General features: G+C 42.8%; 3 protein-coding genes across 4 annotated transcripts in view; 1 reads left to right on the plus strand and 2 right to left on the minus strand.

Annotated features, from left to right (window-relative positions):
- stoml1 (stomatin (EPB72)-like 1) overlaps positions 1-18,966 on the minus strand; it is a 62,343-nt gene extending 43,377 nt beyond the window's left edge. The window contains exons 1-4 of one of the 2 annotated variants that reach the window (XM_068015497.1): positions 18,773-18,966; positions 5,700-5,806; positions 4,492-4,641; positions 3,085-3,288 (exon numbers count right to left, since the gene is read on the minus strand). In XM_068015497.1, the coding sequence (XP_067871598.1) occupies positions 3,085-3,288; positions 4,492-4,641; positions 5,700-5,806; positions 18,773-18,842 (531 nt within the window). In that variant the 5' untranslated portion in view covers positions 18,843-18,966. The remainder of the gene's footprint in view (positions 1-3,084; positions 3,289-4,491; positions 4,642-5,699; positions 5,807-18,772) is intronic. The other variant, XM_068015498.1, reaches the window with a different exon arrangement.
- A 4,554-nt stretch (positions 18,967-23,520) lies between these two features.
- Positions 23,521-42,666, minus strand: mpi (mannose phosphate isomerase). The gene is made up of 8 exons (XM_068015153.1): positions 42,615-42,666; positions 35,973-36,100; positions 34,545-34,745; positions 32,385-32,526; positions 30,597-30,776; positions 29,204-29,377; positions 27,054-27,262; positions 23,521-24,361 (listed from the first exon to the last, which is right to left on the minus strand). The coding sequence occupies exons 1-8, from the start codon at positions 42,628-42,630 to the stop codon at positions 24,149-24,151; spliced, it is 1,263 nt and encodes a 420-aa protein (XP_067871254.1). The 5' UTR covers positions 42,631-42,666; the 3' UTR covers positions 23,521-24,148.
- Positions 42,667-46,688: 4,022 nt separating this feature from the next.
- scamp2 (secretory carrier membrane protein 2) lies at positions 46,689-98,145 on the plus strand. Its single transcript, XM_068015499.1, has 9 exons — positions 46,689-46,858; positions 59,746-59,826; positions 70,491-70,586; positions 75,274-75,385; positions 78,776-78,904; positions 86,451-86,610; positions 87,554-87,655; positions 92,113-92,230; positions 95,478-98,145. Exons 1-9 carry the CDS (start codon positions 46,802-46,804, stop codon positions 95,622-95,624), a joined length of 1,002 nt encoding a protein of 333 aa, XP_067871600.1. The 5' UTR covers positions 46,689-46,801; the 3' UTR covers positions 95,625-98,145.
- Positions 98,146-102,157: the final 4,012 nt, after the last annotated feature.

Genomic DNA, 102,157 nt, shown 5'->3' on the forward strand with positions numbered 1-102,157 from the left:
TAGCCTTTTAGTCTCACATAGACCATTAACATGAACACCGGAGGTACAAAAGATTGTTTCAGCTTGACTCACAACCTGGTGCATACCTGTTATCACACATTGGTTTGGCATTATCCTTAAAGAAAGCACTTTTGTTTATCTGGTGCCTCATCATGCATCTCAGTGACATCCCAAAGCACTTCACAAAGATGACTTTAAAGTGACTAATCTAAGTGAAGGTGATAGCTATTTGGCAGAGGGAAATCCCAGAAGCCGCAAGGGGAATTAACAATTAATCTGTGGATGATGTTTGCTGAAGGAGCAGTATCGGCCAGGGCACTGGGGGGAAACTCCCTGCTCTTCTCCAAGTAGGCCATGGAGACTGTCTGAGGAGGATGTTACAATTAGGACTAGACAGACGCTGAGTTTGTTAGCTGGGACAATGCAGCACTTTCTCAGTACCAATGCTGAAATGTCAGCCTAAACCGTGTACTCAATCCGACATTACATTGAAGCTATAATTGTAGAAATCTTACTTCCTTAAAAGGTCTAGGTCCCCTCATTTTTTTTTCTCTCAAGTAGACACGTGAGTGAGCCATACAAACCAAGAAGGGCCTCAGGTGTAATCCATGCTCTACGCCAAGTTGGCCGATCTCAGTGGGGATGAAGCACCTGATTCTAGGGAGAAAGGGATGGGGGAAGACCAGCCAGTGTTCCCACTTCTGATCATTGCTGCTACGTGTGTGTGTAGTTATTATGGGAGAACAGCTTACATGTGTATAGCACCTTTTAATACAAAATGCCCAAGGTGCAAGAACATAGCAGGATTCAGAGGCAAAGCCCTCCATGGCCAACACTCAGTGCTGAGCCTCACACCTGAAGAACAAGAGGGCTCTCCATGCTTTAGGGCCATGACGAATTACAGTCTTCAGGAGAGGCGAGAAATCCTGACTATGAAATACCGTTACTAAGCAATTTTTGTACAAAATCAATTACATCACAGTGAAACAGGTGAGGCTTCTTGCACCTGGACAGTGCAAATCCAAGTATCTTGTCCAGTTACTGAGGCCACAATTTTTCAGCAAAATTATCAGTAGAGGCCATGATGCAATGAACTGCAAAGCAGCAAATGGCACAGAAAAATAGAAAGTAGGAGGAGTAGGCCATTCGGCCCTTCGAGCATGCTCCACCATTCATTATGATCATGGCTGATCATCCACCTCAGTAGCCTGTTCCGGCTTTCGCCCTATACCCTTTGATCCCTTTAGACCCAAGAGCTATATCTAACTCCTTCTTGAAAACATACAATGTTTTGGCCTCAACTGCTTTCTGTGGTAGCGAATTCCACAGACTCACCACTCTCTGGGTGAAGACATTTCTCCTCATCTCAGTCCTGAAAGGTTTACCCCATATCCTTAGACTATGACCCCTGGTTCTGGACTCCCCCACCATTGGGAACATCTTTCCTGCATCAACCCTGTCAAGTCCTGTTAGAATTTTCTAGGTTTCTATGAGATTCCCCCCCTCACACATCTGAACTCCAGCGAATATAATCCTAACCGACTCAATCTCCCCTCATACGTCAGTCCCGTCATCTCAGGAATCAGTCTGGTAAACCTTCGCTGCACTCCCTCGATAGCAAAAACATCTTTCCTCAGATTAGGATGCCAAAACTGCATACTATATTCCAGGTGTGGCCTCATCAAGGCCCTGTATAATTGCAGCAAGTCACCCCTGTTTCTGTACTCAAATCCTCTCGCTGTGAAGGCCAACTTACCATTTGCCTTTTTTACCGCCTGTTGCACCTGCATGCTTACCTTCAGCGACTTGGGTACAAGAACACCCAGGTCTCGCTGCATATTCCCCTCTCAGTTTATAGCCAGATAATAATTTGCCTTCCTGTTTTTGCTACCGAAGTGGATAACCTCACATTTATCCACATTATACTGTATCTGCCATGCATTAGCCCACTCATTCAACTTGTCCAAATCACCCTGAAGCCTCTCTGCATCCTCCTCACAACTCACCCTCCCACCCAGTTTTGCGTCATCTGCAAATTTGGAGATATTACATTTAGTTCCCTCATCTAAATCATTAATGTATATTGTGAATAGCTGGGGTCCTAGCACCGATCCCTGTGGTACCCCACTAGTCACTGCCTGCCATTCGAAAAAAGACCCATTTATCCCTACTCTTTGTTTCCTGTCCGCCAACCAATTTTCTATCCATAGCAATACACTACCCCCAATCCCATGCGCTTTAATTTTACATGCTAATCTCTTATGTGGGACTTTGTCGAAAGCCTTCTGAGAGTCAAAATAAACCACATCCACTGGCTCCCCCTCATCAACTCTACTAGTTACATCCTCGAAGAATTCTAGTAGATTTGTCAAGCATGATTTCCCTTTCATAAATCCATGCTGACTCTGCCCGATTCTACCACTGTTCTCCAAGTGCTCTGCTATAAAATCTTTGATAATGGGCTCTAGAATTTTCCCCATTACCGACGTCAGGCTGACTAGTCTAAAATTCCCCGTTTTCTCTCTACCTCCCTTTTTAAATAGCGGGGTTACATTAGCTACCCTCCAATCTGTAGGAACTGTTCCAGAGTCTATAGAATCTTGGAAGATGACCACCAATGCATCCACTATTTCTAGGGCCACTTCCTTCAGTACTTTGGAATGCATACTATCAGGCCCTGGAGATTTATCGGCCTTCAATCCCATCAACTTCCCCAACACCATTTCTCTACCAATACTGATTCCTTTCAGTTCCTCTCGCTCACTAAGCCCTGTGTTCCCCAACATTTCTGGTATGATATTTGTGTCCTCCTTTGTGAAGACAGAACCAAAGTATGCATTTAGTTGGTCAGCCATTTCTTTATTCCCCATAATAAATTCCCCTGTTTCTGACCGTAAGGGACCTACATTTGTCTTCATCAATCTTTTTCTCTTCACATACCTATAGAAATTTTACAGTCAGTTTTGATGTTCTCCGCAAGCTTGCTCTGTTTTCCCCTTCTTAATCAATCCCTTGGTTGGACATAACCCTTGTGGCCCTGGTGCTTAATGCAGCAGTCAAAACAAAAAGAAAAACCGTACTCACTGCTAACTGTGCTGCAATTTTATTCTTGTCCTTCTGGATTTTCACCAGCCTTTTTTTAAGCAGGAAGTGCATCAGCACATCCTGAGCAGTGAATGTTGTGGTGCTGTCGGCATCCTCCACGACTGCCACAAATAGAATTGGATTCCAGATATGGTAGTGGATTTCTGCACTGATATAGATCAGAGCTCCATCTTTACATGTTGCCTGTGTGAAAGAGATGAAAGTTTACCCTTCCTTCTGCGTGATGTACTGAGAGATTAGACGATTTTTTTTTCTGTTTATGGAGTAATAAGAAAAAAAATTATTACTCCATTTTGTAAATATATCTGTTGTTATAAAGAGGTACGTCCGATGCACAACTGCTTCTTGTCACACTTTTGTGCTATGCTTCAAAATGGCACACTCAAATTTCCACGTCACAGTTGAAAGAGAAGTATAAAGAAGTCAAGGAACTCGGAATGTCTGCAGCATTTTAATTGATCTCTGTATGAACTCAGCTAGAGATCAAGTAGAATGGGCCTATACTCTCTGGAGTTTAGCAGAATGAGAGGTGATCACATTGAAACTTATACATTTCTTAGAGGGCTTGACAGACAAGGTAGATGCTGAGAGGCTGTTTCCCCTGGCTGGAAAGACTAGAACTAGGGCTCGCAGTCTCAGAATAAGAGGTCAGTCATTTAAGAAGGAGCTGAAGAGAAATTCTTGACTCAAAGGGTTCTGAATCTTCTGAATTCTCAACTCCAGAGGGCTGTGGCTGCTCAGTTATCAAGTATATTAAAGGCTGAGATTGATGGAATCGAGGGTTATGGGATTAGGCAGCAAAGTGGAGTTGAGATTTAAGCCATGATCTTATTGAATGATGAAGCAAGCTCAAGGGGCTCTATGGCCTCCTTCTGTACCAATTTCATTTGTTGTTAAGCTTACTTAAAAATTAGACTGCAGAGGCTTTAAACGGCACACCTACAATTTGACAGAAGAATAATATAGTGTTTTACGGGATATAATGTTCTTTTTCTTATAAAAATAATGTATTCTCTGGAGACATTCCAAAATACATATAAAAATTTTGAAACCCAATCATCACACTGCAGGCGTCATATTTTGCCTCAATTACAAAATTCTGTGTTGCACAAAACAAAAGGTCAATCATTTCCTGGAGGTATCTTTAAACCATGGCGAGGAGGAAAAGATTTATAAGCAATCGCCAATATAAAAAGAAACTATAATGGAGCTCAGGAAGCATCTAACCGCAATTAATATCAAACTGACTTCATGTTTTATCTACTTAAAGAAACTGAACTTTGCAGCCTTAAAAGGACAGATCAATTACAAAAAGCTAAGACCACTAACAATAATTTAATGCCTCAGATTTACTTGCTAGAAATCAGGGCCAAAAAGCCCACATACCTTAAACGGTGCGATACTGAAAGCTTTAGGCCGGAGGTCAACTTTGTGCCATTGGTCAATGAAAGGCAGCAAAAGGATTATTCCAGGGCCTTTGCTGCCAATGACCCTTCCTAAGCGGAACACAACAAATCGCTCATACTTCGGCACTGACTGCATTTGTAAAGAGAAACGGCGGTTAGTAAGAACCAGTTCCCTCTGTTCAACACCATAAAGCATCTACAGCTCAATGGTGCAAACTAAGCTGTTCCTATGCCACAACTGAGGCCAATGATTTGTGACTTTCATGGGAAAATGGAGCAAAATCTCAAACACTAGTACAAGTCTCGGAGTACCGCGTAATAAAGCAGAATTTGACATTAAAAGTCGGCAGAAGCTAGTGGTTCTGGTCATAAAACCTAACAGTCGTCACAGCTCCTGGAAATATCCTGGGTTATTGGAGGACAGGGAAGCTGTCTGGAATGGGGTAAGCAGCAAATGCTGGAAGATTGGCCCTCCTTGCATATGCAACATTTTAAGTAGTCTAACACACACACACAGACACGTCCAAACTTTTGAATTCAAGCCCCATTATAGAATTTGAGCATATAATGTAGGTTGACTCTTCAGTGTAATACTGAGGAAGTGTTGCTATTGAGTTAATACCTTAAGCCAAGTCTCTGGTGTCCTGCCTCAGTAGCTGAGGTAGAAGTTAAAGATCCCACAGCACTAGTTAGAGTAGAGTGTTCTCCAGGTCTCAGCCAGTATTCCTGCCTCAACTAACAATACCAGAACCAGATATCCTGTTCTTTACTCTCAACGTTGTTTGCAGGATCTTACTATACGCAACATTAATGTTTCCATAATAGTTACTGTGTTCAAGCTAACTCATTGTATGTGGAGATATATCTTTCAGTGATATTTTACAATTTTGTTCAAAGAAAAAGATTTTCTGCCATAATTAGAATTCTAACACCACAGACGAACCTGATCCTATTTTCACTTAGCGTTAACACACATTTGCCAGAAGGGGTCACTGGACACCCATCAGGAACAGGCATTCTGGTGGAATGTTTCCCAACACTAGCCCTCAGTTGTCCCAGCTCCGATCAGGAAACTCAGTGTTGGCTGGTAAACTAGGCCTCCTGCTGTTTATGACTTCATTCCGCTACAAAAAGGCACCACCGCAGGAAGAGGGGAAAAAGTCAGATTTGACGCTTCGAATTGCATACCTTTAGAACAAACCATCCTGAGATTGGAAAAGTAAGCATCACGAACAGGAAAACAAGGATGGTCAGAATCCAAGTGCAAATCAACTCTAGACAGCCTGGATGCCTATCTGAAAGAGAGGCGATTTTTTTTAAAAATGGAAAGCAGATTTAGTCTGAACAATGAAGGCAAGATACACAGCAACACATGTATCTTTTTGTTGCAAAATATTTGAATACAAATTGGGATCTGTTGAATAGGGTCACCAGAACCATCGTTTGAAGAACTCAACTGTAAAATTAGAATGCTTATTCCGATTATTGTAATTACCTTGCACATTAACACAGGAGCAGTCCATTCAGCCTGTTCCATCATTCAATTAGATCATGGCTGATCTTTACCTCGCCCCATTTACCTGCCTTTTGTTCCCTATCCTTTTGATTGCCACACCCAATTAAAATCTAACATTTAGTTTGAGAGAGAGCTTTAAGTAATGCGAGAATCAAGGACCATTTAAAATATTTATTACTGCTTCTGTATAATCATATTTACTGATAATAAATGATTAAGTCCACCTTAGCCTGAGCTACCTAGGCTGGTAGTATGATGTTTTGTGGCTGTCTGGGAAAAGCTGGACTGACTATGTTGGGTGGACCATGCATTACTTCTGGTGCTTACCCCAGCAATAGAAGGGTGCATTGTTGAACTGCACCAACACCATTCTAGATATTGTTACGAAAGTGCTTCCATTTTTAGTTGAATTTTTTTTGAGGATTTGTGTTTTAAAACAGAAAACATTCCAATGATGAGTTTCTTTTACAAAGCTTACTGAAAGGACACTCGAGGTGTTGTTTGAAAACAACCTTTGCTGGAAATCATGTGCTTAAGCTCAATAAACAACACACACCTTGGTAACCTGGGGAAGATGTTTACGGAGAAGCCACATGTCAAGGTTTATGGAGGTCAGGAGGTTGACTTTCTGTTCGGGGTTTGGATATTTTCCAGTTCAGTTAGGGTGTGAATTGTTTTGAAGACAGTTGGTGTTTTGCCTGCCAAGGAAAAAGAAACCCCAGCTCATTTTGCTCACCTCTTTCTCTACCTCTTTGAAGAAACCCTGCAAAGATCCAATGTGGGAAAGCTAAAATCCCTTGTGCTGCATCTCTCCTGAGAAGCTGGTAAAACCTGCCAGATTAATTCTCAATGCCGCCTAAAAAGAGCTGCTTTAGAAAAGATCCCAGTGACCCATCACTATATACCCAGATCATAAGGTACAACTGAATTCCTTCCATATCTTCTGTTTTTGCTTCAAGAGTTAGCAAGTATTTGGCCAAAGTATTCTTTTTTGTCTTTTTATCTTGTAACAGAGCTCTGCAGAGAGAATTTCTGTATTTTTTTCTAGAGCGTATATGTGAGCAATTTAAAACGGGAACTTTCATATTTCAATCTGTGTGTTAATGCTTTGCTTTGGTATTGGAGAAGTCTTGTTTAACAAACAACAAAATTATCAGTTTATTATCAAAGAAACCTGGTTGCTGTATTTTATTCTGGGGCAAAGAGTAGAGTATCTGATTGACCGTATTGGTAACTGGGTAAATATTTAAATATATGTTGCGACCTGTGGAGAAGCGGAACTAGAAAAGACAATGCACTCCTCCCACGTCGGTCATAACACATAATTGGCAGCCCTCTGTGGGATAACCCAATGCAGACGACGTGAAATTATAAGTGGGGTAATAATTGAAAAGAGGAAACATAAAAATCCAGATTTCTTGTGCATTAGCATAAAGTTTACACGACTGGAATGTCTTTGTTAGTTGCTACAACCTTTCTGGAGGAGGAGGATGTATCCCTGATCTGAGAAACTTAACCAAGGTTAGACTAAAGGAATTGGCAGAACTGTTGACAGAGTTAAAACCAAAAGCTAAGAAAGCAGATATAATTGAGGTAATAGCACAACATTTGAAATTGGAAGAAAAAGGCGAATCAGATGGTAGTGCAGTTGAATTAGCTAAAATTCAGTTGCCGATGAGGCAGCTTGAACTTGACAAAGAAGAAGAAATAGAATTGGAGAACTTAAGCTTGAACAGGAAAGAGAATTTACAATGAACAAACGAACTAGAATTTCAAAGAGGAAGTGTAAAATATAGAAGGGAATTTGAATTTTAAAAGATGGAACTAAAACAAAGGAGTGGTCCGGACTCCAGTGAAAATGTTGTGAGGAAAGATCTGAATCCAGCCCAAGACCAAGTGCCGAGCTGTTTATATTTGTACAAGCCTCCCGAAGTTTGAGGAAAGGGACAGAGACATTTTTCATTTCTTCTGAAAAGATAGCCAGACAGATAAAGTGGCTGAAGGAAAGCTGGTGTTACAACCAGGTGAGAAAGGTGTCTAGGGGTCTTTCTCAGCCTTCACCTGGTTTTGTTGTAACAGGGTTTACGTTTTTAAACAGTGTTCTGAGCTCCCCCTTGATGAATCCTTGTTCACCGCTTTCCAATTCTAAGGCAAAGAAACCAGCACAAAGAGGCCTTCTTAGGTTTAAAGAAGAAAAGTGAAATTTATTAAAACTTAAACCTAATCTCTAATTCGGTTAACGCCCATGGATACACGCCGCGCCCCATGCTAGCATGCATACGTGATACGCATGTGCAAATACAGACAGAAAGAGAGGTTTGAGGCAATCTCTGAAGAGGAGTTTTTGTTACTGTGCTTCGAGCTCGCTGTAGTCCTTGCTTCTCATTGGAGCCCAGTATTCTTCTCAAACCTTGTTCACCGTAAGAGACTTTGCTCTCTTGGGGTTCATATGTCTTCAACGGTTTCCGACGCTGGTGAAAGCGAGATGAGAGTAGACAGGACAGAGGTCTTTTCAGTCCAGGAAAGAACAGCTTTCTGAGTTTTAAAACTCAGACAAGTCCAAATTTTAAAAAAACTCCAACCGCCAGTTAGTCATGTGAATAAACTGGTCCGACCATGTCTTCTGTGTATTGGGGAAGAAGGGACTAGTTCCTTTGTTCCAACATGGTCTGCTAGTATGCAAAAAATGGCTTTCCAGTCAGGGGCTTGGCAACCCTTTGTAATAGGCCTTCTTCCCAGCAACAATTTTAAAATTTAATGTCCATGTGGCGAAATATGTGTGCCTCACTCTTGGCAGGTGGGGGCCTGCATGACACTGGACACGGCTTATGCAAAGCAGGTTGATTGGCAGAGCGCAAGAGGTTTATGCCATGCTTCGTGAGGAGGCTTCGGCAGATTACGAAATGGCAAAAAAGGCTATTGTTGTCGCTGCTTATGAGTTGGTCCCTGAAGCATATAGGCAGAAATTTCAGAAGCTCCGGAGACAGCCCGAGAAGACTTATATAGAATTTGAGAGGGTAAAGTAAATTAATTTTGATTGTTGAATGCGGGCACTAAAGGTAGAAGCCATGTATGAGAACCTTAGAGAAATAATTCTCTTGGAAGAATTTAAAAATTCACTCCCTCCTTTAGTACAAACCCATGTAGAGAACCAGAAGGTTTCAACAGCCAGACAGGCAGTGGAAATCACTGAAGGTTACGAGCTTGTTAACAAGTCCAAACCCTTTGTCCATCACCCCCACAAACCCGAGGAGGATGGAAGGTGGGTGGGTGAAAGGAAGGCAAGTAGCCGGGGACAAGAAGGGACAGCTGGGAACGCCGAGATCTCCTCCTCAAGCCAGAAATGGAAGATGCTGAGGGTGGAAGTGAGGTCTGCAAGGCCAAGTGTTACCATTGTCATAAGGTGGAACATCTTCATGCAGAATGCTGGAAGTTGCGGGGTAAACCCATGGGACTTACTGGGGTGCTCAAGGTCAATGAGGAGAAAGGGGCCCTGACCGAGAGTACAGCAGATCAGGCTGTAGGTCTGACTGCAGCTGTAAGGCCAAGTACAAAAACCACTGAGAGTGCGGGGACGTGAATAAGATACTTGAGAGTTAAAGAGAATTCTTGCCAAAAGGAAAATAACTCCTTATAAATCAAGTGAGGCAGGTAAGCCTATAGTTATACGTAGGGATACAGGAGCCACCCAAATCCTTTTGCTGGGGAAAGGCATAACTTTTCCACTAGAGAGCGCACTAATTGCCAAGGTTTTAGTGAATGGTATTGGCAGGGAGTATATACTCGTACCTTTGTATCAGGTGCACCTAGAGTGTGACCTAATCCCTGGAATGGTAGCTGTAGGAGTTGTCCATAGTTTTCCTGTAGACAAAGTTGACGGCACAGTGGCGCAGTGGTTAGCACCGCAGCCTCACAGCTCCAGCGACCCGGGTTCAATTCTGGGTACTGCCTGTGTGCAGTTTGCAAGTTCTCCCTCCCTCCCACCCTGCGTGGGTTTCCTCCGGGTGCTCCAGTTTCCTCCCACATGCCAAAGACTCGCAAGTTGATAGGTAAATTGGCCGTTATAAATTGCCCCTAGTATAGGTAGGTGGTAGGGAAAAATAGGGACAGATGGGGATGTGGTAGGAATATGGAATTAGTGTAGGATTAGTATAAATGGGTGGTTGATGGTCGGCACAGACTCGGTGGGCCGAAGGGCCTGTTTCAGTGCTGTATCTCTAAATAAATAAAATAAATACTCCTGGGGAATGATTTAGCCGGAGTGAAGGTAGTAGCTTTTCCAGTAGTCACAGAAGAACCAACTGAAGTTAAAGAGACAGAACAGTTGCAGGAAAAGGTCCCAGGAATTTCTCCTTCATGCGTAGGGACCCGAGCAATGGCTAAACAAACTCCATTGTCGGAGATCAGATTGGCACAACAGGCAGATGGACTAATATCTGAAACTTCCTTTGGAGATTTGGATAATCCAAAGGAAATATTTAATAAGTCTTCTCTGATCAAGGCTCAGCAAGCCAAACCAGAGTTAAATAAAGTGGCACAATTGGCTCTAACTGAAGCTGAAGCAAAGGGAGTTCCGGAAGGCTACTATATAAAAAATTGGATTCTGATGAGAAAGTGGAGACCTCCTCACTGACCTGCAGATGAAGAATGGATGGTTGTTCACCAGATAGTGGTATCGCCCAAATGTTACTGGAAAATATTAAGGATAGCGCATGAAATTCCTAAAGCAGGACGTGTGGGGACCCGGAAACTGAATCACGTATAGGTCGACATTTTTATTGGCCAGGCCTTTCCAAAGACGTGGTGCAGTTTTGTAAAACGTGCCATACAAGCCAGATTGTGGGAAAACCCCAACCTGCTGTAAAACCAGCACCTCTAATTCCCATACCAGTTTTTGGGGAACCAATTTGTAAGGTGTTGGTAGAGTATGGAGGACCTCTACCGAAAACAAAAGCAGGACACCAATATATACTCACTATCGTGGATATGGCTACTCGGTTCCCAGACACCATTCCCTTGAGAACAATTTCTGTGGTAGAGAAGTTAACCCAGTTGTTCACCAGATTATAGATTACCGATTGAGATTCAGTTCGATCAAGGTTCCAATTTTATGTCTAAAATTTTCCAGGATGTTAAAGTCTTCAGCATACCACCCACAGACACAAGGGGCTTTAGAAAGGTACCATCAGACCCTCATAACGATGATCAGGGCACACTGTCATGAATATCCCCAAGATTGGAATAAAGGGCTAGAATTTCTTTTGTTTGCCATTAGGGATTCACGTAATGACTCTACCAGTTTTAGTCCTTTTGAATTAGTTTATGAACATGAGATAAGAGGTCCTCTAAAATTAAAGAAAAGGTATTTAGAACAGAGGGATGAATCTTCTGTGCTAGAGTAGGTATCCGTGTTCCGGGAGCAGCTCACAACTCTTTGATCAGAGTCAAGCTGTCTGGTTTAAGTTTCGAACAAAGCTTGGCAGTTAACTGTCAGTCACCATAAACTGGTGCATTCTCCATGGCAGCGCCACTACCAGAGTCTACTTGCCAACCAAGAAGCATTACCTTCTCATACAGTATAAATTTGTTGCTTCCCTTACATTGGTATTCTTGCGATTTGTCCTGATGAGCGCAAGATGAAAAGCTTCGACAAATGTCTCTATTTTCAGCAATACGCAAGTTCTTGACTACCAAATGACTAATACTAAGTTGTTAGGGAGATTGGACACTATGCTTTCATATTTAGATACAGAACAACGAGAAGACCCAACAAGGCTACTCATAGCATTTAAAAGGAATCTGTAGGGACAAGACAGGATATACAACTTTACACATGATGTAGATGTAGGGGAATCCTTTCCTATAAAACAACATCCTAATCGCTGATGTCCAGATAAAAGCAGAAATCATGTTGGAAAACCACCTAATTGAACCCAAAGAAGCTGGAATTCCCCAGTAGTATTAGTGCCTAAACCCGACTGTTCAACAAGATTCCGCATAGACTACACAATGGTTAATGTAGTAACAAAGGCAGACTCCCAGCCAATTCCTCACTTAGAAGATTGTATTGACAGAGTGAGCAGTGCCACATTTCTTACAAAAATAGATTTGTTAAAGAGATATTGGCAGGTTCCTTTAACACCCCCAGCTAAAGAAACATCGGCCTTTGTCACAACAGATGGTCTTTTCCAACGCCGGGTGTTGCCTTTGGGGCTAAAAAAAATGCCCCAGCCACTTTTCAGAGACTAATAAAACAAGTAGTAGCCAGTGTTCCTTGATAATGTGCTGGTATACAGTGACACTTGGAAGGACCACTGAGAACTGGAAGCTCTGTTAAGAAAATTACAAATCGGCTGATTGATAAACCTTGCCAAAAATGAAAGTAATTTTTTTTATTATTTGTTCGTGGGATGTGGGCGTCGCTAGGCCAGCATTTATTACCCATCCCAAATTGCCCTTATACTGAATGGCTTGCTAGGCCATTTCAGAGGGCAGTTAAGAGTCAACCACATTGTTGTGGGTCTGGAGTCACATGTAGGTAAGGACACCAGATGGGGTTTTTACAATAATTGACAATGGTTTCACAGTCACCATTGGACTAGCTTATCAGTTCCAGATTTATTAATTGAATTCAAATTTCATCATCTGCCATGGTGGAATTCAACCCATGCCTCCAGAGCACTAGACTAGGCCTCTGGGTTATTAGTCTAGTTACATTACCACGATGCCACCACCTCCCCGAGCATAGAATAGGGAAAGGACAAGTGTTGCCGAGACCAACAAAAGTACATGCATTGGTGGAGTTCCCTACCTCTAAGACTAAATGAGAAATCATGAGGTTTTTGGGAATGTGTGATTTCAACCACAAGTTTGTATCAATTTTAGTACTATAGCTGCTTCACAAACAGATTTGCTACAAAAAAGAAAACCAAGATAGCGTGCTCAGGGGGGCTGTCAAACATCTATTGAGACGCAGAAAGCCATTTTGATTAATGAACCAGTGTTGGCTGTTCCAAATTTCACTAAGCCCTTCAAGGTAGCATTTGATGATAGTGATCTGGGGGTCAGTGCAGTCCTGTTACAAAATGAATCAAGCATAGAAAGGGCAGTGGGATGCTTTTCCAAAAAGTTGACACCAAAAAAAAGTTAAACCGTGGAAAAAGAAACCCTGTTCGCCATGACTACAGAGACACACTGGTATAGAACATAGAACAGTACAGCACAGTACAGGCCCTTCGGCCCACGATGTTGTGCCGAACCTTTAACCTACTCTAAGATCAAACTAACTACCTACCCTTCATTCTACTATCATCCATGTACCTATCCAAGAGTCGCTTAAATGCCCCTAATGTATCTGCTTCTACTACCACCGCTGGCAGCGCATTCCACGCACCCACCACTCTCTGTGTAAAGAACCTACCTCTGACATCTCCCCGAAACCTTCCTCCAATCACCTTAAAATTATGCCCCCCTGGTGATAGCCCTTTCCACCCTGGGAAAAAGTCTCTGACTATCCACTCTATCTATGCCTCTCATCATCTTGTACCCCTCATCCTTCTGCGCTCCAATGAGAAAAGCCCTAGCTCCTTCAATCTTTCTTCGTAGGACATGCCCTCCAGTCCAGGCAGCATCCTGGTAAATCTCCTCTGCACCCTCTCTAAAGCTTCCACATCCTTCCTATAATGAGGCGACCAGAACTGAACACAATATTCCAAGTGTGGTCGAACCAGGGCCTTATAGAGCTGCAGCATAATCTCGCGGCTCTTAAACTCAATCCCCCTGTTAATGAAAGCCAACACACCATACGCCTTCTTAACAACCCTATCAACTTGGGTGGCAACTTTGAGCGATCTATGGACATGGACCCCAAGATCCCTCTGTTCCTCCACACTACCAAGAATCCTGTCTTTAAGCCTGTATTCCGCATTCAAATTCGACCTTCCAAAATAAATCACTTCACACTTTTCCAGGTTGAACTCCATCTGCCATTTCTCAGCCCAGCTCTGCATCCTGTCAATGTCCCGTTGCAACCTACAACAGCCTTCCACACTATCCACAACTCCAGCAACCTTCGTGTCATCGGCAAACTTGCTAACCCAGCCTTCCACTTCCTCATCCAAGTCATTTATAAAAATCACAAAGAGCAGAGGTCCCAGAACAGATCCTTGTGGAACACCACTGGTCACCAAGCTCCATGCTGAATACTTTCCATCTAATACCACCCACTGACTTCTATGGGCCAGCCAATTTTGTATCCAGACAGCCAACTTTCCCTGAATCCCATGCCTCCTTACTTTCTGAATGAGCCTACCATGGGGAACCTTATCAAACGCCTTGCTAAAATCCATACACACCACATCCACTGCTCTTCCTTCATCAATGTGTTTTGTCACATCTTCAAAGAATTCAATAAGGCTTGTGAGGCATGACCTGCCCCTCACAAAGCTATGCTGACTGTCTCTAATCAAACCATGCTTTTCCAGAATGCCAGACTATTCCAATGGAGTTTACTATTACAACCTTATCACTTAAAGACTATCCACATTGCAGGGCAACATAATCTAATTGTTGCCAGTTCTGATGAAAGGTCACGGACCTGAAACGTTAACTCTGCTTCTCTCTCCACAGATGCTGCCAGACCTGCTGAGTACTTCCAGCATTTGTTTTTATTTCAGATTTCCAGCATCTGCAATATTTTGCTTTTTATTATAATCTAACTGCAGATGCTTTGTGCCAGATTTAACTTTGCTTTGAGCATCTGAGTGCAAAGTTGGTACAATGCAGAACTGTATGAGCTACAGGTAAAGAGTGAATGAGAATGTGTGTGTAAATGTGATTTAAGATTTTTCAACTTGTTTTTTTTTCCACTCTTTGAAATGAAACGTATTTAAAAATGGCATTTCATTACTCCAAGGACCGAGGTTTTACGAAAGTGCTTCCATTTTTTGTTAAATCTTTTTGAGGATTTGAGTTTTAAAACTGAAAACGTTCCATGGATGTGTCTTTTTTGTTAAAAAGCTTACTGAAAGGGCACTCGAGATGTTGCTTGAAAACAACCTTTGCTGGAAATCATATGCTTAAGCTCAATAAACAACAGAAACCTTGGTAACCTGGGGAAGATGTTTACAGAGAAGCCACGCGTCAAGGTTTATGGAGATCAGGAGGTTGACTTTCTGTTTGGGGTTTAGGTATTGTTTCCAGTTCAGTTGGGGTGTGAACTGCTTTGAAGACAATTGGTGTTTTGCCTTCCAAAAAAAAGTAACCCAGCTCATTTTGCTCACCTCTTTGAAAAAACCCTGCAAAGATCCAGAGTGGGAAAGCTAAAATCCCTCATGCTGTAACTCTCCTGGGAAGCTGGACAAACCTGCCAGATTAATTCTCAATGCCGCCTGAAAAGAACTGCTTTAGAAAAGATCCCAGTGACCTGTCACCATATACCCAGATGCCAGACCAAAAGGTAAAACTGAATTCCTTCCATATCTTCTCTATTGTTTTCAAAAATTAGCAAGTATTTTATTTTGATCTGTTTTGTAACAGACCTCTGCAGAGAGAATTTCTGAATTTTTTTCAGTGTTTGTGGGGAATTTAAAAAGGGAACTTTCATATTTCAATCTGTGTGTTAATGCTTTGCTTCTGGTTTGATAAACTGATAATTTTGTTGTTTGTTAAAGAAACCTGGTTGGTGTATTTAACGCTGGGACAGAGTAGAGTAGATGACTGACCACATTGTAACTGGGTAAACATTTAAATATATGTTGAGACCTGTGGAGAAGTGGTACTCGAAAAGACAATGCACTCCTCCCACCTTGGTCGCAACAATATTGTGTCAACTGTGGCTCATTTGATAGCACTCGCGCCTCAGAGCTGTTAAGTTGTGGGAGTTCAAGTCCCACTCCAAGATCTGCGCACAAAAATCAAAGCTAACACTCTAATGCAACAGGAAGTGAGTGCTGAACCATTTAAGTGCTGTCTTTCGGATCAAATGTTAAACCGAAACCCCGCCTGCCCTCAGGTGGATGTAAAAGATCCCATGACACAAAATCAGATTATCTGCTCATCATCACATTGCTATTTGTGGGAGATTGTTGTGCAAATTGGCTGCTACACCTCCTAAAATGGGTGGCACAGTGGTTAGCACCGCAGCCTCACAGCTCCAGGGACCCGGGTTCGATTCTAGGTACTGCCTGTGCGGAGTTTGCAAGTTCTCCCTGTGTCTGCGCGGGTTTTCGCCGGGTGCTCCGGTTTCCTCCCACATCCAAAAGACTTGCAGGCGATAGGTAAATTGGCCGTTGTAAATTGCCTCTAGTGTAGGGAGGTGATAGGGATTATGGGATTACTGTAGGGTTAGTATAAATGGGTGGTTGTTGGTCGGCACAGACTCGGTGGGCCGAAGGGCCTGTTTCAGTGCTGTACCTCTTAAAAAAAAAAATTTGTAACAGTGACTTCATCTCAAAAGTACTTCAGAAACTGTAAAGTGCTTTGGGACATCCAGTGGTCACAAAAGGCGCTATTTAAATGCAAGTCCTTGTGTATTATGTCAGGTTTCAACTCATACAAGGTACGGATTTGTCTATCAGAGCTGAATTTTGTACTAAGCACAAGAAAGATTGTTAGGAAGGAGCCAAAAGGTGTATCAGTTAAATTTATTCCTAGAGCCAAATCCCACATCCACTACAACACTGAAGTTGCATTGTGGAATAATAGCTACAAATGCATTCATCTACAAGACCTCTCTATTTTAGGTGGAAGTATTAACTCAGTTAACTTAAGTGCATTAACACATCTAGCTAAAGGAATTTGAGACAAACTCTTGAACATTCATATATGTTATACCACAGCATTAAGTCATAGTGGCTAACTTTTCCCAAAGAGGAATACGGAACTTGCTACAAGTAAGAGTCAAAGAAAATAACATAGATGCATTAAAGGGGAAGCCAGATAAACACATGAGGGAGAGAGGGATAGAAAGTTGTGCTGATAGGGTTAGATGCAAGAGAGGCAGGAGGGGGCTTGTGTGGAGTAGAACCACCAGCATTGACCAACTGAGCCTAAACAGCCTGTTTCTGTGCTGCAAGTTCTATGTAATGTAACTCTGCCGAGGGGAGTTGTAACGCATGTTGGAATTTCTGCCCACAATTGCATTCATGGAATAATACAGCACAAGAGAGGGGGGGCCATTCGACCCCTCATAAGTACACCAGTTCTCTGAAGGAGCTATCCAGTCTTGTATTCTGCACTTGAGAAATCGACTTGACTACTTTCCTTCAGACCAACGAGCCAACCTCTCCTTCCAATGAAGGAATCAACTTTCTCCAAAGTAACTTTTTTTTCCCCATACAATACAGGCAGATAAATAATTTGAGAGTTATTTTTCCTTTCCAGAAGATAGCAGCTGTGATTGAAAGCAAAAAAACATCACGTGCCCAGGTGCGTGATGTGTCTCAGGTGTTGAAGTCGTGATACCCATTAGCAGGGACAATGATTCACTTTGATTTTAAAAACAAAGTCTAGCTTTGTAATCTTCCACTCTTAGATATCAAGAGCCTCATTGAATAGTACAATGTAGGTTTGATCCTTTCTTCACCGGTTCCTGATCCGAGCGAAGGTGTTGGTTAGGGCATTGAAGAGAAAAATTAGATGAAGGAGTCATGTCCAGTAGCACAAGGGCCCTGGCGATCAAAATTGCACACATTCCAGACGGATCGCAAAGGGATAGATTACAGGGGGAAAGGGAAAACGACTTTTGAGAAAAAAAAAGTGTCCACTTTACTCGCTTTTTGAAGCGCCAACTCTTGCTGGGCCACAGTTTATTATTAAAACTTTACAAAACTAAGCAATACATTGAAAAAATTCTAAAGTAACTTAGAAATGTTAATAAACTGTCAATTTTATAATGAAATCCCCAAAAATAGATTAAATAATAATTTATATCATAAAACTTTAATATAGGACAAACATTGCATGATCATTTTACTACTGAATAAGGAATATTCCAGTTATGAGCAGAGTAATCTAAGTCCTCGAGGCGGCCAACATCCCCAGCTTGTACACACTACTGAGTCAGCGGCGCTTGAGATGGCTTGGCCATGTGAGCCGCATGGAAGATGGCAGGATCCCCAAAGACACTGGTATCAGACCCACCGGCCGCCCATGTCTCCGCTTTAAAGACGTCTGCAAACGCAACATGAAATCCTGTGACATTGATCACAAGTCGTGGGAGTCAGTTGCCAGCGTTCGCCAGAGCTGGCGGGCAGCCATAAAGACAGGGCTGATATGTGGCGAGTCAAAGAGACTTAGCAGTTGGCAGGAAAAAAGAGAGGCGCAAGGGGAGAGCCAACTGTGTAACAGCCCCGACAAACAAATTTCTCTGCAGAACCTGTGGAAGAGCCTGTCACTCTAGAATTGGCCTTTATAGCCACTCCAGGCGCTGCTCCACACACCACTGACCACCTCCAGGCGCTTACCCATTGTCTCTCGAGATAAGGAGGCCAAAGAAGAATCTAATACTCCCCCACTATTCTGCAGGGAGCTGAACACCGTCTCCCCCCCCCCCCCCCCCCCTCCCCCAAACTCCCCAACCACACTTAGACCCTGGAGCCACTGCACTCCTCCCACCCCCAGATCCACCCCTTTACCATCCCCCCACCACCAACTACACCTGGACCCCAGGTCCATCCCACTCCCCTGGACCCGGCCCTAGACCCCGCCCCCCACACGACCCCACTCTCCCCGCCGCCGGCATTACCTGTTTTGAAGTCTTTCTGCACAGGACCCGAGGGGCGCTTTTCGCTACTGGGTACCGGCTGGTAACTCATCCTGCATCGGCTCGCCGCCCACTCTGAGCACCGGCTCGGGCTCCAGGCCGCGTTCCCTCAGCCCGTGCCCGGCGCTCCACCCGCTCGGCGCCGCACATTATGACCTGCCCCGCCGCGGTAACCATAGTACTGCCGACAAGAACCTGTGCGCGGCCAAGAGCGGCGCGAGCCTGTCAGTTCGACAGCGCCCCCTAGCACCTGGGAGGGCCACCAATTACTCCCCCAACCCGGCAGCGCAGGATGCGGCTATTCGGCCCATCATGCCTATACTTGCTCTTTGAAAGTTATCCAATTAGTCCCACTCCCCACACTTTCCTCATCGCCCTTTCTTTTCCTTTTCAAGTCTAGATCGAATTTTCTTTTAAAAGTTATTATTGAATGTGACTCTACCAGCCTGTTACAGACAGAATTGAGAGAGAGATCGGAAACCCCAATTCTTTTCACTTTGCTGTCCGTAATCAGTGTGTTTCTGACAAGGAAGGTGCTTCTCTCTCAACAGATGCTGCCAGACCTGCTGAGTATTTCCAGCATTTCTTGTTTTTATATCATCTACGGTCTGTCAGGAATTGATCTCATTCCCTCCCCCACCCCCCTTCAAATCTGACTGAACCCTTAACCACCTTGCACGGGTTAAAGGGGAAAAAAGTGAGAATGATTGATGGCCAGATTTGTAACATCAATCCGTATCGAGTGGGTAGTTTCAGGTATCTTAAAAGGATAAACAGGTTTGGGTGCCTCTAAAATGGCTGTTCCCAACCTTTTTGGTTTCCTTTCTTCATTTAAAGTTTTTAAAAATTCATTCTTGGGTTGTGGGAGTCTCTGGCAAGACGGGCATTTATTGTCCACTCCTAGTTGCCATGAGGTGGTTTTGATAGAGCTGAGCGGTTTGCTAGGCATTGGTGTGGGTCTGGAGTCACATATAAGCCAGAACGGGCAAGGATGACAGGTTTCCTTCCCTAAAAGGGCATTAGTGAACAGGTTGAGTTTTCACAACAACCTCAGCTTTTTATTCCCAGATTTTTTACAATTGAATTCAAATTCACACATTGCCTGGATTAGTCTGGGTCTCTAGATTACTAGTCCAGTAACAGAACCACTACACTCCCATAACATTTGCACAGGTAGATAATACAGCAGGCAGCATCAAGGTCAAAATTGAACCCGTCTTCAACACATATGCACTTTCCATTGGGCGTCACTGGATAGCAACAGGGAGAGGGAACACTATCCTAATTTTCCACCTTAGCCCCAGGGGCACTGAGACCAGTAATAATGCCCCCTTACTACCACACTAACTGAGAAGTATGTCAGCCAAGAGCAACGTCTCAATTCATTCCATCTTCGCTGCCTCCGGAGAATCCTTGTCATCAGGTGGCAGGACCGTGTCTCCAACACAGAAGTCCTCGAGGCGGCCAACATCCCCAGCTTATACACCCTACTGAGCCAGCGGCACTTCAGATGGCTTGGCCATATGAGCCGCATGGAAGATGGCAGGATCCCCAAGGATACATTGTACAGCGAGCTCGCCACTGGTATCAGACCCACCGGCCGTCCATGGCTCTGCTTTAAAGACGTCTGCAAATGCGACATGAAGTCCTGTGACATTGATCACAAGTCGTGGGAGTCAGTTGCCAGTGATCGCCAGAGCTGGCGGGCAGCCATAAAGGTTGGGCTAAAGTGTGGCGAGTCGAAGAGACTTAGCAGTTGGCAGGAAAAAAGACAGAAGCGCAGGGGGAGAGCCAACTGCTTAACAGCCCCGACAAACAAATTTTATCTGCAGCACCTGTGGAAGAGTCTGTCACTCTAGAATTGGCCTTTATAGCCACACCAGGCGCTGCTCCACAAACCATTGACCACCTCCAGGCGTTTACTCATTGTCTCCCGAGACAAGGAAGCCAAAGAAGAAGAAGAACTACTGAGAATTACTGCAGGATGCAACACAGCACACGGATCAACGCTGAGACCCTCCTGCAGCACGGTTCCAACACCAAGTGCAGCATTTACAAACAAAAGGTAGCACTTGCACATTCTTTGAGAAGCACATCATTTTATATTTGTTTTAAAACGCTAAATGTAAAACATTCAAGAGTGGAAGAAGCAGCCTACACAAGTTGGAGAAATGTACCCAAGGGACTGCACAACAACTATTGAGGGGACGCTGGGTTAAACAGTCAGTGTCCGACATAACATGTTTTACAATACTGATGATCTACCAAAAGAATGTACCTGCCCATTAACACTAGCAGGACGCCACATGCCTTCAAATCTGAGTCACAGTTCTAGTTCAGAGCTCACTCCCTTAGTTTGGGCTTTATTGAGAGTGAGCCAGTTTGAAAATTGCTAATTCAGGACACGGAAGGAAGACAGAAAACAAATGTTAGAATTACTGGGTAAAAGGGCAGGTGGAGGGCAATGGTGGGTTTGTGGAGGGGTCATGGCAGGGGGGGTGGGTGGGGGAATTGGTTGTCAGATAAACACATGAGGGAGGAAGAAATAGAATAATATTTTGATGGAATAAGATGAAGGTAGGAGGAGGCTCATGTGAAACACAGACACTAGCATAGACCAATTGGGTCAAATGGCCTGTTTCTATGCGGTAATTACTACGTAACTAGGTAATACTAGGCTCTTGCTTCGCAGTTAAGCAGTTCACAGGCCATTTAACGATTAAATTCCTCATGCCTCAGTGACTGGAGAATCTGCTGTCTCTTTTCCTCACCCACCATTCTTTTCCACCAAGCAGATGAGGGGTGAACACGCAAAATTTCAGCCTGCTTTGTTTGCCTTTTTCCTGATGTCGACCAAAGAACAGTACAGATTTCCACCATTTTTTGATTTCAGTTCACATTTTCAGCCGTTTCCTTTCTATTTTGTCACCAGCTGTAGTGTGACCGGCAACACTGATCAATCATTAACCCTGCAAGTACGCTGGCAACTGAACAATTGGCAGCTAAAGCTTAATGCTTGTATATTGATGGCGTGCCCTCCAACTGTAGGTGCAAGGTATTCCTGTGCCAATAAGACCCAGCAGTAGCAAGGAAGCAGACTACATCTCCTGAGAGCATACCAGGATTCAGGATCTTGGGTCCCATGATCACTTGTTGGAGACAGCTCAAAATGCTGGCCTCTAACAGGGAGAGCAGAACTTCTACATCACTGGCTTTGCACTTGAGCAATAAGGTTATGGGTCTGCTCTGCAGTGAGCTTCTCCCCCTGGCTTACAGAAGCACCAGAGTCCCTTCTACCTGACTTGTAACTTTCCTTTCAGTCAACTGACAGCAACTGATTCAGATCAGTTCAAGACTGTTTAATATTAATTCAGCCCAATATAAAAAAAAACTAAACATAGAACCACATCTCAAAGTGCTTCACAGAAGATAACTGATATGATTATTTACATTTCCCCTCCACTTTGTGAAAATTCAAAATTGTTTCTTGAAGCACCCAAACCTCTTAGAATGTTTTCAACGTTCATCATGTCCTGCAGCATGGTCCTTCACTTCTCAATTTAAGATCAAGGTTTCACATAATTCAGCCTTATAAACCACTAGGGAAAAAAATCTAGTCCAATTATGTACATCACTTTGTTAAGATATTCAGTTTCCTCTTTCTCTCCCTCTCATTTTAACTCAGCTTCTAGACTACACAAAGGAGTCTCATTTCACAGCAACATAATATGTTTAAGATTTGAGGTAAACTTTCACTCTGTAATTAAAATGAGCAAATGTAGTGTAAGACAGCATGCCTTCAATACCATGTTTTAGATATGTCTGTAGCAATCCCTCAAGGATAGCCCCAAAAGAATGTCAGTAATGCTGTTAAATGCTAGATACTGGTTTTACACAACTGTGGAACAGGCTTGATGAAGTTATAATGCCAGCTATGTATTGCTCCAACAGTCTGTCGAGCAAAGAACAACTCTTCTTCCAGGCACTTCAATGCTGGTTAAATTTTACATTGGGGGCAAGGCCAACACAACTCTGCAGGTGATTCAAGTACCTAGCTGAACACAATGCTTCAGACTGGGCGCAGTTATATCTCCTCCTCACTGTGATATCCCTCCATTTGCCAGTGTTCGACCCCCAGATGTATTACACAGCCCGCAATGGTGCACAGCTGGAGTTACTTCATTCTAGAGTGTAACTGGCTGGTGAGTAACTCAAGCCAGAAACCTGGTGAAAAAGAGACGCAATTCCGACAGGGATTGTCACAAGACTTCACAGAGACACACAAGTTTCGCACTCTGAACATTCTAGAGGCAGTTAAAAAATTTCTTCTGCACTGCCAGGCATATCTAAAGTATTTGAACATGCCTGCCATATCGCTGTCCCAATAATATACCAAGGTATGATTTTAAACATGATCATAAACAAAATCAGTACTATGATGTACTATTGGATAAATACTTGAAAAGGAAAAGTTTGCAAGGTTATGGTTAATGAGCAGGGGAGTGGAATTAGTTGGCTATCTTTTTCCAGAGAGCTGACAATAGGTTGAATGGCCTCCTTTCCTTGCTGTATGTTTCTGTGATTTGTAACACAATTGTCAGAGGATCCAAACAACAGGATACCGTTTCCAAAAACATAATTCACTCAAAGTTGAAAAATCCGGTGCATCATGCAATTTGTGTGTGATCAAACAGCTTGACTGGCAAAAAAAAATCCTCACCGAACACCAGCACATTAAAAACTTTTATTGGAAAAAGGAACTCAATGCTCGGTTCTATTTACATAACTACAGGGTTAGCTTAACGGTCCTAATACCAGATAGTAAATGTCAGAAAGATGGACCATTGGTTGTTACCTCAGTAATGCAACAACTTTGACTCTTATTCCAAAGCAGCAATGTTCTTTAGACACAGTTTAAAAATATTTCTTTTTTCCCCCAACCAGGAGTTGGGCATCGATGTTCATCAGCAAGCGAAATGGCCCCTAACCGCAGATCATCATGGATAAGTGTCGTGAAAGAGCCAGGTTGTACCATATTAATTCAGCAAACTTGTGGCTCTGAGGAGTGGGAGGGTGTGGAGCTGAACATTTAGGAATTAAAACAAACTTGCCGTTGTACAGTACAAAGCAAGAAAAGACGTCAGATTACCTCAACTGAAATAAAGCATATAACAGTGTGACAGGAAAAGGGATCAAAATATAACTGAATGAAAACATTACGTGTAAAGTTTGAATCTTACCACAAATGCAAAAAAGGTTAACCTCTTTCACACGCACTGTCCCATAACAATCTGTCTGCTGGAACACCGTATAGTGCATTTTTAAATGATAAGGATATGGAGTGGAGGTTGAGAGAGGTTACAGCATGCAGCATGCCCTGAAAAGCAGCATCCCATCCACCGACTGAACACACAAGTCAACCCTCTCATTAGCTGCGATGAACAGCACAGATCCTCGTCGGATGTTGATCTGAGATGGGGCAGCAGTTCCCGTGGCTTCGCCCCTAATGACCAGCAGGATACTTGCAGAATCGATGGAGGATATCATGTACCGTTTCACCGAACTTGGAACCTGGGTTAAAGAGATTGTATTTTTGATTATCAGGTTCTCAGGTGATATGGAAGTTGGCAAATTCAGCCTTCACTTCAGTATATACTGATCAGTGCATTTATATAACTTATATACAACCTTGTTTAGCTCACACTTAGAATGCTGTGCACAGTTCTGGTCTCCATATTATGAAAAGTGAATAGACATACTGGAAAAGGTGCAAAATGGATTTACAAGGATGATACCAGAACTGAGAGATTTAACTATCAGAAAAGACTGAACAGGCTGGAGATCTTTTCTCGAGAAACCGAGAAATGATCTGTTGGAGGTATTTAAAATTATGAAGGGGCTTGATAGGGTAGATGTAGAGAAATTGGGGGAACAGTCCAAAACCAGGGGCCATAAATATAAATTAGTCGCAAATAAATTCAATATGGAATTCAGGAGAAAATTCTTTAGTTGAGGCTATGCAAAACTCAATACCATGTAGAGTGGTTGAGGTGACTAGCACATATGTTTGTAAGGGGAAGCTAGATAAGTGCATGAGACAGAAAAAAATTGTTCGGTAGGATGAGATGAAGTAACCAGAAGGGGAGAAGGCTCTCATGGAGTATAAACACTGGCATAGACGTAAAAACAAAAAATGCTGGAAATATTCAGCAGGTCTGGCAGCATCTGTGGAGAGCAAAGCAGAGTTAACATTTCAAGTCAGCGACCTTTCATCAGAATTGGCAAAGGTCAGAAATGTAATAGATTTTAAGCAAATAAAGCAGGGGGTGGGACAAAAGATAACAAAAGACAAGGTGTTGATAGGACAGAGGGTCACAGAGAATAACTGACCAGAAGGTCACGGAGCAAACGGTGTGTTCATAATGTTCAGTCCTGGCCAAAAGCACAAACATGAAAAAAACAGTGGGCAGGCACATGGTAAAAAATGAACAAACTAAAATAAAAAAAAATAAAACTAAAAATAAAAAAAGGGGGGCCAGTCATGCTCTGAAATTATTGAACTCAGTGTTCAGTCCGGTAGGCTGTAGTGTGCCTAATCAGTAAATGAGATGCTGCTCCACGAGCTTGCGTTGATGTTCATTGGAACACTGCAGCAAGCCCAGGACAGAGATGTGGGCATGAGAACAAGGGGGTATGTTGAAATGGCAAGCGACAGGAAGCTCAGGGTCATGTTTTTAGACTGAGCGAAGGAGTTCCACAAAGCGGTCACCCAATCTGCATTTGGTCTCCCCAATGTAGAGACTGCATTGTGAGCAGCGAATACAGTATACTAAATTGTAAGAAGTACAAGTAAATCGCTGCTACACCTGAAAGGAGTATTTGGGGCCTTGGATAGTGAGGAGAGAGAGGAGATAAAGGGGCAGGTATTACACCTCCTGTGATTGCATGGGAAGGTACGAGGTGTCAGGGTAATAGAGGAGTGGACCAGGGTGTCGCGGAGGGAACGATCCCTGCGGAATGCTGATGGGGAGGGAAGGGGAAGATGCATTTGGTAGCGGGACATCACGCTGGACGTGGTGGAACTGGTGGAGGATGATCCTTTGGATGTGGAGGCTGGTGGGGTGGAAAGTGAGGACAAGGGAACCCTGTCGCAGTTCTGGAAGGGAGGGGAAAGGGTGAGAGCAGAGGTGCAGGAAATGGGCCGGACACGGTTGAGGGCCCTGTCAACCACAGTGAGGGGGAATCCTCGGTTGAGGATAAAGGAAGACATATCAGAAGTGCTGTTGTGGAAGGTTGCATCATCAGAGCAGATGCATTGGAGACTGAGAAACTGAGAGAATGGAATGCAGTCCTTACAGGAGGTAGGGTGTGAAGAAGTGTAGTCAAGGTAGCTGTGGAAGTCGGTGGGCTTATAATGAATATTAGTAAACAGCTTATCCCCAGAGACGAAGACAGAGAAGTTAAAGGAAGGGAAGGGAAGTGTCGGAGATGGACCATGTAAAAGGTGAGAGAAGGGTGGAAATTGGAAGCAATGTTGATAAAGTTTTCCAGTTCGGGGCGGGAGCAGGAAATGGCACCGATACAGTCATCAATGTACCGGAAAAAGAGTTGGGGGAGGGGGCCTGAGTAGGACTGGAACAAGGAATGTTCAACATATCCCACAAAAAGACAGGCATAACTAAAACCTGAGCAGGTACCCATAGCAACACCTTTTACTTGAAGGAAGTGAATGGAGTTGAAGGAGAAGTTGTTCAATGTGGGAACAAGCTCAGCCAGGCAGAGGAGGGTGGTGTTGGTTGGGAACTGGTTGGTCCTCTGTTCAAGGAAGAAGCCGAGAGCTCTCAAACCGTCCTGGTGAGGGATGGAGGTGTAGAGACGTGATGGACCAAATAGTCTGTTTCGGTGCCGTAAATTCTATAGAATACAAATTAATTCCTCCACTGGTCGTTACACAATCTCCTTCTTTAGATCAAAACCAGAAGCGTGCATTCCCCCTACGGTCTGCAAGCTGCAGTTTCTGTGCAAAGCCATCAGCTTCTTCAGGCTGCACTGCAGCTGATACAGTACGACCTGCTCTCAGATCACCGGTGTCAATATTTCGTTACACACTAACTTTGGCATCACAGCAAAATGGAAACAGCATCAGTGCAATGCCAGAGGTTGAACACAGATGCATCCAAAGATGCGTCAGTCAACGAGTGCAGAAGATCAAGCATTCGGTGGTAACAGAGTGACAATTCCAGATCAATAGTTTAAGCCCTACCTCTATTTTTATCACTGTGAAATCAGACACTGGAGGATCATACACAAAAACGCACGGGTCACAAGGATCCTGAACGGATGGGAAGATCTTCGCATTTGCTGGCGCCGGTGTGTAATTGAGCATTTCACAAAGGGTCTGAACATCAATGAATTTTGGAGTGAGGCCAGCTCGCACAGTGTTATCAGAACACGCCATACATTCGATACAATCTAGAACAGATAAAAGAAAATTAATCACCACGAGCCAGTTATTCCGCATCCCATTGCTTAAATATCTCAACAGCAGTTGGAATCAGAATAACCCATATTACACTGCAGAGCCAGAGGTTGGTTGCAGAACTATCCAGAACCCAGTAAGATTAAAGAGCTTAACTCGCCTCCCCTTCCCCCCCCCCCGCCAGTATTGTTGTAAATATATGGAATGAATATCCATTAAATGCAGTAAATACCATGTAGGGTAACTCCTTAGATCGTTGGCTGTAAAAACCAATTTGTAGTCAGCAGCGCCTCGCTTACAAACTTTGGCTGAACAGGCGACAGTTCTATGAGTGCGTTTATTCACATGAGCACAGGTCAGGGGAGGGATCAAAGAGGTACTGAAGAAAATTTGGGTAAGCTTATAAAAGTGCATGGAGAGTCCAAGGGTTCTCCCTGAGGGCCTTTTACATCAGTCTGAAACTACACTGGAGTTATACAGCCTCCTCAGGGATGGGAATCACACCATTTCGGAGTTAGACCAGGAGTGGATTCCAGAATTAGCATCATTTTGACTGCATGACTAGCAGAGACCCGCAAAACATTTGCGGTGAAATTGGTATCTTTATTGCAACATTACTTCTTCAAATCCCTATCCCATGCAATTCCATCTTTCTCATGACATCCCTCTATGTCATATTCATCCCACTCATATCGTCCCCCAACCCACCCCTTCTTCCTATTCCATCCCCATCCCATACCTCCCATGCATTATCCCATGCAACCCGTTCCCACCCCTGCCTCTCCAATGATGTTCCTCCCTCACAATGCCATTCCCCCCAGCCCCCTCCCATGTTCCCCCCATTCCGCACGCCCTACCATGCCATTCCACCCCACCTCCCTCCCATGCCACAGCTCTCTCCACCTCCCTCCCATGTTGTTGACCCCTCCACCTCCCTCCCGTGTTGTTGACCCCTCCACCTCCCTCCCGTGCCGTTGACCCCTCCCGTGCCGTTGACCCCTCCACCTCCCTCCCGTGCCGTTGCCCCCTCCCGTGCCGTTGCCCCCTCCACCTCCCTCCCGTGCCGTTGCCCCCTCCACCTGCCTCCCGTGCCGTTGCCCCCTCCACCTCCCTCCCGTGCCGTTGCCCCCTCCACCTCCCTCCCATGTCCTTCCCCCCTCCACCCCACACCCATGCCATTCCCCCCTCTACATTCCTCCCATGTTGTTTCCCCCTCCACCTCCCTGCCATGCTGCTCACCCGCAGCTTCCTCCCATGCCATCCCCTCCCTCAACTATACCATCGCTTTCCCCTTCCTATGCCATCCCCCACCACCCTCCCCAGTCCCCCCAGCCAGGGTAACACTGCTGTTGGACTCCCCTTACCTTCTGCTGTTTTTTATCTCCACCAATTTCCCCTCCCCCAACCATATGTGCGTCACACACTCCAGTTCTCCGCCCACCAACCAATGAGAACAGTGCAAACAAAAAAAAAAACTCATTAGAGATTGGTCACACCTCCGACCCACACACATTATTTCCTGTTGTTGCAATTTTTGGTCATGCTTTTATATCAATATGTACCACTGTTAATTGCTAGGTTAATGATATGAACAGGAAAATATTGCATGCAAGCTAATGTGTTTCAATGTTGTGCAATGCTTGACTCATTATTTCAAATTCCTCCCATTGGTCACATACCTATAAGTCAGAATATCTCTCCTGCCTGAATGTTGGAAGGACATATAGAAGTGCTGTGACTGTTTGGCCACAATTCAATTAAAGCCGAACAACCACAATTATGCATTTATCAAAATGCATGCTGCGGGGGGGGGGGGGGGGGGTGGGGGAACCTTACAGAACAACAATGCAAAAATTGAACAGTCAAAACATACACTTTAACGAATTAATGGTCATTCCTATCTTGTCTTTTCATGAACAGACTCAAAATCTCACCTCCGTAAAGATAAGCGTGGGGTTCATTCGCTCCTAGAAACATGGCTTCCCCAGGTTGCAGCTTCACTAGATTCAGAAAGTAGATGACGAAACACCCAACATCACCCGGAAACTGAGAGTGTAACCGTAGCAACAGCTCACCGTTACTTCCCATAGTATCCTTGCCCGCAGCAGCTACAGAACATGGGAACTTGTTAGTTCTGAACTGTGGCATGTGCCGTATGAAAACAGGGAGTGAAAAGTTAAAATGGCAAATACGGGAAAATGGAAAACATAAAAATGTTACAAATATAAAAGCACTGTCAGTAGACGTTAGTATTTCAGCTGGGTGCCTTTATCAGCTCATTGAAGGCATGTGCTAGAAACAGTGACCCATCTTTCTTTCAAAAGCTGATCATTTTATTGTACAATAACAGCATTTTTCTTTTACTTTCTAGCAGCTGCAGTTTTTTTTTCCAAAAGTTAAACCAGAGAGAAGCTGGGATTGCTCTCCTTAGAGCAGAGAAGGTTAAAGGGAGATTTAATAGATGTGATCAAAATTATGAAAGGCTCTGATAAAACAAATAGGGAGAAACTGTTTCCACCGGCATGAGGGCTGGCAACCAAAGAACACAGATTTAAGATAACTGGTTAAAAATAAATGCAGAGGGAAGATGAGGAGAATGTTTTTAATGCAGCGAGTCATTACCATCTGGAATGTACTGCCTGAAATGGTGGTGGAAGCAGATTCAATCACAACTTCTAAAAGGAAATTTTATAAATACTTATAAGTATAAATTTGGGAGTGGGACCAATTGGATAGCTCTTTCAAAGAGCCAGCACAGGCACGGATGAGCAGAATGGCTTCCTTCTAAGTCCAAAGATTTTATGATTTTAATTGTTGGTCACTTAGTCACTAAGTGTCAGCTTGGCTTGCTCGGCAGCACTCACACCTCAGAGTTCAAGGCACATTCCAGGACTAAGTTGACACTGCAATGCATTACAGAGTGTTGCATTTCCACTGTCCCACAGATAAGGCATTAAATTTAGGCCTGGCAATCCTTGTGGATGCTGAAGATCCCATGGCGTAACTTAAAGGGAATGGAGTTCTCCTGGTGTCTCTCACAGACATTAACTGGTCATTCATCTCATTTCTGCTCGTGGGATCTTACCTTGTGTAAAATGGCTGTCACACATACTTGCATAACAGTGACTGCACTTTGTGTCAGTGAGACATTTCTGACAGCTGTGAGATGGTAGATTAATGCAAATATTTGTTCAAGAGTCCCATATGTCAACAAATTTATAAAAATGTTTAAGAAGTATTTCACTACAAACATTAGTTCAGTATGTGCAAACTAATTTACATTTGCCTTTAACACTGCTCTTCAGTCTGATCATTAATGTCACAAACCTTCTTGCACCACCCTCTTCACTAACATATTCAGCCGATCAACAAAGGCTTTCTTTTCACAGTTCATCATTCTGGTAAAGCACTTCTTCAAAGCAGCAGATACCTGGTGTGCATCACCTGTGCTATTTTCAAGCATTTCTGCAGCTTCATTGCCAATCACTGCATGGAATTCCGGGACATCTGCAACAAAGCGCACGTGTTTCAGAGGTGAAAAGGAAAACAGTGAGGGTCAGACATTTGCTAAATGCTAGAAACTTCAGTTTTCACCTGAAAGAGAAAGGCAGGTTAATACTTTGGGTGTAACACTTCATCAGAATATTAGGATAATGGAGAGAGGGAGAGCCAAATTTCCTGCTCATAATTAACACTGATAATGGCTTGGCCATGTGAGCCGCATGGAAGATGGCAGGATCCCCAAAGACACATTGTACAGCGAGCTCGCCACTGGTATCAGACCCACCGGCCGTCCATGTCTCCGTTATAAAGACGTCTGCAAACGTGACATGAAATCGTGTGACATTGATCACAAGTCGTGGGAGTCAGTTGCCAGCATTCGCCAGAGCTGGCGGGCAGCCATAAAGACAGGGCTAAATTGTGGCGAGTCGAAGAGACTTAGTAGTTGGCAGGAAAAAAGACAGAGGCGCAAGGGGAGAGCCAACTGTGCAACAGCCCCAACAAACAAATTTCTCTGCAGCACCTGTGGAAGAGCCTGTCACTCCAGAATTGGCCTTTATAGCCACTCCAGGCGCTGCTTCACAAACCACTGACCACCTCCAGGCGCGTATCCATTGTCTCTCGAGATAAGGAGGCCCAAAAGAAAGAAAAAGAAAAAGAAAAGAAATGGCTGAAAATGCACATGTGCGAATGTTAGGTGAGGGGAGGGTCAGGATTGACTGGGAGGGCTCACACAGTTGAACAGCTGAGAACCATCATTTATGCAAGGTATCGGAGAATGAGGAACCATGCTCCCATACAAGTCATTCCCATCAACAAAGGAAACACCTAGACTTGGGTGTGCTGGGCACAATTCCATAATTTGCAGATGAACCAGAGGTGACATGAGGAAAACCTTTTTTCAAATGCAATGAGTGGTTAGGATCTGGAATGTGGTGCAGGCAGATTCAATTGTGGCTTTCATAATTATCTGATAAAGAAAACAATTGTAGGGCTACAGGGAAAAGGCAGGCAAGTGGGACTAGTTGAATAGCTCTTTCAGACAGCCTGCACTGACACGATGAGCTGATTGGCCTCCTTCTGTGCTGTAACCATTCTATGAAAGGACAAGATCAGAAGGGGATAAAGAAACAATGTCTGACGAATGGTATATAAAATGAATGTCCAGCTAAAACTTGTTTGTTGGTGTTAATTGAGGGAAGAATATTGGCCTGGACACAGAAGAGTCCAGCCTGCTCTTTTTCAAATAGTGACATATGATCTTTTATGTCCACCTGAGCAGGCAAATAATGAGCACATCCAACAACATAGCCTTCCCATATTGCTGCACTTAAGTATTAGCCTAGACTATAGTGTAGCTTGAACCCAAAACCTTCAATCTTGAAAGTGAGTGTGCTGCCAAATGAGCCCAGCTGACACTTATTGCTGATCGTTCAGAGTTCACACACAGTGATATTGACAGGAGGACTGAACTGTCAAAACTGCTCCAGGAGATTCCTAGGCAATTCATATCAGCATATTCAGAATACAGAAAAAACACGCAATGTTTTAGCTGTAAGTCTACTATTAAGATTCCCTCGAGTTCTTACCAATACATGTCAGAAATCCTCTTACTTTTCAAAAATCCAACAATTTCTTCCACTGGTCTAAATCCACATAGCCCTTCAAATGGAGTCAGTGCTATGGCCATTTCTGGTTTGTGATTTTTATCTGGGTAACGATCTGGAAACTGAGTGTGGAGTTGTACAGCTAGCTCCTGGAAAAGACACAAATTCCGTAAACTATGAGCATTGCATCACTGACTAATCTTTAAAATCTGAACAATTTTAAATTTAATAACAATTCAGTACAGCGTGTTGATTCCTATTTTAAAAAAAAGGTATATTTTCAATTTTTTGTGTTTGAGTACTGGGACATTGAGCAGAAACAGGATGAAGCACTTCCAAGTTAAGGATAGCAAAAATTTGGGGTCAGTCTCGCTTCAATCTGTCCAAACAGTAGGCAGCATAGCTTTACCCACACTGCCCCAATAAAGTAGGAGGATTTCTGCTTCACTATTCCTAGCAAAACTGTAAATATATGTATAAATATTTGAGTATATTATAGACATTAGAAGTGTTATATATGTTTATATGTTCCTCCAGTACCTTGTTCCACCAGCCTTACAAGAGCCCTTCCCTAATTCACCCACAGCTTTATTTATGGTCTCCAGTGAAACTGGCAATCAGATTGCACCAGTTAAATTAATGATAGCTCTGCACCATGCATTCATTTTTGACCGAGACTGCTCAAGCTTTACATGATTTAGGACGTTTGCAGTTGGCAGCGAGACAGAAGACTTTTGATCAATCATTCGTGGCGGGAATTAAAGGTTCCACAGGTGAAAGTAGGGTGTGTAAACCCTCTATACCACTCATCTGACATCAATATGCAAAAAGAACTACGTATGGAGACATTCTTTTTGCTTCAGCATATTTGGAAACACTTAATTTTATGCATAGATGGGTCCAGTGCTTATCTAGCTAATCTGCACAGTTGGTTGTTACAAGTGGACGCATGCACTTGTCAGATCAGTTGGAAGGGTATATACAAAAATGTTGCATCGTTGCTCACTCTGCTCGTACGCTTGCCTTGGAGGCAGTGCAGCAAAGGTTCATTAGATCAGTCACTGGGATAAGAGGGTTGTCCTCCGATAAGAGGCTGAGTAAATCGCGCCTATATTCGCCAAAGTTTAAAATAATGAGAGGTGATCTCAGTGAAACATACAAGATTGGAGACACAGAGGTCGTTTCCCCTGACTGCAGAATCTAGACCACGGGGGCAGAGTCTCAGGATAAAGGTCGATTATTTAGGATTGAAGTGTGGAGAAATTTCTTCACTCAAAGAGTTGTGAATCTTTGGAATTCTAGACACCAAAGGGTTGTAGATGCTCATTAACTGAATATATTTAAGGCCGGGATAGATGGATTTTTGGTCTCTCAGAGAACCAAGGGATATGGGGAGCCGGCAGGAAATGGGAGTTGAAGCCAAAGATCGTACTGAATGACGGAGCAGGTTTGGCGGGCCTACTCCTGCTCCTATTTCTTATGCATGCTTGATTGATATGGTGTGCAATTTGGTCCAATGCATTCTCTCTCACTCTATACCACAGACTTTGCCTGGGTTACAAATTAAGCAGTTTGGCTATCCTACAAAAATGATTTTTTAAATTATTGTTTTTAACGTCCAGTAGAAAAGGCAGTTTGATATGATTCCCACTGTGTTCTGAAACCAAACTGGGAACCCTGAGGGAATACCAGAGTTCACTAGATTTCTGTCAGTTGGAGCTAGACAGACAATCTTGAGAGTATTAAGCATACTGTTTTGAGAGTTCTATGTTAATGCTAACATGTTCTTTATATCGCTGGATACCAGTAAGCTAAAATTCTGCAATAATAGCTCTGTTTTCCTCTGGGCAACTGCCATGGTCTGTCAAAGTCAGAACAGGGGCAACTGAAAGTGTGCCAACATTTGGAGATGGAAATCACTGTCGAAGATAATAAGTCTTGCCCTTGTACATAATGTATTTCAGCTCAACACCTTTGAAATGACATCACTCTCCATTCAAAGCTCTTCTCTATTAAAAGTAGAGTTTTGTTCAGAATTTAAAATTCTGAGTGCGCATAAAATATGTGCAAGATCAAGCAAAGTGTAGATTCTATGCACCAAAGGTGATATTTGCCCAGTTAACTGGGAAACACTTAAAAAGTCGTAATTAACCATATTTGTACTTACTTTGTTTGGATGAGCTTGAATAGATAATGAAATGTTGACCGAAAGCACCTTGAACAAAAAAGGCAGCTGTCCTTGGAAAATGTCTTTCACCTTTGACCCCAAACATTCGGGATATTCTACAATCCATTCACCAAGAGTCTTCTGGGAAATTCTGTTGTCGCAGATGATGGCATCCCCTTTGGGATGTGCTCCCATCCATAACTAATAGAAAATCGCAACAAAACAGCATCACTTTTCAAGCAAAGTAATAGTTCCTGCATATTGCCAGATTGTAGAATATTTTTCTTAATTATTTTGCATATAGTTTTAGTGTTCTTGTCATTAACACAGTAACACCATAAAGATTTGCAATATGTTATGAATAATTTTGCATTATTTTGATTATTTCTTAAACCATCATCTGAATTTATCAGCATTCCTTCTTCCTCAACTGGACTCTAGGTGACGCGGTCTTGTCCAGAGCAGAGAAGTATGATTGATCACAATACAGATTTGTTTGCTGCTCGTACAATATTCACCAGAATACTGGTCGAGATTTTAGCTCATTCAAAACCCACCCACTTGCACAGTTAAAATCAGGCCCATTGTGTGAAAAATTGACATTTCAGTTAATGGGACACTTCTGTTCTTGTCAATAAGTGATTAGCATATCGAACAAACCTCCAGATTGGATCATGGAGGCAAAAACTCTAGGATTATTTAAGAAATGGTTGGATGCTGGTATTTTGTGGTATGGGGAATTCAGTAGAGGATGAATTACATTGGACTGAATGGCTAGACACTAGATAAATATGGAGGAGGAAAGCCATTACATCATACATTGCACCCGTAGAGTACATCCACTCAAACAGGCTTATTTAACATCTTGCCTAAAAGAGGGTACATCTGACAATACAGCACTCCTTCCAGACAGCTCTAAAGTCCAGATTACATGTACATATCCTTGAAATGAAACTTTAACTCATGGGTTTCTGACACAGCTGAGATTGATACCACTGAGCCAAGCTAAGCTAAACAAAAGGGCAAAGCTGCTTCAAATGCTTAACTTTAACATTTTAAGAGCACAGCACCACAAGAAAGTGGGGAAGCAGGGTCATGTTAACCTGCCACATTCCCAAGCTTCTGATCTATCCAGTGTCCATATGGGAAGAGCCGAGCAGAGACCAAGCACAACTTCTGAAAGAAAAATTGAGAGCCCACCCAAGGATGATCTCAACATCTCCTGCCACCTGGCTCAAAGCAGCAATGATGGAGGCCAGAGAGGCACCAGCACTAAGGGAATGAATGGCAACCAAAGGGGGAGGAAAATAAAGTTCACCCACTCCCAAGAAAATTAGTTAATGACAGCAAGACCCTCTTTAAAGCTGACCTCCCACTTAAAACAACCACCTTGGATTCTGTTTGTCTGAAGCAAAGTGAATAAAATACCTCGGCATAGGGTTTCCCTTGTTCAATGACTACAGAGGGATCATCACTAAAAGTGAGTTTTGCCACCTCACTCTCCAGGCCAAACTTCCCCCAGGCATAATGCTGCACGGCACACTTCAGCGGAAACACTGGGGAAACAAAACATTGAAGATCGCTATCTGTCTCCAGATTACAGTGCAACACTCAAGATAATTGACTTCCACATTTGGTGTATGTTAGAATAAAGGTACAAGACTTGGTTTTAATTTTCTGACCAATCATGTAGTAGAAAGCTGAAAACCTACACTGTATAATAAAAAGGACATTTATAAATGCCTTACAACTCCAACAGGACTTTTAGTCTGCCCCTCATGCTGAGATCCAATCTTTCAAATCTCCCAGTTCATATTTAAATTAGGCAAGCCAGGAAGGAGATGTATGAGATTGCACTGTCTAATAGATAGGGCAAACACTGATGGTCTTTCTCATCCTTCTATTCTTGCACAAGTAAATTGCCTGTATCAATGCACATGATTAATTGATAAGTACGCGTTATCACGTCCAAGATGGTAGTGAAGATGGGAAAGAGGTTTAGAGAATCATGCCACAGAGCCATCTTAAGGCCACAGCCTCACAGCTGACAGAGCCCATTGAAGGGGAAATGTTGACAACCATTTACAAAGGCAAATGCTGACACAAAATTGACCAGAAATACTGATAACAGGAATTAATGGTCTTACGCAAAAATGTTGATATGTCTGCAATGCTCTGCCCACAGAACAGTAAAAATCCTGCAAATCCATGAAATAAAAACAGATTTTTTTGACGCAGACACTGTGACCTGATGGCCCTGGATGTGCATATACAGGAAAAAGAATTTCCCAGCAATACATTATCAATTAGTTAATGATAGAACTTTGCAGTGATGGTGTTGCAATTATTAATCTTTACCCAAGAGGGTCATTGAGCATCCACATAGAGCACATTTTCACATTAACAACTGCTCTAACCATAAAAATTGAAATGGATACACACCCTTCAGTGATTACAGACGTGCAATCTTACCTGCAAGTCACAGGTGATGATCAAAAAACAAAAACCAGCTGACCTAGTGGGTGAATGCAGCATATGATGTGGCACTGAGCCACACAGACCAGGTTTAATCAGAACTTACTGATGTTAGCAGGAGCAGCAGTTGGACTGCTATGTGTGAGCTTGGAAAGATCACTATTCAGTGACTTAAACACATCTCAATGATGGGTAAAGGCATAAATCGGATTCAATAATGATGCACTCTGCAGTTGAATAGGCCCAAATCAAGGCTTGGGGAGAGTGCCAGAGGACAAATGCATTCAGAGAAAGTATCCCAGTAAGAAATCAATATCTTAATTTTAAAGATCTCAATCAGATCACCTCAATGCCTTCCCTTTTCTAATGAGAATTTTCTCAATTCACATGACGTGGTACTGAACTGTACAGGCCAGAGTATTCAATTTCTGGTCTATCACAAGTTGGCTGATCCCTGCCAAAGACCAATAGTTACAGCAGGGCAAATAAAAGTAGTTATTCAACCTTTGTTTTGCACTTTCGGATGTGAACTGAACCCTTGAATTACATTACCACCTTGAAATCACTCCAGGTTATCTGCTATACCACATTAAAAATCTGGCCTGAGCTCCTTTACGAGATTACCTCCTTGGAATTACTCCCAGGTACCCACTCATTCATCGAGAATATGTATCTCATTCGTTATATTTCAATTCGAACAGCAAATCGTCTATTGCAAACCAATTCCTACTGGGCACGTTCCAAACAGTATCATAGCCCACGTCCAAGGGTTCGCCCATTGTGTACACACATAATGTGTACACTGTCTCACACAATCCTTCGTTGCTTATTTTGATTAATAAATTACCTTATGGCAATTTTTTTTAAAAGCCTTTGTTTTATTTAATTCATGTACTTGCTAGCATGCATTTACTGCTGAATGTGCAGACAGACTGCCTGAATGCTACTGATTACTTTCCTTGTTCACTGTAACGGACGAATCTAGAATCAAGAGTGCTAGTTCTGACTAGTTTTTACTACGTGATCTTCAATCCGTGTGCAGATATGTTTTCCTTACCAAGGTTCTGTCCTGTACCTGTTCCTCTATAAAATGAACACTTTGCCTGTCACTCCCTAAAATATCTCGAGTCCACAATAAAAATAAGCTACGACTGAATTATAAAGGTGACCAGACACCTGAGTTACAAAAATCCCCTCTTACTGGCATTACATTTCACCGGCAGGTGAAACAAGCTGAGGATATTAAAATTTCACTGTAATAATCAGCAGAAAATCATTAAAGGTCCTGAGGCTCCTAACACTGCAACCTCTCTGTTCGGTGATTTCAAATATTCAGATTAGAAGGATGAATACGTTGGCATGACGAATGAGTGTAGAAATGATGAGGCAGATGAGGATAATTTTTTTTTGTAGCAAGTTGTAATCTAGAATGTGCTGCCAGAAAATGTGGTGGAAGCAGATTCAATAACTTTGAAAAGGGGGTTGGATAAATACTTGAAGAGGAAAAAAAATGGTAGGGCCCTGGGAAAGTTGGTGGTAGTGGGGTGAGGGGGGAGTGGGGGGGAGGTGGTGTGGGTAATTAGATTAGATTAGATTAGAGATACAGCACTGAAACAGGCCCTTCGGCCCACCGAGTCTGTGCCGAACACCCATTTATACTAATCCTACACTAATCCCATATTCCCAACAAACATCCCCACCTGTCCCTATATTTCCCTACCACCTACCTATACTGATGACAATTTATAATGGCCAATTTACCTGTCAACCTGCAAGTCTTTTGGCTTGTGGGAGGAAACCGGAGCACCCGGAGAAAACCCACGCAGACACAGGGAGAACTTGCAAACTCCACACAGGCAGTACCCAGAATCGAACCCGGGTCCCTGGAGCTATGAGGCTGCGGTGCTAACCACTGCGCCACTGTAATGGTGCAACTAATTGGATAGCTCTTTCAAAGAGTCAGTACAAGCACAATGAGATGAATGACCGCCTTCTTGGCTGTGTAATTCTATGTGTATTGTATAAAAATACAATGCATAACATAAATCCCATTTTTGTACTTCAGAGAGGATATGATAGATTGATTATTCACGAATATCTAGTTTGAATGAAACTAGCCCACAATCTACACATCATTATGGATCTAAAATCCTTCCGACCATTTTTCATTTTATTTATCTAACAGGACGTAAACTGAATACAAGCTGCCACAAAGCATGACTGACATTCCATTGTCTTACATAAGAACTAGGGGCAGGAGTAGGCAATTCAGCCCCTCGAGCCTGCTCCGCCATTCAATAGGATCATGGCTGATCTCATCTCGGCCTCAACTCCACTTTCCTGCCCGTTCTCCATAACCCTTCAACCCATTACTAACTAAAAATCTGTCTATCTCCTCCTTAAATTTACTCACGTGTCCCGGCATCCACCGTACTCTGGGGTAATGAATTCCACAGATTCACGACCCTTTGAGAGAAGTAATTTCTCCTCATCTCTGTTTTAAATCTGCTACCCTTTATCCTAGAACTATGACCTCTCGCTCTAGATTGCCCCACCAGAGGAAACATCCTCTCTATGTCGACTTTGTCAATCCCCTGAATCATCTTACATATTTCAATTAGATCTCCTCTCATTCTTCTAAACTCGAGAGAGTAAAGGCCTAAACTGCTCAATCTCTCTTCATAAGACAAACCCCTCATCTCTGGAATCAATCTACTGAACCTCCTCTGAACTGCCTCCAATGCAACTACATCCCTCCTCAAGTAAGGGGACCAAAACTGTACACAATACTCCAGGTGCGGTCTCACTAATGCCTTGTACAGTTGCAGCAACACTTCCCTACTTTTATACTCTATTCCTTTAGCAATAAATGCCAAAATTCCATTTGCCTTCCTTATTACCTGCTGCACCTGCAGACTAGTTTTCTGCGATTCATGCACGAGGACACCCAGATCCCTCTGCACCGAAGCACTCGGAAGTTTCTCTCCATTTAGATAATAATTTGCCTTTCTATTCTTCTGATCAAAATGGATAACCTCACACTTTTCCGCGTTAAACTCCATCAGCCAAATGTTGGCCCAGTCACCTAACCTATCCATATTCAATTGTAAATTTCTTATTTCTTTATTGCAACTTACTATCCCACTTATTTTAGTGTGTCATCTGCAAATTTGGCTGTAGTACCTTCTATCCCTGCATCCAAGTCTTGATGCTGAACAGGTACCAGCTCACTTGTAACCTATAAATGAGGTCTTCCAGGCCTTTGTGTACTCTTGGTTCACTGAATTTTAAATTCTAGCAGCATACACTAAAGGTCAAGAAGTCAATCCCCGAAGCGAATTTGGAATAATTACCTTAAACCTACAGACCCTTCTCTTAACTATTATTCCAAGATTCCAAGAATATAGTAACCAGCTTGAGAGCACAAATCTATATGTACTTCCTTGGACCAAACACTGTGCAGATTAATTCAGACCAGTGTTTACATGCAAAATAAAACAGAAATACTAGAGTACTCCAAAAAAGGCAACCAGATGCAAGCATACAAGAAAGTATATAGTGATATGGATCCTTCTGCAGACCATCTACAATCAATCGATCCTATTGTAGACTCTATAACCTTAGGAAGGATATTTTCGCCATAGAAGGAGTGCAACGAATGTTCACCAGACTTGCTCCCGGGATGGCGGGACTGTCCTATGAAGAGAGATTGGGAAAACTGGGCCTGTATTCTCTACAGTTTCGAAGAATGAGAGGTGATCTCATTGAAACCTACAAAATACTTGAAGGGATAGACAGGTTAAGGGATAAAGGCCAAAATACCATTAGCCTTCCTAACTGCTTGCTGCACCAGCATGTCAGCCTTCAGCGACCTACTGACAAGGACACCCAGGTCCCTTTGGACATCTACACTTCCTAATCTCTTACCATTTAAGAAATACTCTGCATATCTATTCCTCCTACCAAAGTGGATAACCTCACATTTTTTCATATTACATTCCATCTGCCACGTTCTTGCCCACTCACTAAGTCTGCCCAAATCCCCTTGAAGCCGCTTTGCATCTTCCTCACAACACACATTCCTGCCTAGTCTTGTGTCATCCGCAAACTTGGAAATACTATATTTGGTCCCCACAAACAAATCATTGATATATATTGTGAACAACAGGGGCCCAAGCACTGATCCCTGTGCTACCCCACTACTCACAGCCTGCCAATGCGAGAATGACCCTACTCTCTGTTTTCTGCCTATTAACCAATCCTTAATCCATGCCAGTATATTACCTCATATCCCACATGCTTTAATTTTGCTAACCAATCTCCTGCAGGGGGCTTTATCAAAAGCCTTCAGACAATCCAAAGAGACTCCAACAGGTTCGTCAAACATGATTTCCCATTCATAAATCCATGTTGACTATGCCCAATCAGATCATTATTATCCAAGTGTCCATAATTCCCTGTTTTCTCTCTCCCTCACTTCTTAAATAGTGGGGTGACATTTGCAACCTTCCAATCTGCAGGAACTGTTCCAGAATCTATCGAATTTTGGAAGATGATCACCAATGCATCCACTATCCCCACAGCTACCTCTTTCAACACTCAGGGATGTAGAATATCAGGCTCTGGGGACTTAACCTTCAGCCCCATTAATTTCTCCAATAAAACCTTCTTACTAATACTAATTTCCTTCAATTCCTCATTCCCCCTAATCCCTTGGATCTTTAATTCTGGGAGACTTCTTGCACCTTCCTCAGTGAAGACAGACACAAAGTAATCATTTAGCTTATCTGCCATTTCTCTATTCCCCATTATAAATTCTCCTGACTCTGCCTGTAATGGACTCACATTTGTCTTAGCCAAACGTTTCCTATTAATGTACCTGTAGATAGGTCAACAGATTGAAGGTAATGAGTCCAAAAACAGTTCAGGGACTCACTTCTTGACCTTTAATGTATGCCGTTACGATTTAAAATTCAGAGAACTAAGAGTACTCAATAGCCCGAAAGTCCTAATTTATAGGCTACAAGTGAGCTGGTACCTGTTCACCATCATGACAATGGAAAATCAGTCATGCTTTGTGTCTGGCAGCTTGTACTCAGTTTATGTCCTATTAGATAAATGAAAAATGGTCCAAAGAAAATAGCGCTTATGGATCTTTTATGCATACCTGAAAAGGGCAGAGGATCCTTTATTTAACATCCCATCTGAAAGATGACACCTCCGGCAGTGCAGCATTCCCTCAGTACTGCACCCAGAGTGTCAGCCTTGATTTTTGTGCTCAAGTATCTGGTGTGGGACTTGAACCCACAATTTTCTGACTCAAGAGGAGAGAATGTAACCAAGTGACACCTTAACATTTGCAATATTGGAAAGATTAACATTACGAAAACTGCATGGTATGTGATGCAGCTTATCTGCAACTCTGCAAGGGTGCTGCTATGACCTTTAAAAAGACACAGGCCGTCCTCATTCATCCCGAGTAACCCCGACCAAACACATCGGCCTACAGTTACCTCAGTGCCGCAAAAGATCCTCACTTGGTATCGCCCTGCCCGCCATTTACTTAAATTGAACCGAATTGAAAATTCCACTTACCCTTCACCACCGCCATCACCCCTCTCAGCTGGACGTACGCCTGCGTTTGACGTCTTCACCATTACGCAAACACCACGTGATGCGCGTGGCCGCGGTGCCTGTTGGGAGCTGTAGTTTTTTTGTATGTGGGGCCAGTTCTGGATGAAATTGCAGTGTGAATTGATATGCAGTGTTGTTGGTTCTTTCATATCAGATTCTTTGGAGTGGAAACCCTCTATAAATATCCATGAACAATAGATTTTTCATTTATCCCACCTAATTTTGTATTGTTGAAAGAAACATTTAAGTTTAGTATAAAAACAAAAAATGCTGGAAATACTCAGCAGGTCTGGCAGCATCTGTGGAGAGAGAAGCAGAGTTAACGTTTCAGGTCAGTGACCCTTCCATAGTGCTGTCATCATCCAAGGCCCCAAACACTCCTTCCAGGTGAAGCAGCAATTTACTTGTACCTCTTTCAATTTAGTATACTGTATTCGCTGCCAACAGTGTGGTTGCCTCTATATTGGGGTAACCGCTTTGCAGAACACCAAAAGTATGACCCCGAGCTTCCGGTTGCTTGTCATTTCAACAACCACCCCCCAACACCCCCACCGGCTCTCATACCCACATTTCTGCCTTGGCCTGCTGCAGTGTTCCAGTGAACATCAACGCAAGCTCGAGGAGCAGCACCTGATCTTTCGATTAGGCACTCTACAACCTTGCGGACTCAACCTCGAGTTCAACAAATTCAGAGCATGACTGGCCTCTTTTTAGATTTTTTTATTTTTTATTTTATTTTGTTTTTTAACAATGTGCCTGTTTTTGTGTAGACAAAGCTGCTCATTATTCGCAATTAATACTGTCTCTGGACTAATGCATTGTCTTTCACCACAAGCATTAACACACTCTTTGCCTTTGTCTCAGGAGAGCTTTGTTATTCAATCTTTCCAGCCCTCTGCCCTATCACACACCTCCCCCTTTGTTCTCTTCCCCACCTCCCTACCCCCTTCACTTGTTTAAAACCCAATTCTTTTCTAACCTTTGCTGGTTCTGATGAAAGGTCACAGACCTGAAACGTTAATGCTGCCTCGCTGTTTGCCACGGAGGCCTCCAAGATCATCTTCCGGTCCAGAGTCCGCTCCATTGAGCAGGACGAGATGTGCTCGCGTTACTTCTCCAAAAGGTACACACAGAGAGCTCTGTTATCAGCAGCCTGAAGGAAGAGGATGGCTTGGTAATGTCTTCGCAGTCCGACATACTAAGGATCGGCAAATCCTTTTATGCTGGGCTGTATGAAGTGAAGCCCACAGACAGCAGAGCCTCCCAGTCCTTCCTGTCATCTATCACAGAGGTCTTAGATGACAGCATGAGGGAGAGACTGGACATGCCGCTAACTCTGGATGAGCTGACAAAGGCTGTCAAGTCCTTCGAGACGAGTAAAACTCCCGGAAGCGATGGCTTACCAGTTGAGTTGTACTCGGCCCTGTGGGACTGGGTCGGCCCGGACCTGCTGGAAGTATACGAGAGTATGCTTCTGGCCGGCAGCATGCCAGAATCCATGAGGAAAGGCATCATCACCCTCATTTACAAGCGGAAGGGGGAGAGGGCAGAAATCAGAAATTGGCGGCCCATCTCACTGCTTAATGCTGACTACAGATTCTGTCAAAAGTCATAGCCAGTCGAGGCAAGTCTGCTCTAGAGTTTGTGATTCACCCTGATCAGACCTGTACTATACCAGGCAGGAAGATCTCTGATAGTCTTGCGCTACTCAGGGATACGATTGCCTATGTACAGGACAGGAGGGTGGACACCTGCCTCATCAGCTTGGACCAGGAAAAGGCTTTTGACAGGATATCGCACACCTACATGATGGACGTGCTTTCTAAAATGGGGTTTGGGGAGGGAATCTGCAATTGGATCAAACTGCTCTACACAAACATCAGTAGTGCAGTCTCAATCAATGGGCGGGAGTCAGAAAGTTTCCCGATCCAATCTGGAGTCAGACAGGGCTGTCCTCTCTCCCCTGTCTTGTTTGTTTGTTGTATTGAACCCTTTGCTGAGTCTATTAGGAAGGATGCGAGCATGAGGGGTGACGATCCCAGGCAGCGGAGGCACTCAGGTTAAAGCCTCCCTGTACATGGATGACGTCGCCGTCTTCTGCTCAAATCCGCTGTCCGTTCGCAGACTGATGAGCATCTGCGACCAGTTCAAACTGGCCTCGGGAGCCAAAGTTAACCACAGCAAGAGCGAGGCCATGTTCTTTGGGAACTGGGCTGACCGATCCTTTGTCCCCTTCACCGTCAGGCCAGACTACTTGAAGGTGCTGGGGATATGGTTCGGAAGGGCCGGGGTGTGCACCAAAACCTGGAAGGAGCAAGTCGCCAGGGTACAACACAAGCTGAGCATGTGGGAACAGCGATCTCTCTCCATTGTGGGTAAGAACCTGGTCATCAGGTGCGAGGCACTCACGTAGTTGCTGTACGTGGCGCAGGTCTGGCCCATACCCCACTCCTGCGATGTGGCGGTCACCCGAGCCATTTTCCGCTTCATCTGGGGATCCAAAATGGACCGGATCTGGAGGGACACGATGTTCAAACTCTGGATAAGGGCGGGAAAAATGTACCCAACGTCACCCTCATCCTGATGACCACCTTCATGTGCGGCTGCATCAAGGTGTGTGTAGACCACCAGTATGCAAACTCCAAGTGTCACTATGTGCTGAGGTTCTGTCTGTCCCTGGTGTTGTGAAGGATGGGCCTGGTCACATTGCCGCGGAACGCTCCATCCAGTTGGACTCTGCTGTACCAGCTATCCTTTGTGGAAAAGTTTCTGTGGAAAAACACCCTTGACCACCAATCCATCAGGCAGTGGTCTGCACAGAATATCCTCAAGGTCCTATGGGAAAAAGAGATGGTGGATCCTGTAGGATGGTTCCCCGAGCAGACCGCCAAAGTCATTTGGCAGAATGCATCATCACCAGAACTTTCAAACAAGCACCAAGATGTAGCTTGGCTGGTGGTGAGAAGAGCCCTCCCTGTCAGATCCTTCCTGCATGCCCGAAGTCTTACCCCCTCCGCACAATGCCCTCAAGGTGGCAGTGGTGGGGAAGAGATAGTTGCCCACCTCCTTCTGGAATGTGCCTTTGCAAAGCAGGTGTGGAAAGAGATGCAGTGTTTTTTGTCGAGGTTCATCCCAAGCAGCTCTGTAACACAGGAGTCTGTGCTGTACGGGCTGTTCCCAGGGACGCACACCGAGATAAACATCAACTGCTGCTGGAGGACTATCAATTTGGTGAAAGACGCCCTTTGGTCTGCCCGAAACTTGCTGGTCTTCCAGCGCAGAGAGTTGTCCACGACCGAATGTTGCAGACTGGCACATTCCAAGATCCAGGACTACGTGCTGAGGGACGCACTAAAGCTTGGGGCAGCCGCAGCAAAGGCTCAATGGGGAAAGACCACTGTGTAAGGTCCCCCCATCAAGCTGAACTGAGGGGCTGGATCCATGGAAAACCCCTCAAAGTGTATCCGGAAAATCCTTGTTTGCTGTAAAATGTATATGGCAGGAAAAATGAAATGGTGAGGCAACTCATTGATCCTGTATTGAAGGAAACTGATCTCCTTTGCACTGTTTGTATTTTTTGACTTTGTGCTGTTGGAACTGTTTTGTAATGTATTTTTTACAGATTTTTATGAATAAAGTATATTTTGGAAAAAGAAGCTGCTTCTCTCTCCACAGATGCTGCCTGACCTGCTGAGCATTTCCAGCACTTTCTGTTTTTATTTCAGATTTCCAGCATCCGCAGTATTTTGCTTTTATTATAGGAATATGTAGGATCCTTGATAGTGCTGAGGGAGGTAAACGGACAGGTCCGCATCTGATCATTCCAACTGCCCGCAGTGCAACTTGAACGTGCGGCAAACTTTCAGCGAACTTTTCCAAACTTCCACCAGCGCAAACTTCTCTTCTGCCGTGGTGGCGTGCCGGATAGCAGGCCGGCGGTGACGTCACTGCACTTGAGCCACGCCTCTTCACTCTGTGACGTCACAATTGGGGGTGGCTGGCAACGGCGAGCTGTTATTCGCGCGTGCGCAGTTCTACTCTCCTCCAGTCGGTTGGCAGAAGGAAGTGAGCGCGAGCGGCTGACGGAGGGGGGGTGGGAAAGTGAAGCCGTTTATATACTTTTTTTTAAAAAGGGGTATATTATAAATATGTCGGAATTTGATGCTAACCCGTTCGCGGATCCGGTGGATATAAATCCGTTTCAGGTAAAACCAAAGAATGCAAGTTGTCTTTAATTTGGTAGTTGGGGGAGGGGGAAGAGTAAACAAATATTTTGGGTGGGCCCCAAACACTGAGGTGAATTCTTAAGTGAGCCTAACTTGTTGAGCGGCTGATTGACGCGCCGAGCGACCAATTGGATAGCCAGGGCGTCCCTTCTCCGCCATTCAGCGCCCAGTAGGGGCGGGGACAAAGCGACGGGTCCCTCAAGTTCGGTTGCCGCCGCGCGGTAACTGCTTCTGTCTGTTCGCCCTTAACTTGTGCCCCAACACCGAAAGTCACTGGAAAATGCCGCAGCAACTCCGACTCACTTTTTTAAAAAAATCTGGAAAACATTTGTTAGTTTCAGTGACTTATCTGTCTGACAGGGTTGGGTCAGGGTTTTGCTGGCAGCAGGTGCAACTCATTCCTTAGGAAAGGTCATCATATCACGAGCTATAGCCCACACCCATCTCAATATTGTGGTTTTGTTTTAAATCCAGAATTAATCTCCAAAGGAAACTCTTAAGCATCAGCTGTCTCAATTGGTTTATCAGACTTATTTTTTTATTTATCACATGAATGGACTTTACAGCTCAGTAACAGGCTATTTGGTCCAACTGGTTCTTCCTAGTGTTTTTCCTCCAATGCAAATCGTCTAACCCTATCAGCATATCCTCCTATTGTTTTCTTCATGTACTTATCCAGCTTATCCTTAAATGACTCGATGCTGTTTCTCAAACGCACCATTTGGTAGCAAGTTCCACTTTCTGGGTAAAGACGTTTCTCCTGAATTCCTTTATTGGATTTTTTTTAAAGTCACATATTCATGGTCTCTAGTTTTGGACTCGCCCTCAAGTGAAACCATCTACATCTACCTTTTTTAAAGCCTTCTGCTGGTCATCCCTCAGTCTTCTCCCTACTCAAGAAAAAAAGCCCCAGCCTTTTTATGTCTTCCCTGACAGCAGAAATGCGGCATTTTAACTGTCATTCTTGTCAATCTTTTTTGCACCTTCTCCAGTGCCTCCGTATCTTTTTAGTTTAGTTTAGAGATACAGCACTGAAACAGGCCCTTCGGCCCACAGTTTGCGCCGACCATCAACCACCCATTTATACTAATCCTACACTAATCCCATATTCCTACCACATCCCCAACTGTCCCTATATTTCCCTACCACCTACCTATACTAGGAGCAATTTATAATGGCCAATTAACCTATCAACCTGCAAGTCTTTGGCATGTGGGAGGAAACCGGAGCACCCGGAGGAAACCCACGCAGACACAGGGAGAACTTGCAAACTCCACACAGGCAGTACCCAGAATTGAACCCGAGTCGCTGGAGCTGTGAGGCTGCAGTGCTAACCAGTGCGCCACTATGCCGCCCACAGTAACATGGAGACCAGAATAGTCCACATTACTAAATGTGGTCTAAGTGAGATTCGATACAAGTTTAACATAACCCCTCTGCTTTTTTCAATACTATTCCTTTAGAAATGAACCCAATCGATGCATGTTTTACATTCATTAATGGCATTAGTATGCTGTTACTTTTAATGATTGTGAATGTATACTTCCTGTAAATAGTTTCTTTTAAATATGTAAACATTTATATTTATACTCTGGCGGAAAGTAAAGGGTCAGTGTTCTGGTGGGAGCCTAATTTTTGAGGTACTGTTAAAGGAAGAGTGGCAAGGTTGCATTTTTGTACGTGAGAGTCCTGCATAGTGAGTTCTTGACTTCAGTCAAACCTTTAGAATGTTTGCAAATTATATCTCCAAAAGACAGAAGAAAAATCTTTGATTTGAGCACTGCTCAAATTTTTATGTATTTCCTTTTATAGCTTATTTAGATAGGAATTGGTGGAAACCTAGAAAGTTTATAATGTGTGGCAGACTGACCCATGTTCAGTATTCTAGCTGAAGGCTTTAGTTAATCTTTTAGCATCAGGAATTAATGTGTGCAAGGATCCATTCTGGAATATCCTGACCAAGAATAGAATATTCTGCTTAGAAATAATCAAGGGAAAGAGCTGTTTAAATTGGAAAAAGGTAAACTATTAAACAGAAAATACTAGAGAAATTTAGTAGGTCAGGCAGTATCTCTGGAGAGAGAAATTAGTTAATGTTTAAGGTTGATTACGTTTCATCAATTAAAATATCCAATTTGGTTCTGCAGAATTAAAACAAGAATTTGCCATCTTAATTTGAACAGTAGACTGTCAGTGTGACATTTATTATCCAGATGTCTTGTTATTACACTATAATGTTTCTGGGAAGGAAAGCTTGATGCAGCTGTGCATGTTGGAGACTGTAGGTAGGGATAGATTTGAAGTGTCCTTAGAACAAGCGTGCTGACGTCAGCAGAACTGAAAGTAGAGGCTGGCTGAGTTTTGATGGAGAAAAACGTCAGCAGTGTTGCAATAAGATAAAAAGGGCGGCGCAGTGGTTAGCACCGCAGCCTCACAGCTCCAGCGACCCGGGTTCAATTCTGGGTACTGCCTGTGTGGAGTTTGCAAGTTTTCCCTGTGTCTGCGTGGGTTTCCTCCGGGTGCTCCGGTTTCCTCCCACATGCCAAAGACTTGCAGGTTGATAGGTAAATTGGTCATTATAAATTGCCCCTAGTATAGGTAGGTGGTAGGGAAATATAGGGACAGGTGGGGATGTGGTAGGAATATGGAATTAGTGTAGGATTAGTATAAATGGGTGGTTGATGGTCGGCACAGACTCGGGCCGAAGGGCCTGTTTCAGTGCTGTATCTCTAAATAAATAAAAAATAAATATTGTATGCAATTTACTAATTGAATGTGGGAGGGTAAAATTAGAAATATATTTTATGTATTTTTATGAATGGAGGCTGCACATTAGATAACGGTAAATAACCACTTGCGTGTCGCAGATCCTCATAACAGTTTTCAGCTTGGTGTGTGTTTGTTTAAAAAAAAACACTTTCTTTGTTCGCTTTTGTTGACTTACATTGTATGGCAACAACAACAACTTGCAGCTGTATAGCACCATTAATGTAGTATAACATCCCACAGAAACGTAATGAAACAAAATTTGACACCAAGCCAAATAAGGAAATATTGGAATAAAAGCAAAATACTGCGGATGCTGGAACCACTCAGCAGGTCTGGCAGCATCTGTGGAAAGAAAAGTTAGAGTTAACGTTTCGGGTCAGTGACCCTTCAACAGGTGACCCAAAATAGGCATGAAGGCATCTAAAAGGAGAGAGGTGGAGAGGCTTACGAGAGAATTCCAGAGCCCATGGTCCAGGCAGCTGAAGGCAAAGTCACCAATAGTAGAGCAGTTAAAATCAGGGATGAGAGGCATAATTGGAGGAGCACAAAGATCTTGGAAGGTTGTATGGCTGGAGGAGGTGACAAAGATGGGGGTGGGGGGAGCTTGGTGTACAGGCAAGGAAACCAGGATGGGAATTTTAAAATTGAGGTGTTGCCAGACTGGGTGCTAATATAGGTCAGTAAGCACAAGGTGATGGGTGAACAGGACTTGGTGAAAATTAGAATACAGGCAGCAGAGTTTTGGTTGAGTTCAAGTTAATGGAAGGTGGGAGGCCAGCTCAGCAGTGAGATGGATAGCAGTTTGGGACTACTGGCTTGGACTAGTGTGGCACATGACAGTGTTGATGGCTTCTTAGTTGGATTATAGGATGGCTTATTAAGCAAAAGTAGAATGAAAGAAAATTGGCCAGTCAAGCATGAAAATGAGGAGGAGACAGGTTAATAGAAAGACATTGCATGCGGAGTAGATTTATCAGGTTCCCAACTAAAACGATGTGCTATTGTGTCTGCAATTTTTCATTGCCCTACTTCACTTTGAATCAAGTGCCTGGAGTGTACAAATATTCTTTTTGGATTTAGTTGCAAATTTTCTAAGCTTTGGTGCATATCAAGTTCCTGTACATATTAACTCAAAGGTATGTGTGTTTATTTAATGTGATTTAAATTCCAACAATGCAGAAACAAAGTAATTGAAAATACAGCAATTTTGAATAATTATGGCAGGGTTGCAGTTGACTACCTCAATTCAGATCCTTTCTAATGCAGCTTTGTTAAATTTTGCTCTCCATTTCAATTTCATTTTCAACAGATGTTGAAATCTGACTTTACATGCAAGTTAGTCAAACATACAAGTTTAACCGGTTAAATTCCATGTCTTTTAGTCACTTGAACTGGTTCTAGGTTTGGTGCCTTTACTTTATGTTGCAATCTGCGCCGATATCTTCCCTAAGAAGGCACTCAAATATACTATCTTAAGTACATTTTAAGGGTGGTTCCTTACCAGCCCTAGTGAATGTCCTGTTCTGCATCATTATTGACAAAAGAACAAACCTATCAAAGTGTGACTCTATGAAAGAATTAACTAACATTAGCTTTATTTTGATGTGACGCCCTATGTAGCTTAATTTTATTTTGCACTTACTTTCACCTCTTTCCTTTTCTCTACCTTTTTCTAGCTTTTTCAGTCAAATGTAACAACTCCTAAAGAAAAGAAAGACTTAATTTATATAGCTGTTTTCACGACCACCAGTCGTTTCAAAGCGCTCTACAACTAATGAAGTACTTTTGAAATGTAGCCACTGTTGTAATGTAGGAAATGCAGCAGCCAACTTTCACGCAGCAAGCTCCCATAAACAACAATGTGATAAATGGCCAGATAACCTGTTTTTGTGATGTTGATTGAGATTTAAATATTGGCCAGGACACCAATAGACCTCCCTGCATTTAGTCATAGAATCATTTATGGCACTGAAGAGGGCCATTTGGCCCATCAAGTCCATGCCAGCGCTCTCAGAGCAATCGAGTCAGTCCTACTCCATTTTGATCCCTGTTGCCTTGCAAGTTTTTTTCCCCTTCAAATGGCCATCCAATTTTCTATTGAAATAATTGATTATTTCTGCTTCCATCACCCTTGTGGGCAGCAAGTTCCAGGTCGTTATTACCCGCTTCGTAAAAAAAAGTTCTTCCGTGTATTCCCCTTGCATCTTTTGCCCAAAACCTTCAATCTGTGTCCCCTAGCCCTTGTACATTAGCTAATGGGAACAGTTTTTCCTTGTCTAACTTATCTATGCCTGTCATAATCTTGTACATTTCTATTAAATCTCCCCTCAGTCTCCTTTGCTCTAAGGAGAACAACCCCAGCTTTTCCAACCTAAACCTGTAAGTAAAATCCCCCATCCCTGGAACCATTCTGGTAAATTTCCTCTGCACCCTTTCAGGGACCCTCACATCCTTCCTAAAGTGTGGTGATCAGAACTGGACGCAATACTCCAGCTGGAGCCCAACCAGAGTGTTATAAAGGTTCAGCATAAGTTCCTTGCTTTTGTACTCAGTGCCTCTATTTATGAACCCCGATCCCATGTACTTTGCTTACTACTCTCAATATGCCCTGTCACCTTCACAGGTCGATGCACATGCGCCCCCAGGTCCCTCTGTTCCTGCAGTCTTTAGAACTGTGCCATTAAGTATATATTGCCTCTCTTTGTTCCTTCCAAATCGTGACACGGGATCTTTTACGTCCACCTGAGAGGGCAGACTGGACCACGGTTTAATATCCTATCTCCAACGGTGCAGTACTCGTGTCAGCATTGCACTGGAGTGGTAGCCTTGATTTGTTTTTTTTCAGTGTGTGCGCGCTCAAATCCTGGAGTGGGACAAATCCAGATGCTGGGATATGATTCCAGGCCTAGTGGCAGTGGCTGTCTGCTATCTTGCCCCAATGTGAAATATTAAGTTTGGCTGTGCAGAATTGAAGCAAGCATTTGCCAACCAGATTTGGGCTGTAGGCTGTCAGTGTGATTTTTATCACAGAACTGCCATGTTCTTGCATCGTTAATGTTGTTTCTGACTATTGATCACATGAATCTGAACAGAGAATTTTGGTGATCTATTTAATCATGGCCAATTTCATTCTTGCCTGATCGTCAATCGACTTCCAGCAGTGGCAACTGGTTAACATTTTTTTCTACCTTTTTATCTTTTCTGTTCCTTATTCTCTTTCACACCGTCCCACTTCCTACACCAAGTCCAAAGATATGAGTCCCATTGGAGCCTCCAACTCCGATCAGCTAATTCAGTGCAGAACAGGTACAGAACCCATGAGCTTTCTGGTCTCCATGTGATACATTTACTCACTGAGCCATAACTTTAAATAAATTGAGCAAGTAAAGAATTTGTCATGTACTATACCCTGTTACGTCCTGTTTGCTCTTGTGACTGCCTCCTTTTATTCGAAAGTAATCCTTCGTTAAGGGGTGCCTCTGTCTAGGCTCACAGTCATTTAATGTGGAAGAGAGGAGAAGCATACTGCTCAAAGGCAAGGTGAGCCTTCCTAACTTTGTTCATTGGCAAATTTTTCAAATGCTATTGAGCTTTTGGAGCCCCTTGTTTAGTTCAAATTGACTTTCATTGAAACATCATTTGAAGGAAAGGAACCTGTGTTTTAAAAAGTTTGCAAAATATACAAAGAAATAAGTTTAATGTTTTTACAGTTACTACTTTTTAATTGATCCACTTTTACTTCCCAATTTAATTACATCAGTTTTTGTTTCTAAATCATTCGTATCAGTTGCTGTCATGTATTCAGCCTGAAACAAAATGTGCCATACCAAGAGTAGTACATTTTAATGTATCTCCATGAAAGTCAAAAGTTGAGTTTAAAAAAGCACATTTATTGCACAGCTACAGTAGTTGGTGCAGATGCTGCATTTGTCAAAGTACCTAGTTGATAAATGTAACTAGGCCACCAACTTAATAGTAAATGTACTTGATTTATCTTATGCAGGTTTGTGCAGCTAGTCTGTGTGTGTGTCGGACGGACTGACCAAATTGCAGTATATTCATTGGAGCTGTTACACTCCTGTTATTGCCTATTGCAAAATGAGCTGATTTTTGATGGAACAAATTGCTTGCTTTCTTTGAAGGGAGTTTTTCAAACTCTTTTTTCCCTCTTGCCCAGCCACCACCCCCCCGCCACACCACCGAACCCTGTCCAAAAAGAAAGGAAGCCAATAAGGGATCCTGGGGTTCTCTATCATTTTTCTGTTCATTTGATTTGTTGGCATCTTATTTCTGTTTTACAGCTTAAAGCATTCTGTACTGAAAGCACTGTTTTGAATAGGTGACCTTGCCTTTTGGAACTTTGGGCCAAGGGTCCCTAAGAGGGTGTCAAAATATTGCAGAAGGATCCTCAACATGCTCACATTTTAAAATCACTTTTTTTCAATAAAAGTGTGAACAAAAAAACTTTTTAAAATGTGCAATATAAACCTAATGGGATTTGTTATATCACAACTCGTACTTTGCTACATAAGTTGGGTGTATCATTTGGATCTGTATTATTTCACCAATGCCTACACTGGTTTAGAAATTGTGGAGCTTAATTTTAGAAACACTTATGCCTCATTTCTGGTAGGTGGATGGTCACAAACATGGGTGGTTTTGGTCCTGCTTGAAGCTTTTAAACCGACTTAAAACTTTCACTCAGTGCTAGGACGGTGGTGAGCACCACCAGCAAGTTTGTACTTCGGTGAACAAAACCTGACTGCCACATCTCTTTAGTTAAATTTGCACTTTGCCTGTAAGTGACTTTTAACAATGCTTACAAAATTATTCACTTCATGTAAATGGAGTTCAGATTTCCACACACAAACAATACTCCCAGGCTGCCTCAAAACTAGCAGTTCTTTGTACAAAGCACAGTGACAAGTGGGATTGAGTGATTGATGAGTTTTGCATAAGGGAGTTGGTGTCTGTGCAGTTAGGAATTTAAGTAGCTCGCTGTGTTTGGAAAAAAAAACTTTCTGCGGTATTGGCAGATTTTGTGTTGGAAGTTGTATCTTTAATTTTTCTTTCCCCTAGATCTCCTGAAGATTGACTCCTTGTTATATGGTTCCATGAAAAATGGTTGCCATTTGATCAACTTTAGCAGGAGTCCATTTTCATCTGAGGCATTACTGAGTCTCTGTAGACTAACCATAGAGCTGGGGGGGGTGCAGGATAAAAGCACTACAGCTGAGCCTGATCATGTGCTCACCTGGCATCCACATGCTTTCTGTGGATGTAGCTTGATAGGAACAGGATCTTAGTTGATATTCCTTTTCCCATCCCTAATCTGGTATGATAATACTAAGGCCATTTCCCAGGCTTAACGTAAGCCAGGATTGAAACTGTTACTTTTCTGGTTTGGATGGTACAGCTCCTCACTGGGCAAAGTCCCTGAACTATTGGGGATAGCAAAATGATAACCTGTATATTTAAATTCCATTTATGATTTCAGGTTGTTATCATCACAGGCTCATTTACAATATCATTACAAATTAGATTTTTTGGTATCATTTGATGTAAGATACTAAATGTGTGTACTCACTAGTGTAGTAGGGCCTTTAACAAAGTGCTTGGAGTGCTTAGTTGAATAATGTAACTGGTCTGTAATTTTGAAATGCAGGCATTCTATCACACATTAATTTGCATTGAAGTAATATAAATACAATCTGAATTTCCCGTGTTGAGAAATGCTGTCATTTCAGTTTGACTAACTGCCTTGACACTGATTCTGATGCAAAGCTTAGCTATTTTTAAAAATGTGATCAGTGTAAGCATTCTGAAAGAAGAAATCTCGCATCCAGTGCAATGAAACAAGTACAAAAAAATGAAGTATTAATATACTCTGAGCTGTACCACTGGAACAGCATCAATAAATTAAATAGAATGCAAAACTATTAAGCAAAAATAATGGAGTATAAGAATGTATAGTGCTCTAGTCAAACCATATACCTCGAGCACCTACCTCCACTTCTAATCAACAAGGTGAAAAAAGACATTTGAGGCCTAGGGTCATTTAAAATAAGAGCCCAAAGGGCTAATCCTAAATGATAGAGAACTGAGATAGGAAAAAGAACCTGGGTTTCAGCCTTGAGGCAGCTGAGCGGTTAGTAAATGGTTTGGAAAAGGTAAATTTGGACATTTAATAAGTCAAGCTTTAACCATGAGGGGTGACACTAGTAAAAGATAAGTTTAGGTCAATTTTCAGGAAGTACGTCACAAAGGGTAATCAATACTTGCGGGCAAAAAATAGAAGAAAATGAATTAAAATTATGCCTTAAAATCATTTGGAAAACAAATGGATGCTGTGATGGGATAATTGATCTTTCTGGATGCATAAACCAAGATAAGGTAAATGGCCTTTGGCATCCATATTTCTCTTGGGATTAACGTTTAAATTCTCCTGATTTGTATTGGGTTTTTTTTTGAAGCCCGGTCGGAAGGTGTGGCGAAGAGGAAATTGAAGGATCTGAATTAACCCAGAACGCTTCATTGCTTATTTTATCTCTGCACTGCATTTCACTTTAAACCTTCCAGCACAGATGAGCTTAGTAATCAGAAGCAAGTTCTCCTAGCAACTGCCATTAACTAAAAATAATCAAAACAGGAAAGGATAGTGAGGAGGAGTGGTGGTGGGAGGGTGGGGGTTGGGGGGGAGGGGGGTGGAAGAAAGCAATAAATAAGAAGTTTAATTTGTATTACAAGATCACATGGTTTGACTACCTTTCCATGCGTTTTCATCTTAATTAAACTTTGCTCTCAAGTCGCAAGCCAGCTTGTGCATCTTTTCACCAGATGCAATGTAGGTCAATGCTTAATAATTCCTGGGGGCTATAATTGAGGTAGTAATCTAATCTAGAACATGAATTGAAGCAGCGAGCTAGTTTGATCTTGGGTTCGAAAATAGTCTTCTCGTCCCTCCTCAGTATTTGCAGAAATTATTCGATTTTGCACTAGTTTTATTTTTATTTGTGCCAACAGTGACAGTGATATGTGCCAACTGTTAACTTCATTTTGTGACATTCAAACAGATTGTCATTAGGATTTAATTACTGCTGGTGTTTGGAATACACTGTTGATTAGTGTAAGATTTTTGTTCAGCCCACATTCGGATGTTGAACCTTCATAAGACATTTGTTTTGTGATGAATTTGTCAATCTCAGTCTGTGGGAATGGGTAGAGCTAAAATTGGATCAGTTTCATCAGGTTAGCTCATGTGAACCATCCAGTGCTGCTTGTTGAAATTGCATTTGCATTAGTCTTGGCTATAGAAACAAAGTACTTGTATTAAAATTGTATGTTCATGTCTCCAGGAGATGCTATACTATTTGTTGCCAATGAGATGTAGTCATAGCAAGGTCCCACAAACAGCAATGAGTTGAATGTTCAGCTAATTTGTTTGTGATGTTGGTTGAGGATAAATGTTGTCAGGGCACCGAGAACTCCTCTGCTTGTTGAATAATGACAGATGTTCACTTGAGAGGGCAGGTGGGATCTTGGTTTAACGTCTCATCCGAAAGGTGGCACTTCCGACAGTGCAGCATTCCTTTAGTGTTGCACTTAAATGTCAGCCTGAAATATATTCTCAAGTCTGGAATGGGGTTTGAATCTGTAACCGTCTGACTCGAGAGTGCTACCACTAAGCCAAGGCTGACGCTTTATGAATAGGATTGAGCCTTTGCCCAAGCAACCTGTTAACGTTCACTGTACTCTACATGAATTGGACAAGAAATTGGAATATAGTTAACAAATCTGGAAGTCCACCCTGACAAAGAGAAGTTTAACGTGCTTACTTTTAAACAAAACTTGTAAACTGATAACGCAGTTGCAAAATTGCAGGCTTAACTTGGTAAGCTGAGACTAACATGTATTACTATAACTGGGCTTGTTCATACAGTGTACAGTTTCACATCTGGCTCCATCTTCTTGGTAAATTGATTTTTTTTTTTGCCAAAATAGTGGTGTCTCCTTTTGTGCAGGTACAATATTCAGACGAGAATCCAGGGAATTGTTCCCAGTGGCTCAGTTGATACCATGTAATTAATTGATCTGCATAGGCCAGAGGTCCCACATTCAACTATCAGCAATTCAAAGGCGATTACATCATGCCCCTACTTATCTCCAGAGAGCTGTTGCAAAAAGCAGTTCACGTGGTTTCCTTGTGTAGAATCCCTCCATTTTATCCATGAAAATAAACTGTTGCCTATTAACTTCCCTTCTGATGGATGGTCACCATGGTATATGCCAGTAAGACAATAATTTTAATGCAGCAATTGTGCATTTCTGTTGGCAGTCGAGTTTAGTGATACCAGAGGACAAACGGCCTGAATACCTGTTACGGCCACTTAATGAGAGGTTTGGGTGGTTCTCCCTGTTCAACACCCACCTGACCGCCGCAAGTGTGTTTTGTTATTAGGGTTTAACCCCTTTGTGTTTTATTTGTTAAATAAACAGACAGCAGCAGGTTTTCTTGTAGGTTTAAAACAGAAAATCAATCAATCAATATGCCTTATCCCAAAATTATCGCAACCGCATCTGCTCTCATTCATTTGCACGCACACACATATGAGGAGACATATTAGAGAGGAAAAGGAGTAAATAGATTTAAGTGGAGGTAGGTCTCGGGGGGGTTGATGGAGTGGTTGGTGGTCTCATGTTAAACCTGCTGAATCCACTTGAAAGTCAAGTTCTCGTTTGCAGGCCTGAGGTGTTTGTAGATTTCTCTCTTGGTTGAAAGTTCAGTTCAGCACAGTGGATCACTTCTATTTCACTGCTGTATAAAGTGTAGATGTAGAATTCTACAGGGCACAATCCATCTGGCTTGCTGGATTCCTCCCAGCCTCTTAGCTGGAAAAGCTTCTTGGATGCTGCTATAAGAAAAGTCCATTCTTTAAAAAACAGTCAATTTTTATAACTCTTTAGTTTTAGTCCATAATTTTTCATCGCCACACATCTTGTCTACATGGCAATCCTATAATGTGTCCTTGCTGACTAATCTAATTGTAATTATGGTGATAGGGATGCTGCCCTTGGTCTAGGACAGGGGAAATCTGCAAGGTTGTACTCCCTTGATGGAAGGTGTGTTTGTGGATATTGGATGAGGAAAGCAATATGGGTGGCTATAATCCCCTCTGCCCTCAACAAATTGTTGCTGTCTAGGTTTGCATGAAAAATGGGCCCTTGGGTGGAGTACCAGAAGGTGCCCAGCAATCGAGGATCATTATGGTACTTCAGAAGGTGGCATGGTAAGGGTGGGTGTCTAGAAAACAGCTTGTCATTCCATTGTTCTGATAACTACACCCTTTGTGGGTCCCAGGATAACCTTGCTTAAATAGGAGGAAGAGATTGGGAAATAAACAAAAGGAAAGCTAATATATCACAACCCTTGAGATGAAAGCAAAATTTAATGAAGGCACCTATCCTGCTCTGAGTTAAGTTTAATAGTTAGCCACAACCGACCAACTATTCCAACGAACTGCTGGCTGGGCTCCCACATTCTATTGTCCGTAAACTTGAGGTCATCCAAAACTCTGTTGCCCGTGTCTTAACTTGCACCAAGTCCCACTCCTCTATCACCTCTATGTTCACTACCTACATTGGTTCCCTGTCAAGCAATGTCTTGATTTTGAAATTCTCATTCTTGTTTTCAAATTGCTCTTTGGCCTCGCCCCTCCCTATCTCTGTAATCTCCTCCAACCCCACAACCCTCCAACATATCTACGCCGCTCTAATCCTAGCTTCTTGAACATCCCTGATTTTAATTGCTCCACCATTGGTGGCCACATCTTTAGTTGCCGAGGCCCCTAGCTCTGGAATACCTTCCCTACACCTCTCCGCTTCTCCACATCGTTCTCCTCCTTAAACCTACCCCTTTGACCAAGCTTTTGGTCATCTGACCTAATATTTCCTTTTGTGGTTCAGTGTTGTACTTACTTTTATAATGCACCTGTAAAACGTTTTGTTGTGTTAAAGGCACTATATAAATTTCAGTTCAGTATTGTAAAATTTAGCCGATAGTACTTCTGCTCACAGCCACTGTGTTTCTGTCTTCTCAGGATCCATCAGTAACTCAGCTGACTAATGCCAACCAGCAAGGTATTGATGACTTTAATCCATTCACTGAAAACTCCAGGCTGGTAAGTTTGAGTTGTACAGTGTTATATTTGTCCTTCCTGCTTAGCCAGAAAGCAAACTTTAGCAATGCTCTTTATTTCTAGTCCAGGTGTCGCATACCTGATGTATATGTGCAGAAACCTGGTTCCGTACTATGAGTTGAGAAGAAAGTGGTTCTGCATTCTGTACCTGGGATGTTTTTTGGCTGCAAGTATTTGCGATTTTGATCTTAGCTGGGTGAAGGGAAGCGATTCAAGAAAGTTGCAGAGTTTCTTCATCAGGGTGGATGTGTGCTTGGATGATGAATAACTGAGGCAACATTGAATGCAACACTGCAGACAGTTAGAACTAGTTGTAATTTCAAACCTGCAGACAAGGGTGGTGCTGTTGTATGGCGTACCGACCTCTACCTTGCAGAAGCTCAACGCCAACTCACAGACACCTCTTCCTACCTCCCTCTGGACCATGACCCCACCACCGAACATCAAGCCACCGTCCAAAGGACTGTCACTGACCTCATCTCCTCTGGAGATCTTCCCTCTACAGCTTCCAACCTCATAGTCCCGCAACCCCAGACAGCCCGCTTCTACCTCCTTCCCAAAATCCACAAACGGGACTGTCCCGGCAGACCCATTGTGTCAGCCTGCTCCTGCCCCACTGAACTTATTTCTTCCTATCTAGACTCTATCTTTTCTCCGCTGGTCCAGTCTCTTCCCACCTACATCCGTGACTCTTCTGACGCCCTACGTCATTTTGACAATTTCCAGTTTCCTGGTCCTAACCGCCTCCTCTTCACCTATGGACGTCCAATCGCTCTACACCTCCATCCCCCACCAGGATGGTTTGAGGGCTCTCCGCTTCTTCCTGGAACAGAGGCCCAACCAGTCCCCATCCACCAACACCCTCCTCCGCCTGGCTGAACTTGTTCTCACATTGAACAACTTCTCCTTCAACTCCATGCATTTCCTTCAAGTAAAAGGTGTCGCTATGGGTACCCGCATGGGTCCTAGTTATGCCTGTCTTTTTGTGGGATATGTTGAGCATTCTTTGTTCCAGTCCTACTCAGGCCCCCTCCCCCAACTCTTTTTCCCGTACATTGATGACTGTATCGGTGCCGTTTCCTGCTCCCGCCCCGAACTAGAAAACTTTATAAACTTTGCTTCCAATTTCCACCCTTCTCTCACCTTTACATGGTCCATCTCTGACACTTCCCTTCCCTTCCTCGACTTCTCTGTCTCCATCTCTGGGGATAGGTTGTCTACCAATATCCATTATAAGCCCACTGACTCCCACAGCTACCTCGACTACACTTCTTCACACCCTACCTCCTGTAAGGACTCCATTCCATTCTCCCAGTTTCTCTGTCTCCGACGCATCTGCTCTGATGATGCTACCTTCCATGACGGTGCTTCTGATATGACCTCCTTTTTCCTCAACCGAGGATTTCCCCCCACTGTGGTTGACAGGGCCCTCAACCGTGTCCGACCCATTCCCCGCACCTCTACCCTCACCCCTTCCCCTCCCTCCCAGAACCGTGACAGGGTTCCCCTTGTCCTCACTTTTCATCCCACCAGCCTCCATATCCAAAGGATCATCCTCCACCATTTTCGTCACCTCTAGCGTGATGCCACTACCAGTCGCATCTTCCCCTCCCTTCCCCTGTCAGCATTCCGAAGGGATCGTTCCCTCCGCGACACCCTGGTCCACTCCTCCATTACCCCCACCACCTCGTCCCTGTCCCAGGGCACCTTCCCTTGCAATCACAGGAGGTGTAATACCTGCCCATTTACCTCCTCTCTCCTCACTATCCCAGGCCCCAAACACTCCTTTCAGGTGAAGCAGCGATTTACTTGTACTTCTTTCAATGTAGTATACTGTATTCGCTGCTCACAGTGTGGTCTCCTCTACATTGGGGAGACCAAGCGCAGACTGGGTGACCGCTTTGCGGAACATCTCCGCTCAGTCTGCAAGCAGGACCCTGAGCTTCCGGTTGCTTGCCATTTCAACACTCCCCCCCCCCCCCCCCCCCATTGCTCTCATGCTCACATCTCTGTCCTGGGATTGCTGCAGTGTTCCAGTGAACATCAACGCAAGCTCGAGGAACAGCATCTCATCTACCGATTAGGCACACTACAGCCTGCCGGACTGAACATTGAGTTCAGTAATTTCAGAGCATGACAGCCCCCCACTTTACTTTCATTTTTAGTTATTCTTTTTTTTTACATTCCTTTTTACATTTTTTACAATCTTTTTTTGCATTTATTTCATTTCATCTTAGTTTGTTCAGTTTGCTTACCCACTGCTTTTTTCAGGTTGTTTTTCTTCAGGTTTGCACTTGCTGTTCAATATTCAGTATATTCACACCTAATCTGTACTAATGCTTTGTCTTTCAACACACCATTAACATATTGTTTGCCTTTGCTCCGTGCCCTTTTGGTCAGCTATCTGGCCTGGTCCAATCTGCACCTTCTCCTTTGTTATCTCTTGCCCAACCCCCACCTCACTTGTTTATAATCTGTGACTTTTCTAATATTTGTCAGTTCCGAAGAAGGGTCACTGACCCGAAACGTTAACTCTGCTTCTCTTTCCACAGATGCTGCCAGACCTGCTGAGTGATTCCAGCATTTCTTGTTTTTGTGTAATTTTGTTAAACCTGTTCAAAAGTTGCTTATAATGTATAATTTGTGTAATCCACTGGAAAGTCTTCCTTTTATCAAGATCTTGGTGTGTAAATTATTAACGTCAAAACTTTCATTTAGACTCTGGTTAGTTGGAAAATGTATATTGTGAAATATTTTTGAAAGGGATCATTTTGAGGCTTGGTTTAGTGGCAGTTTCACTTTACATTCCCAGGTTATAGTTTGGTCTAATGCAATAGAGGAAATGTTACCAAATGTACATTTAAAAATGGCTATCTAGATTTTGTAAATTGTGTGGCGAGTTTACAAATATGAATAATAGTCAGAAGTTTCCTAATAGCTACTGGAAACTAGCAAGGAATCCACAGGTTATTTTTCGATCTGCGTTATCCAGGCATTCCTAGCAGCGAGTGTAATAATTTTTTTTTTTTCCTTGCTAATTTCCCACTCCCTCCTTACAATAAGGTGTTGATTCCTTACTGGAGCACAGTCCACAAGCACCCGTTGACCTGTGTTACCTCAGCCAAGTAGGCTTGATGGTGTAGATGGGATATAAATGCAGCTAAACCTGACAGTCGTTGCCTGACATCCATGTACTTCCAGCAGGGATCCCTGGATGAGGTTCAGGAATGAGGATGTTTGTTTTCCTTTCCTAATCCAGGGCACTGTGGCCAGTTATAGCACTCTTGTTACCCCTCTGGTTTGAGATCAGTGAACTTTGTACAGGCCAAAGACTGGACTTGATTTTTGGACATTAATTCATTCCTCTCCTTTTTATTTTACCATCTAAGCTTAAGATGAGAAGAATATGCTTGTTGTCTGTGACCTTGCTATATGATTTGAAAAGAACTCACTTTATTGTGTGTGCTGTAATTCTGGAAGCTGAATATTACTATTATGCAAATAACAACCCATTTAAGGCTGTGATACTGTAATTCTGACTAATTAAACAATGTTACCATAATTGTTCTGAAAGCAAGTTATTTGCACCTATGGTTATTGACAGTCAAATTCTTGTCTATCTAGAATGTTGTAATAAAATAATTACTTAAATTGTACTTGTACTTAAAAACTGTCTTTAGGTTAAGCCAAGAATGAAATGGGTTCTTTAATTGTGTTGGTTTATGTAGGGCACCTGAATAACCAAATTAGGCATTGCACATTAAAAATCCATTATTCTTTGATAATTGGCCAGCTGAAGTGATTCTGTATAGTGATTTTCTACAAATCATGAATTCGGTAATAAAACCAGAACATTTTACGAACTCATTTGTTAAGAATAGATGAGCACGAAAGAAATTGTCATTTAAATTGACATCTTGGTTGCAAATTTGCACAACAATGAATTCAGAATTCAAACCTATTTCAGTCCTGCATTAACTCAAATGAGACATTAGATGAAGGTCTGTCTACCTATTTCATTGTTTCAGCTAGGCATTACATGTCTTTTTTTTATTCATTCATGGGATGTGGGTGTCACTGGCCAGGCCAGCATTTATTGCCAATTCCTAATTGCCCTTGAGAAGGTGGTGGTGAGCTGCCTTCTTGAACCGCTGCAGTCCATGTGGGGTAGGTACACGCACAGCGCTGTTAGGAAGGGAGTTCCAGGGTTTTGACCCAGTGGCAGTGAAGGAACGGTGATATAGTTCCAAGTCAGGATGGTGTGTGACTTGGAGGGGAACTTGCAGGTGGTGTTCCCATGCATTTGCTGTCCTTGTCCTTCGAGTTGGTAGAAGTTGTAGGTTTGGAAGGTGCTGTTTAAGGAGCCTTGGTGCATTGCTGCAGTGCATCTTGTAGAGGGTACACACTGTTGCCACTGTGCGTCGGTGGTGGAGGGGGTGAATGTTTGTTTATAGATGGGGTGCCAATCAAGCGGCTGCTTTGTCCTAGATGGTGTCGAGCTTCTTGAGTGTTGTTGGAGCTGCACCCATCCAGGCAAGTGGAGAGTATTCCATCACACTCCTGACTTGTGCCTTGTAGATGGTGGACAGGCATTAGGGAGACCGGAGGTGAGTTACTCACTGCAGGATTCCTAGCCTCTGACCTCTTGTAGCCACGGTATTTATATGGCTAGTCCAGTTCAGCTTCTGGTCAATGGTAGCCCCTAGGATGTTGATAGTGATGGTAATGCCATTGAATGTCAAGGGGAGATGGTTAGATTCTCTCTTGTTGGAGATGGTCGTTGCCTGGCATTTGTGTGGCACGAATGTTACTCGTCACTTGTCAGCCCAAGCCTGGATATTGTCCAAGTGTTGCTGCATTTCTACACTAACTGCTTCAGTATCTGAGGAGTTTGTTTGCACTGGAGTGCTGACTTGGGTTGCATTCGCGTGTTAAAGTGGAAGTTTGGTGACTGAGGATAATTAAGGGTTAATTTTATCTTGAGTCTAGTCTGTCTTTTATTTAGCAGATTAACTTAACAGTTGCTTTTTGAGTTGGAGAAGGTGAGTGTTAGACCAGCTTTAAACAGAGTTCACTCAGGCTCTGCTTGCAGTTGCACCTTGTTAATTAGAGAATTGGCTTAAACCAGTTTTCAGGGGCTAGAGTCAGTCAGTATAAAAGTGGGCCATCTTACAGTGCTGACCTTGTTTGCACTAGAGTGCTGACTTGGGTTGCGTTAGAGTGTTAAAGTGGAAGTTTGGTGACCGAGGAAGTTCGGTGAGGAGGGAGCAAAGAGCTCCTTTCATTTTCTACCTGTCCTCAGTGAGGGGAGCTGAGAGTCTCCAAAGAGCACAGCTGACTGGTGAGTAAGTCCTGGTGGGTATTTTTCAAAGTTGATTGAATTGTAAGTCATTGTTTTAGCAAGACTTTGTTGTTTTTTTTAATTATGATCTTCTAAAGTTTTAAATTTAAAGTGTTTAGTCATGGCAGGAGAGCTTGAAGCCGTGGTTTGCTCCTCTTGCTGCATGTGGGAATCTGGGAACATTTTCAGTCCCCGGGACCAGCATGTGTGCAGGAAGTGTGTCCAGCTGCAGCTCCTGGAAGCTCAGGTTTCAGAGCTGGAACGTCGGCTGGAAACACTGGAGCATCCGCGAGTCTGAGAGCATTGTGGATAGCGCATATAGAGAGGTGGTCACACTGCAGCTGAAGGGACTTGAAGGAAGGGAATGGGTGACCAGGCAGTCCAAGAGAATCGGGCAGATAGTTCAGGAGTCCCCTAGGGTCCCGCTTGCAAATCGGTATTCCATTTTGGAGGCTGATGAGGCTGGTCCCTCCAGGGAGTGCGGACAGAGCCAAGCTTCTGGCACCGCAAGCAGCCTGTCTGCACAGGAAGGGGGAAAGAGAGGAAGAGCAATAGTAATAGGGGGATTCTATAGTCGGGAACAGATAGGCGCTACTGTGGCCATCAGTGACTCCAGGATGGTGTGTTGCCTCCCTGGTGCCAGGGTCCGGGATGTCACTGAACGGCTGCAGGGCATCCTGAAAGGGGAGGGTGATGAAGCAGAGGTCATGGTACATGTTGGTACCAATGACATAGTTAGAAAGAGGGATGAGGTCTTGCATCAAGAATTCAGGGAGTTAGGCAGTAGACTAAAAAGCAGGACCTCTCTGGTTGTAATCTCTCGATTACTCCCAGTGCCACGTGCTAGCGAGTATAGAAATAGGAGAATAGCACAGATGAATGCGTGGCTTAAGAGTTGGTGCAGGAGGGAGGGTTTTAGATTTCTGGACCACTGGGACCGTTTCTGAGGGTGAGACCTGTACAAGCAGGACGGTCTACATCTGAACCAGAGGGGGCTAACATCCTTCCTGGCGGGTTGGCTAGTGCTGTTGGGAGGAGTTTAAATTAATTTGGCAGGGGGAGATGCAGACTCCTAGCAGAATAGGGACACAGCTAAACACAGGAAAGCGAACAAGTCAGAGGGAATACAGCGGAAGTAAGTTTCAAGGGAGTAAGACCAGGATGGAAGGCCTCTACTTTAATGCCAGGATTATTGCAGGCAAAACAGATGAGTTAAGGGCAATGATTGACACGCGGAATTGTGATATAGTAGCCATCACGGAGACATGGTTGAGGGAGGGGCAGGATTGGCAGCTCAATATCCTGGGATATAGAATCTTCAGGTGAGACAGAGGAGGGGGCATTGCGATATTGGTTAAGGAGTCAGTTACTGCAGTAAGGAGAGATGATATCTTGGAGGGGGCATCAAATGAAGCTTTATGGGTAGAGTTTAGGAATAAAAAAGGGACAGCCGCATTGCTAGGTGTTTATTATAGACCCCCAGATAGTCAGTGAGAAATTGAGGAGCAAATATGTGCGAAATTTGCAGAGGTGTGTAAAAATAATAGGGTAATTATATTAGGTGATTTCAACTTTCCCAACATTAATTGGGATAGTCATCGTGTTAAGGGCTTAGATGGAGTGGAGTTCTTAAAATGTATACAAGAGAACTTTTTAGCTTAATATGTAGAGGATCCAACTAGGGAGGGTGCAATGCTGGACCTAATTCTGGGGAATGAAGCCGGACAGGTGGTTGATGTGTTGGTTGGGGAGCATTTTGGTGATAGCGACCACAGCATGGTACAATTTAATCTTGTTATGGAGAAAGAAATAGACAAGTTACCAAAAAAGGTTTTGGATTGGGGGAGAGCGAATGTTAGTAAAATAAGGCAGGATCTGGCCAAGGTAGACTGGAAAGAGTTACTTGTCAGGAAATCTACATAAGAACAGCATTCAAAAAGGAAATGGGGAGGGTACAGGCCCAACATGTTCCCTCTAGGTTAATAGGTAGGAGCAACAAGCCCAGAGAACCATGGATGACCAGAAACATTCAGGGTATGATGAGAAGGAAAAGAGAGGCTTTTAGCAAATACAAGGAGAGCAAATCAATGGAAGCATTAGTGGAGTAACAGAAAGTGTAGGATGGAGCTTAAGAAAGCAATTAGGAAAGCAAAGAGGGGATATGAGAAAGCTCTGGCTGGTAAAAGTAGGGAAAATCCCAAGATATTCTATAAGTATATCAATGGGAAGAGGATAACCAGGGAAAGAGTAGGACCTGTTGGGGACCAAGGGGGAAATCTGTGGGTGGAGCCAGAGGACATTGGTAGGGTGTTGAAGGAATACTTCACATCTGTCTTCACCCAAGAGAAAGTGGATGTAGACATGGAACTTGGAGAAAGAGACTGTGAGGTTCTTGAGCAAATTGTCATAGGGAGTGACAAGGTATTGGAGGTTTTGGAAGGCTTAAAAGTGGACAAATCTCCAGGTCTGGATGATTTGTGTCCCAGGATGCTGTGGGAGGCGAGGGTGGAGATTGCAGGGGCTCTGACCCTAATTTTTAATTCCTCTCTGGCCACGGGGGAGGTGCCAGAGGACTGGAGAACAGCTAATGTGGTCCCACTATTTAAGAAAGGTTGTAGAGATAAGCCAGGGAGCTATAGACCAGTGAGTCTCACGTCAGTAGTAGGGAAACTATTGGAGAAAATTCTGAAGGAGAGAATCTATCACTACTTGGAGAGGCAAAATTTGATTAGGAATAGCCAGCATGGCTTTGTCAGAGGGAGGTCATGCCTAACAAATTTGATTGCATTTTTTGAGCATGTGACCAGGTGTGTAGATGAGGGTAGTGCAGTTGATGTAGTTTACATGGATTTCAGCAAAGCCCTTGACAAGGTCCCACATGGGAGACTTATCAAGAAAGCAAATGCACATGGGATACAAGGTAACTTGATAAGGTGGATTCAAAATTGGCTTAGCTTAGGAGACAGAGAGTGATGACAGGCAGCTATTTTAGTGACTGGAGGCCAGTGTCCAGTGGCGTACCACAGGGATCTGTGCTGGGTCCCCTATTGTTTGTCATTTATATAAACGACACAGATGACTATGTGGGGGGTAGGATCGGTAAGTTCGCGGATGACACAAAGATTGGCCGAGTGGTTAACAGTAAGGTGGAGTGTCTTGGGTTACAGGAAGATATAGACGGGATGGTCAAATGGGCAGAAAAGTAGCAGATGGAATTTAACGCTGAAAAGTGTGAGGTGATGCACTTTGGAAGGAGTAATGTGACACGGAAGTATTCAATGAATGGCCTGACACTGGGAAGTTCCGAGGAACAAAGGGACCTTGGCGTTTTATGTCCATAGACCTCTGAAGGCAGAAGGGCAGGTTAATAGGGTGGTGTAAAAGGCATATGAGACACTTGCCTTTATCAATCGAGGCATAGATTACAAAAGCAGGGAGGTCATGTTGGAGTTGTACAGAACTTTGGTAAGGCCACAGCTGGAGTACTGTGCAATTTTGGTCGCCATATTATAGGAAGGATGTGATTGCATTGGAGGGGGTGCAGAGGCGATTCACCAGGATGTTGCCTGGGATGGAACATTTAAGCTATGAAGAGAGGTTGGATAGGCTTGGGTTGTTTTCACTGGAGCAGAGAAGACTGAGGGGTGACCTGATCGAGGTGTACAAGAATGAGGGGCATGGACAGGGTGGATAGGGAGAAATAAAAACAAGAAATGCTGGAATCACTCAGCAGGTCTGGCAGCATCTGTGGAAAGAGAAGCAGAGTTAACGTTTCGGGTCAGTGACCCTTCATCGGAACTGGATAGGGAGAAGCTGTTCCCCTTAGTTGAAGGGTCAGTTACGAGGGGTCACAAGTTTAAGGTGAGGGGCGGGAGGTTTAAGGGGGATTTGAGGAAGAACTTTTTTATCCAGAGGGTGGTGACGGTCTGGAATGCCCTCCCTGGGAGGGTGGTAGAGGCAGGTTGCCTCACATCCTTTAAAAAGTACCTGGATGAGCACTTGGCACATCATAACATTTAAGGCTATGGGCCAAGTGCTGGCAAATGGGATTAGGTAGAGAGGTCAGGTGTTTTAATGCATCAGTGCAGACTCAATGGGCCGAAGGGCCTCTTCACTATTGTTCTGTGATTGAGAGTCACGAATGGTGATTAACATTGTGCAATCATCAGCGAACATCCCCACTTCTGACCTTATGATTGAAGGAAGGTCATTGATGAAGCAGCTGAAGATGGTTGGGCCTAGGACACTACCCTGAGGAACTCCTGCAGTGATGTCCTGGAGCTCAGATGATTGATCTCTAACAACCACAACCATCTTCCTTTGCGCTAGGTATGACTCTAGCCAGTGGAGTGTTTTCCCCCTGATTCCCATTGACCTCAGTTTAGCTAGGGCTCCTTGATGCTATACTCGGTCAAATGCTGCCTTGATGTCAAGGGCAGTCACTCTCACCTCCTCTTGAGTTCAGCTCTTTTGTGCATGTTTGAACCAAGGCTGTAATGAGGTCAGGAGCTGAGTGGCCCTGGCAGAACCCAGACTGAGTGTCATTGAGCAGGTTATTGCTAAGCAAGTGCTGCTTGATGGCACTGTTGATGACCCCTTCCATCACTCTATTGATGAGAGAGCAGGTTGCTGGGGCGGTAATTGGCCGGGTTGTCCTGCTTTTTGTGTACAGGACATACCTGGGCAATTTTCCACATTGCAGGGTAGATGCCAGTGTTATAGCTGTACTGGAACAGCTTGGCCAGGGGCGTGGCGAGTTCTGGAGCACAGGTCTTCAGTACTATTGCCGGAATATTGTCAGGGCCCATAGCTTTTGAAGTATCCAGTGCCTTCAGTCATTTCTTGATATCACGCGGAGTGAATCGAATTGGCTGAAGTCTGGCATCTGTGATGCTGGGGACTTCAGGAGGAGGCTGAGATGGGTCATCAACTCGGCACCTCTGGCTGACCGTAACCGAAAGAAAGCAACTTGTTCGCCTGCTGCCTCGGTCAACTTTCCCCTCGTAACTGACAGCACCAAAAATGCACATTAGCTGGTTCTTCATTTTAAAGCTGCTTGTTGGATGTTGCTGATACAAATTAACTACTGTTTTTGTTTATAAACACTCATTACACTTCAAAAGTGAAGATGTGATGAGGCATGATATAAATGTGATTGTTACTTTTAAATATATTTTTTTATAAATTTGTAAATGCCCCTCATGTCTGTTAATTCCCAGAGCATGTGTGTGGAGAGGGATTGAAGCTACTTAACTCAAAATTTGCAATTTAGTTTGTTCCTAACTCAGTTTCTGTCTCTTTTTAGACACCTCCTATTTCAGATACCAAAGTGCCAGCTGGACAGAAGACTACGCCTTCACAGCCAGCAATATTGCAGCCTACAGTGGAACCCAGTCCTCAGGTATGGAATGACTAGTCAACATTGTACAAATCCATTGAGCAGTTAGAACTGTGGAGTATTACTGTAAATGCAAAACTTTGTAGAGACCAACTTCGTTCAGTTCGTGGTGCTCAGATTTGTAAGTCGGAAGGTTGTGGGATCAAGCCCCACTACAGTTGAATACACTATCTAAGACTGACAGCTCAGTGCAGTATTGAAGGAATGCTGCATGTTGACGGAGCCATCTTTCAGATGAGATGTCAAACTGAGACACTCTGTCTGCCCAGATGGATGTAAAAGATCCCATGGCACTATTTGAAGAGGAGCTGGGAGTTGAATCCTGACCAACATTCTTCCCTTAACCTGTTTTTGGTGGTGTTGGTTATCTCATTTGAGGTACATTCCTGTGAGCAAATTACCTGGGATATCCTGAGGATGTGATAAGGTGCCAAATGAATGCAGTGTTTTTCTTTTTATCTCACTACATAGGACAGTTAAAAATGAACAAAAAAACCTGACCATTTTATGAACATATTGAAATAAAGTTTCTTCACCTTCTTTTCCTCGTAATATTTTCTTACCTTACAGATTATAACAACTATAATTGTTGATAAATTCAGTGTTTTATAATTCATATAATATTTTAAGAGCAATAAAAAGTTAAAGCCTGGGCTCACCATGTACAATTTCCCTTATTTGGGAGGGTGGGTAGACAAGTTGGTTTCCGGCCTTTTTTATTGACAGGCGATAGGAACCTTCTGTGTGGCAGTAGCCTGATGTAACTTGGGCATTTCCTCAGTGAAAAAAGGCAGTCTACTCTTGAAAGCGCTCTTTGCAGGAAATCAGTCCTCCAAGCTAACTGACCACTCCATGATGCAGCATATTGCAACAGGAATATGTTGTGCCACTGTCCTGCATGTGCAATTACTTGGACTGGACCCACTTTACATTCATTAGTCTAGGCTTTTATTTGTTATAAATATGAATTTCCATAGAGTATGGGTGGCACAGTGGTTAGCACCGCAGCCTCACAGCTCCAGCGACCCGGGTTTGGTTCTGGGTACTGCCTGTGCAGAGTTTGCAAGTTCTCCCTGTGACCGCGTGGGTTTCCTCCGGGTGCTCTGGTTTCTTCCCACTTGTGGGTTGATAGGTAAATTGGCCATTGTAAAAGTTGCCCCTAGTGTAGGTAGGTGGTAGGAGAAGTGAGGGAAGGTGGGGATGTGAGAGGGAAAATGGGATTAATGTAGGATTAGTATAAATGGGTGGTTGATGGTCGGTGTGGACTAGGTGGACCGAAGGGCCTGTTTTGGCGCTGTATCTCTCTGACTCTATGATTCTATATTTGAGTAGATTTGGGGCCATTCTAGGTTTTTTTTTCTCATTTGGGATTGATTTGGTACCTTCTTAGTACAATGATCGTTACTCCCAATTTGTCAAGCTGAGAAGTTAGCAAAGTCTTATCAAGTCTTAATACGATTTGGTTTCAAATAATGTTAGTGACCAGAAAACAAATGTTTCTCCATAGATTGAGGGCACTTTGCTCTTGTGTATTACTTGGTGCCAGTAAATGGTAATGATGGTGAAACTGTCAGCGTTCGCCTTATTACTCCATTAAACCGACGACGACATCCTTGGAGTCTACATATGCGTAGAACAACACTGAGATCCAGAAGTTGCTGTCAATGATTCTGAACTTCTCCAGAGGATGTGGTGTTGAGGTTCACCTTTCCCTGCTCCAGACTATAATTAATTGAAATCTTCTGAATGAGAATTTCCCCTTTTGCCCTGTTAGTCTTGAAAAGGTTGCACCTTGTTGAATGAGGGGTAACTGAGTTTATAACTGTGCGCTAATTTCACAGTTACTGCTAAACCCCCTCACTGACCATGAGAAACTAATTTTATATTTGTCGAATGTCAAATTTCTCCATAATTTCCGCATTTTAAAAAAATTTAGAAGATTTGTTTGTCATTGGATTAAGATAGAAGCTTAAAATAATCATTTGTTTCGCTATCGGAAAATTTTAAATAGAAGGATGTCAAGTGCTTTTAACCTCCTGCTTTGCTGTGTGTGAATACTTTAGTGTATTTACATGCTTGCTGACATCACTGCTGCTGCACACCAAGACATTACCTTGCCTAGGTGCCCGATTTAAACTGCTGTCGGGAAAGGGAAAAACCACACCACAGAAATTGATAGGTTTTTGTGGGCAGTTTTCTTCAAGGGCATCGGTGAGCGCATGCTTTGCTGTTGACTGCAAAATTCGGGCCTTTGAGTTGGTTGATGTCCACAGTATACAACATGGAATTCAGGAGATGTAGAAATGCCACATAATGTGCATATGGTTGAAATGGCAGTGTAGTGTCAAACCCATACTGGTGTTGGCTCCCTTGAAGGGGATTGCAACATCTATTGTAATGAGTACTGTGATGTTGAAATGCCTGTTGTAGAATGCTGCTGTTCAGTCCCAAGCAGCCATACCCCTGAGGAATCTGTTTTCCACCCTACGTTGTGACATTGAGAAAGATTCATCAATACCACTGATGCTGTAAAGTTCCTCTAACACAAATATTTTTTCAAGTCAACTTTCAATTTTGCCTTATCCTGTACTTCCATGTATGCATGCTACTTTCATATTGATGTTTGTTTAAGTTTGTGACCATTTCCTGCTGCCAAACCTATAATCAAGAAACATGGTGCTTTATCACAGTGAATTCAACTTCACAGGCAATTAGCCAGCAGCAAGGGTGAGTTACAAGACAGTAATTCGATTAAGGAATATATAATGACATCTGAGCTTTCAATATTGAGGCACTTTCACAGTTGATGTGAACTCAGTAAATTACTGTATCTGAAAAGTTAGTGTTCAGTCATATTTAATTTTAGAATTATTCTAAATAGTATCTCAAGAATTGCAGTTGCTTTTAGGTTAATACCAGTGCTACATATTGTAGTAAAACAAGAGTCAGTCTCAAAAGTTCTGTATGCTCCAAATTTATATAGGGTTTCATTGATTTTAAGGGTTATAATCCTTTTAAACCTCCAGCTGACAGTTTACTCTGAAATGACATATTTCATGTTTTAGGCAGATTTAAAACAATTGTTTTAATATTTTTGATCCACCTGGTTCATCTATTGAAATTTAAGAATCCTTCCTTTCAGCTATATCTTATTTTTGAGGATTTGTTCAAAAAAATCTTGGCCACTTTCTACAATTTAGAGGGTGGGATGGTGGTGTTCCTATCGTTTTTCATTTTAAATAATTCATTCTGATCATGTGAATTTTTTTGTAATTTGGAGTGTTTATAGTGTGCAACCCTAACTGTGTGATCATAACTTGCATCAATGACTCTACACTTCAGGTAGAAATGAGAACTTTTGAGATGGGCTCTTTCAGTTATTGAAGATCATGGAGTTAGACTGTCTAGCTTTTATTGCAGATACTACTGTTACAGCAGGCCAGGAAGTTTCTGACTACCTTATCCAGTCCATTATCTACTCCAATTAACAATGACAAGTATTCAGAGACCTGCAGGTTGTTAGGGGGAATTCCTTTCGAATATAAAGACAAGGTGAGAAGGAAGATAGGTCAGGTAGGCAAACTAGCTGTTTCCTGAAAAAGACATTTTTTTTATTAATAAATGTAAAGTTACAAATTGTGTTACCATCTGTATTCCCACAGTTCTAGTATCTTTTTCCAGATCAATTATCCGAAAGATACATTTCTATATCAGTCTAGTTTGAACAAAATAACTGTCTTGGTATCCTGATGACATCAAACAGAGGCATCCAAAGTTCAAATCCAAATATGAGAATGGAACCCAATTTCTTTCAGTTTTAGTAGTTTCATGGTCCTATGTGTTGCTGAATAAGTGGTCATGCAAACTGGATGGGGAACCATTAAGATACTGCCCACCCCCTTCTTGCACATATGCCTCATTTTTGAATTGAAAATGAGTTATTTCATTTCTGTTGTCAGTATCACCTCAGTTTGTAAAGCAGGAGAAAAATTATAATTTAATACCTTTCAATAATCAGCACTACATAAAAAATTTCAAATGTCAGTGTGAGCTGCATTGCTTCTGAAAATGACTCTTTTTTTTTCTGTTTTGGCTATGATCCTGCAGTGAAAGTGGTAGTGTTCCCAGTTTAGTGTTCTCATTGTGGGATGCCAAATAAAGCACCCGTACTTGGGTTTAATGATGTAGCCCAATTCTGGTCTCAAGATTGCTTCCTAATGCAGCAATATGATTCTTAAAATTTAACACACTATCATTGACTATTTTTGCTGTGTGTCTGTGTCCACCAAGAACTGGGTTGAGTTGGTATTAGCTCATTTTAGGGAGGACACTTGCAATCAGCAGAGAAGGAGATGATCTTCTATCCCATCAGTTAGATTTGGACTTGAGTGCCAAAGTTGAAAAGGCTGTGTGCAACCTCACTCTGGAAACCTGGTCCTCCCCCCTCTCCCAACATTCAACTGTTTGATGAAGCATGGCTTAGCAGTAGAGATCCAAGATGGAAGGGGAGGAAAAGAAAGTTAGCAGAGCCAGTTCTGTATTCAGATTACATAACTGGCAGTTGTTTCTGGTGCCCCAGCAGTCTGCTAGTGAAAATGTTTAAAGCGTTTGGAAAAATAGTAATGAGCAATTTTTCTACAAAGATATTGGTTTCTCCCCGTTGCTTACATTTTGTTTATGTACTATTCAGGCCAGTGCTACAGCTGCGCAGTTGGCACTGCTTCGGCAACAGGAAGAGCTAGAAAGAAAAGCTGCAGAACTAGACCGCAAAGAGCAAGAACTGAAGAATGAAAGTTATACTTGTAAGGACTTGCTAACTAGTTTATAAGCCCTTGCTGACTATCACTCCTGTCCACACTAACCTCCGTTGACTCCCTATTCCGCAGTGTATTGACTTCAGAATTCCATCCTTTGCCTACAAATTTCTGCATCATGTTGCTCTGCTCTACGTGTATAACTTCCTCCAACCATATGCTCCTGCTCAAATCTTATGTCTTTCAGACTCTCAACTGCTGTCCATTTTCTCTCCTTTTTTTGTTATTCATTCATAGGATGTGGGCGTCGCTGGCCAGGCCAGCATTTATTGCCCATCCCTAATTGCCCTTGAGAAGATGGTGGTGAGCTGCCTTCTTGAACCACTGCAGTCCATTTGGGGTAGGTATACCCACAGTGCTGTTCGGAAGGGAGTTCCAGGATTTTGACCCAGCGACAGTGAAGGAACGGTGATTTTATAGTTCCAAGTCAGGATGGTGTGTGACTTGGAGGGGAACTTGCAGGTGGTGGTGTTCCCATGCATTTGCTGCCCTTGTCCTTCTAGTTGGTAGAGGTCGCGGGTTTGGAAGGTGCTGTCTAAGGAGCCTTGGTGCGTTGCTGCAGTGCATCTTGTAGATGGTACACGCTGCTACTACTGTGTGTCGGTGGTAGAGGGAGTGAATGTTTGTAGGTGGGGTGCCAATCAAGTGGGCTGCTTTGCCCTGGATGGTGTCGAGCTTCTTGAGTGTTGTTGGAGTTGCACCCATCCAGGCAAGTGGAGAGTATTCCATCACACTCCTGACTTGTGCCCTGTAGATGGTGGACAGGCTTTGGGGAGTCATGACGTTGTTTAGGCCGCATTTGGAGTACTGTGTGCAGTTCTGGTCGCCGCACAACAGGAAAGATGTGATTAAGCTAGAGAGGGTGCAGAAAATATTCACAAGGATGTTGCCTGGTTTGGAGGACTTGAGTTATAAAGAGAGATTGGATAGGCTGGGTCTGTTTTCCCTGGAGCGAAGGAGGCTGAGCGGGGACATGATAGAGGTATATAAAATTGAGAGGCATAGATAGGGTAGATAGCCAGAGTCTGTTTCCCATGGTAGGGGTGACTAAAACTAGAGGGCATAGATTTAAGGTGAGAGGGAGGAGGTTTAAAAGGGATCAAAGGGGTAAATTTTGGGTATCTGGAATGAGCTGTCTGAGGTGGTGGTGGAGGCAGGAACTGTAGCGACATTTAGGAGGCATCTGGACAGGTACTTGAATGAGCATGGCATAGAGGGATATGGAATTAATGCAGGCAGGTGGGATTAGTATAGAGAGGCATTATGGTCGGCATGGACATGGTGGGCCGAAGGGTCTGTTTCTATGCTGTACGAGACTAATTCAAGTGCCGCTTGATGGCACTGTTGATGACACCTTCCATCACTTTACTGATTGAGAGTAGGCTGATGGGCGGTAATTGGCCGGGTTGGACTTGTCCTGCTTTTTGTGTACAGGACGTACCTGGGCAATTTTCTACATTGCCGGGTAGATGCCAGTGTTGTAGCTGTACTGGAACAGCTTGGCCAAGGGTGTGGCTAGTTCTGGAGCACAGATCCTCAGTACTATTGTCAGGACCCATAGCTTTTGCAGTACCCAGTGCCTTCAGTCGTTTCTTGATATCATGCGGAGTGAATCGAATTGGCTGAAGTCTGGCATCTGTGATGCTGGGGACTTCAGGAGGAGGCTGAGATGGATCATCAACTCAGCACCTCTGGCTGAAGATTGTTGCAAATGCTTCAGCCTTATCTTTCGCACTGATGTGCTGGGCTCCCCCATCATTGAGGATGGGGATATTTGTGGAGCCACCTCCTCCAGTTAGTTGTTTAATTGTCCACTGCTATTCACGGCTGGATGTGGCAGGACTGCAGAGCTTGGATCTGATCCTTTGGTTATGGGATCGCTTAGTTCTGTCTATCTCATGCGCTCTCGCAGTTTGGCACGCAGATAGTCCTGGGTTGTAGCTTCACCAGGTTGACACCTCATTTTGAGGTATGCCTGGTGCTGCTCCTGGCATGCCCTCCTGCACTCTTCATTGAACCAGGGTTGGTCTCCTGGCTTGATGGTAATGGTAGAGTGGGGGATATGCTGGGCCATGAGGTGACAGATTGTGGTTGAGTACAATTCTGCTGCTGCTGATGGCCTACAGCGCCCCATGGATGCTCAGTTTTGCATTGCTAGATCTGTTCGAAATCTATCCCATTTAGCACGGTGGTAGTGCCACACAACACGATGGAGGGTATACTCAATTTGAAGGCGGGACTTCGTCTCCACAAGGACTGTGTAGTGGTCACTCCTACCAATACTATCGTGGACAGATGCATCTGCGGCAGGCAGATTGCTGAGGATGAGTTCAAGTATGTTTTCCCCTCTTGTTGGTTCCCTCACCATCTGCTACATACCCAGTCTAGCAGATATGTCCTTTAGGGCTCGGTCAGTAGTGGTGCTACCGAGCCACTCTTGGTGATGGACGTTGAAGTCCCCACCCAGAGTACGTTTTGTGCCCTCGCCACCCTCCGTGCTTCCTCCAAGTGCTGTTCAACATGGAGGAGTACTGACTCATCAGCTGAGGGAGGGCGGTAGGTGGTAATCAGCAGGAGGTTTCCTTGTCCATGTTTGATCTGATGACATGAGACTTCATGGGGTGCAGAGTCGATGTTGAGGACTCCCAGGGCAACTCCCTTCCTACTGTATACCACTGTGCCACAACCTCTGGTGGGTCTGTCCTGCCGTATGACTGTACCAGAGCCTTCATCCAGCTTGCCCTGGTACTGTGGAATTCTTTCACCAAACCCTTATTTATATCTTGCAGTACTCTTTCACCACAGGCTTGCTTAAAACCTACCTCTTTTGGTATCTCCTCTAATTCTTTCATTAATGCTGCTCTCGTCCAGCCCTCAATGGGAAAGTCGTTGGAGCTGTTTTGTTGTGTTAAAGCTGCTATAGAAATTAAAGTTGTTTATAAGTGTTGGGGCTTGATTTGAGAAATGCAGCCAGTTGAAGCATCAGTGCATAGTTATGGAATGTTGGGAAAAGATCACTAGTATAAACATGGGTGTTGGGGCAAGAAATATTAAATGTTTGGGGAAAAAACAAAAGCAATTAACTCCTTGAACTGTGATTTCCAGAGCTAGTTTAATAGTTGCATTCCTCCATTGTGTTGAAAGACTATTAACCCTACATGGAGTCTTAAAGATAATTGTTGCATGAAGTTAGATATAATGAAAGCAGTTATCCTGACTCAGTAAATGCATAGATATCAGAAGAGAATGTCATGTCGGGTTGAGTTCTGTCCAATGCATCTGCTCCTAAGCTGCATTGACGATTTAAAAAAATTAAAACTTATCAGTTGAAAGTATTTGGAACCTTTTTTAAAGAAGTTTCTTCATTCTTCGATACAGCGCAAAGAAATAACTGGCCCCCTTTACCTTCGTTCTGCCCCATCAAACCATGCTTCTACCAGGACATTGCGGGAGAGATCCCATCAGGCTTCCAGAGGACAGTAAAAATGCTGTATTACTTGTGGATGTGTAAGTTACAACCAATGATTTCTCGAAATTTTATTTGTGCGGCCTGTTCATTTCAATGTGCGGTACCAAACCTCTACCACCCTTTGTGTGAAGAAATGCATCCTAACATCTCTCCTGAACGGTCTGGTCCTAATTTTTAGACTATGCCCCCTAGTTTTAGAATCTCCGACCAGTGGAAATAGTTTATTTTTATCCAGCCTGTCTTTTCCTGTTAATATCTTGAAGACTTCGATCAGATCACCCCTTAACCGTCTAAATTCTAGCGAAAACAGGCCTAATTTGCTTAATCTCTCCTCGTAACTTAACCCTTGTAGTCCAGGTATCATTCTTGTAAACCTACGTTGCACTCCCTCCAAGGCTAATATATCCTTCCTAAGGTGTGGTGCCCGGAACTGCTCACAGTACTCCAAGTGGGGTCTAACTAGGGTTTTGTACAGCTGCAGCATAACCTGTCATATTCCTCTAGATATAAAGGTTGGCATTCCATTTGTCTTTTTGATTATTTTCTGCACTTGCTCGTGGCATTTTAATGATCGATGCACCTGAACCCCAAGTCTCTTTGGGCATCCACTGTACTTAACCTCTTCCCATTTAGAAAGTACCCTGCTCTATCCTTTTTTGGTCCAAAATGGATAATCTCACACTTGCCCGCATTGAAATCCATCTGCCACAGTTTTGCCCACTCGCCTAGTCTGTCAATATCTCTTTGCAATTTTATGCTATCGTCTAGACTGTCTACAATGCTGCCTAACTTTGTATCAGCAAATTTGGATATATGACTTACTATGCCATCATCCAAGTCTTTAATGAATAATTGAGGCCCCAACACATCCCTGCGGGACACCACTAGTCACATCCTGCCAATCGGAGTACTTGCCCATTATCCCCACTCTCTTGTTGCCAACCATTCAACCAACTTCCTAACCATGTCAATAATTTACCCTCAACTCCATGGGCTTCTACCTTAGTTAACAGTCTCTTATGTGGGACTTTATCAAATGCCTTCTGGAAGTCTATATAAATAACATCCATAGACATTCCCCCTGTCTGCTATTTTAGTCCCTCTTCAAAAAATTCAAAGAGGTTTGTCAGGCATGACCTTCCCATCATGAATCCATATGCTGACTGTCCCTGATTAACTGAAATTTTTCCAGGTGTTCTTTCACCCTATCCTTGATTATAGACTCCAACAACTTGCCCACCACAGATATCAGGCTAACTGGTCTGTAATTTCCTTGGTTCCCCCTTTCACCCTTCTTAACAAGTGATGTGACATGTACAACTTTCCAATCCAGAGGGACCACTCCTGAATCTAGGGAACTCTGAAAGACTATAGTTAGGGCATCTACAATGTGCTCGCCTACTTCCTTTAATACCCTCGGATGGAAACAGTCAGGTCCTGGGGATTTCTCACTCTTTAGTTCCATTAATTTCCTTGTTACTGATGTTTTACTTACGTTAATTGTATTAAGTCCCTGTCCCCTATTAATTTTTTTGGGACTTCCGGCAAGTTATCCTCCTTTTCAGCTGTAAATACTGAGGCAAGGTAATTGTTCAACATGTCTGCCATTTCCCCATTATCAATGACAATATCTCCGTTTTCAGCTTTTAGTGGGCCTACATTGCTCTTGACCACCTGCTTTCCCTTTTATGTAATTTTAAAATTTCTTATTGATTTTGATGTCCCTTGCAAGTTTCTTTTCATCCCTTTTAGTAGCTCTTATAAGCTGCTTTGTGACCCTTTGCTTGTCTTTGTATCGATCCCATTCTGCTGGATCTGTGCTGCGTTTTACATTTTTATAAGCCCTTTTGTTTTATGCTATCCCTAATCTCTTTGTTGTCCATGGCTGTTTTTTCTGTGAAATGGAGATTTTTGCTCTCTGGTATATACTCACTCTGTATTTCGTTAAATGTTTCTTTAAATATTCTCCACTGTTCTTCAGTTGTTTGACCCATTAACAGATCTATCCAGTTTACTGTGGACAGTCTCTGTCTCATCCCGGTAAAGTCAGCCTTACTCAAGTCTAAAATTCTAGTAGCTGATTCGTGCTTTTCACTTTCAAACGCTACCTTGAATTTGATCATGTTGTGATCACTATTTGATAAATGTTCACACACAGTTAGCCTACTAATTAAATTTGGTTCATTACTCATAACTAAATCTAATATTGCCTGTCCCCTTGTTACATCTAGGACATATTGCTGTAGGAAACTATCCCAGACACATTCCAGAAATTCACTACCTTTCTGACGGGTGCTAGTCTGCCTCTCCCAATCTATGTGTAAGTTAAAATCCCCCATTAATACTACTCTGCCTTTGTTACACACTTGCCTAATTTGTGCATTTATACAATCTAACACCTCAGAACTGCTACCAGAGGGTCTATATACAACACCTATTACAGTTTTAATTCCCTTTCTGTTCCTCAATTCCACCCATAAGGTCTCCACTGGATGCTTTTCCCTCATTATATCCTCCCTCACCAATGATGTGATATTTCTAATCAGTAAGGCTACTCCACCCCCTCTGCCATTTTCCCTGTCCCTCCTGTAAACTTTATAACCAGGTATATTTAGTTCCCAGTCCTGACCATCCTGCAGCCACGTCTCCGCAATGGCCACCACGTCATAATCTTCCATTTGAATTTGTTCCTGCAGCTCATCTAGTTTATTCCTTACATTCCGTGCATTTGTATATAGAACTCTTATTTGGGCTATACCCCTTAACCGGTCCCTCAGCACTAATGCTTTATTCGCCTGTTTATTATTTCTCTCATCTGGTTTAACCAGTATACTTGCAGTTTGGTAACAATCAGCCTCACCACTAACCTGCACTCCTACCTTCTCCTTTAACTTCCTGTTTTTCCATGCAACTGAACCCTCTCAAGAACTTGTGGTTTTCCTGTGATGTAACTTTTTTTTCACTCTGTTTTTACTCCTTTTAAATTACCCCAAAATTAGATTATTTACACAAGGAACCTTGATTCCCTAAGAAAAAAAAAATTACCTACTATATTTTTTAAAAAAAAAGAACTGTAGACCTTTCTCTTTACTTTAGTTACAAACCCAGCTGTTTAGAGTTATTCCCTAACAGCAGTTAGTCACCAACCAATCACCTTGTAGCTTTCAGTGATGTCACTGACTATTTTTCAAACCTCCAGCGCTGTCTGAGAGAACTCCCGGTCTCTTTATGCTCCGCTCTTGCTGTTTCCTGTTCGCAGAGTCCTACTCTCTCCTTAGTTATCCTCTTACTCTTAATCTATTGATCAAAACATCATTGGGTTTACCTTGATTTTGCTTGCCTATATTCTTTCATGGCCCTCTCTTTGCTTTCCTAGTTTCCTTTTTGATTTCACCCTTCCACTTTCTATACTCCTCTCAGCTTTCTGTAGTATTGAGTTATTGGTGTTGGACATTAGCTTTCCTTTTCTGCCTTAGCTTTCCCTGTAGTAAAGGCCTGCTGAAGTCACAACAAAAAAAACCTGATCCGAACCCGACGGAACCACATCGGACCCGAGTCCCTCCTTTTCCCCCCACCAGAGCCCGACCTGACCACCGCAGTGTTCCCTTTACTTACTTGCCTTCCGACTCCCAATCTTCAGGAAGCTGCAGCATGACCGTGATGACGTCATAGAGACGCTCACACGCTCACTGCGCAGACTCAGTTTCCCTGCTTGACGTCCCGGACTCTCAGCTCAAGTAAGTTTTTAAATTTTAACACTTGCCTGCAATTCTTGCACTGTGTCTCCAGCCTGACCTGGACCATGCCCGAACCCGACATATGGTCCCGTCGAGTTCAGGTCGGGTAGCAGACCTTTACCCTGTAGGCTCCTTGACATCCATGGAGCACTAGATTTGGCCGCCTCATCCTTTTTCTTTGTGGTAACGTGTTACCCTGGATCCCTTGAATCTCCCCTTTGAATGCCTCCCACTGTTCTGACACTGATTTACCTTCAAGTAGCTGTTTCTGGTCCACTTTGGCTAAATCACTCCTCAGTTTAATAAAATTGGCCTTGCCCCAATTGAGAACTCTAACTCCTGTTCTATCTCTGTCCTTTTCCATAATTATATTAAAACTGACTGAATTATGATTACTACTGCCAAAATTCTCTCCTACTGTCACTCCTTCCACCTGCCCAGCTTCATTTTCTAAAATTAAGTCTGAAACTGTACCCTCTCTTGGGCTTGCTACATACTGGGCAAAAAAGTTCTCCTGAATGCACCTCAAGAATTCTGCTCCCTCAATTCCTTTCACACTAAAACTATCCCAGTTAATACTGGGGTAATTAAAATCCCCTGCTATTACTGCCCTATTGTTCTTGCATTTCTAAGGTTTGCTTACATATCTGCTCTTCTATCTCCCTCTGACTGTTTGGGGGTCTGTAGTACATTCCCAGCAGTGTGATTGCCCCTTTTTTGTTTTAGTTCAATCCATATGGCTTCATTTGATGAACCTTCCAACAGATCATCCCTCCTAACAGCTGTAATAGTTTCCTTGACCAAAATTGCCACTCCCCCTCCTTTCTTATCCCCCTCCCTATCGCATCTGAAAACTCTGTAACCAGGAATGTTGAGTTGCCATTCCTGTCCCTCCTTAAGCCATGTTTCTGTAATAGCTATGATATCATACTGCCACGTGTCTGTCTGTGCCCTCAGGTCATCTGCTTTATTTGCTATACTCCTTGCATTGAAATAAATGCCCTTGAGCACTGCCAAACTTTTTTTTGTACTTTCTAACCCTTGTTTCCTCTGTCTTCCAGACTCATCCATGAATTTTCCGCCATCCATTTTAATTTCTGATTTTGTCCCAGCTGAGTCTATCCTCTGGTCCCCATCACCCTGCCAAACTAGTTTAAACCCTCCCCAACAGCGCTAGCAAAACATCCCGCAAGGAACTCAGTCCTGGCTCTGTTCAGGTGCAACCTGTCCAGTCTGTGCAGGTCCCATCTCCCCCAGAGCCTGTCCCAGGAATCTGAAGCCCTCATTTCTGCACCATCTTTCCAGCATGCATTCGTCTGTCTTATCCTTCTATTTCTATACTCACTTGCACGTGGCACTGGGAGTAATCTGGAGATTACTACCTTTGAGACAAGGCCACTGCATTAAATTGGAGCTTTCATGATTTGTAATTTTAAATCAGTTGCACTTGATCCTGGAAAAAAGCCAAGTTAAATTACTGTTCAGCTGTTGGTAAGCTACTAGAGCCGGTAATATGGGATGAAATTACTTAACTCTTGGAGAAATATGAGTTAATTGGGATTATTCAGAACAAATTTCTAAAAAGGAAGGTCATGCCTGAGCAACCTAATAATAAAATCCTTTGAAGAAACAAAACCGATAATTAAATGGAACAGAATGGGTGTAGCTTTTCAAAAAACGTGTTAAGGTACCATGTGAGATCTTATGGTGGGCACTTTGACAAATGTGGTTTGGGGAATATGGCTGCATGAATAGAGAAGTGATTGGAGGGCAGAAAGCAAACAGTCGGGATAAAAGAAAACTTCTCAGACTGCAAAGATATAGTGAGTGGTGTATTTTAATGTTTGTTTTCATACTATGTTTAAAATTCCAATTTGGTAAAAAGTTAATTCTATTATATATTGGGGGCACTTTTTAAATTTATTCTGTAGTTAAATGTCCTGAACTTAAGATTGCAATTTGCTGATACAAAATTTAGAGTCTGGCAGACTGAATGTGTGAAGCAGGGCATAGATAAGTCCGCAGGGTGGTGGGCAGGTAAGTGTCAGATGCAGTTCACTGTAGAAAAATTTGCTATAAGTTTTTTTTTTTTGTTTTAAATTTCATCTTGGAATGTGAGCATTGCTGGCAAGGCTAGTGTTTATTGCTTATCCCTAATTGCCCTTGAGAAGGTCATGGTAAGGTGCTTTCTTGAACTGCTGTAGTCCTGTAGTGTAGGTACACCCACAGTGCTGTTGGGGCGGGAGTGCCAGGATTTTGATCTCTTGACAGAAGAAATTGCACCTTAAATAGTAAAATTGTAAATTGAGGGACCATAGCATGCAGATATACAAGAAAAGCTGGCAGCACATTGATAGGCCATAAGAATCATAGAATAGTTACAGCACAGATGGAGGCCATTCAGCCCATCGTATCTGTGCCGGCACTCTGCAAGAGCAACTCACCTGATCCTACACCCTGCCTTTTCTCTCGCCTTGGAAATTTTTTCTCTTCAGATTTGGGCATCACTGGCAAGGCCTGCATTTATTGCCCATCCCTAATTGCCCTTGAACTGAGTGGCCAACTCAGAGGGCATTTAAGAGTCAACCACATTGCTGTGGATCTGGAGTCACATATAGGCCAGACCAGGTAAAGATGGCAGATTTCCTTTCCCTAAAGGATATTGGTGAACCAGATGGGTTTTTGCAATAATCGACAATAGCTTCATGGTCGCCATTAGACTAGCTGGATAATTATCCACTTTTCTTTTGAAGGCCTCAATTTGAATCTGCTGCCACCACACACTCGGGCAGTATATTACAGATCCTAACCACGTGCTCAGTAAATGTTTTTCCTATCGCCATTGATTCTTTCACCAGTCACCTTAAATCTGTGTCCTCTGGTTATGGATACTGCTGCCAATGGGAACAGTTTCTCCTTATCTATTCTGTCCAGACCCCTCGTGATTTTGAACATCTGTCAGTTCTCCTGTCAATCTTCTCTTCTCCAAGGAGAACGGCCCTTGCCCCTCCAATCTATCCATGTAACTATTCCTCATCCCTGGAATTATTGTTGTGAATCATTTCTGCATCATCTGTAATGCCTTCCTGAAGTGTGATGCCCAGAACTGGACACACTATTCCAGTTAATGCAATAGCACAATACAAGAAAGGTAAGCAGAATCCTTGGTTTTGTTATCCAGATGTACAGAATACTAAAGAAAGGAGATGATGATGAAATTGTACAAGGCCTTATTTAGGCTGTTGCTGGAGTATAATTTGCAGTTTTAAGCATTCTATTATAGGAAGGATAGAAACTCAAATGAAGGTTCAGTATAGATCTACTAGGATGAGGAATTAGTTGTGAAAAGATGCTTGAGAAGTTGGAACTATTTTCACAAGTTTAAGTCTGTAGAATGACTTAATAGAGGTCCACAGATCACATAGTTATGGCCATCTTGTTTGTGTTTGATTGCTTTCACTAGTTGGTGAGATGGTAACAAGGATGTTGAGAGAAATCATAAAAGGGAAGGTTGATATATTTTTAAGAGGGTGGTTAAATTACAAAATTCTCAAGCCATTTTTTAAGCAGAGCCTATAACACTTTTTCTCAAGCAACTACTTTTTTTTAAGAGGAATATGAAAGTGGATGTTATTTGAGCAGGTTATTGGCTTAGACTGGGTTTAAGTTAAAATCTGTTCTTTAAAAAAACATAGACTGGCAAAGACTTGATGGTCTGACTGCGTTCATAACATTCTATAATTATTTGATTTTAGAATCTAGGCAGCAAATTACTTTTTGAAGTGATCATCTGGTTAAATGTCCTTGTCAGTCATTGAAATCTTGGTTTTTTTTTTCCTTCCAACAGTTCATGCAGTCACACTGTTTTTGAACCTCCTTGCTTGTCTGGCCGAGTTTATTGTTGAAGCAAAACATGGAGTAGACTTTGGCTTGGCAATCTTGTGGTTTTTACTCTTCACTCCTTGTGCCTTCCTCTGTTGGTATAGGCCAGTTTACAAGGCTTTCAGGTAAAGTATAGTCGGGGTCAGTGCTGATTTTCATTTCACCATGCCTGCGCACTTGATGGCGTCTGCTAAGAATTCTGACTTCGTTTGAAGAGTGCAAGCTGCATTTCTGATGGCGACATAACTTTTGTAACTTGGCTTTATAATTTGCTTCTGATGGCAAATGCATCAAAACTATAACATTCCTACAATACTCTTAACAGAAGCATAATTTTGATTTGTTCAATCACTAGTTTGGTGACCCTGGTAACATAATATACATTGCAAGGCCTAAAACTATGCATCTGCGATTTGCCAGGGGAGTGTGTCTCTCTTGACTTCCCATGGTGTTGCACGTGGGGAGTCAAGACCACATGTAGTCTTTAGGTGAAGCAGAATTAAGCATGGGAGATAATTGGACCTGCACACGCCATTTTAACATAAAGGACAATCCATTCTTATTTTATATTGTAGTTCTAAATTCCAGTATCCACATTTATTGTAGAAACTACTTTCAGAGATGAAACTGTTGTAACATAAGTTTTGAAACAATAGTCTGAAAAGACAAGAATAAAAATGGAGAAAGATAAACTTCTTGTCATGAGAATCACACATAAATAGACTTAACATTTGAGAGCCAAAGACCAGACTAAAGCTAGATCTAAACTTCATCAGGAGACTATGACTAACTCGAATCAAATCTTGAGATCCTATGATGAGGATGAAATTACAAAATTTAAAATTTGAGAGTTTAGAACACTGAAGTTGATGCAGCAAAATATTAACATCCATCAAGCATAATTTATTTCAGGTAACTGAATCATATGGGACATAAAGTTGATTTTCAAAGTGGTTGCCTTGTGTGTAACCAAAAAAAAAATCAGTGTTAAGGTACTGACGTTGGAGTGAACTGTGGGAGTGGTTAAATATGTTAAACTAATTTTTTTTTTTCAATCTTGTTTTTCAGGTCCGACAGTTCATTCAACTTCTTTTTCTTCTTCTTTGTGTTCTTCTGTCAAATTGTTCTATATGTTATTCAGGCAGTTGGCATTCCCAACTGGGGTGTCAGGTAAGCATTTCATTCCGTGATAAGAGAAAGAAACGTGACTCTTCTGTGTGATTTTTGTTGTCTTCTGTGAGCTATCTGTGGCTTTCTGCATATTTTTCTATACCCTTTCTTCAACAGATTCCAGTAGTCTGTATAGGCAGCTGATGAGACACATTCCCTGCTGACTATTCTAGCCACTGGAGAGGCACGTATTTCTTATACTGACCATTCTTTTCCACTCAATGCTGTGTGTATGTTTTTTAAACCTCTCCCTTTCCTTAATCTGCTCTGCTCTGCTCTTTGTGTGATCATCTAGTCTCTGGCATCACAAAACAAGCTTGCCTTGGCTGATCCCTTAGTGACTGTTGTCCACTTGTAGCACATTTCTTATGGTTGCTGTACTGCTGGTTGATTACATTCTTTGAAGTCCCAAAACAAATATCCCGCTATATTGGCACAAAATGGATGGTGCTACAAATGAATTGCATGTATTTCTGACAATATAAATCGCTCCTAACATTGTCTGGTTTAAATAATTAAGATAAAGTACTCATCAAAATGCAGTCTATTCCCGATAACGCAATTCTTTTTGGAATGATCAAAAACAAAATTTAATTATTCAGCAATTTGAATTGGATTTAACCAAGGGAAGTAAAATGGCTGCTTTCAGAAAAAGCACGAGAAGAATGTTATCCAGTAATTCAAATTGATTTTTTAATTGAGGAGTAGACTGTACAGTGTATTTATGGTTTTGCATTATTCCCCCTCACCCTTGATTCTAACTTTGCTCTGTTAACTTCTACTCAGGACTAGACTAATTGTATTACTGAAGCAAGGGCCAACTTTAATTCAAATTGAGTTCATTCTTGGCTATAAAGAATTCTGATCTAGTCCTGCCCAATTACCTCACTAGCAGGAATCCATTGCAAGAGCACTGATTAGTTCAGTTTCACCTGTCCCAAATAAGACCCTTTTTCATGAGGTGGTGATATTGTATTTTTGTTAGTTCAATACCCTATTAAACATTTTGCATACTCATATAATCTGTGGTAGATTTGTTGATTTAGTTTTACAACAATTAAATAGAGACTTTAACAAACCAAAATGTCCCTGGAAAATTCACAATAGGGGTAGCACGAAGTGCATTAGACTCAAATATCTTATTTGTATATACTAAACTTGATTGGCTTATTCAGGATTTCATGCAGAGAGGCAATTCTGTTACTTCAATAATGTAAAAGACTCGACCCCATGTTAATTTAACTTCATTTTTTTTGTCTGAATTAATGTTTGTTTTAAAAATGGATGTGTAATAAACTATCTTTGAGCCTTGCCCTAACAAAACTACTGGGACCAAGACTAGTTCAACAGAGTGAATATTTGATCCAGATTTGGAGTTGCATAATAGGAACTATTTACCAAAGACCTTTCAGTCTGGTGACTCATCAATCTCTGAGAGTGCTCTGTCTCTGTATCTGCTGTGATGTTTGCTATGAAGATAGGTTGGCCCATCAAGAGGGTGCAGCACCAATGAGCAGTTCTGCAAAGTTCAAATAGTCAAACCCAGTTGAATAAGAGGCGTAATGAACATAATCAAATATAATTAGACAAAAGAACAAAGATAATTACAGCACAGGAACAGGCCCTTCGGCCCTCCAAGCCTGCGCCGATCCAGATCCCCTCTCTAAACATGTCGCCTATTTTCTAAGGTTCTGTATCTCTTTTCTTCCTGCCCATTCATGTATCTGTCTAGATACATCTTAAAAGACCATCGTGCCCGCATCTACCACCTCCGCTGGCAATGCGTTCCAGGTGCCCACCACCCTCTGCGTAAAGAACTTTCCACGCATATCCCCCCTAAACTTTTCCCCTTTCACTTTGAACTCGTGTCCTCTAGTAATTGAAACCCCCACTCTGGGAAAAAGCCTCTTGCTATCCACCCTGTCTATACCTCTCATGATTTTGTACACCTCAATCAGGTCCCCCCTCAACCTCCGTCTTTCTAATGAAAATAATCCTAATCTACTCAACCTCTCCTCATAGCTGGCGCCCTCCATACCAGGCAACATCCTGGTGAACCTCCTCTGCACCCTCTCCAAAGCATCCACATCCTTTTGATAATGTGGCGACCAGAACTGTACGCAGTATTCCAAATGTGGCCGAACCAAAGTCCTATACAACTGTAACATGACCTGCCAACTCTTGTACTCAATGCCCCGTCCGATGAAGGAAAGCATGCCGTATGCCTTCTTGACCACTCTATTTACCTGCGTTGCCACCTTCAGGGAACAGTGGACCTGAACACCCAAATCTCTCTGGACATCAATTTTCCCCAGGACTTTTCCATTTACTGTATAGTTCACTCTTGAATTAGATCTTCCAAAATGCATCACCTCGCATTTGCCCTGATTGAACTCCATCTGCCATTTCTCTGCCCAACTCTCCAATCTATCTATATTCTGCTGTATTCTCTGACAGTCCCCTTCACTATCTGCTACTCCACCAATCTTAGTGTCGTCTGCAAACTTGCTAATCAGTCCACCTATACTTTCCTCCAAATCATTAATGTATATCACAAACAACAGTGGTCCCAGCACGGATCCCTGTGGAACACCACTGGTCACACGTCTCCATTTTGAGAAGCTCCCTTCTACTGCTACTCTCTGTCTCCTGTTGCCCAGCCAGTTCTTTATCCATCTCGCTAGTACACCTTGGACCCCAAGCGCCTTCACTTTCTCCATCAGCCTGCCATGGGGAACCTTATCAAACGCCTTACTGAAGTCCATGTATATGACATCGACAGCCCTTCCCTCATCAATCAACTTTGTCACTTCCTCAAAGAATTCTATTAAGTTGGTAAGACATGACCTTGGCTAACTCTGGAATTTTGGTGGGAGAGGTTGGTATAGTGAGGTCATGCTATACTATTTGTGTCTGTAGGAAGGAATCTATCTCCTTTTAAAAAAAATTTTAATTTCTGCTGCAGTTGTGGGATTTCTTCATCCTGGGCTACTTTCTAAAAACTGGCCTGATTTGTTGCACTGTGTTTCACTGTGTCCTCAAGAATTTAAAATTCCAGACTAGATAAAATTCCTGCTATTGAATTATTCCTTCCAATGCTGGATGAGCTGGAAATAACACCAATGTTTTACATGCTCCATAACCATGACACTCTCAATTTTAAAGACTTAAGATTATATCAAGTGTATAAGAACACTGTCCCAGAAGGGAAAGCAGTTGCAACTGGACTGAGCTGTCTGTTCCCTGTAAATATGGGTCCAGAGTGTCAGATGACAAAAAAAATTGGCAATCTCATTCAGAGGTCACGGGAGGTTTAGAGGGGATTTGAAGAAAAAATTTTCACCCGGAGGGTGTTTGGAATCTGGAACTCACTACCTGAGGGGGTGGTAGAGGCAGGGACCCTCAACATTGAAGTATTTAGATGAGCACTTGAAACATCGTAGCATACGAGGCTATGGACCAAGTGCTGGAAAATGGGATTAGAATAGTTAGGTGCTTGATGGCCGGCACAGACACGATGGGCCGAAGGGCCTGTTTCTGCGCTGTATAACTCTATGACTAAGTTGTGATGCCATCAGCAGGCGATTGTTAATATGCAAGATGAGAACCAGTTTCTTATAGAGACTCGACAGTAGAAATTCATTAGCAATGCCTGGTCATTTAGGAAGACATCTAGTGCCTAAGTGTTGGCTAAGTTTCTTGAAGAACTTTTTAAAATCCGGACCAATGCCAAAAAAGCAGCAGCACCGGGTTGCAAGGGGAGAATCTCTGCTCTGGTCAGGGAAAACTGGTGCCTTTATGTTAAGTAAAGGGCCCACTGAGTGGATTAGCATACATGTATTATTCATTATTTTAGTGGCATACAAACTCCAGTTATTTGTATCAAATTCTGTACCCTGTGTTCTGTCTGTTTTGCCTATTGTGGAATAAAGCAGTTTACAAATTGCACAGAACAACAACTCACTGTTAACTCAATCCATCCTCAGAGATTGGAGTACATGTGTAAGATGCAGAGATCCAATCCAGAACTCGAGTGTTTCTTGGGACCGACTGCTTCTCTAGAAAATACAGGGCAGGGAGAGTCAACTCAAGTAAAAAGCAGTGATTAGATTACTTAAGGGAGCGCCTGACATACTGAACCTGAGAAGCTATCTCTGGCAGACCCAAATTCATGGCATCTGGTAACTGAATCATCTTTACCTTCTGTGATCTACACAGTTGGCAAAAAAAAGACTTGCAGCTTGACATGCTTTCTGTAAATTATGTCGAACTACAATAGTTTCCCAAGACTCTTCCTTCATCTTATCATGCTGATGAAGTGGCATGATTTTGCTGGTTTTATTTAGTAGTTCAACCTACCAGAACGGTTTGCCTCTTGCCTTAACAATAGTCCTTGGATTCTGTAAAATAGTGATAACATACTACCAAGTAACTAACTTAACTCATTTATTTTTCAGTGGTTGGATTGCAGCTCTTAGTTGGACAAAAACGAACCTTGCTGTGGCAGTGGTCATGATGGTGGTAGCAGTATTCTTCACTGTGTGTGCAGTCTTGTCTTTGTTGCTGGTGCAAAGGGTAAGAATGCCTAATTCTATCTCTGTAACATTGCCTGCTTCATTCTGACCTCAGCTCATCTTTCACTGAAACTCCTATCCAAGCCTTTACCACCTCCAGACTTGACTAATCCTGGCCATCCATCCTTCAACCTCCATTAACTTCAGCTCATCCAAAAACCTGGTGCTTGCTTGTATGCTATCTCATTCACCCCTCGCCCCAGCCCTGCTGACCTGTATTGACGCTTGCTCCTCACCACCCCCAGTGTCTCAAATGTAAACTTTTTATCCTGGTGTTTAAATCCTTCCATGACATTGTGCCTCCCGTGAGCCTTGTATTCCCTGAAATATAGAATGTTAAGGATTGATTTCATTGAGATTTTTAGGATTTCAAAAGAAATTAATAGGGTCGATGGAAACTTTTTCCACTGATAGAGGAGTCCAAGACAATGGGGACATAACCTTCAAAGCAGAGCCTGGCCATTCGGGAGAGAAATTGGGAAACACTACTTTGTGCAAAGGATGTTAGAAGTGTGGAACACTATCCCACAAAAAGCAGTAGATGCTAGCTCAATTAATTTTAATTCTGATAGGTTTTTGTTAGTTAACAATTTCATGTTAAGTTTGAAAGTGGCACATTTCAATCACAAACGAAAATCTTAAATTTAAACAAAGCCAATCATGAAGGTATGAGGGAAGAACTGGCTACGGTTAATTGGGTAAATAGACTGGAAGGTATGGTGGTAAACGAACAGTGGGAAACATTTAAAGAAATAATACAAAGGGGTTCAATAAAAGTTTATTCAGTTCAAAAACAAAAACTCGTCAAGAAAGACCCATCCGTGGCTCACTCAGGAAGTTAAGGAGAGTATTAGACTAAAAAGAGGCTTACAATGTTGCAAAAAAAAGTAGCAAGTCTGATGATTGGGAGTGTTTTTGAAACCAGCAAAGAGCCACCAAAAAGTTGATGAGGGAAAAAAAAGAGAGTAAACTAGCCAGCAATATAAAAACAGATTAAGAGCTTTTATAAGTATATAAAAAGGAAGAGAGTAGCTCAAGTAGATGTTGGTCCGTTGGAGACAGAGACAGGAGAAATCATCATGGGGAATGAGGAAATGGCAGAGCAAATGGCAAATATTTTGTGTCTATCTATCTTCACAGTAGAAGACTCCAGTTCCATGCCAGAAATGAGCAGTAACCTCGGGGCTAAAAAAAAAGTGAGGAAATTAAGGGCATTGATATCAACCGAGAAAAAGTATTGGAGACACTTGAACTAAAATCTGACATCCCTGGGACCCGATGGCCTACATCCTGGGTTGTAAAAGATAGCTGCAGAGATGCTGGATGTGCTGGCTATGATTTTCCAGAATTTCTTCTATTCAGGAATGGTCCCATCAGATTGGATGTTGGCAAATGTTACACCACTTTTCAAGAAAGGAGGTAGAGAGAAAACAGGGAACTACAGGCCAGTTAGCCTAACACCAGTCATTGGGAAGATGCTGGAAACTATTATTAAAGAAGTCTTAACATTGTACTTGGAAAAGCATAGTATGATCAGAACAAGTCAGCACGGTTTTACTAAAGGGAGATCCTGTTTGACAAATTTATTAGTTTTTTGACGATTTAACTAGTAGGGTACATAAAGAGGAACCAGTAGATGTAATATACCTGGATTTCCAAAAGGTGCCATATAAAAGATTAATAGGCAAGATAAGGGTTCGTGATGTTGGGGATAATATATTAGTGTGGATAGAGGATTGGTTAACAGACAGGAAGCAGAGAGTGGGCATAAATGGGCATTTTCATATTGGCAGGCAGTGAATAGTAGGGTGGCCACAAGGATCAGTGCTGTGGCCTCAGCTATTTACACACTACATTAATGACTTAGATGAAGAGACAGAGAGTAATGTATCTAAGTTTGCTGATGATACAAAGCTCAGTGGAAAGGTCAGCTGCGGGGAGGATATAGGGGCTGTAAAGAGATATGGACAGGCTAGGTGAGTGGGCAACAAGATGGCAGATGGAGTATAATGTAGGGAAGTGTGAAGTTGTTCACTTTGGTCGTAAAAATAGAAAAGCAGAATATTTTTTAAAAGGTGTGAAACTGTTAAGTGTTTTTCAGAGAGACTTGGGGGTACTCCTACAAGGAACACACAAAGTTAACATGCAGGTGTAGCAGGCTATTAGGAAGGCAAATGGCATGTTGGCCTTTGTTATAAGGGGATTGGAGTACAGGAATAAAGAAGTCTTATTAAAACTGTATAGGGCTTTGGCACCTGGAATACTGTCTGCAGTTTTGGTCTCCACATTTAAGAAAGGATATATTTGCACTGGAGGCAGTGCAGTGAAGATTTACTAAATTAGTCCCTGGGATGAGGGGGTTGCCCTATGATGGGGTGAGTAAATTGGGCCTATATTCTCTGGAGTTTAGAAGAATGAGAGGCGATCTAATTGAGACATAAAAGATTCTGAAAGGGCTTCATAGGGTAGAATGAGAGATTGTTCCTGCTGGTCAGGGAATCTAGAACACGGGGATACAGTCTCAGGTTAAGGGACCAATCATTCAGGACTGAGTTGGGGAGAAATTACTACGCTCAGTTGTGAATCTTTGGAATTCTCTACCCCAGAGGGTTGTGGATGCTCCATCATTGCATACCTTTCAGGAAGAGATAGATAGATTTTTGGTCTTGCTGGGAATTGAGGGATATGGGGAGTGGGTACGAAAGTGGAATTGAAGCCCAAGATCAGCCATGATCGTGTTGAATGGTGGAGCAGGCTCGATGGACCATATGGTCTACTGCTCCTATTACCTGTGTTCTTGTGTTAGCCAAGTGTATTAAAGGATGTGAAGTTAAGATACCAATCAGCCGTGATCTCACTGAATGGGAGAGCAGACCTGGAGCTGAATGGCTGCCCCCTGTTCTATTTCTCCACTTCTCTGACTCTGCCATATGCACCCCACCACCACTTAAGCTGTACCTTCACTGAATCAAATTCTCTTCCTAAATCTCTCCACTGTTGAGTCCCTCCTTAAAACTCACCTCTTGACGTAGTTTTTGATCACCCCCACCCCCCACAGCTTAATTCTTTTGACTCCACATCCAATTTTCCATGAGCCTCTGAAGTATCTTTGGATGATGTTCTACATTAAAAGGCGTTGTATAGATGCAAGTTGATGAAAATGGCAAAGAATAAGAAATGCATTGGTGTAAATTTGGACAAATCTGCATTAAATCTTTTTGAGATTGTTTTTTTTTTTCATACCTTAGGTACATTCAATATTCCGCAGAACAGGGGCCAGCTTTCAGAGAGCGCAAGAGGAATTTTCCCATGGGGTCTTCTCCAACACCACAGTGCGCAATGCTGCAGCTAATGCTGCATCAGCTGCTGCACAAAGCACCTTCCAAGGAAACTAAATACTGGAAATTGCTGTTTTCAAAACTTTTCCTCTTTGTACGTTCTTTATAAAGATGCACTTTCATTGGACAAATTGTGTATTTTGTGTGTCTACCTGTAAGAAGGGGAAAGGATATATTTGGCTTTAATCAGAAGGTTTCAAACAGACAGTTTGATATCGCTGCATTTTCTACTTTAGAAAACCAGCTGCTCAACGATTTGTTTTTCATATTTTCTTTATGAAGAATCATTGGTCAGTGTATTGATCATTAGAGGTACATTTGCAGAAGAGAGTTAAAATAGGCTAACTTTTTTTGAAGTCTTCATACTTCTCATGATTGTCTTGAACAATCCATTAAGTACAGCAGATTTTAATAGCACCTGAAGTATTGGGCAACACTATGACGTTGTATGCCAGAGCTGGACATCTGTAGTGTTACATCAGCCTAGTTAAATATGTGGGGATACACTGGGTGTGATCAGTTTTTGATGTGGTGGCCAGGCTTAGTGTGTCTTTATTTTTTTTTCAAATCACATTTGGGAAAAGTTGCATCATAGAAACCTGGCAGCATCATGACAAGACTGCGAGTTTGGTGAAAGCTTTAAGTGCATAGTTTGAGTTTGCCTCTCATCAATTATTTTCTTACCATCGCAAATCCTCAAATGTTCGGCTACATGAACGCAATGGAGCGTTTAAGGTTGGAATTTTCTGGAAACATTCGGGTCAGGCAGCATCTGTGGAGAGAACTGATAATGTTTCAGGCATAGCAGAATAAATGGAAGAGTTGTGGGGGGGGGAAGGTGCAGCACAAACACATTTTACCTCCTTCCCTTCATTCTGTTCCTTTTTTTAAAACGCTCTTTATCTGTAATTTCTTCCAGTTCTGAACAAATGTGTATGCTTAAAGCTTTAACTGATCGGTCTGTTTCACAGATGCTGACTGACCTGTTGAATATTTCTAGTATTTTCTTGGTTTGTTTGATTTTCCTGCTTCTGCAGACATTTTTTGTTTTTCTGAGTATTTAAAGGTTTGCTTTTAGGCAATAATATTCCTTCATCAAAACAATTACTTAATGTCTGCTCTGGAACACTAATGCCCTTGTAAGAATTATCTCGACCCTCCTTCCCTGCGCCCCAGCTTTTTATATTATATCTGATGTATTTGAGGGGGTAGGAGAGGAGCAAATATGTGCAAGAAATTGGTCAGATTTGATTCCTCTGAATTATGTGGGTGGTTAACACAAAAGCAAGATTTGGCAGATGCTGGAAAACTGAAATAGAAACAGAAAATGCTGGAAATATTCAGCAAGTTAGGCAGCATCTGTGGAGTGAAAAACACAAAGTTAATGTTTCAGGTCTATGACCTGGCTAATTGGTCTTAATTCATTTGGGGTAAATAATGGTTTTCTTTCAACTAATTCTAAATGGTTCTCTTTAGTTTTTGGGATCTCCCAATAATCCTTTGTAAGCATGTTTCTTGTAACTGGGGTAGCCACTCTCAAAATTCCCCCTTCCTTTGGATTAGATTGGTTTTCCTGTTTTTTCCCCTATTTTGTGTAACTGAATGCTTGCAACAGTATAACTAGCTTGTCAAAAGTTGTGCTTGTATCACAGCTCCCAAACTAGGATTCTTATGGTAGAATTATTTTTGGTTCAACTTAAATAAGGTTTGTATCCCATCTAGTTTTTATTTTGGTAACTTTTTTTGTTTGCTTTTTCTCTTAACACTTTGCCTGTTTCCCTTCCCCCTCCCCCCTCAAATAAAATATCATCCTCTGATTGACTGGATTTCCCATGGACATGTGTTAAAATGTCTCCTTGGTTGAGCTGTATCTGTCTCCTTTTTCTTGCCCTTCTCCCTGGTAATTAACGAAGCCAAGCCCATAGGAAACCACAAGTGTGCAAATGTTGGTCGAGACTGGGATTTGGCCTGTTGATCACTAATTGGAAGTATAATGCTCTCCAACACTGTTACTGCAGACCCCTTCCAACTGTCTTCACTAGTACTCCCAGGGCTATGAATTTTTTCTCTGATCTCACTCATTAGTTGGTCTTTCAGGACCTCTAAGCTTGAAGAGTTGAACCATTTTGTGCTATTTCGTGTAATTGCCACTGAAGTGTTAGAACACATAAGAGGATGTAGCTGCAAAACTCCTGGTTGAATTATTCACAAAGATCTCTCTCTTTTTCCCTACAGGTTAGTTTGACATATTACAAGTGCTGTACTAGCAACTGAATATGGTACATGAGCTTAGCACAAAGCTAGACAGAATGAGTACAGTGTCAATTTGATTGTCACCCTTTAGCTTCAGAGCTCTTTGGTTTACAGGACTTGCCTTTATAATTTGAGTATTTTATTTTAAAATCATATCAGTGAGCTGATGTAATTTTTTTTGATTTCACAAATGTAAGTGGGATGTTCATTCACTTGAACAAGCTTTCCAATGGAATGTATGGTGTTAGCTTCTCATTGTTTAAAAAAAAATCCATGCAAATGTCCTTGCAAAGCATTTGTGCTCAAATAAAGATCTTAAATTCAATTGCAGTTGTTCTTTGACTGTTCAGACTAAGTAAAGATGTTAGAATACAAACTTTTTAATCAAACTTAATGTGTCTTCCTCCCATTGAGAGATATTTAATAGTTCCATGAATGGACTGACCTAGAAAGTATGAATTCACCTGTCTGAGGATCAGATCCTGAAAGAAAAGGCAGTAAGACTGAGTATTTGACTCATAACTCTGGACGTGCCTTGATACTGCATTCATTAATTCTACATACAAGTTTGAACTGCAGATCTTTAGAACTGAACATCCACTCTTCCTCACAGGCAAGGGCTAGCATGCTGTTTAAATCTGCCTCGGGTTTGGCTCTTAAAGGAACCAATTCTTAAGCATCTTGGATCGGCTCTTGGCATCTGTCAGATCTATTCTGAAGCTGTGTACTGCCTAGTGGTACTACCTAGTGGTACTGCCTAGGTTTGTTTTGTGCAATTGCATTATAACTGTCAATTGTGATATTCTGATAGTCTTGTCTTCAAGTACTTGATTGTTTTCAGAATCTGAAATTAACTCCTTTAGAATCTCTTCTGACCATTTCACCTTGCTAACCTTACTATCCTCTTCTAGGTACAAACCCTGCAACAAGAACAATACACCTTATTGTGGCATCTTTTGAGTAAGATGTCCCCAGACGCTTCATGAGAGCACAAACATAATTTGACACTGAGGCACATGAGATTAGGGCAGGTAGCCCAAAGCTTGGTTAGAGGTAGGTTTTAATTATGCACTCAAAGGAGGAAAGTGAGGCAGAGGTTTAGGCTAAAAATTCTAGAGCTTGAGGCATAGGCAGCTGCAGGCATGCCGCCAATGTTGGAGTGATGAAAATTGGATATACTTGACGCCAAAATTGGAGGAATGCAGAAAGCTGAGTGTTGCATGGCTAGAGGAGGTTATAGAGATAGGGAAGGGCAAGGCCAAGGAGAAACCAGGATGAAAATTTTGAAGTTGAGGCATTGCCAGAGTTGGAGCTAATATAGGTTGTGACCATAGGAGCAGTGGATGCACAGCATTTGGTACGAGTTAGGATACAGGCAGCTGAGTTTCGGATAAGCTCAAGTTTATACAAGGTTGAAGGCTGACCTGGAGAGCATTGGAATGAAACCAGGTGAATTAGATTAAACACGTGACTTCCAACAGTTTGGCACTGAGCATTTTTCTACATGTACTGAACACAAAGCTGAAACAATCTGAATCATGAAGGTGTAGAGTCATTGCTTGGGGATGATTTGATAGTTTCTCCCCAATACTATGTTCAAATAGTTTTAATTCATGTGTGGCCCTGGACAGTAAATGCCAAGAGATGATTTCATGTCAGATCAATAACATCTCTGATTTATTTCCATCCTTTAATCGGATGGGGGTTCAAGTGGAAAGCAGCATCTTTCAAGGGTCAACGGTGTGCCAACTTTTGTAAGAGACAGGTCTAGGTCTGAAAAGGTATGGAGCCATACAAAATAACTGCCCTGACTCATACAATATTTCTACATTCCACATATTTATGATGCATAAGCATCAAACTCCACTTGCTAGCTCTCAAAAACATCACTCAGGCTTGGCTATCTCCATGCTTCAGTGTAGTTATTTCTCTGCCTGATAATTTTATGATTTGAAAGGGGAGGCTTGCTGAGCCTGAGTGAAAGTGCAACTCAAGCAAGAACAATTAGCTGCACAGGGAACAAGGTCATGAGCCTAATCCCTCCCACTCTCCTGAATGAGGAGCACTGTAATTGAATCAGCTGCTTCAGGTAGTCTTATTAACAGGAAGTTAAATGTCAAAGGGCCATAAGCAGGATATGAATATAGAATGGTTTTAAACATTCAATTCTTTCCCTCTGACTCATTGTTATGGATCAGATCCAATAAGGTATAAATGAGAAATAAAAAAAAATGCTGAAAATACTCCGGTCAGGCAGCACCTGTAGAGAGACAAACCATTAACGTTTCAGGTCAATGACCTTTCAGCAGGTGTAAATTAGTTATGAAACCCTTATGACTGGTTTAGCGTAGGTTTCGATTTATTAAGCTAATCGCCAAAAAAGAGCTGCGCCATTTGGTTCCAAAACATAGCGTGGCTGTGAGATGCAAATACTAGTAACATTGTTAAGTAATTTGCCGCCTTTAAAATCAAGTGCATCTCACAGTCCTATTATCTTCACAATCTTGAGAGAACTGTGTGAAGTATTTGCAGGTTGATTAAATGAGAGGGAACACCCACGCTGGCTGTCAATCAGCAGTCTGCTTGCCCAGACTGTACAAAGTGGAGTTCAAACCTACCCCCCCTCAGAGGCAGAAATACTACCACGAAGTCAAGGACTTGCTTTCAAGCAGTGTGATGTAAACATTTTTTCAAAGTGGCAAATGGCTGTAACCAATCTTCGAGCTTCAGGCCAGGGAGTGCGTAACACCGTTTGGGTGGTGGTGAAGGACAAGGAAGAACATGTACCAGTCGATCGCACCTTCTTCATCAAGAAAATCCTCATCGATCGCTGTGGATTTCAATCTATGGACGACATCTGCCTGCAGGATTTCCCCTGCAGTGGATACTTCGACGTGACGTTCAAGAATGTGGCGGGATGCATCAAGTTCCTGAAGGCGTTCAAGGAGAAAGGGGACCGGACGCCACTGTCGATCCTCACAGTGGAGCCGCCCTTCACGCTTCCGTCACAACGTGACCGGCTGGTGACCATTCACCTCTACAACCCCCATGTTCCGGTGGTGGATGTACTCTCCTTTCTCGCCAGGTACGTTGAGGTGGCCGGCAGCAGCACTGATGTCAAGGACCCCTTTGGGATTTGGACCAGCAAGCGGCAGGTCAAGGTGACCTTGAAGGTCGATGCCAGTGGGGCCATTATCCACCCTCGCTCCAGCTTCGCTATCGGGGGAAGTCCAGGCTTCTTGGTCTACGCTGGGCAGCCCAGAGTTTGTCGCACCTGTCATGTGGCAGCTAACTGCAGCACAGTTATCTGCAAGAACTGCAAGGAGGAAGGCCATCAGACCAAGGACTGTAAGCAGACGAAGTGTTGCAACTTGTGCGGTGCGGCAGGCCACCTCTACAAAACCTGCCCCAAACGCTGCCTCAATTATGCTCAGGCGGCAAGGTCCAAGGAAAGGCCGGGAGAAGGTACGACGAAGGTGTCCGGTGCTGGAAAGGAGACCAGCAACCTTCTCCGCAGCGAGGAAAGTATACCTGAGAAGAAGAAGAAAGGGGAGGCAGCCGAAACCAGCGACCCAGCACCTACCCTGCTCCCGGAAACCCCTCCTCCACAGACAGATTCAATGGAGGAGGAGGCAGCAGATGGACAAACAGGTCAGTGGCAAGTGGTACAAAAGAAAACCACAAAGAAAAGACCTCCAAGAGCAGAACAGGCCGCCACCCAAACCAGTGGCAAGAGGAGGCTACCATCAGAGACAGACTACAACAGCTCCTCTTCACTGGACGAGGAAGTGCTGGAACGATGGCCCCTTCCAAAGAGGCGGCAGAACTCAAAGGAGCTGGAAGATAAAGCCCCCCGGGCACTGGAAGCTGTGATGGGCCCGGCATGCCCCAACCCCAAAGCGCCACACCTAGCGACATGGCCAGTGCACCTCAGCTCCGGGAAGCTGGGAGCAGTGATGTTTTCGAGGAGGAACAGAGGGGAGCAGCAGAGGATAACCCAATCCTTGCTGCCTACAAGACCCTCCTCGATGTCACCCCAGCGGAACAAATCCTGCATGAAAAACCAGGAGGGGTTTCTGAGCCTAACGAACGTGAAACAGCTTGCTACACTATGGGAATGCAGGAACATCCTGAAGGACTGGGACTAGCAAGGACAAATGGTATGGGAAGCAACAATTAACTTTTTAAAAAATGGGTATAAGGATCGCTTCAATTAATGTGCGGAGCTTTAAATCTTCTACGCGATGTGTTTCAACCTTGGATTACCTCGCCAAGGTCAAAGCCGACCTACTGTTTCTGCAGGAGTGTGGAATACCACACCTCAGCACCTGCAGGCA

Source organism: Heterodontus francisci, chromosome 35, assembly GCF_036365525.1.
Source record: "Heterodontus francisci isolate sHetFra1 chromosome 35, sHetFra1.hap1, whole genome shotgun sequence".
Taxonomy (NCBI): Eukaryota; Metazoa; Chordata; class Chondrichthyes; order Heterodontiformes; family Heterodontidae; genus Heterodontus; species Heterodontus francisci.

Coding starts and splice junctions, on each gene's coding strand:
- mpi (XM_068015153.1), bottom strand. Junction 34,746..35,972: donor AAGGGAAACCCTATGCCGAG/GTATTTTATTCA, acceptor ATTTTCTATTAG/TTATGGATGGGAGCACATCC. Junction 29,378..30,596: donor GAAGAGGGTGGTGCAAGAAG/GTTTGTGACATT, acceptor CATGTTCTGTAG/CTGCTGCGGGCAAGGATACT.
- scamp2 (XM_068015499.1), top strand. CDS start 46,802: ATGTCGGAATTTGATGCTAACCCGTTCGCGGATCCGGTGGATATAAAT. Junction 46,859..59,745: donor TGGATATAAATCCGTTTCAG/GTAAAACCAAAG, acceptor CTGTCTTCTCAG/GATCCATCAGTAACTCAGCT. Junction 87,656..92,112: donor ATTCCCAACTGGGGTGTCAG/GTAAGCATTTCA, acceptor TTTATTTTTCAG/TGGTTGGATTGCAGCTCTTA.